Here is a 144,179-nt window from a genome sequence, read left to right as displayed (position 1 = left end):
AAGAAATAGAATTTGCACATTGCAACAATTTCTACTTAGTGTTTTTAGTGAAGGGCGTAAATATCAGAGACCCCCATGTGGTGGCATTGAGGATCATGGGGGACCCCGCTTGGAATGATGCCAGTCCCTTTCCCATTGCCGCCTCCCTGTCCCAGAATGGTGGCATGTGGCTGTGCGGCCGGCAGCCCTTTGCCACCAATGGGATGAAGGCAGTGGGGCTGTGTGAATGGCGCCGCCGCCCACTGGCCGCATCCCCTTTTTTTCATACTCCCATCAAGATACCTGGATGGGATCTTCCAAGTTGCGGCTAGCAATGCTGTGGAAGTGTCAAGTGGGCGGTCCCCACCACCCACTCTCAAGGGGTGATATAGAACTGTTAACTAGGGGCTTCTTCACACAGGTGTAAGCGCAAGAACGCACGTGGCAGCACGACTTTTTGCACAGTGAGGTTCCTGCTATCGTGCGTGTGTCTGCGCATTCTACAGGATTCTTTGCGCTGCTGGGGACCGCTCACATTGGCGCGGGACGTACCTGCGCCGTGATTTTAAAGGCTGATTCTAATCAGTCCCCAGTGTTGTTTTCCCGGTAATATTGCAGTTCCTTGCACATTTGCGCACCCTCATAGACTACTGTGCACACAGACAGAGCATGCTGCGCTTTTTTTCACAAGCATGAAGACAAATGCAGCACGTCCCATTTTGGCGCATATTACGCCCATTATAAGCTGTGGGATTTAACAAATATGCCTGTACACGTGTAACATGCGTGTAACACGCCCGGCGAGGAGCCCTTACATGTCACAACGTTCCTATGAACATGGAGGAATCCTACAAAAGCGTTTCCTCGGCGTCTCGCGTTCTGCTCGCTGGCGGCTTTTGGGGCGACGCTCTGGTTTACATCATTTAGTGCAGGAATATGTAGGATGCTGGCGGGGGGTTGGCGACACTATGAAGGGTGAAGTCTGAGATGGGGCACAGAGTCATCAGAAGAGGGCGAGCGGCGGCGTATGGCTCAGTCCGGACGAGCGGCGGTGATGCTGCGCAGAGATCGCACTGGAGTATTTTCGAGGTTGTTCTGCCACATTGAGGAGCGCTCCTGTGGGATCCTCGTCTGCTTTTAGGTACCTGGATGGGCTGACGGTCCTGTAGTGCAGCCCTGGCGTAACCGGCATGAGAGGAGGTGCGTGACCCGTTAGCGCCACCTGTGGGCACAGAGAGAAGCGTCATTTAGCACCTGCCAGCCACATATATCTATGCCAGCGCACGGAGGGCTGCAGCCGCTTCCCCACTAGTCCCCAACGCACAAACCAGCAGAACGGGGACCAACGCGGAGCAGCCTTGGCAGTACAGACACTTAGAGTTGCTAGGCAACTAGATAGAGCGAGGAATGCGCAACTAAAAGCTTACCGGGCTCCCGAAGAGCAACATAGTCATAAATATTTAATGCTTCATACAGCAAAAAAACCCTCCTGGATTCTTGATGTTCTCCATTCAGCCACAGATGAGGGGTCAGGGACCCTCGTACTACAAGCACGTGCGGCACTGTGGGGTTCACCAATAGGCAACTGTCCCCCGCACTTTGGGTGACTCTTTTCTGTATTTCATCCCCCCAATCTACTGCATGTGACCCATAAATACTACATGCAGCGCTGTGCAAAAGTCTCAGGCAGGTCTGGCTATAATGCTGCAGAGTAAGAACGCTTCAGAAGCGGAAGGGTTAATAGTTGGTTTTTATCGATTAACAAAATGCAAATAAGGGAGATGGAATAAATCCTCCACAGTGCCACCTACTGAAAGGCAGCATTCCTTCGAGTCAAAGTGGGACTTTTTATACAAGTCTTGCTACAATGACTGGGAATCAAAAGCAAAGCCAGACCCCATGTACATACAGCTGTTTCCGGGTTATTGCCCATCATCAGTGTACAGTAGGAGTCTGTCTTTTGCTAGTGAGAGGCCAGGGACAGGGGTCAGAAACGCTCTTTTCTCCTTAGGGAGAGCAACTATATACTATAAATAAGTGAGGAGACTCAAATGGCCACGCACGCCATTACCCATTACCCAGAGGAGCGTGCGTGGCCATTTGAGTCTCCTCACTTATTTATAGTATATAGTTGCTCTCCCTAAGGCAAAATGCAAAGAGACTGAAGAAAAGCGCGATGTAAGCCATCAGTATCCGGGGGGCGCCGTCACCTCCGCCAGCTGTGGGATTAACCAGTTATACCAAACAGCTCAGGAGGATCACATGGGATGAAACAGTCATTAACTCAGAACTGGCTGCTACAAGGGTGAGGTTGTGGAAGACAGTACACAGATCACACATCATGCCAAGACTGAGCACAGCACTAAGACACAAAGTGGTTACAGCATCAGCAAGGTCTCTCCCAGGCAAAGATTTCACAGCAGACTGGGGGTTGAAGATCTGCCGTTCAAGCTCCTTAGAAGAAGCACAAGGAAACAGGCAATAATCATGTCTGTAGACGCAGCGGTCAGGTAAGGAAACTATGAGCAGCAGATGAGGCACATCGTGCAGACTTCCCTCAAAATCAGAAGACGTGCAGCAGTGGCATCAAAAGCCAGTGGGACCCCGGGACACCCAATTATTGTTCAGAGAAGGATGGCCAAAAGGGGGCGGCGTGGAAGAATTCTCACCAAAAAGCCGACATATAAAGAAGGCCAAGTGACTCAACTATACACAAAAACATAGAAACTGGGGTACAGAGGATAGGCAGCAGGAGCTCAGGAGTGAGGAGTCAGAATGGGAAATAGTTGGCTGTAATGGAAGGTAGTTTAAGTGAAGGACTGGAGAGCGGTACAATAATGAGTGTCTGCAGAAAGCAGTGAAGCATGATAGACAGCGGTACAATAATGAGTGTCTGCAGGCAGCAGTGAAGCATGGGGGAGAGCAGTACAATAATGAGTGCCTGCAGGCAGCAGTGAAGCATAGTGGAGAGCAGTACAATAATGAGTGTCTGCAGGCAGCAGTGAAGCATGGTGGAGAGCGGTACAATAATGAGTGTCTGCAGGCAGTAGTGAAGCATGGTGGAGAGCAGTACAATAATGATTGTCTGCAGGCAACAGTGAAGCATGGGGGAGAGAAGTACAATAATGAGTGTCTGCAGGCAGTAGTGAAGCATGGTGTAGGGTGGTACAATAATGATTGTCTGCAGGCAGCAGTGAAGCATGGGGAAGAGCGGTACAATTATGAGTGTCTGCAGGCAGCATTGAAGCAGGGTGAAGGGTGGTACAATTGTGAGTGTCTGGAAGCAGAGAAGTGTGGTGTAGAGCGGTACAATAGTGAGTGTCTGCAGGCAGCAGTGAAAGATGGTGGACAGCGGTACAATAATGAGAGTCTGCAGGTAGCAGTAAAGCATGCTGGCGAGCAGTACAATAATGGACATCTGCAGGCAGCAGTGAAGCATGGTGGAGAGCAATACAATAGTGAGTGTCTGCAGGCAGCAGTGAAGCATGGTGGAGAGCAGTACAATAATAGGTGTCTGCAGGCAGCAGGGAAGCATGGAGGAGGGAGGTACAATAATGATTGTCTGCAGGCAGCAGTGAAGCATGGGGGAGAGCGGTACAATAGTGAGTGTCTGCAGGCAGCAGTGAAGCATGGTGGAGAGCAGTACAACAATGATTGTCTGCAGGCAGTACTGAAGCATAATGGAGAGCAGTACAATAATGGGTGCCAGCAGGCAGCAGTGAAGCATCGTGGAGACCGGTGCAATAATGAGTGTCTGCAGGTAGCAGTGAAGTATGGTGGAGAGCTGTACAATGAATGTCTGCAGGCAGCAGTGAAGCATGGTGGAGAGCGGTACAATAATGAGTGTCTGCAGGCAGCAGTGAAGCATGGAGGAGAGAGGTACAATAATGAGTGTCTGCAGGCAGCAGTGAAGCATGGTGAAGAGCGGTACAATAATGAGTGTCTGCAGACAGCAGTGAAGCATGGTGAAAAGCAGTACAATAATAAATGACTGCAGGCAGCAATGAAGCATGGTGGAGAGCGGTATAAAAAAAGTGTCTAAAGGTAGCAGTAAAGCATGGTGGATTGCGGTACAATAATGAGTGTCTGCAAGCAGCAGTGAAGCATGGGGGAGAGCAGTACAATAATGATTGTCTGCAAGCAGCAGTGAAGCATGGGGGAGAGCAGTACAATAATGAGTGTCTGCAGGCAGCAGTGAAGCATGGTGGAGAGTGGTACAATAATGATTGTCTGCAGGCAGCAGTGAAGCATGGTGGAGAGCGGTACAATAATGAGTGTCTGTAGGCAGCAGTGAAGTATGGTGGAGAGCGGTACAATAATGAGTGTCTGCAGGCAGCAGTGAAGCATGGGGAAGAGCGGTAGAATAATGAGTGTCTGCAGGCAGCATAGAAGCAGGGTGAAGGGTGGTACAATTATGAGTGTCTGGAAGCAGAGAAGTGTGGTGGAGAGCGGTACAATAGTGAGTGTCTGCAGGCAGCAGTGAAGCATGGTGGAGAGCGGTACAATAATGAGTGTCTGCAGGCAGCAGTGAAGGATGGTGGAGAGCGGTACAATAATGAGAGTCTGCAGGTAACAGTAAAGCATGGTGGAGAGCAGTACAATAATGGGCATCTGCAGGCAGCAGTGAAGCATGGTGGAGAGCAGTACAATAGTGAGTGTCTGCAGGCAGCAGTGAAGCATGGTGGAGAGCAGTACAATAATAGGTGTCTGCAGGCAGCAGGGAAGCATGGAGGAGAGAGGTACAATAGTGAGTGTCTGCAGGCAGCAGTGAAGCATGGTGGAGAGCGGTACAATAATTAGTGTCTGCAGGCAGCAGTGAAGGATGGTGGAGAGCGGTACAATAATGAGAGTCTGCAGGTAGCAGTAAAGCATGCTGGAGAGCAGTACAATAATGGGCATCTGCAGGCAGCAGTGAAGCATGGTGGAGAGCAGAACAATAATAGGTGTCTGCAGGCAGCAGGGAAGCATGGAGGAGAGCGGTACAATAGTGAGTGTCTGCAGGCAGCAGTAAAGCATGCTGGAGAGCAGTACAATAGTGAGTGTCTGCAGGCAGCAGTGAAGCATGGTGGAGAGCAGTACAATAATAGGTGTCTGCAGTCAGCAGGGAAGCATGGAGGAGAGAGGTACAATAATGAGTGTCTGCAGGCAGCAGTGAAGCATGGGGGAGAGCGGTACAATAGTGAGTGTCTGCAGGCAGCAGTGAAGCATGGTGGAGAGCGGTACAATAGTGAGTGTCTGCAGGCAGCAGTGAAGCATGGTGGAGAGCGGTACAATAATGATTGTCTGCAGGCAGTACTGAAGCATGATGGAGAGCAGTACAATAATGGGTGCCAGCAGGCAGCAGTGAAGCATCGTGGAGACCGATACAATAATGAGTGTCTGCAGGTAGCAGTGAAGTATGGTGGAGAGCTGTACAATGAATGTCTGCAGGCAGCAGTGAAGTATGGTGGAGAGCGGTACAATAATGAGTGTCTGCAGGCAGCAGTGAAGCATGGAGGAGAGAGGTACAATAATGGGTGTCTGCAGGCAGCAGTGAAGCATGGTGGAGAGCGGTATAAAAAAAGTGTCTGCAGGCAGCAGTAAAGCATGGTGGATTGCGGTACAATAATGAGTGTCTGCAAGCAGCAGTGAAGCATGGTAGAGAGTAGTACAATAATGAGTTTCTGCAGGCACCATTAAAACATGGTGTAAAGTGGTGAAATAATGAGTGTCTGTAGGCAGCAGTGAAGTGTGTCTTCATGCAGAAATGAAGCATGGTAGAGGGTGGTACAATGAATGTCTGCAGGCAGCAGAGAAGCATAGTGGAGAGCGGTACAATAATGAGTGTCTGCAGGCAGCAGTGAAGCATGGTGGCGAGCAGTACAATAATGAGTGTCTGCAGGTAGCAGTGAAGCATGGTGGAGAGCGGTACAAGAATGAGTGTCTGCAGGCAGCAGTGAAGCATGGTGGAGAGCAGTACAATGAGTGTCTGCAGGCAGCAGTAAAGCATAGTGGAGAGCGGTACAATAATGAGTGTCTGTAGACAGCAGTGAAGTATGGTGGAGAGCGGTGCAATAATAAGTGTCTGCAGGCAGCAGTGAAGCATGGGGGAGAGCTGTACAATAATGAGTGTCTGCAGGCAGCAGTGAAGCATGGTGGGAAGTAGTACAATAATGAATTACTGCAGGTAACAGTGAAGCATTGTGGAGAGCAGTACAATAATGGGTGTTTGCAGGCAGCAGTGAAGCATGGTGGAGAGCAGTACAATAATGAGTGCCTGCAGGCAGCAGCGAAGCATCGTGGAAAGCACTACAATAATGAGTGTATGCAGGCGTTAGTGTAGTTTGGTCGAGGACAGTACAAGAATGTGTGTCTACATGCAGAAATGGAGCATGGTGGAGGTTGGTACAATGAATGTCAGCAGGCAGGAGTTAAGTATGGGGGAGAGCAGTACAATAATGAGTGTCTGCAGGCAGCAGTGAAGCATGGTGGAGAGCGGTATAAAAATAAGTGTCTGAAGGTAGCAGTGAAGCATGGTGGAGAGCAGTACAATAATGAGTGTCTGCAGGTAGCAGTAAAGCATGGTGAAGAGCAGTACAATAATGAGTGTCTGCAAGCAGCAGTGAAGCATGGTAGAGAGTGGTACAATAATGAGTGTCTGCAAGCAGCAGTGATGCATGGTAGAGAGTGGTACAATAATGAGTGTCTGCAGGTAGCAGTGAAGCACGGTGGAGAGCGGTATAATAAGGAGTGTCTGCAGGCAGCAGTGAAGCATCGTAGAGAGTGGCACATTAATGAATGTCGGCAGGCAGCAGTGTAGCATGGTGTAAAGCGGTAAAATAATGAGTATGTAGGCAGCAGTGAAGTGTGGTACTGAGTGCTACAGTAAAGTGTGTCTGCAGGCAGCAATGAAGCATGATGGAGAGCGGTACAATAATAAGTGTCTGCAGGCAGCAAGGAAGCATCGTGGAGAGCTGTACAATAATAAGTGTCTGCAGGCAGCAATGAAGCATGATTGAGGGCAGTACAATGATGAGTGTCTGCAGGCAGCAATGAAGCATGATGGAGAGCTGTACAATAATAAGTGTCTGCAGGCAGCAGTGAAGCATCGTGGAGAGTGGTACAATAATGAGAGTATGCAGACGTTAGTGAAGTCTGATCGAGAACAGTACAATAATGTGTGTCTACATGCAGAAATGAACCATGGTGGAGGGTGGTACAATGAATGTCTGCAGGCAGCAGGGAAGCATGGTGGAGAGTGGTACGATAATGAGTGTCTGCAGGCAGCAGTAAAGCATGGTGGAGAGCAGTACAATGATTGTGTGCAGGCAGCAGACATGGTGAAGCATGGTGGATTGCGGTATAGTGAAGCATCGTGGAGAGCGGTACAATAATGAGCGTTTGCAGGCGTTAGTGAAGTATGATCGAGAACAGTACAATAATGTGTGTCTACATACAGAATTGAAGCATGGTGGAGAGCGGTACTATGAATGTCTGCAGGCAGCAGGGAAGCATGGTGGAGGGTGGTACAATGAAAGTCTGCAGGCAGTAGTAAAGCATGGTGGAGAGCTGTACAATAATGAGTGTCTGCAGTAAGCAGTGAAGCATGGTGGAGAGCAGTACAATGAGTGTCTGCAGGCAGCAGTAAAGCATAGTGGAGAGAGGTACAATAAGGAGTGTCCGTAGGTAGCAGTGAAGCATGGTGGGTAAGAGTAGTACAATAATGAGTGTCTGCAGGCAGCAGTGAAGCATGGTGGAGAGTAATACAATAATGAGCATCTGCAGGCAGCAGTGAAGCATGGTGGAGAGTAATACAATAATGAGCATCTGCAGGCAGCAGTGAAGCATGGTGGATAGAGGTACAATAATGAGTGTCTGCAGGCAGCAGTGAAGCATGGTGGAGAGCGGTACAATAATGAGTGTCTGCAGGCAGCAGTGAAGCATGGTGGAGGGTGGTACAATAATGAGTGTCTGCAGGCAGCAGTGAAGCATGGTGGAGAGCGGTACAATAATAAGTGTCTGCAGGCAGCAGTGAAGCATGGTGGAGGGTGGTACAATAAGGAGTGTCTGCAGGCAGCAGTGAAACATGGTGGAGAGCGGTACAATAATGAGTGTCTGCAGGCAGCAGTGAAGCATGGTGGAGAGCAGTACAATAATGGGTGTTTGCAGCCAGCAGTGAAGCATCGTGGAGAGCAGTACAATAATGAGTTTATGCAGACGTTACAGAAGTATGGTCGAGGACAGTACAATAATGCGTGACTACATGCCGAAATGGAGCATGGTGGAGGTTGGTACAATGAAATCTGCAGGCAGCAGTGAAGTATGGTGGAGGTTGGTACAATGATGAGTGTCTGCAGGCAGCAGTGAAGCATGGTGGAGAGCGGTATAAAAATAAGTGTTTGAAGGTAGCAGTAAAGCATGGTGGATTGCGGTACAATAATGAGTGTCTGCAAGCAGCAGTGAAGCATGCTGGGGAGTGGTACAATAATGAGCATCTGCAGGCAGCAGTGAAGCATGGTGTAAAGCGGTGAAAGAATGCGTGTTCATAGGCAGCAGTGAAGTGTGGTATAGAGTAGTACAGTAAAGTGTGTCTGCAGGCAGCAGTGAAGCATGATGGAGAGCTCTACAATAATAAGTGACTGCAGCTAGTAGTGAAGCATGGTGTATAGAGGTACAATAATGAGTGTCCGTAGGTAGCAGGGAAGCATGGGGGAGAGCAGTACAATAATGAGTGTCTGCAGGCAGCAGTGTAGCATGGGGGAGAGCGGTACAATAATGAGCGTCTGCAGGCAGCAGTGAAGCATGTTTGAGAGTTGTACAGTAATGAGTCTTTGCAGGCAGCAGTGAAGCATGGTGGAGAGCAGTACAATAATGAGTGTCTGCAGGTAGTAGTGAAGCATGAGGAAGAGCGGTACAATAATAAGTGTCTGCAGGCAGCAGTGAAGCATGGTGGAGCGAGGCACAATAATGAGTGTCTGCAGGCAGCAGTGAAGCATGGTGGAGGGCAATACAATAATGAGTGTCTGCAGGCAGCAGTGAAACATGGCGGAGAGCGGTACAATAATGAGTGTCTGCAGTCAGCAGTGAAGCATGGGGGGAGCAGTACAATAATGAGTGTCTGCAGGTAGTAGTGAAGCATGAGGAAGAGCGGTACAATAATAAGTGTCTGCAGGCAGCAGTGAAGCATGGTGGAGGGCGATACAATAATGACTGTCTACAGGCAGCAGTGAAGCATGGTGGAGGGCAGTACAATAATGTGTGTGTATAGGCAGCAGTGAAGCATGGTGGAGAGCGATACAATAATGAGTGTCTGCAGGCAGCAGTGAAGCATGGTGGAGAGCGATACAATAATGACTGTCTACAGGCAGCAGTGAAGCATGGTGGAGAGCTCTACAATAATAAGTGACTGCAGCTAGTAGTGAAGCATGGTGTATAGAGGTACAATAATGAGTGTCCGTAGGTAGCAGGGAAGCATGGGGGAGAGCAGTACAATAATGAGTGTCTGCAGGCAGCAGTGTAGCATGGGGGAGAGCGGTACAATAATGAGCGTCTGCAGGCAGCAGTGAAGCATGTTTGAGAGTTGTACAGTAATGAGTCTTTGCAGGCAGCAGTGAAGCATGGTGGAGAGCAGTACAATAATGAGTGTCTGCAGGTAGTAGTGAAGCATGAGGAAGAGCGGTACAATAATAAGTGTCTGCAGGCAGCAGTGAAGCATGGTGGAGCGAGGCACAATAATGAGTGTCTGCAGGCAGCAGTGAAGCATGGTGGAGGGCAATACAATAATGAGTGTCTGCAGGCAGCAGTGAAACATGGCGGAGAGCGGTACAATAATGAGTGTCTGCAGTCAGCAGTGAAGCATGGGGGGAGCAGTACAATAATGAGTGTCTGCAGGTAGTAGTGAAGCATGAGGAAGAGCGGTACAATAATAAGTGTCTGCAGGCAGCAGTGAAGCATGGTGGAGGGCGATACAATAATGACTGTCTACAGGCAGCAGTGAAGCATGGTGGAGGGCAGTACAATAATGTGTGTGTATAGGCAGCAGTGAAGCATGGTGGAGAGCGATACAATAATGAGTGTCTGCAGGCAGCAGTGAAGCATGGTGGAGAGCGATACAATAATGACTGTCTACAGGCAGCAGTGAAGCATGGTGGAGAGCTCTACAATAATAAGTGACTGCAGCTAGTAGTGAAGCATGGTGTATAGAGGTACAATAATGAGTGTCCGTAGGTAGCAGGGAAGCATGGGGGAGAGCAGTACAATAATAAGTGTCTGCAGGCAGCAGTGAAGCATGGGGGAGAGCAGTACAATAATGAGTGTCTGCAGGCAGCAGTGTAGCATGGGGGAGAGCGGTACAATAATGAGTGTCTGCAGGCAGCAGTGAAGCATGGTGGAGGGTGGTACAATAATGAGCGTCTGCAGGCAGCAGTGAAGCATGTTTGAGAGTTGTACAGTAATGAGTCTTTGCAGGCAGCAGTGAAGCATGGTGGAGAGCAGTACAATAATGAGTGTCTGCAGGTAGTAGTGAAGCATGAGGAAGAGCGGTACAATAATAAGTGTCTGCAGGCAGCAGTGAAGCATGGTGGAGCGAGGTACAATAATGAGTGTCTGCAGGCAGCAGTGAAGCATGGTGGAGGGCAATACAATAATGAGTGTCTGCAGGCAGCAGTGAAACATGGCAGAGAGCGGTACAATAATGAGTGTCTGCAGTCAGCAGTGAAGCATGGGGGGAGCAGTACAATAATGAGTGTCTGCAGGTAGTAGTGAAGCATGAGGAAGAGCGGTACAATAATAAGTGTCTGCAGGCAGCAGTGAAGCATGGTGGAGGGCGATACAATAATGACTGTCTACAGGCAGCAGTGAAGCATGGTGGAGGGCAGTACAATAATGTGTGTGTATAGGCAGCAGTGAAGCATGGTGGAGAGCGATACAATAATGAGTGTCTGCAGGCAGCAGTGAAGCATGGTGGAGAGCGATACAATAATGACTGTCTACAGGCAGCAGTGAAGCATGGTAGAGGGCAGTACAATAATGAGTGTCTGCAGGCAGCAGTGAAGCATGGTGGAGAGTGGTGCAATAATGAGTGTCTGCAGTCAGCAGTGAAGCATGGTGGAGAGCAGTACAATAATGAGTGTCTGCAGGCAGCGGTGAAACATAGTGGAGAGACGTACAATAATGGTTGTTTGCAGGCAGCAGTGAAGCATCGTGGAGAGCAGTGCAATAATGAGTTTATGCAGACGTTACAGAAGTATGGTCGAGGACAGTACAATAATGCGTGTCTACATGCCGAAATGGAGCATGGTGGAGGTTGGTACAAAGAAATCTGCAGGCAGCAGTGAAGTATGGTGGAGGTTGGTACAATGATGAGTGTCTGCAGGCAGCAGTGAAGCATGGTGGAGAGCGGTATAAAAATAAGTGTTTGAAGGTAGCAGTAAAGCATGGTGGATTGCGGTACAATAATGAGTGTCTGCAAGCAGCAGTGAAGCATGGTGGAGAGTGGTACAATAATGAGCATCTGCAGGCAGCAGTGAAGCATGGTGTAAAGCGGCGAAATAATGCGTGTTCATAGGCAGCAGTGAAGTGTGGTATAGAGTAGTACAGTAAAGTGTGTCTGCAGGCAGCAGTGAAGCATGATGGAGAGCTCTACAATAATAAGTGACTGCAGCTAGTAGTGAAGCATGGTGTATAGAGGTACAATAATGAGTGTCCGTAGGCAGCAGGGAAGCATGGGGTAGAGCAGTACAATAATAAGTGCCTGCAGGCAGCAGTGAAGCATGGGGGAGAGCAGTACAATAATAAGTGTCTGCAGGCAGCAGTGAAGCATGGTGGAGGGTGGTACAATAATGAGCGTCTGCAGGCAGCAGTGAAGCATGATTGAGAGTTGTACAGTAATTAGTGTTTGCAGGCAGCAGTGAAGCATGGTGGAGAGCAGTACAATAATGAGTGTCTGCAGGTAGTAGTGAAGCATGAGGAAGAGCGGTACAATAATAAGTGTCTGCAGGCAACAGTGAAGCATGGTGGAGCGCGATACAATAATGACTGTCTACAGGCAGCAGTGAAGCATGGTGGAGGGCAATACAATAATGAGTGTCTGCAGGCAGCAGTGAAACATGGTGGAGAGCGGTACAATAATGAGTGTCTGCAGTCAGCAGTGAAGCATGGGGGGAGCAGTACAATAATGAGTGTCTGCAGGTAGTAGTGAAGCATGAGGAAGAGCGGTACAATAATAAGTGTCTGCAGGCAGCAGTGAAGCATGGTGGAGGGCAGTACAATAATGAGTGTCTGCAGGCAGCAGTGAAGCATGGTGGAGGGCAGTACAATAATGTGTTTGTATAGGCAGCAGTGAAGCATGGTGGAGAGCGGTACAATAATGAGTGTCTGCAGGCAGCAGTGAAGCATGGTGGAGAGCGATACAATAATGACTGTCTACAGGCAGCAGTGAAGCATGGTGGAGGGCAGTACAATAATGAGTGTCTGCAGGCAGCAGTGAAGCATGGTGGAGAGTGGTGCAATAATGAGTGTCTGCAGTCAGCAGTGAAGCATGGTGGAGAGCAGTACAATAATGAGTGTCTGCAGGCAGCGGTGAAACATAGTGGAGAGACGTACAATAATGGTTGTTTGCAGGCAGCAGTGAAGCATCGTGGAGAGCAGTGCAATAATGAGTTTATGCAGACGTTACAGAAGTATGGTCGAGGACAGTACAATAATGCGTGTCTACATGCCGAAATGGAGCATGGTGGAGGTTGGTACAAAGAAATCTGCAGGCAGCAGTGAAGTATGGTGGAGGTTGGTACAATGATGAGTGTCTGCAGGCAGCAGTGAAGCATGGTGGAGAGCGGTATAAAAATAAGTGTTTGAAGGTAGCAGTAAAGCATGGTGGATTGCGGTACAATAATGAGTGTCTGCAAGCAGCAGTGAAGCATGGTGGATTGCGGTACAATAATGACTGTCTACAGGCAGCAGTGAAGCATGGTGGAGGGCAGTACAATAATGAGTGTCTGCAGGCAGCAGTGAAGCATGGTGGAGAGCGATACAATAATGACTGTCTACAGGCAGCAGTGAAGCATGGTGGAGAGCGATACAATAATGACTGTCTACAGGCAGCAGTGAAGCATGGTGGAGAGTGGTGCAATAATGAGTGTCTGCAGGCAGCAGTGAAGCATGGTGGAGCGCGATACAATAATGACTGTCTACAGGCAGCAGTGAAGCATGGTGGAGGGCAATACAATAATGTGTGTGTATAGGCAGCAGTGAAGCATGGTGGAGAGCGGTAAAATAATGAGGGTCTGCAAGCAGCAGTGAAGCATGGTGGAGAACGATACAATAATGAGTTTCTGCAGGCAGCAGTAAAGCATGGTGGAGCGCGATACAATAATGACTGTCTACAGGCAGCAGTGAAGCATGGTGGAGCGCGATACAATAATGAGTGTCTGCAGGCAGCAGTGAAGCATGGTGGAGAGCGGTACAATAATGAGTGTCTGCAGGCAGCAGTGAAGCATGGTGGAGAGCGATACAATAATGACTGTCTACAGGCAGCAGTGAAGCATGGTGGAGAGCAGTACAATAATGAGTGTCTGCAGGCAGCAGTGAAGCATGGTGGAGAGCGATACAATAATGACTGTCTACAGGCAGCAGTGAAGCATGGTGGAGGGCAGTACAATAATGAGTGTCTGCAGGCAGCAGTGAAGCATGGTGGAGAGCGATACAATAATGACTGTCTACAGGCAGCAGTGAAGCATGGTGGAGAGCGATACAATAATGACTGTCTACAGGCAGCAGTGAAGCATGGTGGAGAGCGATACAATAATGACTGTCTACAGGCAGCAGTGAAGCATGGTGGAGAGTGGTGCAATAATGAGTGTCTGCAGGCAGCAGTGAATCATCGTTTGGAGTGGTACAATAATGAGTGTCTGCAGGCAGCAGTGAAACATGGTGGAGAGCAATATAATAATGAGTGTCAGCAGGCAGCAGTGAAGCATGATGGAGAGCGATACAATAATGACTGTCTACAGGCAGCATTGAAGCATGAGGGAGAGCGGTACAATAATAAGTGTCTGCAGGCAGAAGTGAAGCATGGGGGAGAGCGGCACAATAATACGTGTTTGCAGGCAGCAGTGAAGCATGATGGAGAGCGATACAATAATGACTGTCTACAGGCAGCAGTGAAGCATGAGGGAGAGCGGTACAATAATAAGTGTCTGCAGGCAGCAGTGAAGCATGGTGGACAGCAATACAATAATGAGTGTCTGCAGGCAGCAGTGAAGCATGGTGGAGAGCAGTACAATAATGAGTGTCTGCAGGCAGTAGTAAAGTATGGGGGGATTGCTCTTTACAAATTTAAGGTTGCATTTCAGCTGATGGAGTTGGGGATTTGGTCAGGATTAATGCTGTTCTCCATGCAGACAGATACCCAAGGACAAGGAGCCCAGGTCTCACATCATGCAGTCTGTCTGGGATTACATGAAGAGACAGAAGGATTGGAGCGAGCCGACATCTACAGAAGCTCTCTGATTATTCCTCCAAGATGTCTGGAACAACCTACCTGCCAAGTGCCTTCAAAAACTGTGTGCAAGTTTACCAAAAAGAACTGATGAAAGTGAAGGCTGGCCCAGCGGATACTGATGGGTTCCTTTTCTATCTGGCTCAGTTACTTTGCACTTTGTTGGTTGACCAAATGCAAACTATTAACCCTTCTACTTCTGAAGCGTTCTCACTCTGCGTTATATCCACACCTGCCTAATACTTTTACACAGTCCTGTATGACCCCTTAAAATGATAAGTGACCCCACACTATACCCCCTAGACTAATAACCCACCAGTCCTTTTGCTAAATAAAGATACAGATCCTAAGCCAAGGCTTCTCCTTTATATAGACCCGAGTCATGAACCCCTACCCCCCGTATCTAGACTGTAGGCCAGATTCCCCTATGTACAGACCCCAAACCAGTTCTTTATACAAATACCAAACCAGACCTTCTAAATACAGATCCCCTAAAACATGCAAACCCTTTACCAGACCCCCAAACCATCCGGTTACAGACCACACAACATAGGTTTGGCTGCTTCCCCCCAGTCCCGGGCAGCTGCAGACAATGTGCCACCCAGGAGATGTGCCGGCTCTTCTAGCAGTGCTGGAGATCCCTCCTTTTTCTAGAACTTTCCGCTTGGGCCGAGGACTGGGTATAACAACGCCCTCTTCTCTCACATATGTAACGTGGGGGGTGACAGGTAACGCGGCCACAATTGAGGCTCCCACAGATATCTGTCTTACGTCCAGAGAGCTGGATGGTCACTGATGCAGAAGCTCAGAGTGGCGGCCTATTCATGAGCGTCACCCAGTTTACACAAGTTCACACTGTATCCTTATCCCTGCGGCAGAAGATGACGACCCGTCACACTTGTAGCTGCTGCATGAAGCCTCTTGTGCACCAGCTGTGAGCACGCAGAATGAGGGCGGAGTCACACGAACGTACTTGTGCAGCGTTTTACGAATAGAAGCCACGGCTTTCAGTTGGCTCGCTCACGTGGCGCATTTTGGTTGTGCATTTCGTTTGTACAGAAATATCCGCAGCTTGCTCTATTTTTCTGGGCATTTGCACACAAAAATACACATATTGAACTAATTAACCTAATAGCCGATTCCAATGAATGGGCTAACGCGTGTGTATTTGGATGTGTTGATGCGCTTACGCCGTGTGACATCAGCCTGAAGGTGAGCGGCAGCGTCCCGCCATATACCCCGATTACAGCTTCATAAATGACCTTTACAAGAGTCAATGTGTCTTCTAGCGTCTGCGGCGTGTCTCGGCACACAGTAAGAGTTAGATCTCTTCCTTGGTCACTGATGTTCAGCTGTAAGGCATGTCCGAAAACGGCCCAGGGGGTCGTAGGGAACCACAGCAGCTCACAGACTACGGGCTGATGACTGGCGTAAGAGAACATGCTGCGCTCCTCGGCATACATACATGACCACCTCTCTCATGACCATACATGACCACCTCATGCATTCACTTCTATGAGATTGTTGGGTGCACCGATCCCCGGTAACGGTCAGATGCCCAATGACCAGACCTTTATCCCCTGGCCTGTAAGGGCGGAGTCAGACGAGCGCGGTTTTCTCCCAATAATCAATATCTTGTGATTTCCATAGGATTTCAGTGGTTTTGTTTTCCCTGTCGGGATTCTCGTCCGTTATTTGTACGGCTTAGAGCAGATCGGACCCGCCCTGTAGTGAATACATCCTGCGGGGACGATCCGGCGGCTGCTATCATCTACGCAGCTTTTTTCAAACTCTTGCGCTCTGGTCTGAAGTTTGAAGAGCTGGCGAAGGGGAAGAAATTCCCCCCATTCAGACGCAGCTGTGATCCATGTCGGCGACTATAGTTGTGCTTACACTCGTCTGAAATCGCCATTAGTGGGACAACCCCTTTATGTCACCAAACAGACTTAAAGGGGTTTTCTGCCCTTTCTTCAACTGACAACCTATCCTCTGCATAATAGTTGATGGACGGGGTCCGCCGCTCAGGATCCCCGTCCATCAGCTGATCGTCCGCAGCAGATTGGATGTCGTCATCAGCAGTCAGCACAGGAAGTGGCAGCACTGTGCTGCCATTCCGCTTCCCGCTCCTCTCATGGTCAGGACCTCCCATCCAGCGCTGACCATGATAGAAACAGGAAGTAGTAAGGAAGTGCGGCGTCCCATTGATTTCAGTGGAAACTCTCCCCTTCTACTGATGAGTACATGGGGCCCGCGGCACAGGATGCAGGCTGGGCAATCAGCTGATGGATGGGGGTTCTGAGCAGTGGACCCCGATCATCAACTACTAAGAGCTTATCCAGAGGGCGGGTCAGTAGCAAGGGTTGCCACCCAGCCCGTAAACCACCGGCCTGGCCGGTATTTTTACTGTCAGGCCGGTGACGGTATTTTTTTACTGGCCCTATTACAGGCCGGTATTTTCAGAGCCTGCACTGCCCCCTAGTGCCGATTAACTCTCCTCCGGCAGCATATTAACATCTTCTTTCCCACTTCTGCAACAATCAGCAATTCCAGCAACCTAATTGGTTGTTTTCACCAATCAGGTTGCTGGAAGATGTTAATATACCCTCTGGTAAGGGAAACAAAGACCTGCAGAGCCGACAGCTTCCAGGGCCTCCGATGATGTCGTGTCATGTGATACCCTGTGTGGGAGGAGTCAGGGATCACATGATCACGGGGCTAAGTAAATATAGGACTCTGCAGCTGTGTGTGTGTGGGGGGGGGGGGGTCAGGATGAATGTAGTGGAGCTGTGTGTGTGTGTGTCAGTGTCAGGATGAATGTAGTGGAGCTGTGGGGTTCTGGGTGGATGGATAGATGGAGTAAGTGAGTGGAGCTGTGTGTGTAATGTGTGTGGGGGTCAGGATGGATGTAGCGGAGCTGTGTATGAGGTTTGTGTGGATCAACATGGATGTAGCAGAGCTGTGTATGTGATGTGTGTGGGGGTCAGGATGGATGTAGTGGAGCTGTGTGTTTGATGTGTATGGGGATCAAGATGGATGTAGCGGAGCTATGTGTGATGTGTTTGGGGGTCAGGATGGATGTAGTGGAGCTGTGTGTGATGTGTTTGGGGGTCAGGGTGGATGTAGTGGAGCTGTGTGTGATGTCTGGGGGTCAGGATGGATGTAGTGGAGCTGTGTGTGATGTGTGGGGGTCAGGATGGATGTAGTGGAGCTGTGTGTGATGTGTGTGGGGGTCAGGATGGATGTACTGGAGCTGTGTGTGATGTGTGTGGGGGTCAGGATGGATGTAGTGGAGCTGTGTGTGATGTGTGTGGGGATCAAGATGGATGTAGCGGAGCTGTGTGTGATGTGTGTGGGGGTCAGGATGGATGTAGTGGAGCTGTGTGTGATGTATGTGGGGGTCAGGATGGATGTAGTGGAGCTGTGTGTGTAATGTGTGTGGGGGTCAGGATGGATGTAGTGGAGCTGTGTGTGTAATGTGTGTGGGGGTCAGGATGGATGTAGTGGAGCTGTGTATGATGTCTGGGGTGTCAGAATGGATGCAGGGGGAGCTGTGTGTGTGATGTGTGTGGGGGTCAGGATGGATGTAGCGGAGCTGTGTATGAGGTTTGTGTGGATCAAGATGGATGTAGCGGAGCTGTGTGTGATGTGTGTGGGGGTCAGGATGGATGTAATGGAGCTATGTGTGATGTGTGTTGAGGTCAGGATGGATGTAGTGCAGCTGTGTGTGTAATGTGTGTGGGTGTCGGGATGGATGTAGTGGAGCTGTGTGTGTAATGTGTGTGGGGGTCAGGATGGATGTAGTGAAGCTGTGTATGATGTCTGGGAATCAGAATGGATGTAGTGGAGCTGTGTGTGTGATGTGTGGGGTGTCAGAATGGATGTAATAGAGCTGTGTGTGTGATGTGTGTGGGGGTCAGGATGGATGTAGGTGGAGCTGTGTGTGTGATGTGTTTGGGGGTCAGGATGGATGTAGTGGAGCTGTGTGTGTGATGTGTTTGGGGGTCAGGATGGATGTAGTGGAGCTGTGTGTGTGATGTGTGTGGGGGTCAGAATGGATGTAGTGGAGCTGTATGTGTGATGTGTGTGGGGGTCAGAATGGATGTAGTGGAGCTGTGTGTAATGTGTGTGGGGGTCAGGATGGATATAGTGGAGCTGTGTGTGTGATGTGTGTGGGGATCTGGATGGATGTAGCAGAGCTGTGTGTGGGTCATGATGGATGTAATGGAGCTGTGTGTGTGATGCGTGTGGGGGTCAGGATGGATGTAGTGGAGTTGTGTGTGATGTGTGTGGGGGTCAGGATGGATGTAGAAGAGCTGTGTGTGTGATGTGTGTGGCGGTCAGAATGGATGTAGTGAAGCTGTGTGTGTGATGTGTGTGGGGGTCAGGATGGATGTAGTGGAGCTGTGTATGTCGTGTGTGGGGGTCAGGATGGTGGTAGTGGAGCTGTGTGTGTGATGTGTGTGGGGATCAGGATGGATGTAGGTGGAGCTGTGTGTGTGATGTGTTTGGGGGTCAGAATGGATGTAATGGAACTGTGTGTGTGTGAAGGTCAGAATGGATGTAGCGGAGCTGTATGTGTGATGTGTGTGGGGGTCAGAATGGATGTAGTGGAGCTGTGTGTAATGTGTGTGGGGGTCAGGATGGATGTAGCAGAGCTGTGTGTGTTGTGTGTGGGTCAGGATGGATGTAGCAGAGCTGTGTGTGTTGTGTGTGTGGGTCAGGATGGATGTAGTGGAGCTGTGTGTGCGATGTGTGTGGGGATCTGGATGGATGTAGCAAAGCTGTGTGTGGGGGTCAGGATGGATGTAGTGGAGCTGTGTGTGTGATGTATGTGGGGGTCAGGATGGATGTAGTGGAGCTGTGTGTGTCATGTGTGTGGGGGTCAGGATGGTGGTAATGGAGCTGTGTGTGTGATGTGTGTGGGGATCAGGATGGATGTAGGTGGAGCTGTGTGTGTGATGTGTTTGGGGGTCAGAATGGATGTAATGGAACTGTGTGTGTGATGTGTGTGAAGGTCAGAATGGATGTAGCGGAGCTGTATGTGTGATGTGTGTGGGAGTCAGAATGGAAGTAGTGGAGCTGTGTGTAATGTGTGTGGGGGTCAGGATAGATGTAGCAGAGCTGTGTGTGTTGTGTGTGGGTCAGGATGGATGTAGCAGAGCTGTGTGTGTTGTGTGTGTGGGTCAGGATGGATGTAGTGGAGCTGTGTGTGTGATGTGTGTGGGGATCAGGATGGATGGAGCGGAGCTGTGTGTGGGGGTCAGGATGGATGGAGCGGAGCTGTGTGTGATTTGTGTGGGGGTCAGGATGGATATAGTGGAGCTGTGTGTGTGATGTGTCTGGGGATTAGGATGGATGTAGTGGAGCTGTGTGTGATGCATGTGGGGGTCAGAATGGATGTAGCAGAGCTGTGTGTGTGATGTCTGGGGATCACAATGGATGTAGCAGAGTTGTGTGTGATGTGCCTGGGGATTAGGATGGATGGAGTGTAGCTGTGTGATGTTTGGGAATCAGGATGGATGTAGCTGAGCTGTGTGTGTGAGGTCTGGGGATCAGGATGGATGTAGTGGAGTTGTGTGTGTGTGATGTGTGGGAGTCAGGATGGATGTAGTGGAGCTGTGTGTGTGATGTGTGGGGGTCAGGATGGATGTAGTAGAGCCGGGCATGTGATGTCTGGGGATCAGGATGGATGTAGTAAAGCTCTGTGTGTGATATCTGGGGATCAGGATGGATGTAGCAGAGCTGTGTGTGTGATGTGAGGGGGTCAGGATGGATTTCTGGCTGGCGCTGCAGTGACAGTGTTGGGACCCAAGGAGGAAAGCGGAGCAGTACATGCGGTATGAGGTATGCACCATGTACTCCATGTAATCTTGTATGTTTAGGTGGTATATGGTATACCAGCTGTACATATAATCACATACAGGACATATCTACCTTACATCAGCATCACTATATACAGGGGAGGTATATCTCCTGTATATAGTGATATGGATCATGCTGGGGTAACCTGGGTATCTTCTGTATATAATTATATATGTGTAGATTGTATGCGATGTGAGCGTCTGCAGCATGTACTCGCGAGTAGATGACGCGTGAATCACACTAAATGTCATGTACTCGTGAGAACACGCTGAATGGGATCCTGCACATGCACACAGATGCTGGACAGGATCCAGGAGATAAAGGAAAAAAATGCTGTGATAAGCCACGCCCCCGACACACCCTCTTTTTTACTATAGCCATTCAGGATGGATGTAGTGAAGCTGTATGTGTGATGTCTAGGGGTCAGAATGGATGTAGTGGAACTGTGTGTGTGATGTGTGTGGGGGTTAGAATGGATGTAGTGGATCTGTGTGTGTGATGTGTGTGGGGGTCAGAATGGATGTAGCGGAGCTGTGTGTGTGATGTGTGTGTGGGTCAGAATGGATGTAGTGGAGCTGTGTGTGTAGGTCAGGATGGATGTAGTGAAGCTGTGTGTGTTATGTGTGTGGGGATCAGGATGGATGTAGCAGAGCTGTGTGTGATGTGTGGGGGTCAGGATTGATGTAGTGGAGCTGTATGTGTAATGTCTGGGGGTCAGAATGGATGTAGTGAAGCTGTGTGTGTGATGTCTGGGGGTCTGGATGGATGTAGTGGAGCTGTGTGTGTGATGCGTGTGGAGGTCAGAATGGATGTAGTGGAGCTGTGTGTGGGGATCAGGATGGATGTAGCGGAGCTGTGTGTGTGTGATATGTCGGGATCACAATGGTTGTAGTGGAGTTTTGTGTGTGATGTGTGTGGGGATGAGGATAGATGTAGCGGAGCTGTGTGTGATGTGTGTGTGGAGGTCAGGATGGATGTATTGGGGCTGTGTGTGTGATGTGTGGGGGTGAGGATGGATGTAGTGGAGTTGTGTGTGTGATGTGTCTGGGGGTCAGGATCGATGTAGTGGAGCTTTATGTGTGATGCCTGGGGGTCAGAATGGATGTAGTGGAGCTGTATGTGTGATGTGTGTGGAGGTCAGGATGGATGTAGTGGAGCTGTGTGTGAGATGTGTGTAAGCATCAGGATGGATGCAGCAGAGCTGTGTGTGTGGGGGTCAGGATGGATGTAGTGGAGCTGTGTGTGCGATGTGTGTGGGGGTCAGGATTGATGTAGTAGAGCTGTGTGTGATGTGTCTGGAGGTCAGGATTGATGTAGTGGAGCTGTGTGTGTGATTTGTGTTGGGGTCAGGATGGATGTATCAGAGCTATGTATGTGATGTCTGGGGATCAGGATGGATGTAGCGGAGTTGTGTGTGATGTGTCTGGGGATTAGGATGGATGGAGTGTAGCTGTGTGATGTTTGTGAATCAGGATGGATGTAGCCGAGCTGTGTGTGTGAGGTCTGGGGATCAGGATGGATGTAGTGGAGCTGTGTGTGTGATGTGTGGGAGTCAGGATGGATGTAGTGGAGCTGTGTGTGTGATGTGTGGGGGTCAGGATGGATGTAGTAGAGCCAGGCGTGTGATGTCTGGGGATCAGGATGGATGTAGTAAAGCTGTGTGTGTGATGTCTGGGGATCAGGATGGATGTAGCAGAGCTGTGTGTGTGATGTGAGGGGGTCAGGATAGGATGTAGCGGAGTTGTGTGTGTGATGTGTGGGGATCAGGATGGATTTAGTAGAGCCGTGTGTGTGATGTCTGGGGATCAGGATGGATGTATCGGAGCTGTGTGTGTGATGTCTGGGGATCAGGATGGATTTAGTAGAGCCGTGTGTGTGATGTCTGGGGATCAGGATGGATGTATCGGAGCTGTGTGTGTGATGTCTGGGGATCAGGATGGATGTAGCAGTGCTGTGTGTGTGATGTGTGGGGGTCAGGTTGGATGTTCGGCCGGCGCTGCAGTGACAGTGTTGGGACCCAAGGGGGAAAGCAGAGCAGTACATGCGGTATGAGGTATGCACCATGTACTCCATGTAATCTTGTATGTTTAGGTGGTATATGGTATACCAGCTGTACATATAATTACATACAGGACATATCTACCTTACATCCGCATCACTATATACAGGGGAGGTATAGCTCCTGTATATAGTGATATGGATCATGCTGGGGTAACCTGGGTATCTCCTGTATATAATTATATATGTGTAGATTGTATGCGATGTGAGCCTCTGCAGTGTATACTCGCGAGCAGATGGCGTGTGAATCACACTAAACGTCATCCACTCGTGAGAACACGTTGGATGGGCTCCTGCACATGCGCACAGCTGCTGGATGGGATCCAGGAGATAAAGAAGGGGAAAATGCTGTGATAAGCCACGCCCCTCCCCCCCATACGCCCCTGACATGCCCTTTTTTTTACCATAGCCGGTATTTTTTTGTGACAAAAGTGGCAACCCTACCAGTAGCTGATAAAGTGAATCTGCCCCACGCTGCGTTAATTGCCTAAGGGCACCATAAGCCAGTGAGCAGCTCTTTCCGGTTTTGGATGAACCAGCACTGGTGCAGAAGTGAGCGGAGCTTTTGGTTTTTCCAAGGCGTCTTGTGCCTCTGAAGACCATGAATGTGTTTTGGCATTCTTAGTAAGGGAAGGGATTGGTGAGTGATTTTGAGAAGTCTTTTATGAATCTCCAGTCAAAAGTCACAAATCCTCTAAAGCATTGAACGTCTTTCAGATTTCTTGGAGTGGGCCAATCAACCACAGCTTTAATTTTGCTAGGATCCTTATTCAGACCATCTGGGGAGACGATATATCCAACAAGTTGAATCCTGGTTTGTTGCATCTCACACTTTTCCAGTTTGATATAAATATGATTCTTTTGGAGATGTTCTAAGACTATCCGGACGTGGCCTCGATTCTCCTCCAAACTGTCAGAGAATAGAAGGTCATTGAGGTAAGCAATAAAAAATTGATCCAAAAAATCTTGAAACACATCAATAAAAAAAGGTGGCAGGGGCATCGCCAAGGGCAAAAGACATAACCAGGGATTCAAAATGTCCATATCTAGTTCTAAAGGCAGCCCTCCACTCATTCCCTGGGCAGATCTGTTTGAGGTTATAGCCCCTCTTAGGTCTAGTTTGGTAAACATCTTGGTAGAACAGAGTCTTTCCAGCAATTCCAGGACTGCGGAAGAGGGAAGTGATTTTTATTTAGTTCCCTAAAATCAATGAACAGCTGCAAGGTTGAGTTTTTATTTTCTACAGAGAGTAGGGGTGCCCCAGCTGGCGATGAAGGCTGACTAAAGCCTTTCCTTAGATTTTCATCCTGGTATTTTCGGAGTACTTTTAACTCTGGTTTAAAAAAATTATAAATTTGCCCAAAAGGATTAACTGTTCCAGGAAGCAATTCGATTGGACAATCATAAGGCCGATGAGTGGGAAGTTGGATGGATTTCTCCTTGCTGCAGGTGTCATTGAGTTGCTGGTACTCAGGTGGCAACTTATCAGAATCCTGCTGACAACCCTCAGGGTTAGAATATGTTCGAGGGCAGCCAGTGACATTTGACATCTGGCATCTTTACAGTGCTCTGAGGGGAAGGTAATGGGGTACTGTTGTATATTGTCTCCACCACAAGAATGGGTGGAGATGTCCACAATGACAGGTAACGCCTTGTTACTGCCCATGTAACACCCCCCAGCTTCCAACTTGTTACGCGCTGTGGTTGTGGCTGCAGCCGCTGCAAGCATCCACTGTGCCCCTGTCCTCCCTGGTCTGCTAACATCTCGGCTCTGTGCCCACCCTGCTGCCGCAGGCAACACTGTCCTCCCCCCTGCTGTACCGTCGCTCTCCGCAGCTTCAGGGGATGCTGCCCTGAGGGTTACTCAGCTCCCCTGTGTGTCTCTCGGCAGTGGTGCCTGTGGCAGCTGAGGAAGGGAGCAGAGGTACTGAGCGTTGCTCTGAACAAAGCGGCTGACACATAGCGTGGCCGGCATCTGAGGCCCAGGGACAGCATCACATATTGCAGGCATGCTGGCACTCACAGCAGGGAACATTGCTGGGAGGATGGCAGGGAATAATCACAGCAGGAAACGGGAGCTCCCCTGCTGCCTTATGCAGCTGAATGGGGCTAGCAGCGCCCACAGGAGCTTACATGTCAGAAGGATGACAGCGGATAGAGAGTGGGCCAATCAGCAGTTGTTGATGTAAGCTAGAACTCCCCCAGGACAATCCCATGTCTCCATCCATTCTTGTGGTGGAGACAAAATACAACAGTACCAGGTAATTGTCCTCAATTCCCAGTTGATGGGAGGATTGTGGGTAGAAAACCAAGGAATTCCTAGAATAACTGGAAACTGGGGAGAAGAGATAAGATGGAAACTAATCGTTTCATGGTGATCGGGTTCAATAACAATTTCAAGTTTGATTGTCTCATGAGTCCCAGACCCCGAAGACAATGGTGATCCATCCACAGTTTCCATAGCAATCAGTATGATTTGGTCCTATTTGAAATATTGTTGTGTAGAGCGTATTTAAAGTCCATGAAGTTCCCTCCAGCTCCAGAATCTAAATAGTGGAGCACTGTAACTTTTGGCCCCCAATTAGGACCTTTATGGGAATGACAATGTGAAAAGATGGGAGCCGTATCTCCTCTTTATCCTGCGTTATCGATGGGATGGCCTGTGACACCGGACTCGGATGTCTGGGAACATCAGACTTACCTGCAGTCTTAGGCCTGGTGAAGGCAATAGTCTTTTGGAACTTGTTGGGGCAGTTAAGAGCATAATGTCCCGAGGCCCCACAATAGAGACGTAGATTCTCCATACGGCGCCTTTGATTCTCTGCTAAGGAAAGGGGTTTGTGGATGACATCAATCTGCATTGGTTCAGGTACGGCTTCAGTCCTTTGCGGGGCATTTAATGCTGGTTTACTGAAAGAATAAGCAGGATGGTTCCCATAAACCGGCAGCTTCTCTTTCTTACGTTCTGTAAAGGCACAATGATGCCCTTTGACCAAATTGTGAGCGATAATTATGTCTATTTACAGCGCAAGGTGATTGCTCAAACGTTGAGTGAGGGATGCAGAAGACAAGCTGGGGCCGCTTGTCTTCTGCATCCAGCTGTTTTCTGTTTGGAGCGCCCGGCTGTTATACAGCGGAGCGCTCTGAGAGGGGTATGGAGAGCAGAGCTGGACGGCTTTGTTCTTCATACCCCGCCTGTGTTCAGGGGTTCAGTATCAGATGTATCCCGCTGTGAATCCCTGATAAGGCTGATCGTCAGCATGCTGAAAGACAACGATCAGTTGCTTGGGGTTGGAGGTAAAACCTCTGGATCCACCCATTCCTGTGTCCGCCATGGATGCCTCTCCATTATCACAGAAGTGCTTGAGATTTTGTGTCCAGGATATATGTTTAAATATCGGATTATTCCATACCGAGATCATCATTCTAAATGTCATGGAATCCCTTCCAGCGCAGGTAGTCATAAGCCTACCATGGTTGGGAGAAGGGAGACATCTCTAAATGGAGTCCATACAGTGATCTCTTGCCTATAGTGGGGGTCACTTTCCAGAGACCCCCGCGATACGTGAAAATCCACGAAGTAGCGACGTTACATTTACACAAATCAATCTGTGGGTTGAACTGTCAAACAATCACAAAAGTAAATGAATCATGCAGAGTTTGGTGATGGCAGTTTACATGCAACGAACCAATGAACAGCATGCTACGATCAGTGAGCCAATCAGCGGCCGATACAGAACACATTCCATCAGCCAATACTGTGCCGCGTACATCGCGCTAGTGTCATACCGTATTTCATGTATTACCGCAAAATTCCACGATCTAGCAAAAAACTAAGAGAAAACAGAATTCTATGTGGTCTATCTAAAACCCGCGATGCACTGAAGCTGCAATCATTGACCCGCGATGAAGCGAGGGATCGCTGTACTGTAATCCGCTTGTATCTCTGTAGGGGGTCTTCAGTGCAAGTTGAGGAGTTACCGCAATGTATTGCTGATTTCGCAGATGTTTTTGCCGGGAGGGGGCAGATAGTTACCGCCTCACAGGGAGGGGGATTGCACTATTGAACCTGTTCCAGACTGCAAGCTTCAAAAAGCCAAATGTACAATCGAACAACCCCTGAGAGGCGGTCTATGAAAGTTTATATCCCGGACAGTTTGAAAAAGGAGCACATACGTCCCTCAAACTGGCCGCCAGCTTTTCTTTGTCATGAAGGAGGATGGGGTTTGCGGCCTTGCATTGATTTCAGAGAGCTAAACGAGTTCACCAAGCATAATCCGTCCCCGCTGCCTCTCATTCCTGATCTGTTTGCACAGCTGAATGGCACCAACTGGTTTTCAAACTTAGATTTACGTGGGGCATATAATTGGATTCGGATCAAGGAGGGGGACGAATGGAAAACCACATTTAACACCCCTGAAGGGCATTACGAGAACTTGGTGATGCCATGTGGTTTAACCAATGCTCCTGCAGGTTTCCAGTCCTTTATCAACGAGGTCCTCTATAAATGTATCAGCCGCTTTGTTCTGGTATATCTCAATGATATTCTTATCTTTTCATTGATATTTCTCATGTTTCATCAGGTCCTCCAGACATTGTTTAGTAAAAAAGAAAAGCGTGTTTTCTCCAGACAAGAGATCGCCTTTCTGGGACACATTATTATCCTGAGGAGTTTAAGATGGAGCCAGAGAAGGTCCAGGCGGTGCGGGACTGGGTGCTACCAGAGAAGGTCCGGACGGTGCGGGACTGGGTGCTACCAGAGAAGGTCCGGGCGGTGGGAAACTTGGTGCTACCAGAGAAGGTCCAGGCGGTGCGGGGCTGGGTGCTACCAGAGAAGGTCCGGGCGGTGGGAGACTTGGTGCTACCAGAGAAGGTCCGTGCGATGCGGGACTGGGTGCTACCAGAGAAGGTCTGGGCAATGCGGGACTGGGTGCTACCAGAGAATGTGAAGGCGCTTCTGAGGTCTTTGGGGTTCGCTAATTGTTATCGGAAATCTATTAGGGAATTTTCGGTGATGGTCAAACATTTGACAGATATGACAAAGAAAGGTTGCTTCCCTTCTAAATGGTCCCCAAGGGCATTACAATCTTTTCACGAAGAGATGCTTTGCGATGGCTCCAGTTGTGGTGTGACCAGACTCCTCCTGACCTGTCGTGGTGGAGGCTGATGCCTCGGAGGTTGGGGCGGTGCTGTCTCAGGGAACAAGTATCTTGCATGATCTTCGTCCTTGTGCGTTTTTCTCACATAAAATTACGCTATTGGTGACAGAGAGCTGTTGGCTATTAAGTGGGCATTGGAGGAGTGATGGCACCTCTTAGAAGGGGCTCGGCATAAGTTGACGGTTTTTACGGACCACAAGAATCTGATCAGCCAAAAGACTTAAGACAGGCACGGTGGTCACAGTTTTTTTGCGCTTCAACTTTATAGTTACATATCGTCCTGGCAGTAAAAATGTTAAGTCCGGCGCGCTATCCAAGAGTTTTATCCCGGTGGTCTCAGACGAGCCCCTTGCACGCATTCTTTCTGGGGGGGGGGGGGTTGTAATGTCAGCAGTTTCACTAGAGGAGCAGGTCCGTAAGACACAGGAGTTAGCCCCAGCAGGCCTTCTGCTAGGAAATCTTTTTGCCCCCGTTCATCTCAGACTGCAGGTCTGGTCTGAGGTCCATAGCTCTGTGTTAGCTGGTCATCCGGGGATTAATAACACCTGAAAATCACTCACAAGCACTTTTTGGTGGCCGTCATTACGACGAGATGTTTTCAGTTTTGTCTCTTCTGAGGTTTGTGCCAGAACAAAATCGCCTCATAATGCCCCTGCCGGGTGGTTGATGCCTTTGACGATGCCAGTAAGACCTTGGAATCATTTATCTATGGACTTTATTACGGATTTGCCTCTTTCCGGGCTTCCTAATGCTAAAACCTTGTCTGAAATGTTCATTACTCACATTGTGAGATTAGACGGGTTACCAGCTAATATCGTCTCCGATCGTGGGGTCCAGTTTGTTTCCAGGTCCTGGCGTTTTGTTTGCTCTCGTTTTCCTCGACCTATCACCCAGAGACTAATGGCCATTCAGAGAGATGTAGCCATGTAGCCAGAGTCTGGAACAATACTTGTTATGTCTCAGACAAGCAGGAGGATTGGTCGGGGTTTTGCCTTTGGCTGAACTCGCACTTAACAATAGATGGTTGGAATCTATGGGGAGTCGCCTTTCTTCTGTAATTACGGGTTCCATCCATGTCTTGGTCCCTTTTCCAAGAAGGTGCCAGACGTTCCGGAGGAGAATGAGTTCTCCTCTAACATCGAGGCGGTGTGGGAGGATATTCAGAAGAACCTTCAGAGGACGGTTCAAAATTTCAAGCGGGTGGTCGATAAGAGGCGTTCTGAGGGGACTTACTTCTTGGTGGGAGACTTGGAGCGGTTGGCAACCAAGAACATGAAGCTCAACCAGTCCTGCCAGTTAGGCCCACCATTTATCGTCACTTTCAAAATCATTGGAATAATTAATCCTGCATCGTTTCATTTGGAGATTCCGAGTTCTATGAGAATTACTAATGTGTTTCACAAATCTCCCTTAAAGAAGTGTGTTGATTCAGGAAATGGTTCATCCCCGCCGGCCCCGGTTCTGGAGGACGGAGATATGCATTTGGAGATAAGTCGCAGAGTGGACTCTCGTCAAGTTAGGAGATCCCTGCAGTATTCACGTATAAAAAAACCTTTGCGCTCATAAGAGGGAAAGTGAAAACGGCAATGCTGTGTGACTGAAATAGGAATGACAATGCAATGTGACTTACTTAAAGGAGGCGGGTATGGCTGCTAGTCACAGAACTCCCTCCTATTGGTCGACGAAGCCCAGGTTTATTACTCGAGACCCCAACTTCATGAGAATCTTATTAATGTAGACAAACCTTAGCGCATACAAACAAAGTATAACCTCCACAGCAGAGTGTGCAAGCGGAGCAAAAAGAAACAAAAAGGCAGGCAACGCGTTTCTGCACCTTTCTCTAACCTAATAATTGGAGAACTTCAATGGTATATATAGAACCAAAAAAATAAATTACCTGAGATGGGGGGGGGGGGGGGGGGGAGGTGGGACATCCAGATGGTCGGCGTTTCCAATCCCTGTTCCAGCCTCGATATGTGGGTGGTTTCCATGGGTGCAGTTACAGCATACGTAATGACACCACGACGCACACAATAGCAGTATTGTGATCAGTGACGCGAACAGGCATCACCTCTGCATCTCATCAACTAACGGGACGACGTTAGTTACTGAGGCTGGAAGTTTGTTTGTTTGGGAGTTTCAGTCAGTTTTGCAGCTCTCCGGTGCCAGACATCTGGATGCTTGTAGCATAGAAGGTTACCTGTTGTGGCGGTTCTGGGATTGCTGCCATGCTGATAGTCTGGTGTAGGTTTTGCAGGTGGTTCTCCATCGTCTAGCCTTGCTGGGTATGGTATTAGATGAGACATGCTTAGCCGCACCTGAGGGTAATTGTCAGGGCTATTTAGTCTGGCTGAGGTGGGACTGAATTGCCGTTGAATCTTCAGTCTAGCTCTGACTGTGGTCCCAATCAGAGCTCTCTTCTGGATCATTTATTTACCTGCTGCATCTAAGCTAAGTTTGTGTTTAATTTCCTTTTGTGTTGTTTGTTTCCCCTGTCCTACGTAGGGTTAACTAACGGCCAAGGTACGGGTTCAGGTACGTCCTTGTCAGGGCAAATTGCCTGTGTTTTGGCAGGTCTCCATCCATGATGTTATTTTGATAGGGAAAGAGTTCTCATATTTTGGTTTGTTTTTGTTTTTACACGGCTTGCGCACATTTGTGCGAGATCTGTGGGTTACGGATCCAGCACATCCTGGGTGGACGTGACAACAAGGAGAACTGTGGGGCTGCAGTGCTGGATCACCTAGTCAGAGGATAGGTAAGTACTGGTGCTTTTATTCTTAAATAGGCCTGATTGGACAGCCCCTCTAAATATCCACTGTAGATACCCCCCTGGCCATATAATGGTGCCTGGAGTGCAATTGTGGAGGAGATATATATATATATCTCCAAGGTGAAATGTCTATTTCACCTCCTGAGCCAGCAGAATGGAATATGCCGGCCCCATCCTGTTCTGCTAACCGTTATCAGAATATGCAGCATGATGGAAGCACACGCTCATAACCTCAGGGCACATTTATTACCCGCACATAACCCTCAGGCATCATTTGACGACACGCTGCTCACTCCACCCTCTGCCCTCTCCATCGAACACCCAAGATGTTGCCGTTTTGCACCTGAAACCACGTGATGTTGGACGTCCATAACGACAGAAGCTCACACAGGACCGGATGGAGAAAGACCTTAATTGGACCACCCAATCCCATGCTTTGATTTCCAATCACGTATTGCTTCCTGCTGCCCATAGAGGGCAATTAACCCATAATGCTATATAAGATGCTATACGCCTACTAATAAAGGGAGCCGAGGAAGACTTTTTACACTGACAGTCCGTCTCCGTGTCAAATTCTTCTGTGCATGCACAATCTCTGAGGATTAATCAGGAAGGGTGCAAACATCCTATTGATTACGCCGTGGACCCAATAGAGTGACAACACCTAAAAACATGTACTCAGCGCAAACAAATCCCAGGAAAAGGCTAACCAAAAATAATCCTTAGCGGATAAAATAAAAACTAATCAAGCCTCATATACCAAGAGCAGTCACCTAGGCAATAACATATATATATATATATATATATATACACATACATAACTGGGATCACAATATCAGGGCCACAGACTCTATTGATACCCCAGTAGTAGTGGCCCTGCCTACCAAATGGGAGCCCTGCCCTGACAGGGGCGATCCCATGCACAAACCCCCTGCTGTGCCCCTATTGCACCCCAATATAGAATTCTGTATCTTAGCTGTTGAATAATGTCTTTCTCTACTTCCATTTATATGCAGATATAAAGCATCATCTTCCTCCGACGCGTCCAGAAACCGCAGATCATCATGGAGGTCCGAATCAGCAGCCACAGATCTGACCACAGCGGACTGTTATAACGAGACGTCTTGCTGGACGATTAGAGCTGTGGGCGAATGTAGGCCAGTTTCTACTTGCGGCCCAGTTGGTTCTCTACTTCCTCTTATGTCCGGCCACTCGGATCTCGCACTCTGCTGCCCGACTTGTAGCTTGTGATGCATGCGACCAGTGGGACCAAAAGGGCACGAAATCTAGCGGTCAGATCTGTGGCTGCTCTTATGACAAATAAGCGGATTCGGACCTCCGTGATGATCTGCGTTTTCTGGACGCGTCGGAGGAAGATGATGCTATCTGCTTGTAGAGAGACAGAAGAACAGACATAGAAGTCTAACTGTATCATTAATTGGTCTATCATAGTAATCTGACTGCGTCTCTTAGTAGATCCCATCCTTCCTTACCCTATAGGGGGCTATGTATGTTCTCGTCTGTATCTTCACTCCTTTGCACTATATTAGGGTACAATAGGGGCACAGCAGGGGGGTTGTGCGTGGGATCACCCTTGTCAGGGCAGGGCTCCCATTTGGTAGGCTGGGGCACTACTACTGGGGTATTAACAGGGTCCGTGGCCCTAATTTTGTGATTCCAGTAGAAGGATGCACATATATAATGTTATTAGACTGATTTGTAGATGGTTGATTAGACTTGATTGGTTTTAGTTTTATCTAATATAGGTTGTGTTTTGGCTCGGCCTCTGTCTGCGGTTTGTCAGTCTACCTATATTCATTACATTCAGTATTATTCACCTCCCTGGTCAGCGTTGTCTGCGGTTTCTAAGAGGTTGAACGGCCAGGATCAGAGTAATCTCCGATCCTGGCATTAGAACGGGTGTTCGGTCGTATAATACAGTTGGCACTTGCAAGTGATGGAGCGGGCAGAGCGGGCACGGTGACTGTGGGTGACAGCAGGAGGAAGCGGTGATCCTGGTCCCCAGCTTAAACCCTCCAAGACGGTTGCAGCAATTTTCTAACTGCCTAATGCGCAGCGTGCGTTCTGTCTGACCGATCATCGGAAGAAGTTGAAGGCAGCTCCGAGGGTGCGGCGTCAAAAAGTGGATCTTTATTCCATAGGAGCGGATACAAAAGCAGGTGCGACGCTTGAGATGAGCGTCCTGACGATGACATACATGGTTCTGATGTCACGACGTGTGGATGGTGTCAGCATACGCATAGTGTTTGGCTAAGCTGGAAAAAGGCAATGCTCACCCGAAACGTCACACCAAATCTATTTTGTGGCACGGCCCCCTGGGAGCTCCCTTTAATGTCGGATATCCATGTGGTCGGGCAATCAGAGTTACTCCCACAGAGGAGGCGTGCATAGGGGCATCTCATGCACACACATGCTTTATTTTCGATTCAGTGCGTAACTTTTCTTAAGTATTGACAAATTCTAAATTGACTGGGTGTAAAAAATATTTGGGGAAGCAATTCTTGCCACCGGGAAAACATAATTTACTTAAAATTCTGTGTTTTTCCTAAAAGTCGACTGTTTTCGTCATAACATTTGCCATTATGTGCAGGCCATCTAGGTGAAGAGAAGACAAGAAGGTGTCTGATGCCACAGAGATGCCATGACGGCCTACAAGAAGGTGTCTGATGCCACAGAGATGCCATGACGGCCTACAAGAAGGTGTCTGATGCCACAGAGATGCCATGACGGCCTACAAGAAGGTGTCTGATGCCACAGAGATGCCATGACAGCCTACAAGAAGGTGTCTGATGCCACAGAGATGCCATGACGGCCTACAAGAAGGTGTCTGATGCCACAGAGATGCCATGACGGCCTACAAGAAGGTGTCTGATGCCACAGAGATGCCATGACGGCCTACAAGAAGGGGTCTGATGCCACAGAGATGCCATGACGGCCTACAAGAAGGTATCTCCTGCCACAGAGATGCCATGACAGCCCACAAGAAGGTGTCTCATGCCACAGAGATGCCATGACGGCCTACAAGAAGGTATCTCCTGCCACAGAGATGCCATGACGGCCCACAAGAAGGTGTCTCCTGCCACAGAGATGCCATGACGGCCTACAAGAAGGTGTCTCATGCCACAGAGATGCCATGACGGCCTACAAGAAGGTGTCTCCTGCCACAGAGATGCCATGACGGTCTACAAGAAGGTGTCTCATGCCACAGAGATGCCATGACGGCCAACAAGAAGGTGTCTCATGCCACAGAGATGCCATGACGGCCTACAAGAAAGTGTCTGATGCCACAGAGAAGCCATGACGGCCTACAAGAAGGTGTCTGATGCCACAGAGAAGCCATGACGGTCTACAAGAAGGTGTCTGATGCCACAGAGATGCCATGACGGCCTACAAGAAGGTGTCTGATGCCACAGAGATGCCATGACGGCCTACAAGAAGGTGTCTGATGCCACAGAGATGCCATGACGGCCTACAAGAAGGTGTCTCCTGCCACAGAGATGCCATGATGGCCTACAAGAAGGTGTCTGATGCCACAGAGATCCCATGACGGCCTACAAGAAGGTGTCTGATGCCATAGAGATGCCATGACGGCCTACAAGAAGGTGTCTCCTGCCACAGAGATGCCATGACGGCCTACAAGAAGGTGTCTCCTGCCACAGAGATGCCCTGACGGTTTACAAGAAGGTGTCTGATGCCACAGAGATGCCATGACGGCCTACAAGAAGGTGTCTGATGCCACAGAGATGCCATGACGGCCTACAAGAAGGTGTCTGATGCCACAGAGATGCCATGACGGCCTACAAGAAGGTGTCTCCTGCCACAGAGATGCCATGATGGCCTACAAGAAGGTGTCTGATGCCACAGAGATCCCATGACGGCCTACAAGAAGGTGTCTGATGCCATAGAGATGCCATGACGGCCTACAAGAAGGTGTCTCCTGCCACAGAGATGCCATGACGGCCTACAAGAAGGTGTCTCCTGCCACAGAGATGCCCTGACGGTTTACAAGAAGGTGTCTCCTGCCACAGAGATGCCATGACGGCCTCCAGAGCAGATTCCAATGTTGCAAAAAGTAATATTTTTGTTGCTAGCAGGAAGGATAACAGTTTAATTCTTCTGCACGATGAGACGGCAGGCACCTTCAGGAAACGCACCATCAAGGTAAGTCCTACGACCGTTACAGAAGAGCCTGAAGGTCGCCGTCTTACTCACTATACACCGGAGCCCAAAACAAGAAGAGCACAACCGCACTAACAGTCTGCAATTGGAGTATTCGAGGGGTTCAAGGAGAGAGTATAGATCTTGGTATAGAACTACGTGGCAGGGATACCACTAATGATGCCTGCTGGCTGGGAAGCTGGCATGCTTCACTGTGCTGGAGAACTCCTCAAACCAAGACTTTGTAGGTCTTCCCACCAATGAGCCGCCATCCCGTCATATTGTGGACCAACCCTGAAGGCTGCTGAACCTGCGCCACTTCTGTTTGTAACCTCTTGTTGACATCAGCGAGATACCGCCCGCCAATATATGGGCACTGAGAGCGCAGGGTATTAGGTAAGTGATACTAAATGTCTCTGAACGGTCAATAAAAGGGAAGCGTAATCTAGTATAAATCCGCCTTCAGGCTTCCTGCCCCGCACTTTGCTGTACCGTGGTGGATGATGTTGGTCATTAGATGACATAGGCTCACCGCCGCCGGAACATCATCACATGTGAGAGGAATACATTCAGGGACCGTCCGGCGGCTGGAAGTTACACTGTTACATCTACGGGTGGCGCTGCTGAGCTTCAGGCATGCGCTGGAATGAGGGAAGCGTTGCTGAGCAACACTGCATACACTGCTAAGCTGCACCATACACTGCCCAACCAAGAGCGAGACAGAGAGAGAGCGGTAGCGAGACAGAGAGAGAGCGATAGCGAGACAGAGAGCGATAGACAGACAGAGAGAGCGATAGCGAGACAGAGAGCGATAGCGAGACAGAGAGCGATAGAGAGACAGAGAGAGCGATAGCGAGACAGAGAGAGCGATAGAGATACAGAGAGAGCGATAGAGAGACAGAGAGAGAGCGATAGAGAGACAGAGAGAGAGCGATAGAGAGACAGAGAGAGCAATAGCGAGACAGAGAGAGCAATAGCGAGACAGAGAGAGAGTATAGAGAAACAGAGGGAGAGCAATAGAGAGACAGAGGGAGGGAGCGATGGAGACAGAGAGCGAGACAGCAATAGCGAGACAGAGAGAGAGTATAGAGAGACAGAGGGAGCGATAGCGAGACAGAGAGAGAGCGATAGAGAGACAGAGGGAGCGATAGCGAGACAGAGTAAGAGAGCGATAGAGAGCCAGAGTGAGAGAGCGATGGAGACAGAGAGAGACAGAGAGCAATAGCGAGACAGATGGAGCGATAGCGAGACAGAGTAAAAGAGCAATAGAGAGACAGAAAGAGAGACAGCGACAGAGAGAGCAATAGAGAGAGAGTGAGAACGAAAGATAGACAGCGAGACAGTAAGAGAAAGAGTGATAGAGAGACAACGAGAGAGAGCGTAATAGAGAGAGAGACAGAGGGCAATAGCAAGACAGAGAAACAGAGAGAGAGAGTATAGAGAGACAGAGGGAGCGATAGTGAGACAGAGTAAGAGAGCAATTGAGAGACAGAGTGAGAGAGCAATAGAGACAGCGATACAGAGACAGAGAAATAGACAGAGAGAGCAATAGAGAGGTAGAGACAGAGAGTTATAGAGAGACAACAATAGAGAGAGATAGAAGCAGAAGGAAAGCAATAGAGAAGCAGAGAGAGAGATAGACAGAGCAATAGAGTGACAGAGAGTGATAGAGAGACAGACAGTGAGAGCGATAGACAAGTAGAGAGAGCAATAGAGAGACAGAGAAACACAGAGAGAGAGTATAGAGAGACAGAGGGAGCGATAGAGACAAATAGAGATAGCAATATAGAGACAGAGAGAACGAGTGCAATAGAGAGACTCAGAGAAAGCGATAGAGAGACAGAGAGAGAGAGCGATAGAGGGAGAGAGCAAGGGACAGACAGACAAAAAGAGAACGAAAGAGACAGACAGAGAGAGATAGACAGACAGAAACAAACAGAGAGAGACAGATAATGAAAGAGACAGAGAGAGAGAGAGAGAGAGAGTCACAGACAGAGAGACCTGTAGGCTTTTTTACTAGATATCTGCTCCAAATACCGAGCGACCCTCTAAATAATCCCCTCAGCAGCAGATCTGGGAGTTCACGACCGGCATAGTGTGAAGCATGCAGCCTTCGGGTCAGTCTAGCATGATTAATATGAGCATTATGGCCTAACTTTAATTCCCATTTCCCGGTAGATAAACCTCAAGATTTTACAACAATAATACCAGAAATGAATTCTTCACGTAGAAATTGCAGGCGATTGTATAAAAATGATGATTCTCACTGACACGTGGCTCCCCCTGGTGTGCATCCATGTTATTGACCAGCACGTGTTGCTCTTCGATTGGCCAGTGCTGATCCCACGATCCACCCCCGACCAATCAGAGAGCAGGTACTGTGTAGGGCATTGGCAGTCTAACGCTACTGGTGCATTGTGGGGATTAGGTAGCTTGAAGATTACATCTGCCATCTTGGATGGCTGAAAATGGGACCAGGATTGAAGTGGAAGGACGGCAGAGCGAGTGCAGGTGATAGACAGAATGTGGCCCCAAACCAGAGGGTTGCTTTAACTACTTCACGACATAATAGTAGGTCACCGCAGATGAAGACTTTTTAAAGGGCTTGTACCTCAATTACAAGTTCATGGCCATAGGATTGGGGATAACTTGCTGATTGGTGGGTGTCTCACTGCTGTGACCCCTCTGATCTCAGGAGTGGGGGTCCCGTATCCTCCTCACTGCAGGGTTACTGCCCCGCCCACAGCGAGGAGGAGACTGAATGGACCGCTGGTCGCACAAGTACATTGGCCCAATGAGAGTGCAGAGACACCGGATCGGCCCCCACTGGGGTATTTCCATCAGCCCCATTAAAAGGAATGTATGTTGCATCTCAGCCAGCGCTCCCTTCATGCTGACGTCATTGTGGAGAAGAAATTGTGGTGCGGCCCCTCTAATAGCCCGGACCCCACCAGTGGGTCTGGTAGGACATGTTGCGCCGGGGCGTACCTTTAGCCCTTGCTCTCCGGAAGGCTTTTCTCAGGAGGTTTGCTCTCCCCATTCTGGCGTTCAGTGTTTTTCTGGGACAGTCGGGTGGACATAGTCGCTGCTGTCGCCACCGCCTTGAAGCTTCGCTTGCGTTTCTGCACGTTCTGCTCAGGATGCAAGAGGATGATATACACCTTGGGCACGTAAAGCATTCCCAGGGAGACGGAGGCGCTCAGGCTCATGGATACCGTCAGCGTGGTGGTCTGGATGTACATCTAAGTGAACGGGTTAAAAGAAGAACGTTGGTTCCGTTACCAACCGCTGGATGGTGACTATGATGAGATGCCAAGGGGACGTGGATGGATCATGTGACGCTGGTGATGGCAGATGAGTGAATGCTGCATGAATGGCCTCCGCACGGACAGGGGCTGGATGGAACTTGGGTACCGCCATGTAACACCAAACAAAATGACATAAATGAACACAGTATAAATGGCCGTGCAATTCACCTTCTCAGCAGACTGTGCGGTGCCGAAGAAGATGGGGACGAACGCCAACCACACGATACAAGTGGTGTACATGGTGAAGCCGATAGGCTTAGCCTCATTGAAGTTTTCAGGCACCCCGCGCGCCTTGACAGCGTACACCGTACAGGTGACCATCAGCAGGATGGAGTACATCAGGCAGCTGACCAGGGACAGGTCCGACATGTCGCACTTCAGAACGCCCCTGGCTAGCTCAGGATTGTTTGTCCTCTGCTCTTCGTAGTCAATGACACTGTGTGGGGGCAGAACTGCCAGCCATACCGCCGTGCCAACGAACTGCACCGAGATGAGACTGAAAGTGATGACCAACTGCGAAGCCGGACTGATGAAGCGAGGAGGAGTCACCGAGCGCTTGCCTTGCTCAAAGATCCGGTAGATCCGGTTAGTCTTGGTGAGAAGAGCAGCATATGAAATGCACATGCCAAGTCCGAGGAAGAGCCGCCGCAGGGCGCAGACGGTAACGCCAGGCTCGGCCATCATCAGGAACGTGATGGCATACATCAAGAAGATTCCTGTTAGCAGAACGTAACTCAGTTCTCGTCCAGAAGCCCTCACAATCGGGGTGTCATTAAACCGAATCAGGGTCCCCACCACAAAGAGGGTGCTGAGTATGCCCAAGATGGCCAGGAAAAGGGGCAGAACTGCCCAAGCGGAATGCCACTCCAGTTTGACAATTGGCGTTGGGCGGCAGGCAGTTCGGTTAACATTTGGCCTCATGTCAAAGGGGCAGGCTTGGCAGGTGAAGTCATCAAGCTGGAACTGGTAGCCATCACACAGCTCACAATGCCAACAACATGGCACTCCCTTCACCATTTTCTTCCGCTCTCCGGGTTGGCAGGGCAGGCTGCAGACAGATGACGGGATGTCCGACTGCCCGCCGTACCACTGCATCTCTTCAATCTGCAAAATGGAGGAATCAGACTTAATACCCAATCACGTGGAGATGTAACGAAGCGCTTACCTGAAGAGCGGCGAGACAGTCCAAGCGGCCAGCCGCCATCTTACCCCCCGACAGAGTTGTGCAAAGAAATTACATCACATATACCGCCGCAGCAGGGGGGATTATGTCACCGCGATTTTCTGTGATGATTATGATAGGTTCATAGTGGAAAATCGTAACATGTCATGATTTTTATGAGCGAGCAGAAAATTGCCGCGATTTTCCGCTTGTGTACATTGGGCTGTGCTTTCCATAGTTAACCTATAGAAAGCGTTCATTGCATTACCCGTGTGCGCATTATTACTGTGGTTAACACATTGAAACATGAACGTGAACAGGAAGGTCTAAGGCTGGGCTCACATGAACGGGTACTGGGGTATCTTGTCTCCACCAGAAATATGGGTGGAGAGCCGCACAATGACAGGTAGCACCTCGTTACCACCCTATTAACACCGTTACCGCCCTCTTACTGCCTCGTTACCGCCCTGTTACCGCCTTGTTACCACTCCGTTAACACCCTGTTGCCGCCCCGTTACCGCCTCGTTACCACCCTGTTTATGCCCTGTTAATGCCCTCGTCAGCTTCCAACTTTGTCTGCACTCCACTTCTGTGCTGCAGCCGACGAGGCTGTCACTGTCCTCCCCGCTGTGGTAACGTGCCAACAGCTCGGCTCAACTACTGCTGTCACTTTTGATTCCCACTGTGTCCATTCATGGTGCACACCCCGCTGCTGACACTCTCCTCCCTGCTGTAGCGGTGCTCGTCTCAGCTTCTCCCTGGCAGATGGAAGAGAGGGCACGTGTGAGCTGCCAGGGCCATTTCACACGGGGATGCCCTGTGTGTTTCTCAGCTGGATACCCTGTCCTCCCCGGTCAGCGTCTCCGCAGCAGCAGGGACCCAGCGACCACAGGTACAGCGGGGTGCCTGCTGTGGCAGGGGGACATGGGCGCTGAGAGTGGGGAGTCCGACTATGAGCAGTGTGAGGAGGGGTGTGCGCCTAGCTCTGGCCATCGCCTTGCCCTGCCCTCTAACTCCGGACTCCCAACCCATTCGTCTGGTGGAGACGAGATATACCAGTACCACACAAAGGTATCTTGCATTGAGCGGCCTACGACATACACGCCGCCAGCACACGATGACATAGCACACTGGCTGCGGGACGCCATCGCTATGCACAACTTGCGGACATGCGCACATAATACGCGCCAAGATAGTACATGCCCCAGCTTTACTTGTGCGTGTAATTTACATAATATGTGTGCAGAAATATGGTCGGCTATGGGATATCGGTACGTGAAATCATGTGACCCCGCGCTTGTGCGAGGCGGCCCTGCATTAGCGGCTGCAAATAACAGAAGGAAAAACTAAACTGATACTTTTTATTTAAACAGATTTTATTAGGTAAAACCTAGTAGAAAAGATTTGCGCGGCGCGAACGTTTCCTGGAGATCGAGGACAAATGCACGATCACTTAATGAAGTTGCTGCCGCTGTTGGCATAATTGCGCATTGCGCCTCCTGCTATGAGTGACTGCATCATCCTGCAGGGGTATAAAAGCGCCACGGAGTGACCGCCCGCCATTTCATCAATACTGACTAAGGGCCACGTGAGCAGAGCCTTCGTTGTGCCGCGCGAGCAGAGCCTTCGTTGTGCCACGTGAGCGGAGCCTTCGTTGTGCCACGTGAGCGGAGCCTTCATTGTGCCACGTGAGCGGAGCCTTCGTTGTGCCACGTGAGCGGAGCCTTCGTTGTGCCACGTGAGCGGAGCCTTCATTGTGCCACGTGAGCAGAGCCTTCGTTGTGCCACGTGAGCGGAGCCTTCGTTGTGCCACGTGAGCAGAGCCTTCGTTGTGCCACGTGAGCGGAGCCTTTGTTGTGCCGCGCGAGCAGAGCCTTCGTTGTGCCCCGTGAGCGGAGCCTTCGTTGTGCCACGTGAGCGGAGCCTTCGTTGTGCCATGTGAGCAGAGCCTTCGTTGTGCCATGTGAGCAGAGCCTTTGTTGTGCCACGCGAGCAGAGCCTTCGTTGTGCCACGTGAGTGGAGCCTTCGTTGTGCCATGTGAGCAGAGCCTTTGTTGTGCCACGTGAGCAGAGCCTTCGTTGTGCCACGTGAGCGGAGCCTTCGTTGTGCCACGTGAAGCACTTCTCAAGGTCCAGTGCCATGAACATGTCCAAGTCTCATCATGTCCCGCCCATCACAGTGCAGCCGCCAGCGGGACCCCGCTGCCCCGGAGTTCCTGCAGCACCCATTCTTGTTAGCGCCTCCCTCTGGTCACGACGGAACGAGTCTCCGGTCTTCACAAGTTGTGATAAAAGCCGTTTTTGGTCATTAATAAAATACATGTTTTGTTTCCTGATAACCGTCTGGAGGTTTCGTGTTTTCTGTTATCTACAAGGGGTGACGGAGGTTCCATGGGCGGAGCTGACGCGAGCGATGACCGCGCCGTACACCTGTGTGATATGCACTAACCAGATACATTGCCTTACACAGTTCCACTCACATTAGCAGGAATAGCGTAATATGTGAGTGCAAAGAGGAACGCAGCGTGCTCTACCTGCGGCGAATTACAGCAAGACAGCCCGTTGTTCTCTAGCGGTCCGTAACCAACGCCGCCCTACGCCATTACCTGCAAAGCAACGGCAGGGGAAACCTAAACAAACAGCTGGTGGGCTGCGCACACGGCGCGGGAGAGATAGGCTGGTGCCCGCGGCGATAGGCGGGGTCACCGGCGGCTCCACTGCAGGACCCACGCTTCCGGTTCAGGATATGTTATGTGTGGCGGCACTCACGTTGAGTCGCAGGTACTCCGTCCACTGGCCGATCACTCGGTAGGAAGGAGCCGACGTGTTGGTCATCTGGTACTGGAAGATGTCGTAGCGCCCCGGAGCGTCGCCGTTTTCATTGAACATCACGGGGGTCCCGGCGCTTCCTGTGCGGGAAGAAGAGCAGAGTCACACAGCGCAGAGAAGGCGAGCCCCATTAACCCCTTCATCACATGCCGCTTTGTTAACTTTCCCCTTCCCAAATCCGGACTTGTATGTTCCCGCTCCGGCCGGGCGATCGCCGGGATCTACTCTACAAATAATAGACTAAAAATGTAAACAAACTTCTGAGTGAAATGGAAAAAAAACGAATGTCGTCCATCTTTGGGGCTTCTACGGCGCACGCACCGCGGCACACGTGACACGGTGGCTTTATTCCGCAGCTCGGAACCATTACGAGGTCACATTCATTTGGGTTTTTTTGCTGCACAACCTCTAAAAAATTAAAATATCCAAAAAAAACAATGTTCTGGCGCCCTCTTCTGGCCGCCATACGTTTTTCGTTGAGGCGGTACGAGGGCTGGATTCTTGCGGGATGTCAATGCCAGCGTTATATTACGAGTGCCACATGACCGCGCTGAGGGCCTTCTGAAGGACCCTGGCTGCTTTCACAGGCTTAGTAGACTGCACTACCCAAGTACTGCAGTGTATTATCCTAGCGATGCAACGATCGCACCTACAGGGACTAAAAAGATCAAAACCGTTCAAGGGAAGAAATCAGAAATCACAGCGGGAGAAAGTGGTTCTTCCATGACAGATAGGAGCGCCTGAAACATCGGAGTAACCAGCGAGACGTGGCGGCATCAGGCTGCAGCAGGAGGTCCGCGACTTCACCCCCGCATCCTATATAACAGGACGCTCACTCTGGTCTCTGGATGTCACATGACAAACGAACCAATCATTAGTCTGCCAGCTGTCCGGCTGCAGATATACGCGGACATGAATGGGACTGGGAGACCTCGGACGCTAAGTGGACAAGCCGACCGCTGCACCCCCTGCTGGACAGGAGTGATGGCACCGAGGCATTGGGGCTGGGTCCAATGATGAAGGGGACATTAGTTTAACCCCCGAATAGACTGGGGCCACGGAGAACAACTCCGAGCGCAGACTGCGGCCCTGGAGAACGACCCCGAGCTCAGACTGCGGCCCCGGAGAACAACCCCGAGCTCAGACTGCGGCCCTGGAGAACAACCCCGAGCACAGACTGCGGCCCCGGAGAACAACCCCGAGCTCAGACTGCGGCCCTGGAGAACAACCCCGAGCACAGACTGGGGCCACGGAGAACAACCCCGAGCTCAGACTGCGGCCCTGGAGAACGACCCCGAGCTCAGACTGCGGCCCAGTAGAACGACCCCGAGCACAGACTGTGGCCGCGGAGAACAACTCCGAGCTCAGACTGCGGCCTCGGAGAACAACCCCGAGCTCAGACTGCGGCCTCGGAGAACAACCCCGAGCTCAGACTGCGGCCTCGGAGAACAACCCCGAGCTCAGACTGCGGCCTCGGAGAACAACCCCGAGCACAGACTGTGGCCGCGGAGAACAACTCCGAGCTCAGACTGCGGCCCCGGAGAACAACCCCGAGCTCAGACTGCGGCCCCGGAGAACAACCCCGAGCTCAGACTGCAGCCCCGAAGAATAACCCCGAATAGACTGCGGCCCCGGAGAACAACCCTGAGCTCAGACTGCGGCCCCGGAGAACAACCCCGACCTCAGACTGCAGCCCCGGAGAACAACCCCGACCTCAGACTGCGGCCCCGGAGAACAACCCCGACCTCAGACTGCAGCCCCGGAGAACAACCCCGACCTCAGACTGCGGCCCCGGAGAACAACCCCAAGCTCAGACTGCGGCCTCGGAGAACAACCCCGAGCTCAGACTGCGGCCCCGGAGAATAACCCCGAGCTCAGACAACAACCCTGGAGAATAACCCCGAGCTCAGACAACGGCCCCGGAGAACAATGCCGGGCTCAGACTGCGGCCCCGGAGAACAACGCCAAGCTCGGACTGCGGCCCCGGAGAACGACCCCGAGCTCAGACTGCGGCCCCGGAGAACGACCCCGAGCACAGACTGTGGCCGCGGAGAACAACCCCGAGCTCAGACTGCGGCCTCAGAGAACAACCCTGGGCTCAGACTGCGGCCTCGGAGAACAACTCCGAGCTCAGACTGCGGCCCCGGAGAATAACCCCGCGCTCAAACAACGGCCCAGGAGAACAATGTCGAGCTCAGACTGCGGCCCCGGAGAACAACGCCGAGCTCAGACTGCGGCCCCTGGAGAACGACCCCGAGCTCAGACTGTGGCCCCGGAGAATGACCCCGAGCACAGACTGTGGCCGTGGAGAACAACCCCGAGCTCAGACTGCGGCCGCGGAGAATAACCCCGAGCTCAGACTGCGGCTGCGGAGAACGACCCCGAGCTCAGACTGCGGCCCCGGAAGATAACCCCGAGCTCAGACTGCGGCCCCGGAGAACAACCACGAGCTCAGACTGCGGCCCCGGAGAATAACCCTGAGCTCAGACTGCGGCCCTGGAGAACAATGCCGAGCTCAGACTGCGGCAGCGGAGAACAACCCCGAGCTCGGACTGCAGCCGCGGAGAACAACGCCGAGCTCAGACTGCGGCCCCGGAGAACAACGCCGAGCTCAGACTGCGGCCCGGAGAACAACGCCGAGCTCAGACTGCGGCCCGGGGGAACAACGCCGAGCTCAGACTGCGGCCCGGAGAACAACGCCGAGCTCAGACTGCGGCCGCAGAGAACAACCCCGAGCTCAGACTGCGGCCCCGGAGAACAACGCCGAGCTAAGACTGCGGCCCCGGAGAACAACCCCGAGCTCAGACTGCGGCCCCGAAGAACAAAGCCGAGCTCAGACTGCGGCCCCGGAGAACAAAGCCGAGCTCAGACTGCGGCCCCGGAGAACAAAGCCGAGCTCAGACTGCGGCCCCGGAGAACAATGCCGAGCTCAGACTGCGGCCGCGGAGAATAACCCCGAGCTCAGACTGTGGCCGCGGACAACAACTCCGAGCTCAGACTGCGGCCCCGGAGAACAATGCCGAGCTCAGACTGCGGCCCCGGAGAACAACCCCGAGCTCAGACTGCGGCCCTGGAGAACAACTCCGAGCTCAGACTGCGGCCCCGGAGAACAATGCCGAGCTCAGACTGCGGCCCCGGAGAACAACCCCGAGCTCAGACTGCGGCCCTGGAGAACAACGCCGAGCTCGGACTGCGGCTGCGGAGACACTTCTGTAGAGAGAACAGTCTAGAAACTTGTTGCTGCAGGAATCACCCATCAGATAAGCAAGTTATCAGCTTCCTATTACCGAACAGTGGCACAACTTATGGGGCGGTTTACCCAACTCCCCCAAAAAATGTTAATAAAAGTTCTCCAACACATTATATGTCCCCCAGAGTGCGTCCAGTAACATCTACAACACATTACATGTCCCCCAGAGTGCAGCCAGTAACATCTACAACCCATTATATGTCCCCCAGAGTGCGGCCAGTAACATCTCCAACCCATTATATGTCCCCCAGAGTGCGGCCAGTAACATCTCCAACACATTATATGTCCCCCAGAGTACGGCCAGTAACATCTACAACACATTATATGTCCCCCAGAGTGCAGCCAGTAACATCTCCAACACATCATATGTCCCCCAGAGTGCAGCCAGAAACATCTCCAACACATTATATGTCCCCCAGAGTGCAGCCAGTAACATCTCCAACACATTATATGTCCCCCAGAGTGCAGCCTGTAACATCTCCAACACATTATATGTCCCCAAGAGTGCGGCCAATAACATCTCCAACACATTATATGTCCCCCCAGAGTGCAGCCAGTAACATCTCCAACACATTATATGTCTCCCAGAGTGCAGCCTGTAACATCTCCAACCCATTATATGTCCCCCAGAGTGTGGCCAGTAACATCTCCAACACATTATATGTCCCCCAGAGTGCGGCCAGTAACGTCTCCAACACATTATGTGTCCCCCAGAGTTCGGCCAGTAACGTCTCCAACACATTATATGTCCCCCAGAGTGCGCCCAGTAACATCTCCAACCCATTATATGTCCCCCAGAGTGCGGCCAGTAACATCTCCAACACATTATATGTCCCCCAGAGTGCGGCCAGTAACGTCTCCAACACATTATGTGTCCCCCAGAGTTCGGCCAGTAACGTCTCCAACACATTATATGTCCCCCAGAGTGCGGCCAGTAACATCTCCAACACATTATATGTCCCCCAGAGTGCGGCCAGTAACATCTCTAACACATTATATGTCCCCCAGAGTGCAGGCAGTAACATCTCCAACACATTATATGTCCCCCAGAGTGCAGCCAGTAACATCTCCAACACATTATATGTCCCCCAGAGTGCAGGCAGTAACATCTCCAACACATTATATGTCCCCAAGAGTGCAGCCAGTAACATCTCCAACACATTATATTTCCCCCAGAGTGCAGCCAATAACATCTCCAACACATTATATGTCCCCCAGAGTGCAGGCAGTAACATCTCCAACACATTATATGTCCCCCAGAGTGCAGCCAGTAACATCTCCAACACATTATATGTCCCCCCAGAGTGCAGCCAGTAACATCTATTACACATTATATGTCCCCCAGAGTGCAGCCAGTAACATCTCCAACACATTATATGTCCCCCAGAGTGCAGTCAGTAACATCTATTACACATTATATGTCCCCCAGATTGCAGCCAGTAACATCTCCAACACATTATATGTCCCCCAGTGTGCGGCCTGTAACATCTCCAACACATTATATGTCCACCAGAGTGCGGCCAGTAACATCTCCAACACACATGAAATGCACGTTGTGATCTGGGCGATCCTGCGGAAGGGTGTGGCCATCTGGGCGCTCCTACGGAACGCGCGTGGCCATCTGGGCGATACTGCGGAACGCGCGGGGCCATCTGGGCGGTCCTGCAGAACGCGCGTGGCGATCTGGGCGGTCCTGCGGAACGCGCGTGGCCATCTGGGCAGTCCTGCGGAACGCGCGTGGCCATCTGGGCGATGGTCTGGAACGCACGTGGCCATCTGGGCGATGGTCTGGAACGCACGTGGCCATCTGGGCGATGGTCTGGAACGCACTTGGCCATCTTGGCGATGGTCTGGAACGCACGTGGCCATCTGGGAGATGGTCTGGAACGCACGTGGCGATCTGGACGATGGTCTGGAACGCACGTGGCCATCTGGGCGATGGTCTGGAACGCACGTGGCCATCTGGGCGATGGTCTGGAACGCACGTGGCCATTTGGGAGATGGTCTGGAACGCACGTGGCCATCTGGGCGATGGTCTGGAACGCACGTGGCCATCTGGGCGATGGTCTGGAACGCACGTGGCCATCTGGGCGATGGTCTGGAACGCACGTGGCCATCTGGGCGATGGTCTGGAACGCACATGGCGATCTGGGCGTTCCTCTGGAACGCACGTGGCGATCTGGGCAATCCTCTGGAATGCACGTGGCGATCTGGGCAATCCTCTGGAATGCACGTGGCGATCTGGGCGATCCTCTGAAACGCACGTGGCGATCTGTACGATCCTCTGAAACACACGTGGCGATCTGGGCGATCCTCTGGAACGCATTTGGCGATCTGGGCGAACCTCTGGAACGCACTTGGCGATCTGGGCGATCCTCTGGAACGCACTTGGCGATCTGGGCGATCCTCTGGAACGCACTTGGCGATCTGGGCGATCCTCTGGAACGCACTTGGCGATCTGGGCGATCCTCTGGAACGCACTTGGCGATTTGGGCGATCCTCTGGAACGCACATGGCGATCTGGGTGATTCTCTGGAACGCACATGGCGATCTGGGCGATCCTCTGGAACGCACGTGGCGATCTGGGCGATCCTCTGTAACGCACGTAGCGATCTGGGCGATCCTCTGGAACGCACATGGCGATCTGGGCGATCCTCTGAAATGCACGTGGCGATCTGTACGATCCTCTGAAACGCACGTGGCGATCTGGGCGATCCTCTGAAACGCATTTGGCGATCTGGGCGATCCTCTGGAACGCATTTGGCGATCTGGGCGATCCTCTGGAACGCACTTGGTGATCTGGGCGATCCTCTGGAACGCACATGGCGATCTGGGCGATTCTCTGGAACGCACATGGCGATCTGGGCGATCCTCTGGAACGCACGTGGCGATCTGGGCGATCCTCTGGAACGCACGTGGCCATCTGGGCGATGGTCTGGAACGCACATGGCGATCTGGGCGATCCTCTGAAACGCACGTGGCGATCTGTGCGATCCTCTGAAACGCACATGGCGATCTGGGCGATCCTCTGGAACGCATTTGGCGATCTGGGCGATCCTCTGGAACGCACTTGGCGATCTGGGCGATCTTCTGGAACGCACTTGGCGATCTGGGCGATCCTCTGGAACGCACGTGGCGATCTGAGCGATCCTCTGGAACGCACGTGGCGATCTGGGTGAGCCTCTGGAACGCACGTGGCGATCTGGGCGATCCTCTGGAACGCACGTGGCCATCTGGGCGATGGTCTGGAACGCACATGGCGATCTGGGCGATCCTCTGGAACGCAGGTGGCGATCTGGGCGATCCTCTAAAACGCACGTGGCGATCTGGGCGATCCTCTGGAACGCACGTGGCGATCTGGTTGCAGTTCAGCCAGTCATCATCCATAATAAAGGGGTATCTCGACCATTCAGTGTGATAGTGCTATCCTTCATACGGCGATGACATGGAGTGTTACAATGTGGGGTCTCGTCCCTACATTGAGGTACAGGAAACATCTCGCTGTCCATTTGTGTAGCCCTAGAGGCGGCAGCCATCACTAGGGTCAGGATATCCTCGCTCCAGGACATCAGTGTCAATCTTTCATCCACTCCGTCACTATTCGTAATTCATTTCACCGAAGGCACTGCCTCCACGGGAGCGAATCTACTGTGGGGCGCGGAGGGTGACTGCTATATTCCAGTAGGTTATTGCGATCTGTTGGATTTACAAATAAATCCGTCCCAAATCTATCACCTAGAGACAGATCCTGGTCGCCGACTGCGCTGGATGTCGTCATGGCGATTACAGCTCTCTAGTGTAATTGTTCGTATAGGACATGCTGGATGGGACGGGGTATACTTCTGATGACAATAGTAAATGAGCGGTGCTGCACTCATGTGGACTGAAGCCCCACGGACATGTAGAGTCCATCTTTATACGTATTAGTCTCTATGGTGCCTAAAACATTCTGATCACCATAGACACGATTGGTCTCATAATCCATAGGGGATTGATGATAGAGGCCACTCTCATAAACCATTCTTCACAGCATAGTGATATACACGGCTGGATGCGGATTGCCCTATTCCAAGATGGCGTTTATGTAACCTTGAGCACTACTGAGCATGTGCTAAGAGTCTGCCCTGCTCCAGGATGGAGCTGACTTCATCTTCAGCACTACTGAGCATGTGCTAAGAGTCTGCCCTGCTCCAAGATGGAGCTGACTTCATCTTCGGCACTACTGAGCATGTGCTAAGAGTCTGCCCTGCTCCAAGATGGAGCTGACTTCATCTTCAGCACTACTGAGCATGTGCTAAGTGTCTGCCCTGCTCCAGGATGGAGCATTAACAAGCATGCACTGAGAGGTATGTGACGCTTCCTGTAGTCCGTGACGTCCCTCGCATGCGCACTAAATCTCCTTGTTTTGCGCATGCGCCTTGAGTACCAATGGAGTGGTCGCGATGTTGTGACATATACCAAGGAGCGTCGGAGTCGGACACATGCGCGGTGCAGACATCTGGACGCCGGACCACTGCCCATGGGGTGAGATCGCCATGATGACATCACTATAGGGGGGTAACTATGTGATGACTGATGAGGATCATCTCTGCGCCTCACTGTGATTGGAGCTCGTGGGGATTTCATTCTGGCACTCGGGGATGTGTTTTATACTTGGAAAAGACCCCGAAAAGGGTGGAAACGTTGTGCATGGTCTGGAGGAATAATAACCTACTTTTAATCGCACCACGGATGCCGCATCGCGTCTATTTACATTGATCTGCAGCGGAGGTCCCTTTCTGGGCCCGGACCTATGGTGGCCGTGCACCTACCTGTCCGGCTACATTTAGCCTTGAAATTGTGCTGTTGGCAGCTACAGAATGTGAAGCCCGTCTGACCGGTAGAACAGCGTCCAGGAGGTCACCATGGGATACCACCGGAGAAGTAAGCGGGGGGCACCGCCTAGGCCTTATGTCCGCACATGGGTAAGACCCGACCTTACATTGTAACACTCCATGTCATCGCCGTATGAAGAATAGCACTATCACTCTGATTGGTCGAGATACCCCTTTTATTATGGATGATGACTGGCTCAACCGCAACCAGATCGCCACGTGCGTTCCAGAGGATCGCCCAGATCGCCACGTGCATTCCAGAGGATCACCCAGATCGCCATGTGCGTTCCAGAGGATCACCCAGATCGCCCCGAGCTCAGACTGCGGCTGCGGAGAACGACCCCGAGCTCAGACTGCGGCCCCGGAGAATAACCCTGAGCTCAGACTGCGGAGGATCACCCAGATCACCACGTGCGTTCCAGAGGATCGCCCAGATCGCCACGTGCGTTCCAGAGGATCGCCCAGATCGCCACGTGCGTTCCAGAGGATCGCCCAGATCGCCACGTGCGTTCCAGAGGATCGCCCAGATCGCCACGTGCATTCCAGAGGATCGCCCAGATCGCCACGTGCATTCCAGAGGATCGCCCAGATCGCCACGTGCGTTCCAGAGGATCGCCCAGATCGCCACGTGCATTCCAGAGGATCACCCAGATCGCCCCGTGCGTTCCAGACCATCGCCTAGATCCCCATGTGTGTTCTGCAGGATCGCCCAGATCACCACGTGTGTTCCACAGGATCGCCAAGATCACCATGTGTGTTCTGCAGGATCGCCCAGATCACCACGTGTGTTCCGCAGGATCGCCCAGATCACCACGTGTGTTCCGCAGGATCGCCCAGATCACCACGTGTGTTCCGCAGGATCGCCCAGATCACCACGTGTGTTCCACAGGATCGCCCAGATCGCCAAGTGCGTTCCAGAGGATCGCCCAGATCGCCATGTGTGTTCCACAGGATTGCCCAGATCGCCACGTGTGGTCCACAGGATCGCCCAGATCACCACGTGTGTTCCAGACCATCGCCCAGATCACCACGTGTGGTCCAGAGGATCTGGACAGAGACAAAGGATTTCAGGAAACCCAAAAGCCTATTTTTACAACATGCCACAAAGGTAAGACCGCTTTCACACGGCCATGAAATTCGCACATGAATATGAACCCCAAGCTTTTGAAAAAATCGTGACACGTCCCATCCTTTCACATTCCTCGGGACGCTTCGCCCATTGTGGAACAGGAAGACGCATCACACGGCGTGGGAGGTGCAGGCGATGTGAGGGTCCCAGGAAACATTAGTGCAGTGGCCCAGCACCCCATCCTGGTCCCTCCATAAAGGTCATACATGTTTGTACTATGTACATGCACTGTGCAAAACTTGTCCTGTCATATCCAGTGTGTGTGTTGCACAGCTGCGGCACTTGAGAGGTTAACAGTAATAAAATCATTGCCTGCCTGTAGATGTATCAGTCTGCCTTGTCATGTGGTGTGACTGAGGTTATAAATGTGAGTGCTTGAGGGCTGGAAGAGGTCTTGTCTACCTGAGAGAGTGCTGACACAGAGCCACATAGAAGCACCTTCAGCTTCCATGTAGGTGAAGATGGAGGAAGAGGAGCGACATCCCGTAGCGACTGCAGTCTGGATGTGAGTGGAGTGAGTCCCAAAACACGTAAGAGAGAGAGTGCCCATAAGTAATTCTGTATAGAGAGATTCATTGTAAAGGTACTAAGTCTAAACCACAAGTTGTTCCTGCGCAGCCGTCCAAAGTTAGGATCACCGCATAGAGGTACGCTGCCAGTCACACCCTCGGGTCTCCCATGCAGGGGGGACAGAGCTAATCCTTTAGGTAAATAAATGTCTGCAGAGTATCTGCGGAGTGACCCCTGTCCCCCTTCCTCCTCTGGAGTGCTCCCAGTCCAGGAGCGGGGCCGTACAGATTACGTGGACTGTAGGACCGTTCATCCTGTCTATCCTCCCTGCCTCTGAGCTCTCTTCTGTTTTCTCTGTGAATAATTGTTTGCCAAAGTTATTTCAAAATAAGTTATACCGGGCCCTAACCGTTCCTGGGGACCCAAGGTACTGTGATTATTCTCCACCATGTAGCATACCAGTGTGTGGGAACGGTGGCGTCACGAATGATCAGTACTACTACTCCCCCATCATCCCATGTATTGGCATTTCCTTTCATCATGGGGGTGTCCCTGGGGGCCTGCAGTCCTGCTCTGGCCTCGGCTGCGTGTCATCCCTCAGGGACCAGAGTCTGGTCAGCTCCTCACATTAGCCGGGTGTCCGCGGTTGCCCCTCTGGGGTGTAGCACTTGCCGAAGTGTTTACAGAAAGTCGCGGCCCAATATCGCGCTTGGCCGTTTGTAGGAAACGTAAGAAGGCAGAAGTGTCCTCTAGGAGGTCGAATCCAAACCACTATGGCGGCACTCAGATGAGCGTACGACACGCACGGGTTTATATGTGCGGAAGGCTTGTACAGACGAGCAAACACGCACATCTGCCTGCGAGGTATGCGCTAAATCCCCGCGAACTCCGGCACCGCATTAGGCTAACTAACCAGGGCGACATGATTCCACCGGCCGTGTGACTGAGCGGCGCATGCAGAAATACACTCAGCTTTTGCGCAGGCATGGACACAAAATACTCATTCACTGCACAGAAAAATTGCGCAGGAGCGAGCGTATTGCGTCCTGCGCTCTGTATTCTCCGCGTGCTGTCCGCATGTTTCACGCACGGACCCATTATTGCCTGTGAGTGCAGTAAGTCCTATTGTCACAGACGGAAGAGGTCACGCAATGTCGGCTGTCCCGGGATGGGTGGCCGTGTCACTCGCCGGCACCCATCTGTATTACGGCCCCCTTAATGCCCCCGTTATACGACCGAGTTTCCCGACCTGAAATCAGAGCATTGTAGGAATTTATGATGCTTGGCGCTCAAGTCAGCAAACCGGCGATCGGCCAGGATCCTCGCACGCCGCGACTACCGCTACCAAGGAGAGACTCTTACCGTTAAAGTTAACTCTGCGGATGTATTGTAAGAGCAGCCGTCCGTCCACGGGGTCCATCCGGTCGCAGACCCCCAGACTGCCAGCGCAGAGCTCCATGTGCATGCTGTGGAGGGCGTGGGCCATGGCGTACACCGCGTCGATCACAAACTGGACTTTGCCCTCCTGTTCGTAGATGGAGTCTCTGGAGATCCTTTCTTCTCCTGCAGTGGAAAGAATAAGTTAGGTCAGTGCTCCAAAGATGACCCCCACTTCTAGACCCCCCCGATGATCGTGCCCCGCCCGGCTACCATGGGTGACAAGGACGCCAGGACGACAGTGCCACCCTGCAGAGTGCTAGGAGTGGGGCACTATGGGGTCCCTCTGCTCCTCTCCGGGGGCGTCTCTCCTCGCCTCATAATCGTGACGCCATCCTTCCTGAAAAGACTAATGGGGTCTTCAGGGTCCTGAGAGGCGACCACGAGGGCAGCAGCGCCCCACGGACCCAGCGCTCTACCCTCACACTCGTACAATTAGGATTTCTTTCTATGAAGTCTTTGCTTCATTTCTCCTCATTAGATGTGCCGATTCCGTCTCAAGCAGCTTCGTTAATTAGATTGCCAGGTGGTTAAAGGGAATGTTACTTAAAGGGAATGTCCCACATTATTCAGCAAGTCTCACTTCTCATGCAGGATGCGGAGAAAGACAGACCTTTGTGAAGAGGAGAAACCCGAGAACATCCGATGCCGAAGGAGACGGCTACATGAGTGATTCACAGCGCCGCCGGCCATCTGATAGAGGCTTATTAAAGGGCTTGGGAGGCTTCAAGTTACACATTATTAAATGCTGGACATGACTTAACATAAAAAAGAGAGCATACTGACCCGTCCCCGGGGGCCCAACTGAGCAGCTCCCACCACCTCATCCCCCACCACATACTGACCCGTCCCCCGGGGGCCCAACTGAGTAGCTCTCACCACCTCATCCCCCACCACATACTGACCCGTCCCTCGGGGGCCCAACTGAGCAGCTCCCACCCCCTCATCCCCCACCACATACTGACCCGTCCCCCGGGGGCCCAACTGAGCAGCTCCCACCACCTCATCCCCCACCACATACTGACCCATCCCCCGGGGGCCCAACTGAGCAGCTCCCACCGCCTCATCCCCCACCACATACTGACCCGTCCCCCGGGGGCCCAACTGAGCAGCTCCCACCGCCTCATCCCCCACCACATACTGACCCGTCCCCCGGGGGCCCAACTGAGCAGCTCCCACCACCTCATCCCCCACCACATACTGACCCGTCCCCCGGGGGCCCAACTGAGCAGCTCCCACCGCCTCATCCCCCACTGCATACTGACCCGTCCCCCGGGGGCCCAACTGAGTAGCTCCCACCACCTCATCCCCCACCACATACTGACCCGTCCCCCAGGGGCCCAACTGAGCAGCTCCCACCACCTCATCCCCCACCACATACTGACCCATCCCCCGGGGGCCCAACTGAGCAGCTGCCACCGCCTCATCCTCCACCACATACTGACCCGTCTTTGTCCCCCGGGGGTCCAACTGAGCAGCTCTCACCACCTCGTCCCCCGGGGGCCCAGCTGAGCAGCTCCCACCACCGGTGGAGCATAACCCGTAAGTCGTGTATGTTGTGAACAATGAGCAGCTTCTGAAGCACTGCCTGACCAGACGACGCACGGCCTGGGGGGGTGATAGAGCAAGAGGACAGGACTAACAACTGGCAGTGGAGGTGGCGCAACACTGCAGGTTACAGCAGGTAAGAAGGGTGTCTGTGAGACCGGCACAGAAATAGAACATGCCGAACACGCGGACAAATCCCCGCCGTCTGCCTAGGATTGCGTTATCTAATCCAGCCGTGTGCAGGCGGCCGGAGGATCAGAGGAGAGGACATTGTCCGTACGATGAGTGACCTATCATGGACTTACCAATCAGTGGCCCCAAAAGGGTTAATAAGCCTGTTTGCCTGGAAAGATGAGAAATATGTTGGGACAAAAACAAGCCGAATGCCATAGGGGGGAGACCGGAGTAATGGGGTCCGATTAACAGGGATGAGGCTGGGCAGACAATGAGGGAGGGGGTGGGGTGCATTATTCCAGTAACGAGCGGGGGAGGGGGTAAATTGTCATAGGCCTGCATGGGGAGCAGGAGCTGGGGAGAGGCAGAGGAGGAAGAGAGGAGGGGGAGGGGGAGGAGGGGGGGGAGGGAGAGGGAGAGGAGAAGGAGGGAGAGGAAGAGGAGGAGGGGGCAGAAGAGGAGATGGGGGAGGGGGAGGAGGAGGAGAGGTGGTGGAGATGGGGGGAGATTACTATAGGGGTAGTTTACCTGTGTAGTGGGGTCAGCCAGGGCAGGAGAGAGTGAGGGTATATATGCTGGGGGAGGGGTCCCTGCATTCTAATTGGTCCTGGATCTAAGGGGGCGAGGAGATAAGGAATTGAATAAAAGAGGGGAAAAAGGCTGATGTGGAGAAAGTGTGGAGCGTGAACCGGAGGAAACACAGACCTGGAATGGGTGCGAGATCCGGACCGGAGGGCAGGGAACTCTGGAAGGTGGAATGGCATAAGACGGGGACATTGGGCGAAGGGCGAGCGCTTGTCCTGCTGGGCCTGTGCTTGTTCGGGGTTTGGGGATGTTTCTCCGGTTTGGTTTTTCCCCTTCCCCGTTGCGTTGAGCACATCCTCCCGTCTGACCCTCCGTTTTCCGCTCCTTCTCGCTGTGATGCTCAGTTCTGTACGGTCCCATATGTTCCGGTAGCTTCTATATACTCCGCTGTCATGTGGTTTGATGCCCCCATCATCTATTCTGGATACCCCAGTGCACTGAGGCGTTGTATGACTGTATATATATATATCGCTACTTCTAACCCGCAGGAGCTTGGATAGCTGATACATATGATATGTTTCGTCCCCCTCCCCCTCTGCTCCTAATATGTACCTTATAGCCTGCATATGTTACCCCCCCCCGCCGCCCGGATGAAGGCTTCTCCCCGAAACGCGTTTTCATAAGCCGATCACGTACTGTATTACATAACAGGAGAGGTTTTCGGCCCCTTTGGTCGGCCCACCTGCTGTACCCGGGAGGGCTGCGCCGCCTTTGCTGCTAGTTTTTAGTCCTATTCTCTTTCCTGACTTTTAGCGGCAGCAGGTCCAGCTCAGCCGGCCCCCGGGGGCCGAAGGCGGGTGAGTGCGCTCTCTTTTTTCATGTTAAGTCATTCCCAGCCTTTAAGGAAAACTTCTGCCCAACAAATGAATCTTATTAATAGGGCAGCCAACAAAATGGCGCTGACGAGCAGCAAGCAGGTAAGTGCCGGTGCAGAGGGTCACCAACCTCTCGATGCAGGACCCTCCAGAGGCCGACCCCCTGACCAAAGCTCACCGAGGGCTCAGAAATGCGTGAAGACTCCTTCTCATGTGATGAACGCCGCGCTGCACTGGAGGGTCCCGATGGACGGTCAGGAGGCGGTGGAGCGATGGGAAGGGAGGCAGAAGGTCCCTTAAGCACCCCTGCGGGTGTCAAGCTGAACCATATGGAGTTCCCAACGGAACATTTTCTGACGCGGATTAAATAAGATCCCTACATGCAGAAAATGCGCCGTCACATGCGGGAAGCGCTCCTCGGCTGCTGTGCGCCTACATGGAGATGCCGTCATGGCCACCCTCAGCCTCAGCTACATGAGATTGGGGGTCAGCTCTGGGGGCCACACGGGGCTCCTCCCATGACGGGCACGGAGAGCGCTCACACACCGATACGGATCTTCACCGGAGACCAAATTGTCTGCGCGGCAAATAGCAGATTGCTGCAGGAAACGCATTCCAAGCCGAAGCGGAAGAGATATCCGTAAAGCCGTGATAAAAGAAAGGGGGCTCCTCGCACCGTCCGCTTTGGGAAAACACACAAAATGGCGCGTGCGGAATAACGTGGAGCGCGGCGCCATCCAGGGATTATCCTACAGCATGAAGGACAGGAAAACCAGCAGAACCCCCGAGCGTCCTCCAGTCTCTGAGGGTTCGCTCACACAAGTGATCGCTGCTCGCCCCTCTGGTGCGCCATTCTTCTACAAACATTGCCCATTATATCCTAGGGGAGCAGTACAAACACATTGCATGCGAGTGTAACACGGACTCAACCCCTTAAGGACCAAGCACGGGGAATATACGGTGTGTGGTCCGGGGCTGTAATCCTAGCTGATAGCAGAAGTACGGCGTGGCATTAAAGCTCCTGATTGCAGGCGCAGGTCGGGTCCTCGGCTGTTAGTCACAGCTGAAGACCCAGAGGAGAAGGGAGAAGCAGATTATAGCTGCTTCTACCTTCTCCGGGTACATAGCGTTCAAAGAGCGCCATGTACTAAAGAGTGGAAGGGTTGGTTCCACTGTGCGACCCAATGATCATGTGACCCCTAGGAGCCCCCCGGTCCTAGCAGACTGATGTCACTGCGGGGGGATGTTCTCCTATGGACGGAAGGCAAAAACTGATTGAGCGCCGCCGCCAACAAGACAGCTGCCGTACGCGCCCTGTAATCCCAGACTGTCCAGAACAAAATGAGGAGCCCGCTCCTGTATTTTGTTTTAGCCTAAATATACTCATTTTAAAAATAACCGTAATTGTTCACATTTTTTTGGGGATATTTACCCTAAAAAAAAAAGCTGTGAAAAAAGATCTCTCCCTCTACGTCACGGGAAAAAAACAACTAAAAAAGAAAACGGGCAGCAAAGCCACCAGATGGGTAAAAACCCCCAAACGTGTCTGGTCCCTTCGGGGTTAATGAAGATTACCGCGGCAACCGAAGAGCAGAGAAAAAGCGCAAAAAAAGCATACGTTTCTCACACGCATGAAAATCACCAGGAGGCGGTCATTTCTTCACCGAGTCAATCGCCCCGGCGCCTGAATACGAAATAACGTCCTGCGATGGTTATTTACAGAGAATGGCGCGGGCTCGGGGGTTGGCGTGTTAACCCATTGTTTCCATTATTTACATCGCTGTCTTTCCTCTCGGCCGCGCTGCGAGACGGGAACACTGAGGCTTGTTCCAGTATTCAGTCGCCGTTATTTGCTATGGAATAGTTGCACCTCGCATGGAGGTCTCCCGTGCGCCAACGTCATGCCAGCACGGCGCCATTTGTAATTCTTTCCTATTGAAACAATTTTTATGCGTATGAAAATGACAAGTTCTGCCTGACGATTTTCTCGTAAAAACGCATCGGCGGCGGCCGCCATCTCTCACCGATCCACAGAATAGGCGGGAGGTGTGTGACCAACGCAGGACCCTACAGTCGCCGTAGCATGGAGCGCTGTATTCGCCATAGACGCTAAAGGGCTTGCACCTAGATTGACCTGCGCCCCTCAGTCTGATCAGTGGGGTCTCACTGCTAATGTCCCCCTCTTCTCTGCTCCATTGCTGGAGACGGCCGAGTGCTTGCATGTTCCTCAGCCCCATTAGAATGGATGGAGCAGCACACCGTTCGATCTCCACATCCCTGCAGGGGGGAAGCACAGGACCCCTGCTCATACAGTAGGATCTCCGAGGTGCGCCCCCTAATCAGACTTTTATCGCCTGTCCTATGGATAGGTGATAAAAGTCAATTTTGGTACAACCCCTTTAAGTGGGGCGGTAGTGCGTGTGCCTGACCATCAGTCCTACAGAATAGAAGGCCCATGGGGGTCCCGCGGTCATACATTTATCACCCCCCCAGCAGATATACCCGTGCACTTTCGCCTGGCCTCTTCTTGTTGGGCTGCGGTTCGAGTCAATTTGCACTTAAAGTCATCCTCCCAAAATTCTGCGAACCATATATTGCGCCGGTTGTTCTCCAGCGTCCGGCTCATAAAATACTGGTCAAACCCTAAAAAGAGAAAGCAGAGGGGTGTCAGGAGCAGATCACCCGCGGGGGGCGCCTTCTAGTCGCCACTCACCATCAATGGAGGCTCTTTTTGGCAGAATAGTCACCGCGCCTTCAGCGACTTCTTCCAGACCCAAAATAGGAGACGTCTTGGATCCCCAACTGTCTGAACCCACCCACAAGAAGTGACCCGTGTGATTGGCTCGGTGGGCTGCTTCTAACACGCGCCTGCAAGAAGAAAAGAAAGGGTTAAATACTTCAGAACAGAGAGGAACCCCCAACAGTCATTGTAGCTGGATTATGGATGTCGCCGATCTTCGCTGCACGAGAGCAAAGTGTTTGGGGACTCAGTTATAAATGTTGAGGGTCGCCGTCCACGGCTCGGTCTACCACGTGTTAGGGACATGGCAGCAGTCAATTAGTGCATATTACATGTCGGTATATTACACCACTTGGCATAGTCTATGTTACTGTGGGGCCCCCAGTATATTGGGTGTATCCTGCGGTAATATCTGGTATCTCTGCTATACTCTACAGATTGCATCTACTACACAGAGAGACTCCAGCCGCTGAGCTGTAGACCACTACGTATACACTGTGTATAGCTGCAGGTAGCAGAGCTGAGTGTGTGTAACAGTGGGGAGCAGAGCAGTTTGGTCGTTTCTGGTACCCAGATTCCAGCGGTGGCCTTCCTCGACTCAATTGCCACCGTGAATTTTCTCCGCCATCGGCTCAAGAAAGCGCTGTTGTCACAACAGTCGGGGAGCAGCCTTCCCGATTCCATCCAGTTTATCACCGAGCCCTTGGAGCTTAAAGTTGGCATTCTGCACTCCAAGACTGTATCTCTGTTAGTGCTTCCTGTGGCAACCAGTGACTTACTCTTAGCTCTGCCCTGGCTCCGTGATCACAATCCAGCTTTGAACTGGAGCACTGGCGAGATGACTAGTTGGGGTACTCCATGCCATGCTAGGTGTTTGCACCCGGTTTGTCCCTTCCCTCCAGAGTCCACAGCTTCCAAACTTTGGGGTTACCTGAGGGTTATCAGGGATTTAAGGACGTTTTGATAAGTCTGCTCTGTCCACATATTGCCATGGATTTCGTCACAGATCTACCCACATCCGATGGGTGTACCGTCATATGGGTAGTTGCAAATCGATTTTCTAAAATGGCCCATTTTGTGCCTCTGCCCGGACTGCCGACTGCCAGTCAATTGGCCAATAAAGTTATTGAGCATATTTGTCGCCTTCATGGCTTCCCTCAGCACATTCTATCAGATAGGGGGGTGCAGTTCACCTCCAAATTCTGGAGATCTTTTTGTAAATTATTGAATATCTCTTTAGATTTCTCCTATCATCCACAGTCCAATGGGCAGATGGAACATATTAACCCAATTCTGACTACGTACCTTCACCAGTTTATCAATGCCCATCATGAATATGGAGTCGGTCTTTTACCGTGTGCAGAGTTCTCATACAATCCGCACGTGGGTGACTCCACCAAAACTTCCCTTTTTTGTATTGTGTATGGCCAACAACCTGGGATTCCCTTGCTGATCTCCACCACTGCTGAGGTACCCGCGGCATTTGCATCAGGGGAGGGTTTCACCAGGATATGGCGGGAGACGAAGGCAAATTTTGAAAGTTCAGTAGCTACTATGAAGAGGTTTGCTCATCGCAAACGCAGGGGACCTCCGTGATTTTTTACCTGGGGCTAAGGTTTGGCTGTCCTCCAAACAGATCAGGTTGAGGGTACCATGCTTAAAGTTTGCTCCATGATTTTTGGGCCCTTTTGAAGTTCTACAGAGAATTAATTTGGTCTCTTAGAAACTTAGACTCCCTCCCTACTCTTTTCATATATGCCTGCTTAAACCTTTAATACTTAGTAGGTTTTCCAAGAAACCCAAACCAGTGACTGCCCAGTTTCATTCTTAAGACACCTTTGAGGTAAAATATATTCTGCATGCCAAGAGGGTAAGGAATAAAACCTATTTTTCAGTGGATTGAAAGGGTTTGGGGCCTGAGGAGCGGTCGTGGGAGCCCTCCGAGAACATCAACGCCCCCCCACCCCACACTTATTTTGCTCCAGCATCTTCAGTCAACACTGACTCCTCCATCCAGCTGGAGGCTGTTTGCCAATCACTCCACTATAAAGCTCCCTCAGACCTAGTCATCAGTGCTGCAGTGTTGTTGTACTGGTATGACAGCTTGTGGCTGCTGCTCCTGCAGTGATCTCTGTTGCTACTGATCTCCAGTCTCCTGTAGTTATTTGCTACTTGTGTTTCTTCCAGGTTCTCTGTTATCTACTCTCACACTTGGCCTCTGTTCCTACTTGGTATGACCTGTTCTGGTGTTGGGGTCATGACAGGGTTAGTCAGCGCCCAAGTTCCAGCTCAGGGCCATCCTTGTCGGGATGATTACCCTGCTCTCTATTAGGCAGGGATTTCCCTATTCCTCACCAGTGCAGGGCTAGCTCAGTCCTAGATTCCACCTCGCACCAAGCTACATGCTGAGTATCTGGTCTCTGGGTCGGCTGTCTGTGCCACCGGGTGGTTTTCTTGCCCAGAGGAACGACCCAGTGGTTCCACACCCGATACGTAACACTTTGTAGTAGGTCGGAGATATCTAATGCCTTTAGTAGTCCAAAATTTAGTTTGAATGTTTGGGATAAAGAATTGCAGAGTATCCAGAGGGATATATTTGAGTGGGCGACAGGATGGTTGATCTGTTTCATGGCACAGTTTCTGCCAAGCCATTAGGGATGCTCTCATAGGGGGCGAGATGTGTGGAATCCTCAGAAGCACCTTCAGGGAGGTGGATTCTGTTGATAAGGTGCTTGCGACTATGTTTCCATCACTTGTTGATGTTTCAGACATTGTGTTGGTCATCGGTGACCTTGTGGCTTACACCTTGCTTTATCTGCATCCATTGGGGTCCCTATTCCATTTGAGGACCTCCCTGTTTATTTTTGTCTTTTTTGTGTTGGCTTTTCTGTTTCCATGGTCTCAGCCGACTTGGTTCATCTGCCTGTAACAATGATGCCAACATTGGATTCCATTTGTGTAATGGGGAGCTTTAGGATCTTTATGTTCTGCCGTATTTCTTTGTGAGGAGGCATTCTCTTGGGGTCCTCGCGGCAGAGCGGCAGTGCCTCTATTCTTGGTGCCCTCTCCCCTTTTTCTTCATCTGTGGTATATTTGTTACATGCAGCACTTGGTGTTTCCTTACAGGATATTATTGCTCATTATGTATTTGGTTTCCTAAGTTATTGTATTGGTCTTCTTCCAAAATATCGTCCCCCCGGTTGGTCCACATGCTTGTTTATGCCATATCCTTTCATCATGTGACGGCTTCTGTACATTGGGTCCCCCTTCTTGCCTTCTAGCCACCACTTCGCCTGCTTAGCGCTTGTGCTCTTGCCTTTTTTCTTGATATGATTTCAGTGGTTTTGCTTTCACTGCTGGGATCTCTTCGATGTGACAACTCCGGCCGGGAACAGATAGGACCTGCGCTGTAGTGAATACCCGGTGCGGGGAGGATCGGGCCGCCGCTGTCTTCTCACCTATTTTTTTCATACTCCTGCCCTCTGCGGGTGAGGCTGAAGAAACCTCCCTCATTCAGGCGCAGTTACACTCCATACAGTCGAGCGTAGTTGTGGCCACGGCAATGTGTTTTCACTAAAGATGAGCGAGCGTACTCGGTAAGGACAGATACTCGAGCAAGTATCGTCCTTACCGAGTACCTGCCTGCTCGCCCGCAAAGATTCGGGTGCCAGCAGGGGAGAGCGGGTGGGAATGGGGGGGTAGATCTCTCTCTCCCCCCCCACTCCCTCCTGCTAACTCTCGCAACACAGCGCTCACCCCCGCCGGCACCCGAATCTTTGCGGGCGAGCAGGCAGGTACTCAGTAAGGACAATACTCACTCGAGTGTCTGTCCTTACCGAGTACGCTTGCTCATCTCTAGTTTTCACCCTTTAGCGCCTTCTTTGCAGATGTCCTCTAACTGCCCCCTGACCTGACAGCTGTAAAGTCACTATTCCTGACCCTTCTTCATACAGCTGTAGCTCCAGGTCTATAATGACGACCGCCATGCGGCACAAATCTTAGCTCTAGAAGCAGTTGGTAGCCCCGATAGAGCTGCGGCAACGGCTATTTGAAGTAGAACAAGCTCTAGTCATCCAAAACTGTAATTGCCTTTTCCTGCAGAAATAGAACTCGTCCTAGACTGCTGGGGGGAAACGGCGGAGTGCGTCCTAGAATGCTAGGGGGTTAAAGCGGAGCTTGTCCTAAACTGCTGGGGGGGTTTACAATGAACTCGTCCTAGACTGCTGGGGGGAAACGGCGGAGTGCATCCTAGAATGCTAGGGGGTTAAAGCGGAGCTTATCCTAAACTGCTGGGGGGGTTTACAATGAACTCGCCCTAGACTGCTGGGGGGAAACGGTGGAGTGCGTCCTAGAATGCTAGGGGGTTAAAGCGGAGCTTGTCCTAAAGTGGTGGAAGGACACAGTGAAGCTCTCCCAGACTACTGAGGGGTTACAGTGGAGCTCATCCTAGACTACTGGGGGGTCTACGGCGAAGCTCATTCTAGACTGCTGGTGGATTTTCAACGGAGCTCGTCCTAAACTGCTGGGGGGTTACAGTGGAGCTCGTCCAAGACTGCAGAGGGGTTATAGCAGAAAGGGTCTTAGAATGCTGGGGGAGTTAAAGCAGAGCTAGTCCTAAACTGTTGGGGGGACACAGTGGAACTCGTCCTAGACTACTGAGGGGTTATGGTGATGTTCATCCTAGACTGCTTGGGGGTTTATGACGGAGCTTGTCCAAGACTGATTGTGGGGATTACAGAGAAGCTCATCCCAGACTGCAGGGGGGTTACAGCAGAGTACTTCCTAGAATTCTGGGGGGTTTAAAGCGGAACTCGCCTTAAACTGGTGGAGGGGTACAATGGAGCTCATCCCAGGCTACTGAGGAGTTACGGCGGTGCTCATCCTGGGATTTATGGCAGAGCTCGTCCTAGACTGCTGAAGGGTTTACAGTGGAATTCATCCTAGACTGCTAGGGGGATACGATGGAGTGCATCCTAGAATGCAGGGGGATTAAAGTGGAGCTCATCCTAAACCGGTGGAGGGACACAGTGGAGCCCATCCTAGACTAGTGACTGGGTTATGGCGAAGCTCATCCTAGACTGCTGGGGGGTTTATGGTGGAGATCGACCTACACTGCTGGGGGATTGCAGTGGTGCACATCCTACACTGCTGTGGGGTTTACATCGGAGCTTGTTTTAGACTACTAGGCTCTGTCCTAAGCCCAGTGTTGGTCAACGTTGTTATAAATGATCTGGAGGAGGGAATTGATGGGAAACTGATCAAATGTGCCGACGACACAAAGCTAGGAGGATTAGCTAACACTAGGGAAGAGAGAGTATTCAAAAAGATCTAGAAAAGCTTGTACAGTGGTCGGCGACTAACAGAATGGTATTTAGCAAGGAGAAATGCAAAGTCCTACTTCTGGGCAAGAAAAATGAAGAAAGCGCATACAGAATGGGAGGAATTGGGCTGAGCAGCAGCACATGTGAAAAAGACTTGGGTATACTAATAGATCATAGACTGAACATGAGTCAACAATGTGATGCAGCAGCCAAAAAGGCAAACCCAATTCTGGGATGTATTAAGAGAAGCATAGAGTCTAGATCACATGAGGTCATTATCCCCCTCTACTCTTCATAGTTAGACCTCATCTGGAATACTGTGTCCAGTTCTGGGCACCCCACTTTATAACAGACATAGACAAACTGGAGCAAGTTCAGAGAAGAGCTACCAAGATGGTGAGCGATCTGCAAATCATGTCCTATGAGGAACGGGTAAAGGATCTGGGAATGTTTAGCAGAAGAGAAGGCTGAGAGGAGACTTAATAGCTGTCTACAAATATCTGAAGGGCTGTCACAGTGCAGAGGGATCAGCCCTATTCTCATCTGCACAAGGAAAGACTAGAAGCAATGGGATGAAACTGAAAGGGAGGAGACACAGATTAGATATTAGACAGTGAGGGGGATCAATGAGTGGAACAGGTTACCACAGGAGGTGGGGAGTTCTCCTTCAATGGAAGTCTTCAGAGGCCAGACAGACATCTGTCTGGGATGATTTAGTGATCCTGCACTGAGCAGGGGGTTGGACCCGATGACCCTGGAGGTCTCCTCTAACTCTACCACTCTATGATTCTATAACTCCTGGGGGGTTTATGGCAGAGCTCGTGCTAGACTACTGGGAAATATGTAGCAGAGCTCATCATAGAATACTGGGGGGTTTACAGCGTCCCAGATTACTGGAGTGTTAGAGCAGAACTTGTCCTAGACTGTTGGGGGGGGGGGGGGGGGGTTACAGTGGAGCTCGTCGTAGACTGTTGGGGGGGAATAATGGAGGAACTCATCCTAGACTGCTGGGAGGTTTATGGTGGAGTTCGACCTAGACTGTTGGGGGGGTTACGGTGGAGCTCGTCCTACACTGCTGGGGGTTTAAGGCAGAGCTTATCTTAGTCTGCCGGTGGGTTTATGGATTTTTTTTCCATCCTAGACTGCTGTAGTGTTACAAAAGAACTTGTCCTAGACTGCATGGAGGTTATGGCGGAGCTCGTCCTATATTGCTTGAGGGTTACAGTGTAGTCTGTACAAGATTCCTGGATGGTTACGGCACAGCTCATCCTAGATTGCTTGGGGGGTTACAGCAGAGCTCGTCCTAGACAGCTTGGGGGGTTACAGCCATGCTCGTCCTAGACTGCTGGAGGGTTACAGTGGAGCTCGTCCTAGACTGCTGGGGGGGTTACAACCGAGCTCATCTGAGACTACTGGAGGGCTACGGCAGAGCTCATGCTAGACTGCTTGGGGGTTACAGCAGAGCTTGTCGTAGACTGCTGGCGGGTTACGGCAGAGCTCATGCTAGACTGCTTGGGGGTTACAGCGGAGCTCGTCCTAGACTGCTTGGGGGTTACGGCTGAGCTCATCCTAGACTGCTGGAGGGCTATGGCAGAGCTCGTTGTAGACTGCTGGTGGCTTACAGCCGAGCTCGTCCTAGACTGTTGAAGACTAATGACGTAGCTCGCACTAGACTGTCGCGGGGTAACGTCGGAGTTCAGCCGTGCTGCTGGGGGTTTACGGTGGAGCTCATCCTAGACTGCTGCAGATTTACGGTGGAGGTCATCCCAGGCTGCTGGGAGGCTACTGCAGAGCTCGTTCTTGACTGCCGGGGGATTTTACGGCAGAGGTTTCCTGGACTGTTTGGGAGTAACAACAGAGCTTGGCCTCCATTGCGAGGGGTTTACAGCGGAGCTCATCCTAAAAGGCTGGGGAGTTACTGCAAAGCTCATCCTAGACTGTTTGGAGGTTTACGGCGGAGCTTGTCCTTGACTGCCGGAAGGTTAACAGCAGAGCTCGCACTAGAGTGTTGGGGGGTTACAGCGGAGATCATCCTGTACTGCCAGGGTGTTTATGGCAGAGTTCGTCCTAGACTGCTGGTGAGTTTACGGTGAAGGTCGTTCTAGATTGCTGGGGGGTTAGGGCGGAGCTTGTCCTAGACTGCTGGGTTCTACAGTAGAGCTCGTCCTAGACTGCTGGGGGGTTTACGGAGCTCATCCTAGACTGCTGGGGAGTTAGGGCAGAGCTCATCCTACACTGCTGGGGGGTTTATGGCTGAGTTCATCCTAGACTGCTGGGTTCTACAGTAGAGCTCGTCCTAGACTGCTGGGGAGTTAGGGCAGAGCTCATCCTACACTGCTGGGGGGTTTATGGCTGAGTTCATCCTAGACTGCTGGGGGCTTTTGGCGGACCTTATCTTAGACTGCTGGGGGTCTACGGGGAACTTGTTTTAGACTGCCGTGGAATTAATGGCAGAGTTGGTCCTAGACTGCTCCGTTGTTATAGCAGTGGGAATCCTCCAGCTATAAAATCCTGCCCAATGTTAGGTTGGCCCGATGAAGCTGGGTGGTATAATTGCCGCCCACCGGTTGTCACCAAACTCTTCCATGCAGGGATACGACTACCGAGGATGGCTCAGATACTTACTTGATGTCATCTTCATTGGCAAAGATAATGATGCCTCTGGCATTCGGTGTCTCCAGCAGCCGTCGTATGACTTTCTCAAACTCCCCAGGACGAGGCTCCCGTGGAATCTTGATAGATTGAGCAATACAAACGCCCCCTGCAGGACAAATCCATATGCCAGGTTTAATTTGTACAGGAAAGTTCAGCTGTCTACTAGTCTAGTTAGTAGGAACTCACCGGCCTCACGGGAGATCTGGACGAAGGCTTCTACTCCACTTTCTCCATAGTTGCCTTCGGATGCCAGTGTGGACACGTAGTTCCATCCAAGGGCCTTAACAATATCCACCATGGCTTGTGCCTGGTACGAGTCTGGCGGCACCACACGAGAGAAGAAATCATAGCGGTTGTTGTCACTCAGCTCGGGGGCGGTGGAAGCATAGCTGATCTGTGGGATCTGGAAGAGAAGGAAGGACTGAAAGCTGCCACACCGAACCATCCGTTAGAGGAGTCTCCTGAGGATAAGCTGGTGACAGGGCGCCCCCTACAGCAGACTATGGAATGGACTTCTAAGGCAGAACCAGATTTAGGCCTCATGTCCACGGGGAAAATCAGATCCGCTGCAGATTCTACATGTAGACTCTGCAGCGGGTCCCTCCTGCCCTGCGGACATGAGCGCTGAAAATAGCAATTTAAAAGCATTTACCTATCCGTAGCGGGCGGCGAAGGTCAGCTGTTCCTCACGGCCGGATCTTCATTTTCGGCCGGCGGATGAATTCCTGACGCCGGCGGCACATCGCCGGCACGTCGTCGACGTGCCGCGCGCATGCGCCGGGCACATCCGCCGGGCACATCCGCCGAGCCGAAGCAAGGGAGATGCAGCCGTGAGGAAGAGCAGAGCTTCGCGGCCCGCTGCGGGTGAGTAAATGCTTTAAATTCCTATTTTAGGTCTCCCGCGGATCCGGACGGCTTCCATAGGCTTCAATAGAAGCCCGCGGGAGCCGTCCCCGCGGTAGCCCCGCATGAAAATGGAGCATGGTCCAGATTTTTTCATGCTCCATTTTTTTTTAAATCACTTTTATTGACGATCCGCGGGTATTTATGTACCCGCGGGTGGTCAATGCATCCCTATGGGGTGCGGATCCGCGCGCGGGAGATCCGCTGCGGATTTTAAATGTCATTTTGCCCGTGGACATGAGCCCTTAACGAAGGATGGGAGATCCACACGAAAATATCGATAGTCAATCGGATCGACTATCTGAGTAGACTATGGACAATCGGATCGACTATCTGAGCAGACTATGGACAATCGGATCGACTATCTGAGCAGGCTATGGACAATCGGATCGACTATCTGGGCAGACTATCAACAATCGGATCGACTATCGCTGAGCAGACTATGGACAATCGGATCGACTATCTGAGCAGACTATGGACAATCGGATCGACTATCTGAGCAGACTATGGACAATCGGATCGACTATCTGAGCAGACTATGGACAATCGGATCGACTATCTGAGCAGACTATGGACAATCGGATCGACTATCTGAGCAGACTATGGACAATCGGATCGACTATCTGAGCAGGCTATGGACAATCGGATCGACTATCTGGGCAGACTATCAACAATCGGATCGACTATCGCTGAGCAGACTATGGACAATCGGATCGACTATCTGAGCAGACTATGGACAATCGGATCGACTATCTGAGCAGACTATGGACAATCGGATCGACTATCTGAGCAGACTATGGACAATCGGATCGACTATCTGAGCAGGCTATGGACAATCGGATCGACTATCTGAGCAGACTATGGACAATGGGATCGACTATCTGAGTAGACTATGGACAATCGGATCGACTATCTGAGCAGACTATGGACAATCGGATCGACTATCTGAGCAGGCTATGGACAATCGGATCGACTATCTGGGCAGACTATCAACAATCGGATCGACTATCGCTGAGCAGACTATGGACAATCGGATCGACTATCTGAGCAGACTATGGACAATCGGATCGACTATCTGAGCAGACTATGGACAATCGGATCGACTATCTGAGCAGACTATGGACAATCGGATCGACTATCTGAGCAGGCTATGGACAATCGGATCGACTATCTGAGCAGACTATGGACAATGGGATCGACTATTGCTGAGCAGACTACCGATTATTGTAATATATCGGTGGAAAACTATCCAGATATCGACTTTGCAAAATGTACATATATAAAAATGTCTGTCTGTCCTTTAGGCATTATTACACCATTCATCCAATTGCCATGACACTCTGGGAACTTCAGTACACTCCTGCGACGGTTTCTGGCATAGTCCATCTATCCCACGATAGGTGGGGCGCGTGCGAGAATCATCAACAGTTATGTCCCCCAGACAAAGATCGTTCGATTTCCATCTGAAGCACGAAAGAAAAAGGCATTACGAGCAACGGGATGAGTGTTCAACTACAAGAGGATACATCTGCCGAACGTATCACAAGACAATTGCTGGATATTGGGAATGCTGAGGTAACATGAAAGCTGCGCTGTGATTGGTTGTTATATATTATACTGCTGAGGTAACATGAAAGCTGTGCTGTGATTGGTTGTTATATATTATACTGAGGTAACATGAAAGCTGCGCTGTGATTGGTTGTTATATATTATACTGAGGTAACATGAAAGCTGCGCTGTGATTGGTTGTTATATATTATACTGAGGTAACATGAAAGCTGCGCTGTGATTGGTTGTTATATATTATACTGCTGAGGTAACATGAAAGCTGCGCTGTGATTGGTTGTTATATATTATACTGAGGTAACATGAAAGCTGTGCTGTGATTGGATGTTATATATTATACTGAGGTAACATGAAAGCTGCGCTGTGATTGGATGTTATATATTATACTGAGGTAACATGAAAGCTGCGCTGTGATTGGTTGTTATATATTATACTGCTGAGGTAACATGAAAGCTGTGCTGTGATTGGGTGTTATATATTATACTGCTGAGGTAACATGAAAGCTGTGCTGTGATTGGGTGTTATATATTATACTGAGGTAACATGAAAGCTGCGCTGTGATTGGTTGTTATATAATATACTGAGGTAATATGAAAGCTGCGCTGTGATTGGTTGTTATATATTATACTGCTGAGGTAACATGAAAGCTGTGCTGTGATTGGTTGTTATATATTATACTGAGGTAACATGAAAGCTGCGCTGTGATTGGTTGTTATATATTATACTGCTGAGGTAACATGAAAGCTGTGCTGTGATTGGTTGTTATATATTATACTGAGGTAACATGAAAGCTGCGCTGTGATTGGTTGTTATATATTATACTGCTGAGGTAATATGAAAGCTGCGCTGTGATTGGTTGTTATATATTATACCGCTGAGGTAACATGAAAGCTGCGCTGTGATTGGTTGTTATATATTATATTGCTGAGGTAACATGAAAGCTGCGCTGTGATTGGTTGTTATATATTATACTGCTGAGGTAACATGAAAGCTGCGCTGTGATTGGATGTTATATATTATACTGAGGTAACATGAAAGCTGCGCTGTGATTGGTTGTTATATATTATACTGAGGTAACATGAAAGCTGCGCTGTGATTGGTTGTTATATATTATACCGCTGAGGTAACATGAAAGCTGCGCTGTGATTGGTTGTTATATATTATACTAATGAGGTAACATGAAAGCTGCGCTGTGATTGGTTGTTATATATTATACTGAGCTAACATGAAAGCTGTGCTGTGATTGGTTGTTATATATTATACTGGGGGAACATGAAAGCTGTGCTGTGATTGGTTGTTATATATTATACTGAGGTAACATGAAAGCTGTGCTGTGATTGGTTGTTATATAATATACAGCTGAGGTAACATGAAAGCTCTGCTGTGATTGGTTGTTATATATTATACTGCTGAGGTAACATGAAAGCTGTGCTGTGATTGGTTGTTATATAATATACAGCTGAGGTAACATGAAAGCTCTGCTGTGATTGGTTGTTATATATTATACTGCTGAGGTAACATGAAAGCTGTGCTGTGATTGGTTGTTATATATTATACTGCTGAGGTAACATGAAAGCTCTGCTGTGATTGGTTGTTATATATTATACTGCTGAGGTAACATGAAAGCTGTGCTGTGATTGGTTGTTATATATTATACTGCTGAGGTAACATGAAAGCTGTGCTGTGATTGGTTGTTATATATTATACTGCTGAGGTAACATGAAAGCTGCGCTGTGATTGGATGTTATATATTATACTGAGGTAACATGAAAGCTGCGCTGTGATTGGTTGTTATATATTATACTGCTGAGGTAACATGAAAGCTGTGCTGTGATTGGTTGTTATATATTATACTGAGGGAACATGAAAGCTGCGCTGTGATTGGTTGTTATATATTACACTGAGGTAACATGAAAGCTGCGTTGTGATTGGTTGTTATATATTATACTGAGGTAACATGAAAGCTGCGCTGTGATTGGTTGTTATATATTATACTGCTGAGGTAACATGAAAGCTGTGCTGTGATTGGTTGTTATATATTATACTGAGGTAACATGAAAGCTGCGCTGTGATTGGTTGTTATATATTATACTGAGGTAACATGAAAGCTGCGCTGTGATTGGTTGTTATATATTATACTGCTGAGGTACCATGAAAGCTGTGCTGTGATTGGTTGTTATATATTATACTGCTGAGGTAACATGAAAGCTGCACTGTGATTGGTTGTTATATATTATACTGAGGTAACATGAAAGCTGCGCTGTGATTGGTTGTTATATATTATACTGAGGTAACATGAAAGCTGTGCTGTGATTGGTTGTTATATATTATACTGAGGTAACATGAAAGCTGAGCTGTGATTGGTTGTTTTCTATATATAAAAACGAATGTCTGTCAGTCTTCGCTGTAACGCGCGATGGGTAAGCTAATGCTGTATAAAAATAAAACCGGTGGAGGGTTAATGAAGCCACAATCAACAAAAAAATTATAGTTTTCTTTTAAAACTGTAAACGGTTGTATTTCTTATTGACTTCTAACTATTACTAACATGAAGATATATCGGAGTTACTGATGAACCCTCTAATTATAACGAGGTCTATGAGGAGAGGTTCTCTATCCCCGGCCCCGATAACCGCTATCCACCATTAATCCGCCGCCCGCTCTCCCTCCAGCAGACAGGAGCTCAGCGGCTTTTGTATCCATTGTCTCTGCAGGAACCGAAGCAGCGCCTACAGAAGGACACTTTCTCCCGGTACAGATGGAGGCGGGTGGGCATACCTCCCTCCATATTGTATAAGGATCGTCTCCTAAACCACCGGGGGGGGGGGGGGGGGCAGCTTTAAGGACAAGTCAGTCCTGGTGTTCCATCTAACGTTCCTCGCTTTTGTTGAGGGACCGGATCTCCTCACAACCTGCTGATCAGCTCCACAAAGAAAACTCAGCATTTCAAGTTACCGCTGAGGGACCAACGGTCTCCATGGCAACCTGTAAACAATGCAGCGCCTGGTAACGCGAACGCAGCGCCCCGAACCCAATTGTAATTGCGTTAGATGGCGCTCCTATCTTTTCTATGGGCGCTGCATTAGACGCTGAACGCACGACATGTGGCGTTTCCTCTTCTGGCCGTGACCTTCATGCGTTCAGCGCAGCCCTCCATCTTTCATTTAGAAGCATTGCCCACAGCCATGGCGTTAGATGCCAGCGTCCAGAGCCTCGTCTGATGCCATGAACAGACACACAGAGGAGGGGCCGAAGACCCCACTATTCTGAGAGTCGCTGGCCTGGAGCAAACCTGATTGGTGACATAGAGTCACCTGACACTTTCCAGAAGTTTCTAGAACTTGTTTATAAGTTCATTAGTGCCGCGAGCAAAACTCCATCCTGTACAACACAAAGGAGAGAGAGAAGATCCGGTCACCGGACCGCAAGACGGGCTGCTGCTTTGTATCGCCTTACACTATCGATGTCACCCATCTATCGGACATAGCCGTATCCATGGAAAGGATCGCCGCAGCATCAGCCATCCAGCGATATATCCATGTCCCAACCTTAGATTTAACCCTTTAAGGACTTGGCCATAATTGAATTTTTGGGCTGTTGATGAAGTGGTGCTTTCTCCATCGCTGGCCCTCCTGCTCCTGGTGGGACGGGTTGTGTTCTTCATCTAACCCCTCAGTGATGGAGCCAATTTGGATCCTTACGGCCAGATGATTTTGGGGATTTTCTTCTCCCCTTCTCAAGCCCATTACGTTTATTTTTCTGCTGACAGACATTTGGGGATTTTGCTGTAGTTTTATTGGAGCCTTTTTGGGTACATCTAATGTATTGTAGAACGTTTCTTCACTTTTTTGGAGGGCTGCGAGTAAACACATGGATTCTGCCAGGTTTTGTGGGTTTTATAGCGTTATTTATGCGGCACGCGGACCTGCAGGACGGTACGATTCCCACAACCAGGTTATCTGATTTTAGGTTTTTCCACTTTTGCACAATAACAGCCCTTTTATTTGGAAACGATTATTTTCCGTTGCATCTTCATTATTCTCCGTGGACGGAGTTCGGTGAGGTCTTCATCTTGTGTGACCGTCTTTGGCATACAGATGGCTTTCGAATCCACTTTTATTACTTTTTCGGCGGAAGCTAAATGAACAAAATTAACATTTGGCTCCTTTTTCTTGGATTTTGCTGTGCAGGATAAGTAGAATGCTCAGCTCATTAGACGGGTCATTACAGACATCGCGATATCAAATGTGCTGGCTTTTTTTATAAAGCAGGAAAAGTGGGCATGATTGCGGCATGCAAGGGGTTAACAGAGGGGATCGGTGTTCAACGTTCCTCACCGTTGCAGCGAGAGTTCAGTTGTCAGTTACAGCCGACTTCTGCTGCAGTCGGTGTTCAGGGGTAATCGGCATTAACCACAGTTCTTTTAACTCTAGTGATATTTCGTAAGTCCAGTCCAGAAGGGGTTACATCACTCCTTAAGGAGAGCACCAAGAAGGCGAGTGAGGAGACTTATAGGGCTATCCATGCTCCTCTGGGTAATATGCAAATAAGGAAGATGGAAGAATACCTCTGTAGCGCCCCCTATTGGATGGCAGCATTCCTACAAATCAATGCTTGACCCTTTATACTGGTTTGTAGAGCAATGATTGGGAAATGAAAACAAGCCAGATTCCATACACAGACAGCTGTATTTCTACCCCTCCTCAGTGCGCAGTAATGTGCTCTCCAAGAGACAAGGCACACCTCTGACGAGATGGCAGGGGTAGTTGTTAGGGTTATCACAGTGGCTCTACTAACCTCCTCCCCGGAGGGACGCGCACGTGACCCCGGCCAAGGCACCACTAGGCCTCTTCCAGGAAACACTATGACAGCAGTGATGGGAATAAATGGTGTAGTGGACTTAAATAAAGATGTCACAGGTGACACCACCGTTCCTTACTCCGCAGGATGTCCGACAGGAAAAGTAAGAAAGTCCACACACAGATATTTGACAACTTCAGTCACTGGGAAGAATCAGAGACTGGAACTTTACATTCAGAAATAGTGACTTCTCACACCAGTGCAGGAAGAACAGGTTAAAGAGGGCAGGGAGGAGAACACAGGATAAAGCCAGGTCTACAGTCCTAGTTATCTATATGACTCTACTTCTGGACACATACACTCCGGGACACACAATGACACCAGGCTTACAGCCGGAGTTATCTGTATGACTCCGCTCCTGGACACACACACTCCAGGACACAGGATGACGCTGGGCCTACAGTATAGGTTATCTGTATGACTCCGCTCCTGGACACACACACCCTCCAGGACACAGGATGACACCGGGCCTACAGTCCTGGTTATCTGTATGACTCCGCTCCTGGACACACACCCTCCAGGACACAGGATGACACCGGGCCTACAGTCCTAGTTATCTATATGACTCCACTCCTGGACACAGGATGGCATCGGGGCTACAGTCCTAGTTATCCGTATGACTCTACTTCTGGACACACACACTCCGGGACACACAATGACACCAGGCTTACAGCCGGAGTTATCTGTATGACTCCGCTCCTGGACACACACACTCCAGGACACAGGATGACGCTGGGCCTACAGTATAGGTTATCTGTATGACTCCACTCCTGGACACACACACCCTCCAGGACACAGGATGACTCCGGGCCTACAGTCCTGGTTATCTGTATGACTCCGCTCCTGGACACACACACTCCAAGACACAGGATGACACCATAGCTACAGTCCTGGTTATCTGTATGACTCCACTCCTGGACAGACTGCTCTGGGAATAATATCATATTCCAGAAGATTTCACTGGTCTGCCTCAAATTGGTTATAATGAGAAGCTTCATGCATGATGATGTATTTGAGCTTGACTCCATGTCATTCTCAGTACATTTCTGATTTCTTCGAAGAAATACAATTGCTTTTATGGACAAACGTTACATCACAAAATAGTATGCAAAAAGAGTTATTGTGCTGATACAGGATTGGTTAATACAATAATATGGTAATTCACATGTTAGTAAAGTATCAAAAGTGAAAGAATTTGCAGAGAGGTACAATGTTATCTGTAGGGAGCAGCTTATCCAATCAGAATACACAACTGCTCTGTGAGAATCATGTGTAGGAGGCAGATACAGGGGTCCAACACATTCTGATGTCGTACAGGAACACATTTAACCATTTAACTGCTAGCTATTTCCTATGAAGGTGGATATAACAGTGTGTGTATGTATATATATATATATACATGTGTGTTTGCCTAGGCTGATTTAAGAAACACATTTATTATTACTACAACAAGTATAATAGAGTGAGAGGAACTAAGTCCCGCTCCTCCTGGGATGGAAGACACTGATTCCCATAAGGTCACCAGCAATGCCGCCCTACGGCAGATACATTCCAAGTGCCTTAATTACAGTGCACACTAAAGCAACTGGGCAGTCCACTCGGTGCCCGCTCTCTGACATCTGTTTGTTGGACGCCAACCTGAGGCATACCATATTATTGTATTAACCAATCCTGTATCAGCACAATAACTCTTTTTGCATACTCCTATTTTGTGATGTAACGTTTGTCCATAATAGCGATTTGTATTCCTCTGAATTAATCAGACAGATAACGAGTCAGCTCGAATACATCAGCATGCATGACGCTTCTCATTATAACCAATTTGGAGCAGACCGGTGAAATCTTCTGGAATATGATATTATTCCCATAACACACTTCTATCCCAGAAGCAGGTGTGTCTGGAGCACTTCTATCCCACACCCAGGGTCTATTCTCATACTCTCAGTAGACTCAAGATGTAAATGACGTCCATGAGCTAGGCCAACAAAAGCAGGGAAACATGGCGACTATGCAGATGAGCGTCTCAAGTCCACAAGAAGGAAACGCTGACAACGAGCGGCTCTCCATTCTAGATGAGACTCCCTAATGGAGCACATGGATGGCGATTGTCCTCATCTGAGGTGGATAGCAAACCTCTTCAGAGAAAAGACGGCTAGATTGGGGATTTTCTCTTAAATGACAAACTTGTGGGATTTTATTTACCTGATAAATTATAGACGACGAGGGGAAATAATTCTCAGGCAGAAAAAGGCTTTGGCGTCTCCCGCTGACACACAAACATAATCCCTGGTTTAGCACATGAACGACCCACATAATCTCTAACCTCACACACGGCCAGGAAGCCTTCCACGTTTCATTAGATTACCATGAGCCTCCATGCCGTCAGAGATAATCTGACACCACAAGGTCCTCTGCCAGACACCAAGGGTGTCAGAACACACACACTGCTGGACGCACCCCGCGCAGAACTGCTGGACGCACCGTGCACAGAACTGCTGGACGCACCGTGCACAGAACTGCTGGACGCACCGTGCACAGAACTGCTGGACGCACCGTGCACAGATCTGCTGGACGCACCGTGCACAGAACTGCTGGACGCACCGTGCACAGAACTGCTGGACGCACCGTGCACAGAACTGCTGGACGCGCCGTGCACAGAACTGCTGGACGCGCCGTGCACAGAACTGCTGGACGCGCCGTGCACAGAACTGCTGGACGCGCCGTGCACAGAACTGCTGGACGCGCCGTGCACAGAACTGCTGGACGCACCGTGCACAGAACTGCTGGACGCACCGTGCACAGAACTGCTGGACGCGCCCTGCACAGATCTGTTGGACGCCCCGTGCACAGAACTGCTGGACGCACCGTGCACAGAACTGCTGGACGCACCGTGCACAGAACTGCTGGACGCACCGTGCACAGAACTGCTGGACGCACCGTGCACAGAACTGCTGGACGCACCGTGCACAGAACTGTTGGACGCGCCCCGCGCAGAACTGCTGGACGCTCCATGCACAGAACTGCTGGACGCACCGTGCACAGAACTGCTGGACGCACCGTGCACAGAACTGCTGGACGCACCGTGCACAGAACTGCTGGACGCACCGTGCACAGAACTGCTGGACGCACCGTGCACAGAACTGTTGGACGCGCCCCGCGCAGAACTGCTGGACGCACCGTGCACAGAACTGCTGGACGCACCGTGCACAGAACTGCTGGACGCGCCCCGCGCAGAACTGCTGGACGCACCGTGCACAGAACTGCTGGACGCACCGTGCACAGAACTGCTGGACGCACCGTGCACAGAACTGCTGGACGCACCGTGCACAGAACTGCTGGACGCACCGTGCACAGAACTGCTGGACGCACCGTGCACAGAACTGCTGGACGCACCGTGCACAGATCTGCTGGACGCACCGTGCACAGAACTGCTGGACGCACCGTGCACAGATCTGCTGGACGCACCGTGCACAGAACTGCTGGACGCACCGTGCACAGAACTGCTGGACGCACCGTGCACAGAACTGCTGGACGCACCGTGCACAGAACTGCTGGACGCACCGTGCACAGAACTGCTGGACGCACCGTGCACAGAACTGCTGGACGCACCGTGCACAGAACTGCTGGACGCACCGTGCACAGATCTGCTGGACGCGCCCTGCACAGATCTGTTGGACGCACCGTGCACAGAACTGCTGGACGCACCGTGCACAGAACTGCTGGACGCACCGTGCACAGAACTGCTGGACGCACCGTGCACAGAACTGCTGGACGCACCGTGCACAGAACTGCTGGACGCACCGTGCACAGAACTGCTGGACGCACCGTGCACAGATCTGCTGGACGCACCGTGCACAGAACTGCTGGACGCACCGTGCACAGAACTGCTGGACGCACCGTGCACAGAACTGCTGGACGCACCGTGCACAGAACTGCTGGACGCACCGTGCACAGAACTGCTGGACGCACCGTGCACAGAACTGCTGGACGCACCGTGCACAGAACTGCTGGACGCACCGTGCACAGATCTGCTGGACGCACCGTGCACAGATCTGCTGGACGCACCGTGCACAGAACTGCTGGACGCACCGTGCACAGAACTGCTGGACGCACCGTGCACAGAACTGCTGGACGCACCGTGCACAGAACTGCTGGACGCACCGTGCACAGAACTGCTGGACGCACCGTGCACAGAACTGCTGGACGCACCGTGCACAGAACTGCTGGACTCACCGTGCACAGATCTGCTGGACGCACCGTGCACAGATCTGCTGGACGCGCCCTGCACAGATCTGTTGGACGCACCGTGCACAGAACTGCTGGACGCACCGTGCACAGAACTGCTGGACGCGCCGCACGTAGAACTGCTGGACGCACCGCACGTAGAACTGCTGGACGCACCGTGCACAGAACTGCTGGACGCACCGTGCACAGATCTGCTGGACGCACCGTGCACAGAACTGCTGGACGCACCGTGCACAGAACTGCTGGACGCACCGTGCACAGATCTGCTGGACGCACCGTGCACAGAACTGCTGGACGCACCGTGCACAGATCTGCTGGACGCGCCCTGCACAGATCTGTTGGACGCGCCGGGCGTAGAACTGCTGGACACGCTGCGCGCACAACTTATTTCTAGCTGCCCAGTTCTGCACTCAGGCAAGATGAAGACCCAAATCATACCCTGCGCGTTCTAACATGCCCAAACACCCCTCGCTGTCACCACTGACTGGCAGGTCCGCCACCTCGGTCTCCACCAGCCGACACACGACTAACTCGCTTCGGGGTTATGGATCGCTCAAAGCATTCAAGGACGACTTATAAAGTTTTAAGCTTTGTTCTACGCAGAAAATAAACATATATAGAAGGAGATTTTACAGAAGGGGGGGGCTCAAATACACAACGGTGAGACGACGTGGGCCGCATGTGCACCGCTGCGCTTTACCTCTGTGTCAGCCGGCATATCGCCATGGATGGCAATGATTTTGGATTGCGCATGACGGCCTATCATACGCGGACTCATCGCCGGCTTCCTGGTCTCTTTTTTAAAAATTTCCTATGTAATTGTGTATTACAGCATTTATTACGTATGTAGAAATAGCCCCGCGCTCTTGTGGACTAAGGTGCACGCTTTTAGCAAAGTGCGGTCACATGTCGGTCATCATCCATGTAATAATACATAGCCACGCATCGCAGCACAACAAAAAGAGCATAAAGTGAAACACAAGTCACAGAAGTATATAGAAAAGATGGAGCAACGTACAATAAGGCGTCCGTCACGAGTAGCTCGCAGTGCACTCTGACATCATCGGGGAGGAACTTCCCCTCTTGGGTGTTGGCTAATCACATGACCTGTTTTTGGAACGAAACGCACGTTGTAACTAGAGATGTAGCCAGAGTCTGGAACAATACTCGTTATGTCTCAGACAAGCAGGAGGATTGGTCGGGGTTTTGCCTTTGGCTGAACTCGCACTTAACAATAGATGGTTGGAATCTATGGGGAGTCGCCTTTCTTCTGTAATTACGGGTTCCATCCATGTCTTGGTCCCTTTTCCAAGAAGGTGTCAGACGTTCCGGAGGAGAATGAGTTCTCCTCTAACATCGAGGCGGTGTGGGAGGATATTCAGAAGAACCTTCAGAGGACGGTTCAAAGTTTCAAGCGGGTGGTCCATAAGAGGCGTTCTGAGGGGACTTACTTCTTGGTGGCAGACTTGGTGCGGTTGGCAACCAAGAACATGAAGCTCAACCAGTCCTGCCAGTTAGGCCCACCATTTATCATTGGAATAATTAATCCTGCATCGTTTCATTTGGAGATTCCGAGTTCTATGAGAATTACTAATGTGTTTCACAAATCTCCCTTAAAGAAGTGTGTTGATTCAGGAAATGGTTCATCCCCGCCGGCCCCGGTTCTGGAGGACGGAGATATGCATTTGGAGATAAGTCGCAGAGTGGACTCTCGTCAAGTTAGGAGATCCCTACAGTATTTAGTACCTTGGTGTGGTTATGGTCCTGAGGAGAGAACATGGGTACCGGCTGCTGATGTCCATGAGGATCGGCTTGTGAAAAATCTTCACAGATTGATTCCGAATCAACCTGATCCAAAGGGTCCTGGGGCCCCTTGTAAAAGGGGAGGTACTGGATTAGCGGTTCTGGGATTGCTGCATTGCTGATAGTCTGGTGCAGGTTTTGTAGGTGTTTCTCCATCATATGGCCCTGGTGGGACTGGTATTAGGTGAAACGTGTTTAGTCTCACCTGTGAGTAATTGTCAGGGCTACTTCGCCTGAGCTAACGCTGAGCTGAATTGCTGTTGAATCTTCAGCCTACCTCTGACTGTGACCACATGAAGCACATGAGGCAGAAAACATCGAAGGTGGCCGACAGTAGCCAAGCAGCGGGGGTCCAATGCCGATACTGCCGGGGGGATTGAAGCCTTTTCTTCGGGTCCTGTTTGTTATATGGATGCAGTGACCATCCGTCGCTTCGGACCCCCATAGGCAGTTGGGTTAGTTGAACTCTTGTATTAGACACGTCCGGTAGCCCCCCAGTCCACTGTCACAGTGAGCGTCTCCACTGTAGCGTATCGGTCGCCCCCCGCACCTCCGTAGCTGGGGTTCACCTCTCACATCAGTGGCGCGGTGCTCCGCAGCTTCCATGCCAGTTATTCCCAATGGTGCCACTTTCACCACAGCAGCCCGTGAATCGCTCACAAAGTGCGCTGAGTGAGAAAGCCAAAAAACGGCCCATTTCACCCCTGACGAGTCATGTGTGGGCAGACTAGAGACGAGAAGGCCTAGTAAGAATGGGAAAATTAAGAAAAAAAACTGTTTCTTTAATTTTTTTTCATAAGACATTTTTTCCTGGAAAAAATTGAAAGAAAAAAAGTGTACAGAAAAAGTTCCTGTCCAATGATGAAAAAAGTGCTGTTCACACTAACAGAAGACGTCCTGTTCCTGGCTTTCCCAATTTAATTTAAATATTTTTATTGAAAGGTTCTTCTTCTAACATCACCCAACTTCCTTCAGATACAAATGCCATAAGGAGGTCCCAGGGGTAAGGCTTCTGATTCGGGGGATTCCTGCAGATGCCCTTCCATCCATTCTCTGGAATTCCCATCCTAATTCTCAATCTATCTTGCATAGAAAAGGAGCATTAAAGACACAAGAAAGGGATGGAGGGGGAAAAATAGAAAGGGAGGGAAAATTGGGGGGACAGCGGGGGAGCAGGGAAAAATGGGAAAAACAAACTTTGGGTCTGATCGCCTGACCCTTTTCAACAGTATAAATAACCATAAACCATAGCGGCACCTTACTTATTGCTAGTTCGGTTTCTTGCTTCTCTCCTCTCTCGCATAGTCTCAGGTAAGCGCCAGGTTGTTGCTTTCAATCATGCGTCTCTGGCCAACACACGGGACCTCCCACAACCTCCGGGTCACATCACACCCCATGGATCGGGGGGTCCCTGGATATGGATCCCTCCATGCACCATGTGGACGTTTTAAAGGATTCCTCTATGGCCCTCTTCTCTCTCCCATACCTCAAAGAACCTTTTCACCCGTGACTCCCCCTGGAGGGCGGCCTCCACCCAGTCCATTCATATAAGGAAGGAGAGTTTCTCCAAAAACAGTTTGAAGGGAGGGGGGCTACGTCGATCTAGGTCTGTAGGATTGTCTTGACCCTGGCCATGGCCACCATGTGTAGGAGCTTTCGTCTTCCTGGTGAGCATTTCATTTTGTCCGGGTCTATATAGCCAAAAACTGCCCATACCAGATCAAATGGGGCTCCTGAGGTTAGATTTGTGAGGGTAAAGAGATGTATTCTGGCCCAGAACCTTTGGACCATGGTGCAATCCCACAGACAGTGGCGGAGCCTGCCCCCACCTCCTGGCACCTGAAACACCTATCAATGGGACATATTCCCATTCTGTGGCCCCGCTGGGGGGTTATATATGCTCTGCGGTAGAGCTGTAGGTTCGTCTTGACATATCTGCTGGAAGGAAGGGAGCGCAGGCTGTATTTTAGTGCTTTCAGCAGCTGCAGTACTGTCTGGGATGTCTATGGTCCATTTGGGGAGTGCTGTTTGGAAGCTTCGTGGTCTATCTGTGTGTTTAAGGACTGATGGAGTTTAGTCGTGTGTCTCCGCGTTGGTGGGATACTTTTATTGTGACTGGTTTGACTCCAGCCACTGGCTTTGGGGTATTTTCGTTAATACTTCATCCACATAGCTCCTCGCCTGTCAGTACGTCATGGGGACCTGCGGGCACTTGGCTTGTTCTATCGGCAGTACCTCGTGCGTCTTGTCATGTAGTAGGCCCCCAATGTTGGTGATTCCCCCCGTGCCAGGATGTATTTGACTGAAGTGGGGATTGTTTGTCAGCGTTAGCTATGGTGAGACGTTTGGGTGTCTCTAGGCAGTTCCTGCCGCACCCTCCAGGAGGACACCAGCGGGGGGTCGTCCCTCTGTTCTTTCTAGTATTTATTAGTATGACCCCGATACCAAGGAGCAGTCAGAGAGTGGAGGCCCAGTGGTCCTCAGCCACTAAGATGATGGCGTCTGTGTACAGATATATACAGCCACCACTAGGGGGAGCTCACTACATACAGATATATACAGCCACCACTAGGGGGAGCTCACTACATACAGATATACACAGCCACCACTAGGGGGAGCAGTCAGAAGAGTGGAGGCCCAGTGGTTCTCAGCCACTAAGGGGATGGCGTCTGTGTACAGATATATACAGCCACCACTACAGGGAGCTCACTACATACAGATATATACAGCCACCACTAGGGGGAGCTCACTACATACAGATATATACAGCCACCACTAGGGAGAGCTCACTATATACAGGTATATACAGCCACCACTAGGGGGAGCAGTCAGAGAGTGGAGGCCCAGTGGTTCTCAGCCACTAAGGTGATGGCGTCTGTGTTCTGTAATAAGGAGGCCGTGCTGCTAGTGGACGACCTTCACAATGGTTCCACCATCTCTGCAAGGTATAACACTGATCTTTTGGACCAACTGAAGGCAGCTCTGAAGGCCAAAAGGTGCGGCAAGCTGTCCAAAGGAATCTTGTTCCTGCAAGACAACACCTCCGCTCACACTGCACAAGCGACCGCGGCAAAACTGGTGGAGCTAGGCTTCCCGCTGGTTGACCACCCACCTTATTCACCAGATCTAGCTCCCTCCGACCAGCATCTGTTTCCAGAAGAAACACCTCAAGTGGACCAAACTTCACCCCATTCCTGATGCCATGGCTGCTATGGATGACTGGTCTGAGGCACAACCCAAATCCTTCTTTCTGCAAGGCTTCCAGAACTTGGAATCCCGATGTAAGAAGTGTGTTGGCATCGGTGGGGAGGATATGGGAGAAATGGAAAGTGTCATCTTCTATCTCGCTTCTTTCTGGGTAAAGCCAAAGACTTATCAGCAGCCCCTCGTTATTTGGAGAACTGCTGTCTTGTTTGTTTTTGTTTACATGAGGTATAGTTTATTATATGGCCTCGCGTTACGGTTTTTGATGTCGCCCAAAAGAGGGCAGTGTCATCTACGTGTTCTATATTATCATCAAGGCAATTTGCCCAATGGACCTTGAGGTAGTTTCCAAAGTCCTCAGACTGCTATAGGTGTGCTGGGAAATTCTTGTTTTCCTTCAGATGTCCGCACCCTGAAGGGATATGGTGATTGGGGCATGGTCTGTTATTTCAGTGGGTAGTATGGAGGGGTCTACAAATTTTCCAAAGAGTGACGTCGATAGCAAAAAGTAATCTATCCTGGAAAAACTTTGGTGGGCCGCGGAGTAGTGTGTGTGTTCCCTGGAGTCTGCGTTTATTATGCGCCAGGGGTAGCAGAGTGATTGTGTCTCCACGAGGGAGTACATCCCTGGAGGCCTCCATATGGGTGCTGTTTTGTGCTGACCTGTCCAGGGGAGGGTGCAGAGCAGTGTTTAGGTCTCCACCCAGTATCAAATTGGGGTTTGGGCTCTGCAAAAGTAGAGAAATGTAATTTAGCAAAATAATTGGTGCTTGTTTGATTAGGGGCATGGACATTCAGTAGAGTGTAGTCCGTGTTGTGGATTCGTGCCCTGAGTCGTAAGAATCTGCCTTCTTTGTCTGCCAGTTCTTCCTCTGTTGAGTATGCCAGGCCCTTGCGGAAAAGGATGTGTAACTTGCTCTGTAGCAGGAGTCCAGCCAGGGGGCCTCAAGGCGGCCTCAGAGTCTTGTTTCCGAAGTGTCTCTTGTAAGTATATGATATCAGGGCGATGTGTTAAGATTTTTTTCCTCTTGATTGGAGTGTTGAGGCCCGCCACGTTCCATGATACTACTTTGATGTGTGTGAGGTATTCCTGTCCTATCTTGATGTTCGTGTCTGTCATGATGGGGGGGGGGGGTTCCTGTTGTGAGCGTTGTGTGATTTTGTTATACCTTTCTCCCTCGCCGTCCCAGCGAGCGGCCAGGGGTCAGGTGGGGTGTTGCAAGAGGTCCGCGTGCCGACGCATCGGGCCTGGGTGTCGACAGAGGAGAGAAGCATAGTGGTTCCAACTTCAATTTTCGAACTAGAAAAACAAAAAAAACCATAGTTGAACAGTGTCCCTTTAAGGAAATTTAAGTTCCTTCTAGAGAGCAATGTGACCCGTGTATTTCCACGCCGCGGCGCATCAGAACCTTCTGGCGCTGTTTACTACAGCTAGTCGTTGGCTCCAAGATGGAAGTGTTGGGCCGCCGTATGAGGGTTATCGAAGAATAGTTGGCGACCGTTTTCCTGTAGCCTCAGCTTCACTGGGAATAGCAGCTGGAATTTATTAGACTTTCCGTGGAGGCGGCGACAGACTGCAGTAAAGGCCTTCCATTTGTGGGTAACAAAAGCAGAGAAGTCCTGGAATATGAGAATTCTGAATCCTCTGACTTTCAGGGTCTGTTGGCGTCGGCATTGTCATAAGATGTTTTCTTTCACTGCCCAGTTGAGGTATTTAGCGCTCACTTGTCTGGGTCGTTGGTCCGGACCTGATGGTCTGTTCGGTCCCACTCTGTGCGCCCGCTCTATACACACACTGGCGGTTGGTATTTCTTAGGATAGGGCTTGGGGAGGTCCACTGTTAGCAGGGTCGTTAGGTCTCTCCGGAATACCCACGAATCAGAGATTATTTCTGCAGTCATGGTTTTCCAAGTCCTCTAATTCATCTCCGAGGGCCTGTTCATTCTCCTGGCACCGGGCTATTGTGTGGTCCATGTTAGAAATTGTTATTTCTTGGGAGGTTAGTTTCCAAATCTGTGATCTTTTGGGAGTTCATGGTGAGAAGAGATAGAGTGGAATTGGTGTGTAGTACTTCCAATCTCTTGTCCATCATGGGCATGAGAGTTTTCGATACTTTGTGCGCTATTGAGGTGGCATGAAGGACACCCATTTCTGATATTTATGACGGACCGTGGCACGGCGATGCAGACGGTGATGCCGCGATTTGTTCTGCGTCTGGCTCTTGATCCAGTTGTGGGGGGTCTTGGGACGGTTTCTGGGACAATCTTTCTTTTCTATTTTTGGCTTTTCGCATGTTTGGGGGACTTCTGTCTCCCATTGTAGGTCTTTGAGATGTCTGAGATATGAGTTTGGAGGGTTTCTGTATGCTTGGTTTTTTGACAAATCTGTCCATGTCCGCCTCTCCGGGGCTCTTGTGGGTTGTAGGAGGAGAGTCGGTGCTGTCGTCTAGAGAGTGTCTTGATGTGACGTTCCCGTGGTCGTACCTTTGTTATATTGGGCCTCTTGGGTTGATGCTACTGGGCGTCCAATCGGTTATACAGGATGTGGGTTGGCCTCTGTATCGGGATCCGAATAGGACGTGGCGCACACCCGGGTCTAGTTGTGGTCTATCATGGATTCAGTATATCGGGCCATGTCGACTTGGCTACAATGTTCATTGTTAGATATTTGCCTTGTGTGCTCTACTCGGGGTCTGGTAGAGGAAAAGGGAGGGGGGGTTGTGGGTTTTCCCCGCCTGGTGTATATGGCCACTGAGAGTTTTGCGGTTTGCGCTTGGCTAGCTTCGGTTGGGTTGTTATACCCTTGATGTTCCACAGTTTAGAAAGTGCACTCTCCCACGTTCTCCGGTAATGGTGTAGAGAGAGATTTGTTAAAATGCGGCCATGGGGGATGTCCCGCCTCTAGATAGACTGAAGATCTCCTATTTAGAAAATTGGTGGTCAAGCATCTCCTCCTCTTCTAGCAGGCCTTCCCAGATTTATGGCATCGCTCACCTTATAGACCCACCACGCATTACTTTCTTCATGGGCTATGCGCTTCTGACGTCAGAAGTAGGAGGAGTTAAAATAATGTGACTCCACTGTGTAGAAGGTAATGATAATAAAACTTCCAGCCGGCGGCAGAGTGGTACAGCCTCTAGCTAATGCTGAGCTGATGCATCATGGGATTCATGTGAAACTGAAAGTAAAGTATCTCAGCCACAAGATGGTGCCTGATAAGTATCAGACAGGGGCTGCACTGCAGGGAAGCAGCTGCAATACACAGGAGACCTCCAGGTAAGGGGTGCAGGGATGGAAAATGTATTTCCGCTGGAGTGGCCCTTTAAGAGCAGTATGCGAACTGCTGGTGAGTTCCTCCCGTGTTGCTGTCCTGACAATGCAAAGTGCTCTTACAGCTTCTATTCCTTAGGGACAGGTATACATTGCATAGGACTGCTTTATAAAACATCAGAATACGTATGTGCGGCATTTATATGCAAAGTCGCTAAGAGACAGAGCGGAAAACTTTAAATAATAAAACCAGGAAGACTGCGCATAAAAACGTGCATAGTGGTAAAAGGCTACTTTATACACGCAGTATTTTACCACACGCTCGTGTGAATGAGCCCTTACACCGAACATACGTGAAAATGGGTCGCTTTACATGGAAAAAGCATGTAGGCCGTGATACTCCAGCTTCTGGGCGTCGCTGCCCCTTTAAGGAAGAATATGAAACATTTTGGCTATTCTGTACGGAAAACGGATACATAGGACTGCGGGGATACGAAACATCAATACAGCCAAGCTGCAGTCAGCGCGTAATAGGGGCTCGCTTTCTTTCCTTTAGGACACATCCCAGCACTAGAGAGCTGTGAAAGCTGCGCAACCAAAGCGGACAGAACAAGCCAAGGGAACGAGCCCTGTGAGCGAGAGAGCAGGTCCATGGACGAGCGGCCTTCAACATTGTATACAGTAATTCTATAACTTCTCACCATTTCTAACACGGCCGAGAATCGTGGGGCATCAGTCACAATAGGTGAGGCCCGAGCCGCCGGCAGAGCGAGACGCCAAGTCATCCTGTAGATGTGATAGCCTCTACAAACACACATGATGGCACAGCGAGCTTTCAGATATTCTACCGATCCTGCCTCAGGCTAGAATGGACGGGGCACATATATAATATACAAATGCAGAGGGAACGCCCCTCCTGATGGCAACACAAATGTTCACACACAGCAATTTCAGACTGTTTTGAACTCAAAGCTTAAGGGCCTTTCAGAAGGGACTGTGTGGCAAACAATGCCCGCCCCTCGCCCCGCACATATTAGCTGCGGTACTGCTGCGGGGCAGCTATTTTCGTTAGCTCTCAACTGGGCAGCTGAAGGAGATTTCAGTATTCGCTCCCCCCCCCCGCCCTTCTCCATTGACATAATACAGGAGCCGTTCAGTACTGAGCGGCTGTTATTTGCAGTAAACCCAGAGGGATCAGCTGCATAAAGCTGATCGCTCATCGTTTAGTTTAAATTGCCATTAGAAGGTATCATATAACTACTATAATACTGCCCCCTATGTACAAGAATATAACTACTATAATACTGCCCCCCTATATACAAGAATATAACTACTATAATACTGCCCCCTATGTACAAGAATATAACTACTATAATACTGCCCCCCTATATACAAGAATATAACTACTATAATACCGCTCCCTATGTACAAGAATATAACTACTATAATACTGCCCCCCTATATACAAGAATATAACTACTATAATACTGCCCCCTATGTACAAGAATATAACTACTATAATACTGCCCCCTATGTACAAGAATATAACTACTATAATACTGCCCCTATGTACAAGAATATAACTACTATAATACTGCCCCCTATGTACAAGAATATAACTACTATAATACTGCTCCCTATGTACAAGAATATAACTGCTATAATACTGCCCCCTATGTACAAGATTATAACTACTATAATACTGCCCCCTCTGTACAAGAATATAACTACTATAATACAGCCCCTATGTACAAGAATATAACTACTATAATACTGCCCCTATGTACAAGAATATAACTACTATAATACTGCCCCCTATGTACAAGAATATAACTACTATAATACTGCCCCCTATGTACAAGAATATAACTACTATAGTACTGTTCCCTATGTACAATAATATAACTACTATAATACTGCTCCTATGTACAAGAATATAACTACTATAATACTGCCCCCTATGTACAAGAATATAACTACTATAATACTGCCCTCTATGTACAAGAATAAAACTACTATAATACTACTCCTATGTACAAGAATATAACTACTATAATACTGCTCCTATGTACAAGAATATAACTACTATAATACTGCTCCTATGTACAAGAATATAACTACTATAATACTGCTCCCTATGTACAAGAATATAACTACTATAATACTGCCCCCTATGTACAAGAATAGTACTACTATAATACTGCCTCCTATGTACAAGAATATAACTACTATAATACTGCCCCTATGTACAAGAATATAACTACTATAATACTGCCCCCTATGTACAAGAATATAACTACTATAATACTGCCCCCTATGTACAAGAATATAACTACTATAATACTGCCTCCTATGTACAAGAATATAACTACTATAATACTGCCCCCTATGTACAAGAATATAACTACTATAATACTGCCCCCTATGTACAAGGCTATAACTACTATAATACTGCCTCCTATGTACATGAATATAACTACTATAATACTGCCCCCTATGTACAAGAATATAACTACTATAATACTGCTCCTATGTACAAGAATATAACTACTATAATACTACGCCCTATGTACAAGAATATAACTACTATAATACTGCCCCCTATGTACAAGAATATAACTACTATAATACTGCCCCCTATGTACAAGAATATAACTACTATAATACTGCCTCCTATGTACAAGAATATAACTACTATAATACTGCCCCCTATGTACAAGAATATAACTACTATAATACTGCCCCCTATGTACAAGGCTATAACTACTATAATACTGCCTCCTATGTACATGAATATAACTACTATAATACTGCCCCCTATGTACAAGAATATAACTACTATAATACTGCTCCTATGTACAAGAATATAACTACTATAATACTGCTCCTATGTACAAGAATATAACTACTATAATACTGCTCCTATGTACAAGAATATAACTACTATAATACTGCCCCTTATGTACAAGAATATAACTACTATAATACTACTCCTATGTACAAGAATATAACTACTATAATACTGCTCCCTATGTACAAGAATATAACTACTATAATACTGCCCCCTATGTACAAGAATATAACTACTATAATACTGCTCCTCTGTACAAGAATATAACTACTATAATACTGCTCCCTATGTACAGGAATATAACTACTATAATACTGCCCCCTATATACAAGAATATAACTACTATAATACTGCCCCCTATGTACAAGAATATAACTACTATAATACTGCCCCCTATGTACAAGAATATAACTAGTATAATACTGCCCCCTATGTACAAGAATATAACTACTATAATACTGCTCCTATGTACAAGAATATAACTACTATAATACTGTCCCCTATGTACAAGAATATAAGTACTATAATACTGCTCCCTATGTACAAGAATATAACTAGTAAAATACTGCCCCCTATGTATAAGAATATAACTACTATAATACTGTCCCCTAAGTACAAGAATATAACTACTATAATACTGCTCCTATGTACAAGAATATAACTAGTATAATACTGCCCCCTATGTACAAGAATATAACTACTATAATACTGCCCCCCTATGTACAAGAATATAACTAGTATAATACTGCCCCCTATGTACAAGAATATAACTACTATAATACTGCCCCCTATGTACAAGAATATAACTACTATAATACTGCTCCCTATGTACAAGAATATAACTACTATAATACTGCCCCCTATGTACAAGAATATAACTACTATAATACTGCCTCCTATGTACAAGAATATAACTACTATAATACTGCCCCTATGTACAAGAATATAACTACTATAATACTGCTCCTATGTACAAGAATATAACTACTATAATACTGCCCCCTATGTACAAGAATATAACTACTATAATACTGCCTCCTATGTACAAGAATATAACTACTATAATACTGCCCCTATGTACAAGAATATAACTACTATAATACTGCCCCCTATGTACAAGAATATAACTACTATAATACTGCCCCCTATGTACAAGAATATAACTACTATAATACTGCCCCCTATGTACAAGAATATAACTACTATAATACTGCCCCCTATGTACAAGAATATAACTACTATAATACTGCCCCCTATGTACAAGAATATAACTACTATAATACTGCCTCCTATGTACAAGAATTTAACTACTATAATACTGCCCCCTATGTACAAGAATATAACTACTATAATACTGCCCCCTATGTACAAGAATATATCTACTATAATACTGCCCCTATGTACAAGAATATAACTACTATAATACGACCCCCTATGTACAAGAATATAACTACTATAATACTGCCCTCTATGTACAAGAATATAACTACTATAATACTGACCCCTATGTACAAGAATATAACTACTATAATACTGCTCCTATGTACAAGAATATAACTAGTATAATACTGCCCCCTATGTACAAGAATATAACTACTATAATACTGCCCCCTATGTACAAAAATATAACTACTATAATACTGCCTCCTATGTACAAGAATATAACTACTATAATACTGCTCCTATGTACAAGAATATAACTACTATAATACTGCCCCCTATGTACAAGAATATAACTACTATAATACTGCCTCCTATGTACAAGAATATAACTACTATAATACTGCCCCCTATGTACAAGAATATAACTACTATAATACTGCCCCCTATGTACAAGGATATAACTACTATAATACTGTCCCCTATGTACAAGAATATAACTACTATAATACTGCCTCCTATGTGCAAGAATATAACTACTATAATACTGTCCCCTATGTACAAGAATATAACTACTATAATACTGCTTCTATGTACAAGAATATAACTAGTATAATACTGCCCCTATGTACAAGAATATAACTACTATAATACTGCTCCTATGTACAAGAATATAACTACTATAATACTGTCCCCTATGTACAAGAATATAACTACTATTATACTGCCCCCTATGTACAAGAATATAACTACTATAATACTGCCCCCTATGTACAAGAATATAACTACTATAATACTGTCCCCTATGTACAAGAATATAACTACTATTATACTGCCCCCTATGTACAAGAATATAACTACTATAATACTGCCCCTTATGTACAAGAATATAACTACTATAATACTGCCTCCTATGTACAAGAATATAACTACTATAATACTGTCCCCTATGTACAAGAATATAACTACTATAATACTGTCCCCTATGTACAAGAATATAACTACTATAATACTGTCCCCTATGTACAAGAATATAACTACTATAATACTGCTTCTATGTACAAGAATATAACTAGTATAATACTGCCCCTATGTACAAGAATATAACTACTATAATACTGCTCCTATGTACAAGAATATAACTACTATAATACTGCCCCCTATGTACAAGAATATATCTACTATAATACTGCCCCCTATGTACAAGAATATAAATACTATAATACTGCTCCTATGTACAAGAATATAACTAGTATAATACTGCCCCCTATGTACAAGAGTATAACTACTATAATACTGCCCCCTATGTACAAGAATATAAATACTATAATACTGCTCCTATGTACAAGAATATAACTAGTATAATACTGCCCCCTATGTACAAGAATATAACTACTATAATACTGCCCCCTATGTACAAAAATATAACTACTATAATACTGCCTCCTATGTACAAGAATATAACTACTATAATACTGCTCCTATGTACAAGAATATAACTACTATAATACTGCCCCCTATGTACAAGAATATAACTACTATAATACTGCCTCCTATGTACAAGAATATAACTACTATAATACTGCCCCCTATGTACAAGAATATAACTACTATAATACTGCCCCCTATGTACAAGGATATAACTACTATAATACTGTCCCCTATGTACAAGAATATAACTACTATAATACTGCCTCCTATGTGCAAGAATATAACTACTATAATACTGTCCCCTATGTACAAGAATATAACTACTATAATACTGCTTCTATGTACAAGAATATAACTAGTATAATACTGCCCCTATGTACAAGAATATAACTACTATAATACTGCTCCTATGTACAAGAATATAACTACTATAATACTGTCCCCTATGTACAAGAATATAACTACTATTATACTGCCCCCTATGTACAAGAATATAACTACTATAATACTGCCCCCTATGTACAAGAATATAACTACTATAATACTGTCCCCTATGTACAAGAATATAACTACTATTATACTGCCCCCTATGTACAAGAATATAACTACTATAATACTGCCCCTTATGTACAAGAATATAACTACTATAATACTGCCTCCTATGTACAAGAATATAACTACTATAATACTGTCCCCTATGTACAAGAATATAACTACTATAATACTGTCCCCTATGTACAAGAATATAACTACTATAATACTGTCCCCTATGTACAAGAATATAACTACTATAATACTGCTTCTATGTACAAGAATATAACTAGTATAATACTGCCCCTATGTACAAGAATATAACTACTATAATACTGCTCCTATGTACAAGAATATAACTACTATAATACTGCCCCCTATGTACAAGAATATATCTACTATAATACTGCTCCTATGTACAAGAATATAACTACTATAATACTGCCTCCTATGTACAAGAATATAACTACTATAATACTGCCCCGTATGTACAAGAATATAACTACTATAATACTGCCCCGTATGTACAAGAATATAACTACTATAATATTGCCCCCTATGTACAAGAATTTAACTACTATAATACTGCCTCCTATGTACAAGAATATAACTACTATAATACTGCCCCGTATGTACAAGAATATAACTACTATAATATTGCCCCCTATGTACAAGAGTATAACTACTATAATACTGCCCCTATGTACAAGAATATAACTACTATAATACTGCTCCTATGTACAAGAATATAACGACTATAATACTGCTCCTATGTACAAGAATTTAACTACTATAATACTGCCCCCTATGTACAGGAATATAACTACTATAATACTGCCGCCTATGTACAAGAATATAACTACTGTAATACGACCCCCTATGTACAAGAATATAACTACTGTAATACTGCCTCCTATGTACAAGAATATAACTACTATAATACTGCCCCCTATGTACAAGAATATAACGACTATAATACTGCCCCCTATGTACAAGAATATAACGACTATAATACTGCTCCTATGTACAAGAATGTAACTACTATAATACTGCCTCCTATGTACAAGAATATAACTACTATAATACTGCCCCCTATGTACAAGAATATAACTACTATAATACTGCTCCTATGTACAAGAATGTAACTACTATAATACTGCCTCCTATGTACAGGAATATAACCACTATAATACTGCCCCTATGTACAGGAATATAACTACTGTAATACGACCCCCTATGTACAAGAATATAACTACTATAATACTGCTCCCTATGTACAAGAATATAACTACTATAATACTGCCCCGTATGTACAAGAATATAACTACTATAATACTGCTCCCTATGTACAAGAATATAACTACTATAATACTGCCCCGTATGTACAAGAATATAACTACTATAATACTGCTCCCTATGTACAAGAATATAACTACTATATTACTTTCCCTATGTACAAGAATGTAACTACTATAATACTGCTCCCTATGTACAAGAATATAACTACTATAATACTGCTCCTATGTACAAGAATGTAACTACTATAATACTGCCCCCTATGTTCAGGAATATAACTACTATAATACTGCCGCCTATGTACAAGAATATAACCACTATAATACTGCCTCCTATGTACAAGAATATAACTACTATAATACTGCCCCCTATCTACAAGAATATAACCACTATAATACTGCCTCCTATGTACAAGAATATAACTACTATAATACTGCCCCTATGTACAAGAATATGACGACTATAATACTGCTCCTATGTACAAGAATGTAACTACTATAATACTGCCCCCTATGTACAGGAATATAACTACTATAATACTGCCGCCTATGTACAAGAATATAACCACTATAATACTGCCCCTATGTACAAGAATATAACTACTATAATACTGCCCCTATGTACAAGAATATGACGACTATAATACTGCTCCTATGTACAAGAATGTAACTACTATAATACTGCCCCCTATGTACAGGAATATAACTGCTATAATACTGCCGCCTATGTACAAGAATATAACTACTATAATACTGCCCCTATGTACAAGAATATAACTACTGTAATACTGCCTCCTATGTACAAGAATATAACTACTGTAATACTGCCCCCTATGTACAAGAATATAACTACTATAATACTGCCCCCTATGTACAAGAATATAACTACTATAATACTGCCTCCTATGTACAAGACTATAACTACTATAATACTGCCCCCTATGTACAAGACTATAACTACTATAATACTGCTCCTATGTACAAGAATGTAACTACTATAATACTGCCTCCTATGTACAGGAATATAACCACTATAATACTGCCCCTATGTACAGGAATATAACTACTGTAATACGACCCCCTATGTACAAGAATATAACTACTGTAATACTGCCTCCTATGTACAAGAGTATAACTACTATAATACTGCCCCGTATGTACAAGAATATAACTACTATAATACTGCTCCCTATGTACAAGAATATAACTACTATAATACTGCCCCGTATGTACAAGAATATAACTACTATAATACTGCTCCCTATGTACAAGAATATAACTACTATATTACTTTCCCTATGTACAAGAATATAACTACTATAATACTGCTCCCTATGTACAAGAATATAACTACTATATTACTTTCCCTATGTACAAGAATGTAACTACTATAATACTGCTCCCTATGTACAAGAATATAACTACTATAATACTGCTCCTATGTACAAGAATGTAACTACTATAATACTGCCCCCTATGTTCAGGAATATAACTACTATAATACTGCCGCCTATGTACAGGAATATAACTACTGTAATACGACCCCCTATGTACAAGAATATAACTACTATAATACTGCTCCCTATGTACAAGAATATAACTACTATAATACTGCCCCGTATGTACAAGAATATAACTACTATAATACTGCTCCCTATGTACAAGAATATAACTACTATAATACTGCCCCGTATGTACAAGAATATAACTACTATAATACTGCTCCCTATGTACAAGAATATAACTACTATATTACTTTCCCTATGTACAAGAATGTAACTACTATAATACTGCCCCCTATGTACAAGAATATAACTACTATAATATTGCCCCCTATGTACAAGAATATAACTACTATAATACTGCCCCCTATGTACAAGAATATAACTACTATAATACTGCTCCCTATGTACAAGAATATAACTACTATAATACTGCTCCTATGTACAAGAATGTAACTACTATAATACTGCCCCCTATGTTCAGGAATATAACTACTATAATACTGCCGCCTATGTACAAGAATATAACCACTATAATACTGCCTCCTATGTACAAGAATATAACTACTATAATACTGCCCCCTATCTACAAGAATATAACCACTATAATACTGCCTCCTATGTACAAGAATATAACTACTATAATACTGCCCCTATGTACAAGAATATGACGACTATAATACTGCTCCTATGTACAAGAATGTAACTACTATAATACTGCCCCCTATGTACAGGAATATAACTACTATAATACTGCCGCCTATGTACAAGAATATAACCACTATAATACTGCCCCTATGTACAAGAATATAACTACTATAATACTGCCCCTATGTACAAGAATATGACGACTATAATACTGCTCCTATGTACAAGAATGTAACTACTATAATACTGCCCCCTATGTACAGGAATATAACTGCTATAATACTGCCGCCTATGTACAAGAATATAACTACTATAATACTGCCCCTATGTACAAGAATATAACTACTGTAATACTGCCCCCTATGTACAAGAATATAACTACTATAATACTGCCCCCTATGTACAAGAATATAACTACTATAATACTGCCTCCTATGTACAAGACTATAACTACTATAATACTGCCCCCTATGTACAAGACTATAACTACTATAATACTGCTCCTATGTACAAGAATGTAACTACTATAATACTGCCTCCTATGTACAGGAATATAACCACTATAATACTGCCCCTATGTACAGGAATATAACTACTGTAATACGACCCCCTATGTACAAGAATATAACTACTGTAATACTGCCTCCTATGTACAAGAGTATAACTACTATAATACTGCCCCGTATGTACAAGAATATAACTACTATAATACTGCTCCCTATGTACAAGAATATAACTACTATGATACTGCCCCGTATGTACAAGAATATAACTACTATAATACTGCTCCCTATGTACAAGAATATAACTACTATATTACTTTCCCTATGTACAAGAATGTAACTACTATAATACTGCTCCCTATGTACAAGAATATAACTACTATAATACTGCTCCTATGTACAAGAATGTAACTACTATAATACTGCCCCCTATGTTCAGGAATATAACTACTATAATACTGCCGCCTATGTACAAGAATATAACCACTATAATACTGCCTCCTATGTACAAGAATATAACTACTATAATACTGCCCCCTATCTACAAGAATATAACCACTATAATACTGCCTCCTATGTACAAGAATATAACTACTATAATACTGCCCCTATGTACAAGAATATGACGACTATAATACTGCTCCTATGTACAAGAATGTAACTACTATAATACTGCCCCCTATGTACAGGAATATAACTACTATAATACTGCCGCCTATGTACAAGAATATAACTACTATAATACTGCCCCTATGTACAAGAATATAACTACTGTAATACTGCCTCCTATGTACAAGAATATAACTACTGTAATACTGCCCCCTATGTACAAGAATATAACTACTATAATACTGCCCCCTATGTACAAGAATATAACTACTATAATACTGCCCACCTATGTACAAGAATATAACTACTATAATACTGCCCCCTATGTACAAGAATATAATTACTATAATACTGCTCCTATGCACAAGAATATAACTACTATAATACTGCCTCCTATGTAGAAGAATATAACTACTATAATACTGCCCCCTATGTACAAGAATATAACTACTATAATACTGCCCCTATGTACAAGAATATAACTACTATAATACTGCCTCCTATGTACAAGAATATAACTACTATAAAACTGCCTCCTATGCACAAGAATATAACTACTATAATACTGCCTCCTATGTACAAGAATATAACTACTATAATACTGCCCCCTATCTACAAGAATATAACCACTATAATACTGCCTCCTATGTACAAGAATATAACTACTATAATACTTCCCCTATAAACAAGAATATAACTACTATATTACTGCCCCCTATGTACAAGAATATAACTACTATAATACTGTACCCTATATACAAGAATATAACTACTATAATACTGCTCCTATGTTCAAGAATATAACTACTATAATACTGCCCCCTATGTACAAGAATATAACTACTATAATACTGCCCCCTATGTACAAGAATATAACTACTATAATACTGCCCCCTATGTCCAACAATATAGCTACTATAATACTGTTCCCTATGTAGAAGAATATAACTACTATAATACTACTCCTATGCACAAGAATATAACTACTATAATACTGCCTCCTATGTACAAGAGTATAACTACTATAATACTGCTCCCTATGTACAAGAATATAACTACTATAATACTGCTCCTATATACAAGAATGTAACTACTATAATACTGCCGCCTATGTACAAGAATATAACTACTATAATACTGCCCCCTATGTACAGGAATATAACTACTATAATACTGCCTCCTATGTCCAAGAATATAACTACTATAATACTGCCCCTATGTGCAAGAATATAACTACTGTAATACTGCCTCCTATGTACAAGAATAAAACTACTATAATACTGCCCCCTATGTACAAGAATATAACTACTATAATACTGCCTCCTATGTACAAGAATATAACTACTATAATACTGCTCCTATGCACAAGAATATAACTACTATAATACTGCCTCCAATGTACAAGAATATAACTACTATAATACTGCCCCCCTATGTACAAGAATATAACCACTATAATACTGCCTCCTATCTCCTATGTACAAGAATATAACCACTATAATACTGCCCCCTATGTACAAGAATAAAACTACTATAATACTGCCTCCTATGTACAAGAATATAACTACTATAATACTGCGCCCTATGTACAATCTAACTACTATAATACTGCCCCCTATGTACAAGAATATAACTACTATAATACTGCCCCCTATGTAGAAGAATATAAGTACTATAATACTGCCCCCTATGCACAAGAACATAACTACTATAATACTGCCTCCTATGTACAAGAATATGACGACTATAATACTGCTCCTATGTACAAGAATATAAATACTGTAATACTGCTCCTATGCACAAGAATATAACTACTATAATACTGCCTCCTATGTACAAGAATATAAATACTATAATACTGCCCCCTGTCTACAAGAATATAACCACTATAATACTGCTCCTATGTACAAGAATATGACGACTATAATACTGCTCCTATGTACAAGAATGTAAATACTATAATACTGCCCCCTATGTACAGGAATATAACTACTATAATACTGCCGCCTATGTACAAGAAAATAACCAGTATAATACTGCCTCCTATGTACAAGAATATAACTACTATAATACTGCCCCTATGTGCAAGAATATAACTACTGTAATACTGCCTCCTATGTATAAGAGTATAACTACTATAATACTGCCCCCTATGTACAAGAATATAACTACTATAATACTGCCTCCTATGTACAAGAATATAACTACTATAATACTGCCCCCTATATACAAGAATATAACCACTGTAATACTGCCCCCTATGTACAAGAATATAGTTACTATAATACTGCTCCTATGCACAAGAATATAACTACTATAATACTGCCTCCTATGTAGAAGAATATAACTACTATAATACTGCTCCTATGCACAAGAATATAACTACTATAATACTGCCTCCTATGTACAAGAATATAACTACTATAATACTGCCCCCTATCTACAAGAATATAACCACTATAATACTGCCTCCTATGTACAAGAATATAACTACTATAATACTTCCCCTATAAACAAGAATATAACTACTATATTACTGCCCCCTATGTACAAGAATATAACTACTATAATACTGTACCCTATGTACAAGAATATAACTACTATAATACTGCTCCTATGTTCAAGAATATAACTACTATAATACTGCCCCCTATGTACAAGAATATAACTACTATAATACTGCCCCCTATGTCCAACAATATAGCTACTATAATACTGTTCCCTATGTACAAGAATATAACTACTATAATACTACTCCTATGCACAAGAATATAACTACTATAATACTGCCTCCTATGTACAAGAGTATAACTACTATAATACTGCTCCCTATGTACAAGAATATAACTACTATAATACTGCTCCTATGTACAAGAATGTAACTACTATAATACTGCCGCCTATGTACAAGAATATAACTACTATAATACTGCCCCCTATGTACAGGAATATAACTACTATAATACTGCCGCCCATGTACAAGAATATAACCACTATAATACTGCCTCCTATGTCCAAGAATATAACTACTATAATACTGCCCCTATGTGCAAGAATATAACTACTGTAATACTGCCTCCTATGTACAAGAATATAACTACTATAATACTGCCCCCTATGTACAAGAATATAACTACTATAATACTGCCTCCTATGTACAAGAATATAACTACTATAATACTGCTCCTATGCACAAGAATATAACTACTATAATACTGCCTCCAATGTACAAGAATATAACTACTATAATACTGCCCCCCTATGTACAAGAATATAACCACTATAATACTGCCTCCTATCTCCTATGTACAAGAATATAACCACTATAATACTGCCCCCTATGTACAAGAATAAAACTACTATAATACTGCCTCCTATGTACAAGAATATAACTACTATAACGCTGCCTCCTATGTACAAGAATATAACTACTATAATACTGCGCCCTATGTACAATCTAACTACTATAATACTGCCCCCTATGTACAAGAATATAACTACTATAATACTGCCCCCTATGTAGAAGAATATAAGTACTATAATACTGCCCCCTATGCACAAGAACATAACTACTATAATACTGCCTCCTATGTACAAGAATATGACGACTATAATACTGCTCCTATGTACAAGAATATAAATACTATAATACTGCTCCTATGCACAAGAATATAACTACTATAATACTGCCTCCTATGTACAAGAATATAAATACTATAATACTGCCCCCTGTCTACAAGAATATAACCACTATAATACTGCTCCTATGTACAAGAATATGACGACTATAATACTGCTCCTATGTACAAGAATGTAACTACTATAATACTGCCCCCTATGTACAGGAATATAACTACTATAATACTGCCGCCTATGTACAAGAAAATAACCAGTATAATACTGCCTCCTATGTACAAGAATATAACTACTATAATACTGCCCCTATGTGCAAGAATATAACTACTGTAATACTGCCTCCTATGTATAAGAGTATAACTACTATAATACTGCCCCCTATGTACAAGAATATAACTACTATAATACTGCCTCCTATGTACAAGAATATAACTACTATAATGCTGCCCCCTATATACAAGAATATAACCACTGTAATACTGCCTCCTAGTACAAGAATATAACTACTATAATACTGCCCCTATGTACAAGAATATAACTACTATAATACTACCTCCTATGTACAAGAATATAATTACTATAATACTGCCCCCTATGTACAAGAATATAACTACTATAATACTGCCCCCTATGTACAAGAACATAACTACTATAATACTACTCCTATGTACAAGAATATAACTACTATAATACTGCCCCCTATGTACAAGTATATAACTACTATAATGCTGCCCCCTATGTACAAGAATATGACTACTATAATACTGCCCCCTATGTACAAGAATATGACTACTATAATACTGCCCCCTATGTACAAGAATATGACTACTATAATACTGCCCCCTATGTACAAGAACATAACTACTATAATACTACTCCTATGTACAAGAATATAACTACTATAATACTGCCCCCTATGTACAAGTATATAACTACTATAATGCTGCCCCCTATGTACAGGAATATAACTGCTATAATACTGCCCCCTATGTACAAGAATATAACTACTATAATACTGCCTCCTATGTACAAGAATATAACTACTATAATACAACTTTTGTGTACAAGAATATAACTACTATAATACTGCCCCCTATGTACAAGTATATAACTACTATAATGCTGCCCCCTATGTACAGGAATATAACTGCTATAATACTGCCCCCTATGTACAAGAATATAACTACTATAATATTGCCTCCTATGTACAAGAATATAACTACTATAATACTGTCCCTCCCTATGTACAAGAATATAACTACTGTAATGCTGCCTCCTATGTACAAGAATATAACTACTATAATATTGCCCATTATGTACAAGAATATAACTACTATAATACTGCCCCTATGTACAAGAGTATAACTACTATAATACTGCCTCCTATGTACAAGAATATAACTACTATAATACTGCTCCTATGCACAAGAATATAACTACTATAATACTGCCTCCTATATACATGTATATAACTACTATAATACTGCTACCTATGTACAAGAATATAACTACTATAATACTGCTCCTATGTACAAGAATGTAACTACTATAATACTGCCCCCTATGTACAGGAATAAAACTACTATAATACTGCCGCCTATGTACAAGAATATAACCACTATAATACTGCCTCCTATGTACAAGAATATAACTACTATAATACTGCCCCTATGTGCAAGAATATAACTACTGTAATACTGCCCCCTATGTATAAGAATATAACTACTATAATACTGCCCCCTATGTACAAGAATATAACTACTATAATACTGCCTCCTATGTACAAGAATATAACTACTATAATACTGCTCCTATGCACAAGAATATAACTACTATAATACTGCCTCCTATGTAAAAGAATATAACCACTATAATACTGCCTCCTAGTACAAGAATATAACTACTATAATACTGCTCCTATGTACAAGAATATGACTACTGTAATACTGCCCCCTATGTACAAGAACATAACTACTATAATACTACTCCTATGTACAAGAACATAACTACTATAATACTACTCCTATGTACAAGAATATAACTACTATAATACTACTCCTATGTACAAGAATATAACTACTATAATACAACTTTTGTGTACAACAATATAACTACTATAATACTGCCCCCTATGTACAAGAATATAACTACTATAATACTGCCTCCTATGTACAAGAATATAACTAATATAATACTGCCCATTATGTACAAGAATATAACTACTATAATACTGCCCCCTATGTACAAGAATATAACTACTATAATACTGTCCCCTATGTACAAGAATATAACTACTATAATACTGCTCCTTATGTACAAGAATATAACTACTATAATACTGCCCCCTATGTACAAGAATATAACTACTATAATACTGCCCCCTATGTACAAGAATATAACTACTATAATACTGCCTCCTATGTACAAAAATGTAACTACTATAATTCTACCCCTATGTACAAGAATATAACTACTATAATACTGCCCCGTATGTACAAGAACATAACTACTGAAATACTGCCCCCTATGTACAAGAATATAACTACTAAAATACTGCCTGCTATGTACAAGAATATTACTACTGTAATACTGCCCCGTATGTACAAGAATATAACTACTATAATACTGGCCTTTATATACAAGAATATAACTACTATAATACTGCTCCTATGTACAAGAATATAACTGCTATAATACTGCTCCTATGTACAAGAATATAACTACTATAATACTGCCCCCTATGTACAATATAACTACTATAATACTGACCCCCTATGTACAAGAATATAACTACTATAATACTGCCCTTTATGTACAAGACTATAACTACTATAATACTGCCTCCTATGTACAAGAATAGAACTACTATAATACTGCCCTTATGTACAAGATTATAACTACTATAATACGGCCCCTATGTACAAGAATAGAACTACTATAATACTGCCCCCTATGTAAAAAAAATATAACTACTATAATACTGCCCCCTTAGTACAAGAATATAACTACTGTAATACTGCCCCCTATGTGAAAAAATATAACTACTATAATACTGCCCTCTATGTACAAGAATATAACTACTATAATACTGCTCCTATGTACAAGAAAATAACTACTATAATACTGCTCCTATGTACAAGAATATAACTACTATAATACTAACCACTATGTACAAGAATATAACTACCACAATACTGCGCCTATGTACAAGAATATACCTACTATAATACTGCCCCCTATGTACAAGAATATGACTACTATAATACTGCCTCCTATGTACAAGAATAGAACTACTATAATACTGCCCCTATGTACAAGAATAGAACTGCTATAATACTGCCTCCTATGTACAAGAATATAAATACTATCATACTGCCCTTTATATACAAGAATATAACTACTATAATACTGCTCCTATGTACAATATAACTACTATAATACTGCCCCCTATGTACAAGAATATAACTACTATAATACTGCTCCTATGTACAAGAATATGACTACTATAATACTGCCCCCTATGTACAAGAATATAACTACTATAATACTGCCCCCTATGTACAAGAATATTACTACTATAATACTGCCCCCTATGTACAAGAATATAACTACTATAATACTACTATGTACAAGAATATACCTACTATAATACTGCCCCCTATGTACAAGAATATGACTACTATAATACTGCACCCTATGTACAAGAATATAACTACTATAATACTACTATGTACAAGAATATACCTACTATAATACTGCCCCCTATGTACAAAAATATAACTACTATAATACTGCCCATTATGTACAGGAATATAACTACTATAATACTACGCCCTATGAACCAGAATATAACTGCTATAATACTGCCCCCTATGTACAAGAATATAACTACTATAATACTGCCCCCTATGTACAAGAATATAACTACTATAATACTGCCTCCTATGTACAAGAATATAACTACTATAATACTGTCCCTCCCTATGTACAAGAATATAACTACTGTAATACTGCCTCCTATTTACAAGAATATAACTACTATAATATTGCCCATTATGTACAAGAATATAACTACTATAATACTGCCCCTATGTACAAGAGTATAACTACTATAATACTGACCCCTATGTACAAGAATATAACTACTGTAATACTGCCTCCTATTTACAAGAATATAACTACTATAATATTGCCCATTATGTACAAGAATATAACTACTATAATACTGCCCCTATGTACAAGAGTATAACTACTATAATACTGACCCCTATGTACAAGAATATAACTACTATAATACTGCCTCCTATGTACAAGAATATAACTACTATAATACTGCTCCTATGCACAAGAATATAACTACTATAATACTGCCTCCTATATACATGTATATAACTACTATAATACTGCTACCTATGTACAAGAATATAACTACTATAATACTGCTCCTATGTACAAGAATGTAACTACTATAATACTGCCCCCTATGTACAGGAATAAAACTACTATAATACTGCCGCCTATGTACAAGAATATAACCACTATAATACTGCCTCCTATGTACAAGAATATAACTACTATAATACTGCCCCTATGTGCAAGAATATAACTACTGTAATACTGCCCCCTATGTATAAGAATATAACTACTATAATACTGCCCCCTATGTACAAGAATATAACTACTATAATACTGCCTCCTATGTACAAGAATATAACTACTATAATACTGCTCCTATGCACAAGAATATAACTACTATAATACTGCCTCCTATGTAAAAGAATATAACCACTATAATACTGCCTCCTAGTACAAGAATATAACTACTATAATACTGCTCCTATGTACAAGAATATGACTACTGTAATACTGCCCCCTATGTACAAGAACATAACTACTATAATACTACTCCTATGTACAAGAATATAACTACTATAATACTGCCCCCTATGTACAAGAATATAACTACTATAATACTACTCCTATGTACAAGAATATAACTACTATAATACAACTTTTGTGTACAACAATATAACTACTATAATACTGCCCCCTATGTACAAGAATATAACTACTATAATACTGCCTCCTATGTACAAGAATATAACTAATATAATACTGCCCATTATGTACAAGAATATAACTACTATATTACTGCCCCCTATGTACAAGAATATAACTACTATAATACTGTCCCCTATGTACAAGAATATAACTACTATAATACTGCTCCTTATGTACAAGAATATAACTACTATAATACTGCCCCCTATGTACAAGAATATAACTACTATAATACTGCCCCCTATGTACAAGAATATAACTACTATAATACTGCCTCCTATGTACAAAAATGTAACTACTATAATACTACCCCTATGTACAAGAATATAACTACTATAATACTGCCCCGTATGTACAAGAACATAACTACTGAAATACTGCCCCCTATGTACAAGAATATAACTACTAAAATACAGCCTGCTATGTACAAGAATATTACTACTGTAATACTGCCCCGTATGTACAAGAATATAACTACTATAATACTGGCCTTTATATACAAGAATATAACTACTATAATATTGCCCCCTATGTACAATATAACTACTATAATACTGACCCCCTATGTACAAGAATATAACTACTATAATACTGCCCTTTATGTACAAGACTATAACTACTATAATACTGCCTCCTATGTACAAGAATAGAACTACTATAATACTGCCCTTATGTACAAGATTATAACTACTATAATACGGCCCCTATGTACAAGAATAGAACTACTATAATACTGCCCCCTATGTAAAAAAAATATAACTACTATAATACTGCCCCCTATGTACAAGAATATAACTACTGTAATACTGCCCCCTATGTGAAAAAATATAACTACTATAATACTGCCCTCTATGTACAAGAATATAACTACTATAATACTGCCTTCTATATACAAGAGTATAACTACTATAATACTAACCACTATGTACAAGAATATAACTACCACAATACTGCGCCTATGTACAAGAATATACCTACTATAATACTGCCCCCTATGTACAAGAATATGACTACTATAATACTGCCTCCTATGTACAAGAATAGAACTACTATAATACTGCCCCTATGTACAAGAATAGAACTGCTATAATACTGCCTCCTATGTACAAGAATATAAATACTATCATACTGCCCTTTATATACAAGAATATAACTACTATAATACTGCCCCCTATGTACAATATAACTACTATAATACTGCCCCCTATGTACAAGAATAGAACTACTATAATACTGCTCCTATGTACAAGAATATGACTACTATAATACTGCCCCCTATGTACAAGAATATAACTACTATAATACTGCCCCCTATGTACAAGAATATTACTACTATAATACTGCTCTCTATGTACAAGAATATAACTACTATATTACTGCCCCCTATGTACAAGAATATAACTACTATAATACTGCCCCCCATGTACAAGAATATAACTACTATAATACTGCCCCCTATGTACAAGAATATAACTACTATAATACTACTATGTACAAGAATATACCTACTATAATACTGCCCCCTATGTACAAGAATATGACTACTATAATACTGCACCCTATGTACAAGAATATAACTACTATAATACTACTATGTACAAGAATATACCTACTATAATACTGCCCCCTTTGTACAAAAATATAACTACTATAATACTGCCCATTATGTACAGGAATATAACTACTATAATACTACGCCCTATGAACCAGAATATAACTGCTATAATACTGCCCCCTATGTACAAGAATATAACTACTATAATACTGCCCCCTATGTACAAGAATATAACTTCTATAATACTACGCCCTATGTACAAGAATATAACTACTATAATACTGCCCCCTATGTACAAGAATATAACTACTATAGTACTGCCCCCTTTGTACAAGAGTATAACTACTATAATACTGCTCCCTATGTACACGAATATAACTACTATAATACTGCCTCCTATGTACAAGAATATAACTACTGTAATACTGCCCCCTATGTACAAGAATATAACTGCTATAATACTGACCCCTATGTACAAGAATAAAACTACTATAATAGTGCTCCTATGTACAAGAATATAACTACTATAATACTGCCCCCTATGTACAAGAATATAACTACTATAGTACTGCCCCCTATGTACAAGAGTATAACTACTATAATACTGCTCCCTATGTACACGAATATAACTTCTATAATACTACGCCCTATGCACAAGAATATAACTACTATAATACTGTCCCCTATGTACAAGAATAAAACTACTATAATACTGCTCCTATGTACAAGAATATAACTACTATAATACTGCCCCCTATGTACAAGAATATAACTACTATAATACTGCCCCCTATGTACAAGAATATAACTACTATAATACCGCCCTTTATGCACAAGAATATAACTACTATAATACTGCCCCCTATGTACAAGAATATAACTACTATAATACTGCCTCCTATGTACAATAATACAACTACTATAATACTGCCTCCTATGTCCAAGAATAGAACTACTATAATACTGCCCCTATGTACAAGAATATTACTACTGTAATACTGCCCCGTATGTACAAGAATATAACTACTGTAATACTGCCCCCTATGTACAAGAATATAACTACTATAATACTGCCCCCTATGTACAATATAACTACTATAATCCTGCCCCCTATGTACAAGAATATAACTACAATAATACTGCTCATATGTACAATAATATGACTACTATAATACTGCCCCCTATGTACAAGAATATAACTACTATAAAACTGCCCCCTATGTACAAGAATATAACTACTCTAATATTGCTCCTATGTACAAAAATATAACTACTATAATACTGCCCCTATGTACAAGAATATAACTACTGTAATACTGCCTCCAATGTACAAGAATATAAATACTATCATACTGCCCTTTATATACAAGAATATAACTACTATAATACTGCCCCCTATGTACAATATAACTACTATAATACTGCCCCCTATGTACAAGAATATAACTACTATAATACTGCTCCTATGTACAAGAATATGACTACTATAATACTGCCCCCTATGTACAAGAATATAACTACTATAATACTGCCCCCTATGTACAAGAATATGACTACTATAATACTGCCCCCTATGTACAAGAATATAACTACTATAATACCACTATGTACAAGAATATAACTACTATAATACTGCCCCCTATGTACAAGAATATAACTACTATAATATTGCTCCTATGTACAAAAATATAACTACTATAATACTGCCCATTATGTACAGGAATATAACTACTATAATACTACGCCCTATGTACAAGAATATAACTACTATAATACTGCTCCTATGTACAAGTATATAACTGCTATAATACTGCCCCCTATGTACAAGAATATAACTACTATAATACTGCCCCCTATGTACAAGAATATAACTTCTATAATACTACGCCCTATGTACAAGAATATAACTACTATAATACTGCCCCCTATGTACAATATAACTACTATAATACTGCCCCCTATGTACAGTATACCTACTATAATACTGCCCCCTATGTACAAGAAAATAACTACTATAATACTGCCCTTTATGTACAAGAATATAACTACTATAATACTGCCCTTTATGTACAAGAGTATAACTACTATAATACTGCCTCCTATGTACAAGAATATAACTACTATAATACTGCCACATATGTACAAGAATATAACTACTATAATACTGCCCCCTATGTACAAGAATATAACTACTATAATACTGTCCCCTATGTACAAGAATATAACTACTATAATACTGCCCCCTATGTACAATATAACTACTATAATACTGCCCCCTATGTACAAGAAAATAATTACTATAATACTGCCCCTTATGTACAAGAATATAACTACTATAATACTGCCTCCTATGTACAAGAATAGAACTACTATAATACTGCCCCCTATGTACAAGAATATAACTACTATAATACAGCCCCCTATGTACAAGAATATAACTACTATATTACAGCCCCCTATGTACAAGAATATAACTATTATAATACTGCCCTTTATGTACAAGAATATAACTACTATAATACTGCCCTTTATGTACAAGTGTATAACTACTATAATACTGCCTCCTATGTACAAGAATAGAACTACTATAATACTGCCCCCTATGTACAAGAATATAACTACTATTATAAAACTCCTTATGTACAAGAATATAACTACTATAATACTGCCCCCTATGTGCAGGAATATAACTACTATAATACTGCTCCTATGTACAAGAATATAACTACTATAATACTGCCCCCTTTGTAAAAAAAAATAACTACTATAATACTGCCCCCTATGTACAAGAATATAACTACTGTAATACTGCTCCTATGTACAAGAATATAACTACTATAATACTGCCCCCTATGTACAAGAATATAACTACTATAATACTGCCCCCTATGTACAAGAACATAACTACTATAATTCTGCCTCCTATGTACAAGAATATAACTACTATAATAATGGCCCCTTTGTACAGGAATATAACTACTATAATACTACGCCCTATGTAGAAGAATATAACTGCTATAATACTGCTCCCCTATGTACAAGACTATAACTACTATAATACTGTCCCCTATGTACAAGTATATAACTACTATAATACTGCTCCTTATGTACAAGAATATAGCTACTATAATACTGCCCCCTAGGTACAAGAATATAACTACTATAATTCTGCCCCCTAGGTACAAGAATATAACTACTATAATACTGCCTCCTATGTAGAAGAATATAACTACTATAATACTGCTCCCCATGTACAAGACTATAACTACTATAATACTGCCTACTATGTACAAAAATATAATTACGATAATACTGCCCCCTATGTACAAGAGTATAACTCCTATAATACTGCCTCCTATGTACAAGAGTATAACTCCTATAATACTCCTCCTATGTACAAGAATATAACTACTATAATACTTCTCCCCTATGTACAAGAATATAACTGCTATAATACTGCGCCCTATGTACAAGAATATAACTGCTATAATACTGCGCCCTATGTACAATATAACTACTATAATACTGCCCCCTATGTACAAGAATAGAACTACTATAAAACTGCCCCCTATGTACAAGAATATAACTACTATAATACTGCCTCCTATGTACAAGAATAGAACTACTATAAAACTGCCCCCTATGTACAAGAATATAGCTACTATAATACTGCCCCCTATGTACAAGTATATAACTACTATAATACTGCCCCCTATGTACAAGAATATAACTACTATAATACTGCTCCTATGCACAGGAATATAACTACTATAATACTGCTCCCTATATGCAAAAATAGAATTATTATAATACTTCTCCCTATGTACAAGAATATAACTACTATAATACTGCCCCCTATGTACACGAATATAATTACTATAATACTGCCTCCTATGTACAAAAATATAACTACTATAATACTGCCCCCTATGTACAAAAATATAACTACTATAATACTGCCCCCTATGTACAAGAGTATAACTATTATAATACTGCCCCCTATGTACAAGAATATAACTACTATAATACTGCCCCCTATGTACAATATAACTACTATAATACTGCCCCCTATGTACAAGAATATAACTAGTATAATACTGCCCTTTATGTACAAGAATATAACTACTACAATACTGCCTCCTATATACAAGAATATAACTACTATAATACTGCCCCCTGTGTACAAGAATATAACTACTATAATACTACCCCCTATGTACAATATAACTACTATAATACTGCCCCTATGTACAAGAATATAACTACTATAATACTGCCCCCTATGTACAAGAATATGACTACTATAATACTGCCCCCTATGTACAAGAATAGAACTACTATAATACTACTATGTACAAGAATATAACTACTATAATACTGCCCCCTATGTACAAGAATATAACTACTATAATACTGCCCCCTATGTACAAAAATATAACTACTATAATATTGCTCCTATGTACAAGAATATAACTACTATAATACTGCCCCCTATGTAAAAGAATTTAACTACTATATTACTGCCCCCCAATGTACAAGAATATAACTACTATAATACTGACTCCTATGTACAAGAATATAACTACTATAATACTGCCCCCTATATACCAGAATGTAACTACTAGAATACTGCCCCTATGTACATGAATATAACTACTATAATACTGCCCCCTATGTACAAGCATATAACTACTATAATACTGCCCCTATGTACAGGAATATAACTACTATAATACTGCCCCCTATGTACAAGAATATAACTACTATAATACTGCCCCCTATGTACAAGAATAGAACTACTATAATACTACTATGTACAAGAATATAACTACTATAATACTGCCCCCTATGTACAAGAATATAACTACTATAATACTGCCTCCTATGTACAAGAATATAACTACTATAATACTGCCCCCTATGTACAAGAATATAACTACTATAATAATGGCCCTAATGTACAGGAATATAACTACTATAATCCTGCTCCCTATGTAAAAGAATATAACGTCTATAATACTACGCCCTATGTACAAGAATATAACTACTATAATACTGCTTCCCATGTACAAGAATATAACTACTATAATACTATGCCCTATGTACAAGAATATATCTACTATAATACTGCCCCCTATGTACAAGAATATAACTACTATAATACTGCCCCCTATGTACAAGAATATAACTACTATAATACTGCTCCCCTATGTACAAGACTATAGCTACTATAATACTGTCCCCTATGTACAAGAATATAACTACTATAATACTGCCCCTATGTACAAGAATATAACTACTATAATACTGCCCCCTATGTACAAGAATATAACTACTATAATACTGCCCCCTATGTACAAGAATATAACTACTATAATACTGCCTCGTATGTACAAGAATATAACTACTATAATACTGCTCTCCATGCACAAGAGTATAACTACTATAATACTGCCTACTATGTAGAAGAATATAATTACGATAATACTGCCCCCTATGTACAAGAATATAACTACTATAATACTGCCTCCTATGTAAAAGAATATAACTACTATAATACTGCCCCCTATGTACAAGAATATAACTACTATAATACTGCCCCTATGGACAAGAATATAACTACTATAATACTGCGCCTATGTACAAGAATATACCTACGATAACACTGCCCCCTATGTACAAGAATATGACTACTATAATACTGCCCCTATGTACAAGAATATAACTGCTATAATACTGCGCCTTATGTACAATCTAACTACTATAATACTGCCCCCTATGTACAAGAATATAACAACTATAAAACTGCCCCCTATGTACAAGAATATAACTACTATAATACTGCCCTTTATGTACAAGAATATAACTACTATAATACTGCCCCCTATGTACAAGAATATAACTACTATAGAACTGCCCTTTATGTACAAGAATAGAACTACTATAATACTGCCCTTTATGTACAAGAGTATAACTACTATAATACTGCCTCCTATGTACAAGAATATAACTACTATAATACTGCCTCCTATGTACAAGAATATAACTACTATAATACTGCCTCCTATGTACAAGAATATAACTACTATAATACTGCCTCCTATGTACAAGAATATAACTACTATAATACTGCCTCCTATGTACAAGAATATAACTACTATAATACTGCTCCCTATTTGGAAAAATATAACTATTATAATACTTCTCCCTATGTACAAGAATATAACTACTATAATACTGACTCCTATGTACAAGAATATAACTACTATAATACTGCCCCCTATGTACAAGAATATAACTACTATAATACTGCCCCCTATGTACAAGAATATAACTACTATAATACTGCCCCCTATGTACAAGAATATAACTACTATAATACTGCCCCCTATGTACAAGAATATAACTACTATAATACTGCCCCCTATGTACAAGAATATAACTACTATAATACTGCCCCCTATGTACAAGAATATAACTAATATAATACTGCTCCTATGTACAAGAAAGTAACTACTATAATACTGCCCCCTATGTACAGGAATATAACTACTATAATACTACTCCTATGTACAAGAATATAACTACTATAATACTGCCCCCTATGTACAATATAACTACTATAATACTGCCCTTTGTGTACAAGAATATAACTACTACAATACTGCTCCCTATGTATAAGAATATAACTACTATAATACTGCCCACTATGTACAAGAATATAACTACTATAATACTGCCTCCTATGTACAAGAATATAACTACAATAATACTGCCCCCTATGTATAAGAATATAACTACTATAATACTGCCCCCTATGTATAAGAATATAACTACTATAATACTGCTCCCTATGTACAAGAATATAACTACTATAATACTGCCCCCTTTGTACAAGAATATAACTACTATAATACTGCCCCCTATGTACAAGAATATAACTACTATAATACTGCCCCCTATGTACAAGAATATAACTACTATAATATTGCCCCCTATGTACAAGAATATAAATACTAAAATACTGCCCCTATGGACAAGAATATTACTACTGTAATACTGCCCCCTATGTACAAGAATATAACTACTATAATACTGCCCCCTATGTACAAGAATATAACTACTATAATACTGCCCCCTATGTACAAGAATATAACTACTATAATACTGCTCCCTATATACAAGAATATAAATACTAAAATACTGCCCCTATGTACAAGAATATGACAACTATAATACTGCCCCTATGTACAAGAATATAACTACTATAATACTGCACCTATGTACAATAATATACCTACGATAACACTGCCCCCTATGTACAAGAATATGACTACTATAATACTGCCCCCTATGAACAAGAATATAACTGCTATAATACTGCTCCCTATGTACAAGAATATAACTACTATAATACTGCCCCCTATGTACAAGGATATAACTACTATAATACTGCCCCTATGTACAAGAATATAACTACTATAATACTGCTCCCTATGTATAAGAATATAACTACTATAATACTGCCCCCTATGTACAAGAATATAACTACTATAATACTGTCCCCTATGTACAAGAATATAAGTACTATAATACTGCTCCTATGTACAAGAATATAACTACTATAATACTGCCCACTATGTACAAGAATATAACTACTATAATACTGCCCCCTATGTACAAGGATATAACTACTATAATACTGCCCCTATGTACAAGAATATAACTACTATAATACTGCCCCTATGTACAAGAATATAGCTACTATAATATTGCCCCCTATGTACAAGAATATAACTACTATAATATTGCCCCCTATGTACAAGAATATAAATACTAAAATACTGCCCCCTATATACAAGAATATAACTACTATAATACTGCCTCCTGTGTACAAGAATATAACTACTATAATACTGCTGCCTATGTACAAGAATATAACTACTATAATACTGCCCCCTATGTACAAGAATATAACTACTATAATACTGCTCCTATGTACAGGAATATAACTACTATAATACTGCCCCCTATATACAAGAATATAACTACTATAATACTGCCTCCTGTGTACAAGAATATAACTACTATAATACTGCTGCCTATGTACAAGAATATAACTACTATAATATTGCCCCCTATATACAAGAATATAACTACTATAATACTGCCTCCTGTGTACAAGAATATAACTACTATAATACTGCTGCCTATGTACAAGAATATAACTACTATAATACTGCCCCCTATGTACAAGAATATAACTACTATAATACTGCTCCTATGTACAGGAATATAACTACTATAATACTGCCCCCTATATACAAGAATATAACTACTATAATACTGCCTCCTGTGTACAAGAATATAACTACTATAATACTGCTGCCTATGTACAAGTATATAACTACTATAATACTGCCCCCTATGGACAAGAATATAACTACTATAATACTGCCTCCTATGTACAAGAATATGACAACTATAATACTGCCCCCTATGTACAAGAATATAACTACTATAATTCTGCTCCCTATGTACAAGAATATAACTACTATAATACCGCCCTTTATGCACAAGAATATAACTACTATAATACTGCCCCCTATGTACAAGAATAGAACTACTATAATACTGCCTCCTATGTACAAGAATAGAACTACTATAATACTGCCCCCTATGTACCAGAATATAACTACTATAATACTGCCCCCTATATACAAGAATATAACTATTATAATACTGCCTCCTATGTACAAGAATATAACTACTATAATACTGCCCTTTATGTACAAGAATAGAACTACTATAATACTGCCCCTATGTACAAGAATATAACTGCTATAATACTGCCCCCTATGTACAAGAATATAACTACTATAATACAGCCCCCTATGTACAAGAATATAACTACTATAATACTGCCCCCTATGTACAAGAATATAACAACTGTAATACTGCCTCCTATGTACAAGAATATAAATACTATTATACTGCCCTTTATATACAAGAATATAACTACTATAATACTGCCCCCTATGTACAAGACTATAACTACTATAATACAGCTCCCTATGTACAAGAATATAACTACTATAATACTGCCCCCTATGTACAAGAATATAACTAGTATAATACTGCCCCCTATGTACAAGAATATATCTACTATAATACAGCTCCCTATGTACAAGAATATAACTACTATAATACTACTATGTACAAGAATATACCTACTATAACACTGCCCCCTATGTACAAGAATATACCTACTATAATACTGACCGCTATGTACAAGAATATAACTACTATAATACTGCCCCCTATGTACAAGAATATAACTACTATAATACTGCCCCCTATGTACAAGAATATAACTACTATAATACTGCCTCCCATGTACAAGAATATAACTACTATAATACTGCGCCCTATGTACAAGAATATAACCACTATAATACTGCCCCTATGTACAAGAATATAACTACTATAATACTGCCCCTATGTACAAGAATATAACTACTATAATACTGCCTCCTATGTACAAGTATATAACTACTATAATAGTGCCCTCCATGTACAAGAATATAATTACTATAATACTGCCCCTATGTACAAGAATATATTTCTACTATAATACTGCCTCCTATGTACAAGAATGTAACTACTATAATACTGCCTCCTATGTACAAGAATATAACTACTATAATACTGCCCCCTATGTACAAGAATATAACTACTATAATACTACCTCCTATGTACAAGAATATAACTACTATAATACTGCCCCCTATGTACAAGAATATAACTACTATAACACTGCTTCCTATGTACAAGTATATAACTACTATAATACTGCCCCTATGTACAAGAATATAACTGCTATAATACTGCTCCTATGTACAAGAATATAACTACTATAATACTGCTCCTTATGTACAAGAATATAACTACTATAATACTGCCCCCATGTACAAGAATATAACTACTATAATACTGCCCCTATGTACAAGAATATAACTGCTATAATATTGCTCCTATGTACAAGAATATAACAACTATAATACTGCTCCCTATGTACAAGAATATAACTACTATAATACTGCTCCCTATGTACAAGAATATAACTACTGTAATACTGCCCCTTATGTAGAAGAATATAAATACTATAATACTGCCCCCTATGTACAAGAATATAACTACTATAATACTGCCCCCTATGTACAAGAATATAACTACTGTAATACTGTCCTCCTATGTACAAGAATATAACTGCTATAATACTGCCCCCTATGTACAAGAATATAACTACTATAATACTGCCCCCTTTGTACAAGAATATAACTACTATAATACTGCCCCCTATGTACAAGAATATAACTACTATAATACTGCTCCCTATGTACAAGAATATAACTACTATAATACTGCTCCTATGTACAAGAATATAACTACTATAATACTGCCCCCTATGTACAAAAATATAACTACTATAATACTGCCCCCTATGTACAAGAATATAACTACTATAATACTGCCTCCTATGTACAAGAATATAACTACTATAATACTGCCCCCTATGTACAAGAATATAACTACTATAATACTGCCCCCTATGTACAAGAATATAACTACTATAATACTGCCACCTATGTACAAGAATATAACAACTATAATACTGCCCCCTATGTACAAGAATATATCTACTATAATACTGCCCCCTATGTACAAGAATATAACTACTATAATACTGCCCCTATGTACAGGAATATAACTCCTATAATACTGCCCTCTATGTACAAGAATATAACTACTATAATACTGCCCCCTATGTACAAGAATATAACTCCTATAATACTGTCCCCTATGTACAAGAATATAACTACTATAATACTGCCCCTATGTACAAGAATATAAGTACTATAATACTGCCCCTATGTACAAGAATATAACTACTATAATACTGCTCCCTATGTACAAGAATATAACTACTATAATACTGCTCCCTATGTACAAGAATATAACTACTATAATACTGCTCCTATGTACAGGAATATAACTCCTATAATACTGCCCTCTATGTACAAGAATATATCTCCTATAATACTGTCCCCTATGTACAAGAATATAACTACTATAATACTGCCCCTATGTACAAGAATATAAGTACTATAATACTGCCCCTATGTACAAGAATATAAGTACTATAATACTGCCCCTATGTACAAGAATATAACCACTATAATACTGCCCCTATGTACAAGAATATAACCACTATAATACTGCCACCTATGTACAAGAATATAACTACTATAATACTGCTCCTATGTACAGGAATATAACTCCTATAATACTGCCCTCTATGTACAAGAATATATCTCCTATAATACTGTCCCCTATGTACAAGAATATAACTACTATAATACTGCCCCCTATGTACAAGAATATACCTACTATAATACTGACCGCTATGTACAAGAATATAACTACTATAATACTGCCCCCTATGTACAAGAATATAACTACTATAATACTGCCCCCTATGTACAAGAATATAACTACTATAATACTGCCTCCCATGTACAAGAATATAACTACTATAATACTGCGCCCTATGTACAAGAATATAACCACTATAATACTGCCCCTATGTACAAGAATATAACTACTATAATACTGCCCCTATGTACAAGAATATAACTACTATAATACTGCCTCCTATGTACAAGTATATAACTACTATAATAGTGCCCTCCATGTACAAGAATATAATTACTATAATACTGCCCCTATGTACAAGAATATATTTCTACTATAATACTGCCTCCTATGTACAAGAATGTAACTACTATAATACTGCCTCCTATGTACAAGAATATAACTACTATAATACTGCCCCCTATGTACAAGAATATAACTACTATAATACTACCTCCTATGTACAAGAATATAACTACTATAATACTGCCCCCTATGTACAAGAATATAACTACTATAACACTGCTTCCTATGTACAAGTATATAACTACTATAATACTGCCCCTATGTACAAGAATATAACTGCTATAATACTGCTCCTATGTACAAGAATATAACTACTATAATACTGCTCCTTATGTACAAGAATATAACTACTATAATACTGCCCCCATGTACAAGAATATAACTACTATAATACTGCCCCTATGTACAAGAATATAACTGCTATAATATTGCTCCTATGTACAAGAATATAACAACTATAATACTGCTCCCTATGTACAAGAATATAACTACTATAATACTGCTCCCTATGTACAAGAATATAACTACTGTAATACTGCCCCTTATGTAGAAGAATATAAATACTATAATACTGCCCCCTATGTACAAGAATATAACTACTATAATACTGCCCCCTATGTACAAGAATATAACTACTGTAATACTGTCCTCCTATGTACAAGAATATAACTGCTATAATACTGCCCCCTATGTACAAGAATATAACTACTATAATACTGCCCCCTTTGTACAAGAATATAACTACTATAATACTGCCCCCTATGTACAAGAATATAACTACTATAATACTGCTCCCTATGTACAAGAATATAACTACTATAATACTGCTCCTATGTACAAGAATATAACTACTATAATACTGCCCCCTATGTACAAAAATATAACTACTATAATACTGCCCCCTATGTACAAGAATATAACTACTATAATACTGCCTCCTATGTACAAGAATATAACTACTATAATACTGCCCCCTATGTACAAGAATATAACTACTATAATACTGCCCCCTATGTACAAGAATATAACTACTATAATACTGCCACCTATGTACAAGAATATAACAACTATAATACTGCCCCCTATGTACAAGAATATATCTACTATAATACTGCCCCCTATGTACAAGAATATAACTACTATAATACTGCCCCTATGTACAGGAATATAACTCCTATAATACTGCCCTCTATGTACAAGAATATAACTACTATAATACTGCCCCCTATGTACAAGAATATAACTCCTATAATACTGTCCCCTATGTACAAGAATATAACTACTATAATACTGCCCCTATGTACAAGAATATAAGTACTATAATACTGCCCCTATGTACAAGAATATAACTACTATAATACTGCTCCCTATGTACAAGAATATAACTACTATAATACTGCTCCCTATGTACAAGAATATAACTACTATAATACTGCTCCTATGTACAGGAATATAACTCCTATAATACTGCCCTCTATGTACAAGAATATATCTCCTATAATACTGTCCCCTATGTACAAGAATATAACTACTATAATACTGCCCCTATGTACAAGAATATAAGTACTATAATACTGCCCCTATGTACAAGAATATAAGTACTATAATACTGCCCCTATGTACAAGAATATAACCACTATAATACTGCCCCTATGTACAAGAATATAACCACTATAATACTGCCACCTATGTACAAGAATATAACTACTATAATACTGCTCCTATGTACAGGAATATAACTCCTATAATACTGCCCTCTATGTACAAGAATATATCTCCTATAATACTGTCCCCTATGTACAAGAATATAACTACTATAATACTGCCCCTATGTACAAGAATATAAGTACTATAATACTGCCCCTATGTACAAGAATATAACTACTGTAATACTGTCCCCTATGTACAAGAATATAACTACTATAATACTGCCCCTATGTACAAGAATATAAGTACTATAATACTGCCCCTATGTACAAGAATATAACCACTATAATACTGCCCCTATGTACAAGAATATAACTACTATAATACTGCCCCCTATGTACAAGAATATAACTACTATAATACTGCCCCCTATGTACAAGAATATAACTACTGTAATACTGTCCCCTATGTACAAGAATATAACTACTATAATACAGCCCCCTATGTACAAGAATATAACTACTATAATACTACTCCTTTGTACAAGAATATAACTACTATAATACTGCCCCTATGTACAAGAATATAAGTACTATAATACTGCCCTTATGTACAAGAATATAACTACTATAATACTGCTCCCTATGTACAAGAATATAACTACTATAATACTGCTCCCTATGTACAAGAATATAACCACTATAATACTGCCCCCTATGTACAAGAATATAACTACTATAATACTGCCCCCTATGTACAAGAATATAACTACTATAATACTGCCCCCTATGTACAAGAATATAACTACTATAATACTGCTCCCATATGTGCAAGAATATAACTACTATAATACTGCTCCCATATGTGCAAGAATATAACTACAATAATACTGCCCCCCTATGTACAAGAATATAACTACTATAATACTGCCCCTATGTACAAGAATATAACTACTATAATACTGCCCCCTATGTACAAGAATATAACTACTATAATACTGCCCCCTATGTACAAGAATATAACTACTATAATTCTGCCCCCTATGTACAAGAATATAACTACTAGTCATTCAGTCAAATATTCAGTCCAATCATCTGTTACGCACAGGGTTTGTAACAAGGGGGCGCTCTAATAGCTATCTATAGATATATAAAGGGTCAGAACAGAAATGTCTCCCATCATCTATTATACTCAGGACTGTAACAAGGAGGCACTCTAATAACTATGCATAGATATATCAGGGGTCAGTACAGAGATCTCTTCCATCATCTATTATACCCAGGACTGTAACAAGGGGGCTGTAATAACTATGTATCGATAAATAATGGGTCAGTACAGAGATCTCTCCTATCATCTATTATGCCCAGGACTGTAACAAGGGGGCGCTCTAATAACTATGTATAGATATATCAGGGGTCAGTACAGAGATCTCTCCTATCATATATTATACCCAGGACTGTAACAAGGGGGTGCTCTAATAACTATGTATAATATATCAGGGGTCAGTACAGAGAACTCTCCCATCATCTATTATACCCAGGACTGTAACAAAGGGGCGCTCTAATAACTATGTATAGATATATCAGGGGTCAGTACAGAGATATCTTTCATCATCTATTATACCCAGGACTATAACAAGAGGGCGCTCTAATAACTATGTTTAATATATCAGGGATCAGTACAGAGATCTCTACCATCATCTATTATACCCAGGACTGTAAGAAGAGGGCACTCTAGTAACTATGTATAGATATATCAGGGGTCAGTACAGAGATCTCTCCCATCATCTATTATACCAAGGACTGTAAGAAGAGGGCACTCTAGTAACTATGTATAGATATATCAGGGGTCAGTACAGAGATCTCTCCTATCATATATTATACCCAGGACTGTAACAAGGGGGTGCTCTAATAACTATGTATAATATATCAGGGGTCAGTACAGAGAACTCTCCCATCATCTATTATACCCAGGACTGTAACAAAGGGGCGCTCTAATAACTATGTTTAATATATCAGGGATCAGTACAGAGATCTCTACCATCATCTATTATACCCAGGACTGTAACAAGGGGGCGCTCTAATAACTATGTATAGATATATCAGGGGTCAGTACAGAGATCTCCCCCATCATCTATTATACCCAGGACTGTAACAAGGGGGCGCTCTAATAACTATGTATAATATATCAGGGATCAGTACAGAGATATCTTTCATCATCTATTATACCCAGGACTATAACAAGAGGGCGCTCTAATAACTATGTTTAATATATCAGGGATCAGTACAGAGATCTCTACCATCATCTATTATACCCAGGACTGTAACAAGGGGGCGCTCTAATAACTATGTATAGATATATCAGGGGTCAGTACAGAGATCTCCCCCATCATCTATTATACCCAGGACTGTAACAAGGGGGCGCTCTAATAACTATGTATAGATATATCAGAGGTCAGTACAGAGATCTCTGCCATCATCTATTATACCTAGGACTGTAACAAGGGGGCGCTCTAATAACTATGTATAATATATCAGGGGTCAGTACAGAAATCTCTCCTATCATCTATTATACCCAGGACTGTAACAAGTGTGCGCTCTAATAACTATGTATAGATATGTCACGTATCAGTGCAGAGATCTCTCCCATCATCTATTATACCCAGGACTGTAACAAGGGGGCGCTCTAATAACTATGTATAGATATATCAGCGGTCAGTACAGAGATCTCTCCCATCATCTATTATACCCAGAACAGTAACAAGGGGGCCCTCTAATAACTATGTATAACATATCAGGGGTCAGTACAGAGATCTCTCCCATCATCTATTATACCCAGGACTGTAAGATGAGGGCACTCTAATAACTATGTATAGATATATCAGGGGTCAGTACAGAGATCTCTTCCATCATCTACTATACCCAAGACTGTAACAAGGAGGCGCTCTAATAACTATGTATAATATATCAGGGGTCAGTACACAGATCTCTCCCATCATCTATTATACCCAGGACTGTATCAAGGGTGCGCTTTATTACCTATGTATAATATATCAGGGGTCAGTACAGAGATCTCTCCCATCATCTATTTTACGGAGGACTGTAAGACCATGGTGCTCTATTAACTATGTATAGATACAACAGTGGTCAGTACTGAGATCTCTCTCATCATCTATTATACCCAAGACTGTAACAAGGGGGCGCTCTAATAACTATGTATAGATATATCAGGGTTCAGTACAGAGACCTCTCCCATCATCTATTATACCCAGGACTGTAACAAGGGGGCGCTCTAATAACTATGTATAGATATATGAGGGGTCAGTACAGAGATCTCTCCTATCATCTATTATTCCCAGGACTGTAACAAGGGGGCGCTCTAATAACTATGTATGATATATCAGGGGTCAGTACAGAGATCTCTCCCATCATCTATTATACCCAGGACTGTACCAAGGTGGCGCTCTAATCACTATGTATAGATATATCAGGGGTCAGTACAGAGATCTCTCCCATCATCTATTATACCCAGGACTGTAACAAGGTGGCGCTCTAATCACTATGTATAGATATATCAGGGGTCAGTACAGAGATCTCTCCCATCATCTATTATACCCACGACTGTAACAAGGGGGCGCTCTAATAACTATGTATAGATATATCAGGGGTCAGTACAGAGATCTCTCCCACCATCTATTATACCTAGGACTGTAACAAGGTGGCGCTCTAATCACTATGTATGGATACATCTGGCATACATTACTCGGCGGTTGGTGATCCGGGGATTGTTCCGATTGCTAGATTGGAGTCGGGAAGGAATCTTTTCAATTAAATGAAGAAAATCGTTTTCTACCTCTTTGGGGTATTTGCATTCAATGGATTTGCAGATGTGCCAGCAGTTGGCACTCCACCAATGAAATAGTGGTAGGTCATCAGCTGGCATGCTGTACAAGGTGCCTTAACTGTTAGGGTGGTTCCACACAGGTGACAAAATTGTGCGATGTTCTTGCGTTTGGGACAGCGGTACAAATCGCGTGTGTGTGACGCCCGTGCTTTCCGGAGGGTTCCTTCGCATTAGTGATGTTTTGGTGCCCATGTTTCCCTATGGAGCCTTTTTCTCAGTTGCATCGCATTACATGAACAGGCGGCGCTCAGCCAATCAGAGGCAGGTGGAGATTTCAAATCCCTGACCAGGAAGAGCTGCCTGAAGACAACTGCCGGGAGAAGATGTGGCGGAGCTGACGGCGCTTCTTAGGTGATGTACTTGGGTTGTTTTCTGCAGCTCGGGCTTGTTTTTGCACGCGCTGCTACAAAGTTGCACAACTATGTAACACCATGTGCGAATTTGTAGCGACAAAAAAATCGCAATATAGCCACACAAGAACGCAGCGCTATCGCACGGACCACTGCTGCGATTTTCCTGCAGCCATTTCGCGTCGCCCATGTGTAACAGGTCTTATACTCATGAGCTTTTTTTCTACAGGCAGCTTGGCTCCCCATTCTCAGACATTAGAAGTCTACTCAAACTCAGTAATCAGGTTCTCCATGGAAAACACTATTGATGACCCACGCGCCGCCCTCTGTGTAGTGGCCGGTGCTTGTAACTGCAGCTCACCTTGATTTCAAGGAGACCCCAGCCTGCAGTTACAAGTGCCGGCCGCCCTGACCTCTGCGTATTTGCGGCGCTGACAACTTGCGCCTGGTCAGCTAATTGGTCAGTGTCCCAAGCGTCGGACCCCAGCCAATCAACTATTGATGACCCATCCTGACGACAAACATCAGTAGTATTTCAGTGGAAAACCCCTTTAATTGTGGCTGCTGGACACACGCTCCAATATTTCTAGGATGGGGAGCCGCGGCCAGGATGTGGACAGGAAGGACTGAGGACTACTTGGATCCTGTTTCTGGGGTCCTACAGCTTTCTGAGGGTAACAGTATGTCCCCGGTCCGTCTAGTTCAACCTGTTCGATATAGATAGTTGTATCAAGGGATGTCTTATGATTGAGCCGAGCCCGTAAACCTCTTTAGGTGGCACCCCAGCCAAAGAGCCCTTAGGTAGCCTCTTGGTCTTGTGACCTTTGGGATTGGCCACCCTGGGGTGCAGGACTGCAAGTTGGCAGTAGCTGCAGGTCCACATCTTTCTATGCATATAAGCTGCAGAAGACGGCTAGAGGCTATAACCTGCGAGCGGAGGAGGCGCTCATATTCTAGCTCCCAGGGGTCCTCCGTCTCAGGGTGCTTTTCCATGTAACGAGTGTTAGGTAAACGATGCCGCCACTCATCGCTGTGAGGCTCGCTCTGCAGAGGAGCATCGCTGACAGCGTGAGCGGCGAGGCGTCTGCAGGAGTGTTGGCTCCCCTCTCCATGCACTGGGAGCAGCGTCCGCTCACCACTGACCGACCGTTGGTTACACCGGAGGGCGTGGTGTTCAGGACTCCCGCTCAGTCATCCAACTTCTGCTTCTATGGAGTCGCTGCCTGTTCTCACCCACCCCTTTACTGTCTTCCATAACCTCTCCTCCTGTGTTGAGGATGACTTCACACTAGCGTGTTTTGTTTCCATCCAGCAGCCAATAGAAAATAGATGCAAATAGAAAGTTCTGCATTTGCTTCCATTTTCTTTCCGTTTAGCTGCTCTCCCAGTGGGACGGCAGACAGGAACAACAATGCTAGCGTGAACTGGCCCAACTCTCTTTGTGACCATTAGATTTTTATATTGGCGCCTTCTTCTACTATGGCAACGTTTACGTAGCTACGAAGAAAAAGAGCTGAAACTATAATACATGAAGGCTTCACTATCCTGCCGGCGGGCGGTGCACCGGGGTCGGGCATTGCCTGGCTTGGCATCGGGAGATGAAAAATGAAAAAACTAACAAAAGACAGAAGTGAATAATTCCCCCTGAAGGCTGCTGAGAGGAGGAACCAAACGGGAAGGAGCAAGCGCTTCTTACAGCAAACAGCCTCAGCACGTTGGCCACCATGATGGAGACTGAACTGGCAGAGGCTCCGATAACGCCAACCACTCTCTCCGGACGGCTCAGGATGGCAGGTTCTCCATTGGAGCATCGAATGTCGGAGGTGTCCTTCTGGATGAGAGCTTGGACAAACGTCAGCGACTGCTCCAGAGCGTAGGTGTCCCGAGAGCACGTGTCTAATATACGCGCCCCAAGGGTCAAATTAGGAAGGAGTTCAGGATCCCCATTAATCTGATCCAGCGCATATAACATAGCTTCCATCCGATGGACTCCAGCCTCCTTCTTCACCTCTCCACATGGGACTCCGGCAGGTCCCTTCGCATGGACCGGAAACAGACCTCCTAAGGTAATGTCCCCATCTATCTTAATTGAGTGAGGCTGAGTATTCTGCTGGGCCTCAACTCCCTGGAGGAAGAGGAGGAGAAGGACAAGCGCTCTGGCCGATGGTGGCAGTCCCATAGCTTCCTGAGACCCCCTCCAAGGAGGACTGAGAATCCTGGCGTGTCTGTCATTCAGGCTATATCCAAAACCGTATGACTGGCAGCGGTCTGTGGAGAAGAGAGATAAGGCATTGAAGACGGTGCGTGCAACCCCACAACATCAATGATGAGGAAGACATCACGGGGGTCATGTGTAGACAGACAGAAGAGGAAGGAGAAGCATGAGTGTGAATGAATGCAGAAGAGGGGCAGAGAGCAGCCAGCGCCCGGGGCGTCTCTGCATCTATTCTCTACATCCTATTTATAACTAGGAGCGCCCACAGATGGCGCCGCAGAGCGGGCTGCAATACAGCGAGGTGCTGCATGGGCTGCAATGTGAGAAAGGGCATATATAGCCCTGGAACGTCCACCAAGGTGACGCAGGACGTATGTAGCCTCTGATAGGTGCACCGATGTGACAGCGGACGTAGAACTATCCACAATGTCATCGCACGGCACGACCACGGACCCAGCAGGGCTGAGCTGGGTATTTAACTCTTAGATGATGGCGCTCCCTCTAAACTGGGTGGGAAGCACACAGGAACGGGGAGCCAAGCCCCCCATGTGTTGTGGGGGGCTAGTAGTCACACTCCCGTCAAGACAGGCAGCTTCAGGTTGGACAGCAGTGCTGTGACTGGACATAGAAAAAAACTGTTGGTGGTCCAAGAGGTCAGACCCCCAAGGCTTGCATATCCTAGCAATGCCCTTTATAGTAGGGAGACATATGGGGAACATACTACATGCAGATGCTGCCCTTATGGTGATCCGATCCCACTGAGGGCCACGCAGGAGTATCTGAGGGCCACACAGGACTATCCGAGGGCCACACAGGACTATCCGAGGGCCAGACAGGACTATCCGAGGGCCACGCAGGACTATCCGAGGGCCACGCAGGACTATCCGAGGGCCACACAGGACTATCCAAGGTCTACGCAGGACTATCCGAGGGCCACACAGGACTACCGAGGGCCACACAGGACTATCCGAGAGCCACACAGGACTATCCGAGGGCCACACAGGACTATCCAAGGTCTACGCAGGACTATCCGAAGGGCCATGCAGGACTATCCGAGGTCTATGCAGGAGTATCCGAGGGCCACACAGGACTATCCGAGGGCCACACAGGACTATCCGAGGGCCAGACAGGACTATCCGAAGGACACGCAGGACTATCCGAGGGACACGCAGGACTATCCGAGGGCCACACAGGACTATCCAAGGTCTACGCAGGACTATCCGAGGGCCATGCAGGACTATCCGAGGGCCACACAGGACTATCCAAGGTCTACGCAGGACTATCCGAGGGCCACACAGGACTATCCAAGGGCCACACAGGACTATCCAAGGGCCACACAGGACTATCCGATTTCTACGCAGGACTGTCCGAGGGCCACACATACAGTACCCAGGCTGACACTCATACCATTGCAAACCCAAAGAAATGTAAAGAAGCAAGAATGTAACGGTCTGTAGATCTCGCCATATTTTATCCGGGGTGGTGGGGGGGGGGGGTTGTTCCATTTCATGCACCTTCACATTTTAGACGACTTGCGGATGAGGAGTTACTCCCAAAACGGTAATAAAAAAGAGAAATGGAGTGTTTAGAACCCGCTAAAACGGAGTGCGAAAAAATAGCGTAAATGATTCTACACATCCAAGAGAGTAAAACGTAGAGCTGAAGATTTCACTGGTACAGCCGCCGACCGAAGGACTGTCAGAAGTAGCACCAAGGAGGCAGCGGCCCTTATTAACCCTTCACAATCTGCTGCTTCCAGCAATGGACCATCAAGAACCGCAAGCCAATGCTCATGAGACGAGCCCAGGGGGCTACCAGAGCCATCACATCCAAACAACAGCAGATCTAACAGCAGCTTGTTGATGGTTTCCCATCTTCCTTAAAGACCTCATGATCCAACGCTAAGTCCCCCTTACTTGGAGTGCACTAGATGGAAGGCTGTGTCCTCACTGGCTGACCAGGAGCTGCTCCTCACACAAACAGACCCTCAGCAGAAGCTTTAACAACGCGGCGAATTCTGGACTTTAGGGGAAAATTCTAATATAATACAGTCAGTAATGTTCTCTCTATATAGAGGACTGTGCAAAAGTCTCAGGCAGGTGAGGCTATAATGCTGCAGAGTAAGAACCCTTCAGAAGCAGAAGGGTTAATAGTTGGTTTTTATCGATTAACAAAATGCAAAGAGACTGAAGAAAAGAGTGATGTAAGCCATCAGTATCCGGGGGGCGCCGTCACCTCCGCCAGCTGTGGGATTAACCAGTTATACCAAACAGCTCAGGAGGATCACATGGGATGAAACAGTCATTAACTCAGAACTGGCTGAGGAACGGCCCAACGCTGCTACAAGGGTGAGGTTGTGGAAGACAGTACACAGATCCCACATCATGCCAAGACTGAGCACAGCAATAAGACACAAAGTGGTTACAGCATCAGCAAGGTCTCTCCCAGGCAAAGATTTCACCGCAGACTGGGGGTTAAAGATCTGCCGTTCAAGCTCCTTAGAAGAAGCACAAGGAAACGGGCAATAATCATGTCTGTAGACGCAGCGGTCGGGTAAGGAAACTACGAGCAGCAGATGAGCCACATCATGCAGACTTCCCTCGAAATCAGAAGACGTGCAGCAGTGGCATCAAAAGCCAGTGGGACCCCGGGACACCCAATTATTGTTCAGAGAAGGATGGCCAAAAGGGGGCGGCGTGAAAGAATTCTCGCCAAAAAGCCGACATATAAAGAAGGCCAAGTGACTCAACTATACACAAAAACATAGAAACTGGGGTACAGAGGATAGGCATGGTGGAGGGTGGTACAATAATGAGTGTCTGCAGGCAGCATTGAAGCACAGTGGAGAGCGGTACAATAATGAGTTTCTGCAGGCAGCAGTGAAGCATGATGGAGGGTGGTACAATAATGAGGGTCTGCAGGCAGCATTGAAGCACAGTGGAGAGCGGTACAATAATGAGTGTCTGCAGGCAGCAGTGAAGCATGGGGGAGAGCGGTACAATAATGAGTATCTGCAGGCAGCAGTGAAGCATGATGGAGAGCGGTACAATAATGAGTGTCTACAGGCAGTAGTGAAGCATGGTGGAGAGTGGTACAATAGTGAGTGTCTGCAGGCAGCAGTGAAGCATGGTGGAGAGCAGTACAATTATGAGTGTCTGCAGCGGACAGTGAACCATGATGGAGAGCAGTACAATAATGAGTGTCTGCAGGCAGTACTGAAGCATGGAGGAGAGAGGTACAATAATGAGTGTCTGCAGGCAGCAGTGAAGCATGAGGGAGAGCGGTACAATAATGAGTGTCTGCAGGCAGCAGTGAAGCATGGTGGAGAGCAGTACAATTATGAGTGTCTGCAGCGGTCAGTGAACCATGATGGAGAGCGGTACAATAATGAGTGTCCGCAGACAGCAGTAAAGCATGGTGGAGAGCAGTACTATAATGAGCATCTGCAGGCAGCAGTGAAGCATGAGGGAGAGCGGTACAATAATGAGTATCTGCAGACAGCATTGAAGCATGGGAATGTGAAGCACAGTGGAGAGTGGTACAATAATGAGTGTCTGCAGGCAGCAGTGAAGCATGGTGGAGAGCAATACAATAATGAGTGTTTGTAGGCTGCAGTGAAGCATGATGAAGAGCGGTGCAATAATAATGAGTGTCTGCAGGCAGCAGTGAGGCATAGGGGAGAGCGGTACAATAATAATGAGTGTCTGCAGGCAGCAGTGAGGCATGGGGGAAAGCGATACAATAATGGGTGTCTGCATGCAGCAGTGAAGCATGATGGAGAGCAGTACAATAATAAGTGTCTGCAGGCAGCAGTGAAGCATGGTGGAGTGCGGTACAATAATGAGTGTCTGCAGGCAGCAGAGAAGCACAGTGGAGAGCGGTACAATAATGTGTGTCTGCAGGCAGTAGTGAAGCATGGTGGAGGGCGGTACGATAATGAGTGTCTGCAGGCAGCTGTAAAGCATGGTGGAGAGCAGTACAATAATGAGTGTCTGCAGGCAGCAGTGAAGCATGATGGAGAGTGGTACAATAATAAGTGCCTGCAGGCAGCAGTGAAGCATGGTGGAGAGCAGTACAATAGTGAGTGTCGGCAGGCAGCAGTGAAGCATGATGAAGAGTGGTACAATAATGAGTGTCTGCAGGCAGCAGTGAAGCATGGTGGAGAGCAGTACAATAATGAGTGCCTGCAGGCAGCAGTGAAACATGGTGGAGAGCGGTACAATAATGAGTGTCTGCAGGCAGCAGTGAAGCACGGTGGAGAGCGGTACAATAATGAGTGTCTGCAAGCAGTAGTGAAGCATGGTGGAGGGCGGTACAATAATGAGTGTCTGCAGGCAGCAGTGAAGCATGGTGGAGAGCGGTACAATAATGAGTATCTGCAGGCAGCAGTGAAGCATGGTGGAGAGCGGTACAATAGTGAGTGTCTGCAGGCAGCAGTGAAGCACGGTGGAGGGCGGTACAATAATGAGCGTCTGCAGGCAGCAGTGAAGCATGGTGGAGAGCGGTACAATAGTGAGCGTCTACAGGCAGCAGTGAAGCATGGTGGAGAGCGATACAATAGTGAGTGTCTGCAGGCAGCAGTGAAGCATGGTGGAGAGCGGTACAATAGTGAGTGTCTACAGGCAGCAGTGAAGCATGGTGGGGAGCAGTACAATAATGAGTGTCTGCAGGCAGCAGTGAAGCATGGTGGGGAGCAGTACAATAATGAGTGTCTGCAGGCAGCAGTGAAGCATGGTGGAGAGCAGTACAATAATGAGTGTCTGCAGGCAGCAGTGAAGCATGCTGGAAGATCCTTGCAAATTTGTGGCTGCATTTCAGCAAATAGAGTTATGGATTTGTTTGGGATTATTAAAGTACTAAACAGCATATATACAAGTACTTAGATGAGAATAGAATAATTAACGAGAGCCAGCATGGGTTTGTAACAAACAAGTCATGCCAGACGAATCTGATTTCCTTCTATGACAGAATCACCGACCGGGTGGATCAGGGAAATGCGGTGGATATAGTATATCTTGGCTTTAGTAAAGCATCTGACAAAGTATCTCATACCAGACTTATTGATGAAATGACCAAATGTGGGATTGACAAGACAACTGTTAGGTGGATTCACAACTGGCTGAGGGATCGTACTCCAAGAGGGGTCATAAATGGCTGCACATCCAAGTGGTAGAATGTATCAAGTGGGGACCACAAGGCTCTGTCCTAGGCCCAGTGTTGGTCAACATTGTTATAGATGATCTGGAGGAGGGAATTGTGGGAAACTGATCAAATGTGCCGACGACACAAAGCTAGGAGGGATAGCCAACACTGGGGAAGAGAGAGAGAGGATTCAAAAAGATCTAGAAAAGCTTGTACAGTGGGCGGCGACTAACAGAATGGTGTTTAACAAGGAGAAATGCAAAGTCCTACATCTGGGCAAGAAAAATGAAGAAAGCACATACAGAATGGGAGGAATGTGGCTAAGCAGCAGCACATGTGAAAAAGACTTGGGGATACTAATAGATCATAGACTGAACATGAGTCAACAATGTGATGCAGCAGCCAAAAGGCAAACACAATTCTGGGATGTATTAAGAGAAGCATAGAGTCTAGATCCCGTGAGGTCATTATCCCCTCTACTCTTCCTTAGTCAGACCTCATCTGGTATACCGGGTCCAGTTCTGGGCACCCCACTTTAAAAAAGACATAGACAAACTGGAGCAAGTTCAGAGAAGAGTCACCAAGATGGTGAGCGGTCTGCAAATCATGTCCTATGAGGAACGGGTAAAGGATCTGGGAATGTTTAGCAGAAGAGAAGGCTGAGAGGAGACTTAATAGCCGTCTACAAATATCTGAAGGGCTGTCACAGTGCAGAGGGATCAGCCCTATTCTCATCTGTACAAGGAAAGACTAGAAGCAATGGGATGAAACTGAAAGGGACACAGATTAGATATTAGACAGTGAGGGGGATCAATGAGTGGAACAGGTTACCACAGGAGGTGGGGAGTTCTCCTTCAATGGAAGTCTTCAGAGGCCGGACAGACATCTGTGTGGGATGATTTAGTGATCCTGCACTGAGCAGGGGGTTGGACCCGATGACCCCGGAGGACCCGATGACCCTAGAGGACCCGATGACCTCGTAGGACCCGATGACCCCGGAGGACCCGATGGCCCCGGAGATCCCTTCCAACTCTACCAGTCTATGATCATGTAACACCATCAGGGAGGAGGAGTCTGATTGGTTCCATAGCAGGAAAACAACCCCTGAGCCCAGGAAGTGCTGATGTGGCCCCACAGAGCCCAGGTCTCACATCATGCAGTCTGTCTGGGATTACATGAAGAGACAGAAGGATTGGAGCGAGCCGACATCCACAGAAGATTTGTGTTCTCTAAGATGTTCGGAACAACCTCCTTGTTGAGTGCCTACAAAAACTGTGTGCAAGTGTACTGAGAAGAAGTGACGGAGGTGACGGGCGGCGCCCCGGATGCTGATGGGTTACATCTCTCGCTTTTCTTCAGTCACTTTGCATTTTGTTAATTGACAAATTAAACTAGTAAAGCCTCTTGCGCACTACTGTATATATATATAGAGGGGATTTCCCCAGTGAGTCACAAGCAGCAGGTGGCGCTCCTCACGAAGCGGGGGTCTGTGGTGGTCTTGGAATGTTTTGCAGGTATTGGGGTGTAGGGGACTAACCTGCTGCTGGGGATGCAGAAGGACAAGTATGGGACCCCCAGGCTTCAGCAGGCAGACAGAGGTACTTGTGACTGATGAGTCTCATTAGTGCATCATACAGCGCCCGTCATACCCAATACCCCCCGATAGGCCAGGACATCTCAGGGGGAAGCGGGAGTTCATTCCCAAGTAGTGAAAGCCCTGCGGACGGCATCATGTACCTACAACTCCCATCAGATTGTAGAGACCCGGGGGGGGGGGGGGGGGGGGGGCACAAGTCGCATCCAACAGCTGCCACCAACATAAGCTCCAGCCTTAAATGGGTATTAGAGCTCATTCGCCGTATAATGGAGATGCTTGCTGTGTCCACCCCATGTGCTATACATGATGCTTGTTGTCATTGAATGGGAGCCTCCATTGTTTCCTTCCAGGCGATCACTGTCCGTCTCGCTACGCTTCTCTGCTGCGCGCCCGCGAGACTGTCAATGACCGGGCGGATTATGATGCAGGGGAAGTAAACAACAAAGGTTCCCAGTGGATGACAGCTAGCAGAGATGTTGAAAACCCTTGAGGAGCTGATACAGGAAGACCATCATACAACCGTTAGCGTCCGACAAAGAAAAGATGATTGCAGGTTGCAGTTCCCCAATTAGCTGTAGATGACATGTATACAACATACACAGTATATACCCAACCCATAACGGAAGCTGAGGACTGTACGAAATACACAGCAAACATGCATCACCCAATCCAAGTGGTGGTATCAAACATGTTACATGTAAGAGACACGTTAAATATAATAGACACATGTTACATGTAAGAGACACGTTACATGTTATAGACACATGATACATATAATAGACACGTTAACTATAATAGACACATGTTACATGTAAGAGACACACGTTACATGTTATAGACACATGATACATATAATAGACACGTTAAATATAATAGACACATGTTACATGTAAGAGACACGTTAAATATAATAGACACATGTTACATGTAAGGGACACGTTACATGTTATAGACACATGATACAAATAATAGACACGTTAAATATAATAGACACATGTTACATGTAAGAGACACACGTTACATGTTATAGACACATGATACATATAATAGACACACGTTACATGTAAGAGACACTTTACATATAATAGAAACATGTCCCATGTAATAGACACATGTTACTTATAACAGACACATGTTACATGTAATAGAAACATTTTCTGTGTAATAGACACACGTTACATATAATAAACACATGTTACATATAATAGACACACGTTACATGTAATAGACACATGTTACATATAACAGACACATGGTACATGTAATAGAAACATGTTCCATGTAAGACACACGTTACATATAATAGACATGTGTTACATATAAGAGACACACGTTACATATAATAGACACATGTTATATATAAGAGACACACGTTACATACAATAGACACGTGTTACATATAATAGACACACATTACATATAATAGACACACGTTATATATAAGAGACACACGTTACATACAATAGACACGTGTTACATATAATAGACACACGATACATATAATAGACACACGATACATATAATAGACACATGTTACATATAAGAGACAAATGTTACATATAAGAGACATGCATTACATATAATAGACACACGTTACATATAAGAGACACAGGTTACATATAATAGACACACGTTACATATAAGAGACACAGGTTACATATAATAGACACATGTTACATATAATAGACACATGTTACATATAAAAGACACACATTACATATAATAGACACACGTTACATATAAGAGACACACATTACATATAATAGACACACGTTACATATAAGAGACACAGAGACACAGGTTACATATAATAGACACATGTTACATATAAGAGACACATGTTACATATACACACATTACATATAAGAGACACACATTACATATAAAAGACACATGTTAAATATACACACATTACATATAAGAGACACACGTTACATACAATAGACACACGTTACATATAAGAGACACACGTTAAATATAAGAGACACATGTTACATATAAGAGACACACGTTACATATAATAAACACATGTTACATATAAGAGACACACGTTACATATAAGAGACACGTTACATATAAGAGACACACGTTACATATAATACACACACATTACATATAATAGACACACTTTATATATAAGAGACACACGTTACATACAATAGACACGCGTTACATACAATAGACACATGTTACATATAAAAGACACACGTTACATATAATAGAAGCATGTTACATATAAGAGACACACGTTACATATAAGAGACACACGTTACATATAATAGAAGCATGTTACATATAAGAGACACACGTTACATATAAGAGACACACGTTACATAGTAAAGACCCATGTTACATATAATAAACACATGTTACATATAAGAGACACACGTTACATATAATACACACACATTACATATAATAGACACACTTTATATATAAGAGACACACGTTACATACAATAGACACACTTTACATATAATAGACACATGATACATATAATAGACACACGTTACATATAAGAGACACACGTTACATATAATAGAAGCATGTTACATATAAGAGACACACGTTACATATAATAAACACATGTTACATATAAGAGACACACGTTACATACAATAGACACACGTTACATAAAATAGACACACGTTACATATAAGAGACACACGTTACATATAACAGACACACTTTATATATAAGAGACACATGTTACATACAATAGACACATGTTACATATAATAGACATATGATACATATAATAGACACACGTTACATATAATAGAAGCATGTTACATATACGAGACACACGTTACATATAAGAGACACACGTTACATAGTAAAGACCCGTTTTACATATAATAGACACGTTACATATAAGAGACATGTGTTACATATAAGAGACACACGTTACATAGTAAAGACCCGTGTAACATATAGTAGAGCGCTACTTACAGGAGATGTTGCAAGGTGTGAGGACAGATGGGACGTTTGTGTTTTCTGGCAATAAGAGAAGGATAATAATAGGGGGGATTCCTCTTCTTGTCCTTTAAACCCTCTAACTTTAATGGGTTAATGTCAGCCTCTCCCATCCGCAGCAGTCGGGGCGCCCAGCTCTCCGCGGCTCCTGCTGCCAGTGTCTACGTTAGATGCCCCAGTGGCACGGACACTCCGCTCTGAGTGCCCACTCCCCCTCCCTCCGAGGTCACTTTACGATTTGAGTGCCACTAAATCCTTTAAAAGCTGCACAGATTTACCATCGGCAAAAGCTGCTGCTCTTCCATTATATTCCAGCCTGGAGCGGTGGTACTGATGACAGCAGGAGGGTGGGGGGCGCCGACCATGGCTCAGGAAGGGCGACTGATGGAGCAGCACCGGTGGGGTTGGCCGCAGGTAGAGGACAGGCCCAGATACATTACACAAGGGGACATGGGAAGTACAAGGGCTGTAGAGTCAAGAATCCAAGGAGTCACGCGGATCTTAGAAACCAAGGGAAGGTTAGTAAGATGAGGTGCTAGGAAGAAGGGGAACCCTAGAACAGGTGAAGAACATACAGGCAGAGCATAGGATCAGGTGAAGAACAGAGAGGGGAAACGCAGGATCAGGTGAAGTGCTAGGAAAAAGGGGAACCCTAGAACAGATGAAGAACATACAGGCGGAGCGCAGGATCAGGTGAGATGCTAGGAAGAAGGGGAACCCTAGAACAGGTGAAGAACAGAGAGGGGAAACGCAGGATCAGGTGAAGTGCTAGTAAGAAGGGGAACCCTAGAACAGGTGAAGAATAGAGAGGGGAGCGCAGGATGAGCTGAGGTGCTAGGAAGAAGGGGAACCCTAGAACAGGTGAAGAACATACAGGCAGAGCATAGGATCAGGTGAGATGCTAGGAAGAAGGGGAACCCTAGAACAGGTGAAGAACAGAGAGGGGAAACGCAGATCAGGTGAAGTGCTAGTAAGAAGGGGAACCCTAGAACAGGTGAAGAACATACAGGCGGAGCGCAGGATCAGCTGAGATGCTAGGAAGAAGGGGAATCCTAGAACAGGTGAAGAACAGAGAGGGGAACGCAGGATCAGGTGAGGTGCTAGGAAGAAGGGGAACCCTAGAACAGGTGAGCAGAGCATAGGATCAGGTGAAGAACAGAGAGGGGAAACGCAGGATCAGGTGAAGTGCTAGGAAAAAGGGGAACCCTAGAACAGGTGAAGAACATGCAGGCGGAGCGCAGGATCAGGTGAGATGCTAGGAAGAAGGGGAACCCTAGAACAGGTGAAGAACAGAGAGGGGAAACGCAGGATCAGGTGAAGTGCTAGTAAGAAGGGGAACCCTAGAACAGGTGAAGAACATACAGGCGGAGCGCAGGATCAGCTGAGATGGTAGGAAGAAGGGGAATCCTAGAACAGGTGAAGAACAGAGAGGGGAACGCAGGATCAGCTGAGGTGCTAGGAAGAAGGGGAACCCTAGAACAGGTGAAGAATAGAGAGGGGAGCGCAGGATGAGCTGAGGTGCTAGGAAGAAGGGGAACCATAAAACAGGTGAAGAACAGAGAGGGGAGCGCAGGATCAGCTGAGGTGCTAGGAAGAAGGGGAACCCTAGAACAGGTGAATAGAGAGGGGAGCACAGGATCAGCTGAGGTGCTTGGAAGATAGAGAACACTAGAACAGGTGGAGAACAGAGAGGGGAAACGCAGGATCAGGTGGGGTGCTTGGAAAAAGGGGAACCCTAGAACAGGTGAAGAACATACAGGCAGAGCATAGGATCAGGTGAAGAACAGAGAGGGGAAACGCAGGATCAGGTGAAGTGCTAGTAAGAAGGGGAACCCTAGAACAGGTGAAGAACATACAGGTGGAGCGCAGGATCAGGTGAGATGTTAGGAAGAAGGGGAACCCTAGAACAGGTGAAGAACATACAGGCAGAGCATAGGATCAGGTGAAGAACAGAGAGGGGAAACGCAGGATCAGGTGAAGTGCTAGTAAGAAGGGGAACCCTAGAACAGGTGAAGAACATACAGGTGGAGCGCAGGATCAGCTGAGATGCTAGGAAGAAGGGGAACCCTAGAACAGGTGAAGAACAGAGAGGGGAAACGCAGGATCAGGTGAGGTGCTAGGAAGAAGGGGAACCCTAGAACAGGTGAAGAACATATAGGCAGAGCATAGGATCAGGTGAAGAACAGAGAGGGGAAACGCAGGATCAGGTGAAGTGCTAGGAAAAAGGGGAACCCTAGAACAGGTGAAGAACATACAGGCGGAGCGCAGGATCAGGTGAGATGCTAGGAAGAAGGGGAACCCTAGAACAGGTGAAGAACAGAGAGGGGAAACGCAGGATCAGGTGAAGTGCTAGTAAGAAGGGGAACCCTAGAACAGGTGAAGAACATACAGGCGGAGCGCAGGATCAGCTGAGATGCTAGGAAGAAGGGGAATCCTAGAACAGGTGAAAAACAGAGAGGGGAACGCAGGATCAGGTGAGGTGCTAGGAAGAAGGGGAACCCTAGAACAGGTGAAATATAGAGAGAGGAGCGCAGGATGAGCTGAGGTGCTAGGAAGAAGGGGAACCATAAAACAGGTGAAGAACAGAGAGGGGAGTGCAGGATCAGCTGAGGTGCTAGGAAGAAGGGGAACCCTAGAACAGGTGAATAGAGAGGGGAGTGCAGGATCAGCTGAGGTGCTAGGAAGAAGGGGAACCCTAGAACAGGTGAAGAACACAGAGGGGAGCGCATGATCAGCTGAAATCCTAGGAAGATAGAGAACACTAGAACAGGTGAAGAACAGAGAGGGGAAACGCAGGATCAGGTGAAGTGCTAGTAAGAAGGGGAACCCTAGAACAGGTGAAGAACATACAGGCGGAGCGCAGGATCAGCTGAGATGCTAGGAAGAAGGGGAATCCTAGAACAGGTGAAGAACACAGAGGGGAGCGCATGATCAGCTGAAATCCTAGGAAGATAGAGAACACTAGAACAGGTGAAGAACAGAGAGGGGAAACGCAGGATCAGGTGAAGTGCTAGTAAGAAGGGGAACCCTAGAACAGGTGAAGAACATACAGGCGGAGCGCAGGATCAGCTGAGATGCTAGGAAGAAGGGGAATCCTAGAACAGGTGAAGAACACAGAGGGGAGCGCATGATCAGCTGAAATCCTAGGAAGATAGAGAACACTAGAACAGGTGAAGAACAGAGAGGGGAAACGCAGGATCAGGTGAAGTGCTAGTAAGAAGGGGAACCCTAGAACAGGTGAAGAACATACAGGCGGAGTGCAGGATCAGCTGAGATGCTAGGAAGATAGAGAACACTAGAACAGGTGGAGAACAGAGAGGGGAAACGCAGGATCAGGTGAGGTGCTAGGAAAAAGAGGAACCCTAGAACAGGTGAAGAACAGGCGGGGCAGGGCAGGATCAGTTGAGGTGCTAGGAAGAAGGGGAACCCTAGAACAGGTGAAGAACATACAGGCAGAGCGCAGCATCAGGTGAGGTGCTAGGAAGATAGAGAACACTAGAACAGGTGAAGAACATACAGGCTGAGCGCAGGATCAGCTGAGGTCTAGGAAGATGGGGAACCCTAGAACAGGTGAAGAACACAGAGGGGAGCGCAGGATCAGGTGAAGTGCTAGGAAGAGAACACTAAAACAGGTGAAGAACAGAAAGTGGGAAAGCAGGTTCAGGTGAGGAGCTAGGAATTAGGGGAACACTAGAACAGGTGAAGAATAGAGAGGGGAGCGCAGGATTAGGTGAGGTGCTAGGAAGTAAGGGAACAATAGAACAGGTGGAGAACAAAGAGGGAAAATGCAGAATCAGTTGAGGTGCTAGGAAGAAGGGGAACACTAGAACAGGTGAAGAACAAAGAGGGGAAACGCAGGGTCAGGTGAGATGCTAGGAAGATAGAGAGCACTAGAACAGGTGAAGAACAGAAAGTGGAAACGCAGGGTAAGGTGAGGTGCTAGGGAGAAGGGGAACCCTAGAACAGGTGAAGAACAGAGAGGGGCCGCAGGATCAGGTGAGGTGCTAGGAAGAAGAGGAAGACTAGAACAGGTGAAGAACAGAGAGGGGAGCGCAGGATTGGATGAGGTGCTAGGGAGAGGGGGAACAATGGAACAGGTGAAGGAGAAAGAGGGGAGCGCAGGATTGGGTGAGGTGCTAGGAAAAAGGGGAACCCTAGAACAGGTGAAGAACAGAGAGGGGAGTGCAGGATCAGGTGAGGTGCTAGGAAGAAGAGGAAGACGAGAACAGGTGAAGAACAGAGAGGGGAGCACAGGATCAGGTGAGGTACTAGGGAGAAGGGGAAGACTATAACAGGTGAAGAACAGAGAGGGGAGCGCAGGATCAGGTGAGGTGCTAGGGAGAGGGGGAACAATGGAACAGGTAAAGGAGAAAGAGGGGAGCGCAGGATCAGGTGAGGTGCTAGGGAGAAGGGAAACCCTAGAACAGGTGAAGAACAGAGAGGGGAAACGCAGGATCAGGTGAGGTGCTAGGGAGAAGGGGAAGACTATAACAGGTGAAGAACATACAGGCGGAGCGCAGGATCAGCTGAGGTGCTAGGGAGAAGGGGAAGACTATAACAGGTGAAGAACATACAGGCGGAGCGCAGGATCAGGTGAGGTGCTTGGAAGAAGAGGAAGACTAGAACAGGTGAATAGAGAGGGGAGCGCAGGATGAGGTGAGGTATTGTAGTTTAGGTTGTAGGATGTGGAAGACTTGAACTGGTGAAGGATAATGAAGAGATAAGGGCGCATCAGGAATGATGAGGTGTAGGGATGGGACTGTGCGAATAAGTCAGGTCTAGTAACTAAATGATATGACAGCTTATAAGGTGGAGTGCTCAAATAGCTGGGGTACAGTGATATGTGGAGACCAGGAGAGGCGAGGATGGGGGTGAGGAAGGAAGACGTCTTCAATCTAGTTATTTCTCTCTAATACAAAATGTGAGCGCCGGTAATTAGACCAACACTGAGGAGAATATTGGAATAGGACGGGCATAGGGGCCGAGACATTGTGTGCAGTAGGCAAGGATAGGCATTGCCAGGCTGACGCCGGAGGGACATCCTGATACAATAAGTACCTGACTCCTGATGGACGTCACATTAGACACGGCTGGCCTCCAGCTCTGGACCTTGCGAGCTCCGAAATGAGGATTAGTGACTTCATAAGAAACAGTCAAGAGGTGTCCTGACTGGGGGAAGGACTGACTTTCCATGGGTCCTTATAGGAGGCACTGAGGCAGTAATAACAGCCCAAACGATGGGCCAGAATTAATAGGCTGTAAGCAGCCGCCGGCTCTGGCCGAGCAAACGGCGCTCTGAGTGGCTTCTTATTGTGTGAAGTAAATGAGCCTGCAGAGACACAGAGTAAGACGCTACATAATGACTTAGAGAGCCGACCCCGGGGCAGGGATGTGGGGTTCACGGTTAGTACATACACTGCTGGGGCGACGGAGGGTGTAATATAGGTCAGGAACAAGAGCGCTGCTCCGGGAGGGGGTGATCTGATGAACATTAGTGGTCACTGACTGGCATAGTCACGGCCCATCGTCATCATCGTCCGCTCCCCTCTACATCGGCCTCATTAGTTTCCTTGTTTAAAAAATACTACAATTAAAACCAAATGAACAAACATTTACATAAAGAGAACCTCCGGCTACTAAAAGCAGAGCACGGCTTGGGCTCCCATCATAGTCTAGCAGTGGCCTCCATGCCAGGCGTATCACATCTTGTATCCAAGCTAGAGGCGGCCCAACAGAGTACTAGAGCCTCCATGCCCAACTGTATCACATCTTGTACCCAAGCTAGAGGCGGCCCAACAGAGTACTAGAGCCCCCATGCCCATCCGTATCACATCTTGTATCCAAGCTAGAGGCGGAACAACAGGGTACTAGAGCCCCCATGCCCATCCGTATCACATCTTGTATCCAAGCTAGAGGTGGTACAACAGGGTACTAGAGCCTCCATGCCTACCCGTATCACATCTTGTATCCAACCTAGAGGCGGCCCAACAGAGTACTAGAGCCCCCATGCCCATCCGTATCACATCTTGTATCCAAGCTAGAGGTGGTACAACAGGGTACTAGAGCCTCCATGCCTACCCGTATCACATCTTGTATCCAAGCTAGAGGCGGTACAACAGGGTACTAGAGACTCCATGCCCACCCGTATCACATCTTGTATCCAAGCTAGAGACAGTACAACAGGGTACTAGAGCCTCCATGCCCACCCGTATCACATCTTGTATCCAAGCTAGAGGCGGCCCAACAGAGTACTAGAGCCCCCATGCCCATCCGTATCACATCTTGTATCCAAGCTAGAGGCGGAACAACAGGGTACTAGAGCCTGGATGCCTGCCCATATCACATCTTGTATCCAAGCTAGAGGTGGTACAACAGGGTACTAGAGCCTCCATGCCCACTCGTATCACATCTTGTATCCAAGCTAGAGGCGGTACAACAGGGTACTAGAGACTCCATGCCCACCCGTATCACATCTTGTATCCAAGCTAGAGGCAGTACAACAGGGTACTAGAGCCTCCATGCCCCAGTATCACATCTTGTACCCAAGCTAGAGACGGTACAACAGGGTACTAGAGCCTCCATGCCCACTCGTATCACATCTTGTATCCAAGCTAGAGGTGGTACAACAGGATACTAGAGCCTCCATGCCCACCTGTATCACATCTTGTACCCAAGCTAGAGACGGTACAAAAGGGGAACTAGAGCCCTCATGCCTGCCCATATCACATCTAGTATCTAAGCTAGAGGCGGTACAACAGGATACTAAAGCCTCCATTCTCCCCCCCCCCCCCCGTATCACATCTTGTACCCAAGCTAGAGACGGTACAAAAGGGTACTAGAGCCCTCATGCTTGCCCATATCACATCTTGTATCCAGCCCGCCTGTATCACATC

At 45.8% G+C, this 144,179-nt stretch overlaps 1 protein-coding gene across 1 annotated transcript; it reads right to left on the bottom strand.

Annotated features, from left to right (window-relative positions):
* Window positions 1-36,995: 36,995 nt before the first annotated feature.
* Window positions 36,996-127,352, bottom strand: LOC136579656 (metabotropic glutamate receptor 6-like). Its single transcript, XM_066579700.1, has 9 exons — window positions 127,053-127,352; window positions 67,010-67,226; window positions 66,794-66,929; window positions 58,821-58,975; window positions 58,610-58,750; window positions 52,911-53,111; window positions 41,722-41,865; window positions 37,963-38,891; window positions 36,996-37,728 (listed from the first exon to the last, which is right to left on the bottom strand). The coding sequence occupies exons 1-9, from the start codon at window positions 127,335-127,337 to the stop codon at window positions 37,477-37,479; spliced, it is 2,460 nt and encodes an 819-aa protein (XP_066435797.1). The 5' UTR covers window positions 127,338-127,352; the 3' UTR covers window positions 36,996-37,476.
* Between the last annotated feature and the right edge of the window lie 16,827 nt (window positions 127,353-144,179).

Source organism: Eleutherodactylus coqui, chromosome 10 (genome assembly GCF_035609145.1).
Source record: "Eleutherodactylus coqui strain aEleCoq1 chromosome 10, aEleCoq1.hap1, whole genome shotgun sequence".
NCBI lineage: Eukaryota > Metazoa > Chordata > Amphibia > Anura > Eleutherodactylidae > Eleutherodactylus > Eleutherodactylus coqui.
This window is presented reverse-complemented; position numbering and strand designations above follow the sequence as displayed.

Excerpts from the sequence above, each read along its gene's own strand:
- LOC136579656 (XM_066579700.1), bottom strand. The coding sequence starts at position 127,337 with ATGGAAGCTATGTTATATGCGCTGGATCAGATTAATGGGGATCCTGAA. Across the intron at positions 58,751-58,820 it reads AAAAAGAGCCTCCATTGATG|GGTTTGACCAGTATTTTATG; the intron begins GTGAGTGGCGAC and ends TTCTCTTTTTAG. Across the intron at positions 38,892-41,721 it reads GTACCTGCGACTCAACGTGA|AGATGCAGTGGTACGGCGGG; the intron begins GTGCCGCCACAC and ends TGCAGATTGAAG.